The sequence below is a fragment of the Piliocolobus tephrosceles genome, chromosome 2 (assembly GCF_002776525.5).
Source record: "Piliocolobus tephrosceles isolate RC106 chromosome 2, ASM277652v3, whole genome shotgun sequence".
Taxonomy (NCBI): domain Eukaryota; kingdom Metazoa; phylum Chordata; class Mammalia; order Primates; family Cercopithecidae; genus Piliocolobus; species Piliocolobus tephrosceles.
The window spans coordinates 141,089,018-141,223,102 of NC_045435.1; the positions used below are offsets into that span (position 1 = coordinate 141,089,018).

Sequence of the window (134,085 nt, forward strand, 5' to 3'; positions counted from 1 at the left end):
GTGCTCCTGGGCAAGAAGCACTCCCTTCACAAACAACCGTAAGAACTTATACATGTGTCATCACCCAGAGTGTGTCAAGAAATTGAAGGAAACCCTTCTAAATTATCAGAAATGAAAAAGTGAATTTCATGCATCCATGCCACAGAAAACCTGGAAATAGCTTTTTAGTTTCTCTGGAGATAAATTACAAGACTTTTGTTATATAAGGAGACAATCAAAGGATATATACTGTATAGTCAACAACATAAGGAAAAAATGTATTAGCGAGATAAAATGTATTATAGAGGTAAATTAGGTAAAATGATAAGAATATGCTTTTCTGGATTGGGCTATATTTATTTTTGACAACTTTAAAAATGATTGATTTCCTGAGTTTTCTCAATTAATTCTAAATAAATATTTGCTTTTATACTTACTTTGTTTTGTAATTTTGTTTTAAATCACATTTATTCAGAAATAATTTACATAAAATAAATGGATCTATTTTAAGTGTAATGTTCAATGAGTTTGGCAAACTTTACAAATGTTACCACCTTTCAAGTCAAGATTTGGGACATTTCCATTACCCCAGAAAGTTTTCTTGTATCCTTTTGAACTAAGTCACCTTCTATCCCCAGCCCTGGGAAACTATTTATCTGCTTACATTATAGAATAGTTTTATCTATTTTAGAGCTTCATATACATGAAATACTATACCATATACTCTTATATTTGGCTTATTTAGTGCAGCATAATGTTTTTATATATACTTAGGCACATTTTTGTGTATATTGGTAATTCTGAGGCATGTTTTTGTGTATATTGGTAATTCCTTTTTTTTCATTTCTGGGTAATATTTCATTGTGTTACTATATCAATATTTTTAGTTAATTTATGTTTTAATGGACATTTGAGTTATTATCAGTTTGGATCTATTATGAGTAAAGCAGCTATGAAACTCCTGTGCAGTCTTTTTATAGACAAATGTTTTCATTTTGGAGGGGAATCGCTTTATTATCATAGGGTAGAGGAAATGGTTACCTTCATAAGAAACTGACTAGCTGACCTACAAAATGTTTATTTCTTTTTCCGCTCTTATCAGTAATGTCTGAAATGAAAAATGGACTTTGTTTTATGTCTTTTAATTATTTCTCAAAGATGGCCCCTCAAATTACATAAGCATCAAACCCCACAAAACTTGGGCTCTTCTGTTAAGGTGGTAGAGTCAGCTGCAAGACTCCAGACCCCTATGCTATGGAGAGAAAAAAAAGGAAGGGATTTCAAGGACCCCACAAACCAGCAGTCTTCTGGGTGAATCTCACAGAAGCACTTTGAGATGGTTAACTTAATTTATCAACTTGGCTAGGCCATGGTACCCAGATATTTGCTCAAATATTGTTCTAGATATATCTGTGAAGGTATTTTGATATGAGATTTTATATGGATTTTCATGAGGGTGGATCCTCATGAATGGCTTGCTGCCTGCCTCAGGGGTATGAGTGAGTGCTCAGTAGATTAGTTCATACAAGAGCTGATGGTTTAAAAGATGCTGACCCCTCCTCCCGTCTCTTTTACTCCCTTTCTGTGAGTGACACATCTGCTCCCTCTTCACCTTTCACCATGATTGGAAACTTCCCGAGGCCTCACCAAAAGTAGATGCTGGCACTGTGCTTCTTGTACAGTCTGCAAAATCATGAGCCAAATAAACCTCTTTTCTTTATAAGCCTCATATATCCCTTCATAGCAATGCAAAATAGACTAATACAGAAGACTTGAGTAAAGTACGTTACCTTCCATAATGTGGGTGAGTCTCAACTAATTGGTTAAAGGCCTGAATAGAAAAAAGGCCAATCTCCCTTAAGGGAATTATGCTAGCAGACCACCTTAAGACTTGAATTGCAGCGTCAACTGCTCCCTGGGTCTCCAGCTTGCTGTCCTACCCTGAAGCTTTTGAGATTTTGGGTTTGTCAGCTTTCACAACAATTAGATGAGCAACTTCTTAAAATCTTTCTCTCTCTCTCTCTCTCTCTACACACACACACACACACACACACACACACACACGCAATCTTGTTTCTCTGGAGAACCCTCACCTCTCATCTGGGATCCTGAAGGGCTACCAGCATTCAGAACAGACTTCTCTCCAATTTCCTCTCAATATCCTCCTAAGTTACTACCCAACCCAGTAAAAATAAAGTTCATCTGTTAATGTTTTAAACACTCTTAGAAAGCAAAACTTATGTACCTAAAAACAACCTTTTTGGCCCCACAGAGGAAGCCCTTTTGTTTGATCACATGGAGAAGGTTTGCTGTCTTTGCCTTGGGCACATTCATGTGCTGTTCTAAACAGAACAGATTCTCCTTTTTTTACTTCCTGCTCTGGTCCCTTCTTTATCAGCTTTTAAGCTGACCATTGTTTTCATCTCACTACAGTGAGGAGGCCATACAGTGTGCTCAATATAGACAACTATTAAAGAAAGGAAAGTAGGAATTACTATTTTCACTATGTAGCAAGAGTCACCATACACATTAGGTCCAGACACAAAATTGCCACTTAAACTAGCCCTACCTAACATTGGAGCTAGGGATACAGCAGAATACCGTGCCCCAATGCAAATAGATAACCAGCTAAAGTGAGCTCTGCCTTTAAGAGCTACTGAAGGCTTTCCTGAGAAGGTGATTCTGGGCAGGGGAAAGCCTTCTTTTTCTCTGCAGTTTGGCACTAGGCATCCCAGAGTTTACCACCTGCCCAACTCCTAGCCTTACCCATCCATAGACCTGGACTTTTTGCTGCTTTTGCCTTGACCCTGAGCTAGATGATCTTGCAGCTGTGATCTGTGAAATCAGTGGAGCTGTTAGGGTACAGTTTGTTTGCAATACTAATGAAAACCTTTTCCTGAGGCTTCTCTTATTTATTGCTAACATCATCATCATTATCATCATCATCATCCTCATCATTGATGATATGGTTTGCCTCCGTGTCCCCACCCAAATCTCATCTTGAATTGTAATCCCCACATGTCAAGGGATGGAGGTGATTGGATAATGGGGGTGATTCACCCATGCTGTTCCTGACATAGTCAGAGAGTTCTCAGGAGATCTGATGGTTTATAAGTGTTTGAAAGTCCTCCTTCACTCTTCTCTTTCCTGCTGACTTGTGAAGGTGTCTGCTTCCCCTTCTACTATAGTTGTAAGTTTCATGAGGCCTCCCCAGCCATTCAGAACTGTGAATCAATTAACCCTTCTTCCTTTATAAATGACTCAGTCTTGGGTATATCTTTACAGCAATGTGAAAACAGACTAACACAATCAAGCTTCCTAACAATAACGTTTATGCTAGCATTTTGTGTCTACATAGAACTGCATTCAGTTTTATTTGTCTAAAGGTAAGAGTCAAGCTAATCATGCTTTGAGGCACACAGAATAAAAGCTTGGGGTTCTTTTGGCTTCTCCTCTGGGGCAAAAATAAATATAGCCCAATCCAGAAAAGCATATTATTATCATCATTTTGCCTAATTTACCTCTCTAATACATTTTTCCTTATGTTGTTGACTATACAGTATATATTCTTTGATTCTTTTGGCTTCTCCTTCAGGGCAGTAGCAAAGGGGAATTCCTATGAGAAGCTACATGAGTTTTCAATCCTACTATAAAAAAGAAGTGGAAGAAAAATGCTAAGGAATTGCTCACACCCGGACAGATTTGTATCTTTCAGCATTAAAACTTTCTCATGTTTTAAATTCCCAAGGATAATATAGATAATGTAGAGGCTGTGGTGGTAGGTTAAATTCCACACAGAACTTCTCCAACACTGAACAATCCTTTTGTTAAGAAGGGACAAGTTCCATGGGGGTAATGGAGGTGAAGGAAGAAGTATTCTCTTACCACAGTAAACAAAATGCCAGGCAGTCTTGTTTCAGTCATTCCCATTCCCTAAGTCTCTATAAGCACTCCTTTCTGAAGGTGAGCTGCAATCTATCTCACCAGAAGAAGGTTAGAAGCCTGTTCAATTTCTGCTTCAATTTTATTGTCAATTTCTCCTTCTTTTTTTTTAGGTTATGCTATGTTGGTTGCTATCCTGAGAACTCTATATGTTCTCAGGATACAAGCTTAAAAACTTCTTTGAATCCTGGCTTTGCCCCTACAGTGTCTACACAACCTTGTTAGTTCATCTTTCTGAGCCACATTTATCTCATCTATAAATTAGGGAAAATATAACCATCTCATAGAGTTTCTTTGAGAGTAAATAATAAAATCCATGGCCCACTGATCCCTGACAGAGATGGCTTCGTAGACCATTCACAGTCTATGCTCCTCTTCCAGAGTGACTAATGGGAAATAATGCTCCAGCTGGGACCTCCATTTCCCAGCTCTCTTGCACCTAGGGGGTCATGTGGCTAGCTCTGGCTGATGGTATGTGAGTGGAAGTGATGTGTGACACCTTTGATCCTAGCTGGTCGAATGTATCTGTGTGCCTTCCTTGCTCTTTCTTCTCTCCAATTTTTGACTAGAGGATACCCAAGGAATCTTGGAGCTATAAGATGGAAATGAATGTGTCTTTCAGTCAACACTCACATAAATTATCCAAAAGAACCTCTCTCACAGCGAACTTTTCAGGAACAAGAAAGAAAGGGGAACAAACTTTCATTGTGTTAAAACACTGAGATTTTAAGGTTATTTATTATAAAGTTAGTACCATCTGATGAACAGATGTAGTTATTTTTATTTCTACAAGTGAGTCACTAATGTATTATTAACCTCGTCACTAACATCATTTCACATTTTTCTTTACACAAAACCACCACCACAGAGATAACTGGCATTAACAACATCATTTAGTGTTGAGATTTTTCAATAAGCAGACAGAAAATTGTCTAAGAACATTATAAACTTTAAGAGGGTAAAAATTATGTCTCTTTTTCACTGTTTGGTTAGTGCTTAGTATAGTGTAGGTGCTTAATAAATATTTATTGATCAAGTGATACATTGCCACTACATAACAAACATACCTGAAATCTCCATGACTTAATGCCTTAGAACTTTATTTTTACTTATATATCAGTTCAGTGTGGTTCTTTGGTGGATTACTTTCCATCTGGACATTCAGGGTAGCAACAGCAATAGTCTTCCATATTCTGGCTCTAGCCTTTCATAGAGTCTTAGAGTCCTCTGCTGTATCATTTTCATACAGCTAGCTAAAGGGGAAAGATCACGCAAGATCATGAGAAAAGATTTTATATTGGCTTGGCCTGGTAATCGTGCCTTTCACTTCTTCTATGTTCCATTGACCACAACTCAGTCATATGGTCACATCTAGCTGCAAAGAAAGTTGGGAAATATAGTCTAACTATGTTAGAAGAATGTATTAGTAGGAAGAAGAATGTATTAGTATACCAGTGTTGTTATAACAAATTACCACAAATTTAGCAGATAGCACAATGCTATTATCTTTGGGTTCTGCAGCTCAGAATTCTTAAAACTGAAGTATTGGCCAGGCTGAATTACTTCTGGAGGCTCTAGCTGACAATCCATTTTCTTTCCTTTTCCAGCTTCAAGAGCTGCCTACATTTATTGGCTCATGACTCCTTACTTCATCTTTAAAGCCAGTAGTGTAGCACCTTCAATCTCTTCTCTTTCTGTGACCTCTGTTATCACATCTGTTCTTACTTTGAGCCTCCTGCTTTCCAAGAACCCTTGTGATTACATTCAGCCCACCAGATAATCTCTGATAATTTTCCCATCTCGAGATCATTAACTTAATCACCTCTGCAAATTTCCTTTGACCATGTAAGGTCACCTATTCATAGGGCCTAGGAATTAGAATGTGTTCATCTTGGACTTCTTTGGGAGGCCTTATTCTATCAACCACAAGGAAGAAACAGGTTGTGTTAAATATATAGCAATGTCCATGTAATGGACTTTCCAATGTCCATTACATGGAAAGTAATCCACCAAATGGATTAATTAATTATGAGAAGTTAACAAGCACTGCTCTGAGCAGACAGGGAGATCATCTTTGACATTCTTCAACCAATGTCAGTTGCTTTAGCAAAGTGCTTAGGATTTAAAGAAGGATGCCAGGCACGGTAGCTCAGGTCTATAATCCTAGCACTTTGAGAGGCCAAGGTGGGCGGATTGCCTGAGTTAAGGAGTTTGAGACCACCCTGGGCAACATGGTGAAACCCTATCTCTCCTAAAGATACAAAAATTAGCCGGGTGTGGTGGTGTGCACCTGTAGTCCTAGCTACTGGAGAGACTGAGGCAGGAGAATTGCTTGAACCTGGGAGGCAGAGATTGAAGTGAGCCAAGATCATGCCACTGCACTCCAGCCTAGGCGAAAGAGTGAGACTTTGTCTCCAGAAAAATAAAAAAAAATTTTAAAAAGGATTTAAAGAAGGACAGAAGGACTACAGTTTGGGAAATTCAAATAAGAATAGAATGGGGGCTTCAACTGAAGAAATAGTGAAAGTATCCAGGTTTTGGAACTAGAGACTAATGTGAACACTTTTAACAAGAATGGGGCAGTAGCCAGATGCTATGACTTTCATCTGGCTGTCTTGTCTAAAATAAATACAGGTGTTTCTGCCTTAAAATTTCTTCCAAGGCACAACCCATGTTTTCGATGTAGTGCCTCCAGGTCTAGGGCCAGAAAAACCAAGAGTTCTACAGCAGAACATTCCCAGAAGGGCAAAATATGTTTAACTCTGTGTTATTTTTACAAATCATAATTTTAAAATATCTATATTTGCAAATTAAGTAGCTTTCCTAACACCAATTAAAATATCCTTAGTGGCTTTTGGCAGGGAGCTGCTGTTCTTAATTTGAGAAAAACAGCACTAGAAGAAAGGTTTGAAAATATTAAAAAGGAAAAATAGATTTTACAGAAAAAATACCAACTTTGTAACTACATCAACCTTGCATACATATAACACTAAATGTATTACAATCATTGGAATAAGAACTCTATTTCTCAACATCATACTATTAGAAATATTACATGAAACTAATTTTATAAAAATAATACCTCTTTTTGAAGCTTTACAAATATTTGGTTAAATTAGAATTCAGTGGTTCTTTTTCATTCTGGTAAGAATACCTTGATGGAGTACTTTTGCTCAAGGTTCTTAGTCACTGACAACAGAATCCACTATAGCTACTGATCAGAAAGAGCTATGAAATGATATTAAGTATTTCACAGGGATTCAGGCTTAGATGCTACTCAGTGAAGAACAATGCAGTGAAATAAAACAAACCATATCATGAAGCTGTCTCCTAGAAATATCACTGCTGCTACCATCTACCACTCAGAAATATAATACCAAGACCTGGATCTTACCATGTTCCCTATGGTCCAGAGTAACCAGACACCTGTTTTCCACCTCTTCTCGTGTGGAGCACTGCTTCAATTTTCTTTCTCTCCCTCTAAGAAACCTGGGATTGTCTGTGTGGTAAAACTTAGTTTACCTGTGGACTTCTAGCTTCACGAGAGTTTTAAAAGGTAACTTGTAGTTTTACAGACTCAGTAGGTCAGAAGGGCAAGCTAGAATCTGTGCTGAGTCAGGTGATCTACACTAGATTCCATAAGAACAGTTGCCTCTCCGTGTTTGTAGGCTCTGCATCTGCCCATTTAACCAACTGCAGATTAAAAATATTTAAATAAATAAAAATACAACAATAAAAAGTAACAAAAATAAAAACAGAGTATTACTGCTATCTGAATAGCATTTACATTTTATTAATATTATACATACTCAAAAGATGATTTAAAGTATACAAATGTGCACGGATTACATGCAAGTACTACACCATTTTATGTAAGGGATTGAGCATCTGCCGTTCTTGTTATCTGAGGGAGTCCTGGAATCAATTCCTTGTGGATACCAAGGAATAACTGCATTAGGCTTTCCTCTTTGGAATCCCCCTTCCCTAGAAAATAAAGCATTCACTGGTCTTGCAGGGACATGTATCTGACATCGTGTGCTTTTACCATGATGAAGGGTTAGTAATAAAAATTATACACTTGGGCACATTTACCTGGGCACACTTGACCTCTGCCAGACCTACAATAACTCTGTGCCACCTCCGAAGCCTGGGGACTTGCTACTGCCCCATGTTGGAAGATTTATCTTCATTTTAGTGCAACATAATGTTATCTCACTATTGAGTTTCAGAAATCAGGAAAAGAGAAATTTTGATTCCAAATATTGTGGAATGTATGTGTCATAGCGTGAGTGAGGATAGCAGCCCATGGCAATCCACATTTTTGGAGTCAAGGTGTGTCTTATTTCCGTTGAATCTCTTGTTACCAATGATAACATGAATAAAAAATGGAACCAGTCAAGGGAATGGAGGGAAAGAGAGATCCTATTAATACACATTCGTAGAATGTGAGTGAGAGTAAACACACTCGCACATTTACAAAGCACTTCTTTATACTCTCTTAACAGTCTTGAGAGGTAGGCAACTGCAAAGGAGGCATGATTATCCCTATCTTAAAGACAGCAAAACAGGCTAGATTGAATTGTCCAAGTTCATAGAACTAGAAAAACAAACCTAAGTAAAAATTAAATTGAAACCTATTTCTGTGTTTTCTGCCTATAAGTCTACTATTCTTTGGACCATCCAAATTTGCATTATATTGGAGAGAAGGGAAAGTACTTGAAAGATTCATTTAAAATTTTTCTACATGATCACACCACCTCAGGCAGTTTTTGTTGATTATCTCATATTTTCTCAGAACAATCCCTTGAAATAGGTATCATTGCAGATGAGAACACAGGTTCAGGTACATTCCAGAATCAGCTTCAGAATCAGTTGTCTTCCAAATGTTTTGATCTTCACTAAGAAATTAGCTCCCAGATTGTTAATAAAAATAATTTGTGGGGTGGAAGAGGAAAAGCAGATATTCCCAGAAAATAAGGAGAATAAAGAAAAGGAGGAAGAATTCCTGACAAATTGTCCAAAGATGTCGGTAGCTGCTTGTGCTGTGCCTATCAGACTTAGGACTCATTCCCTTGAAGCAATCTCACAGATAACTGCTCACTCTGCTGACATTTCCTACCCCACTGATTTCTGAAAACTGGCATTATCTTCACAAAGTGTGTGGGGACAGAGTTAGTAATGATGAGACTTTCCCTATCTGTACTAGTTCATGCTACTCATGAGTGAAGCCCAATTTTCTCCTCGGTGTCCCTGCTGCTCATCAAGTGTGTCACTAAGTTACTTGATTACTGAAGTGGGGGGGTAAGTTGGGACTTATTATTTAGCAACAATACAAATAAAATATGTGTGATTAATCTTATACCTGTATATCCTCCAGTATTTCTGTTTTAAGAGTTATTCAAAAAGTTAAAAACAGAGCTGCCATTTGAGCCAACAATTCCCCTCTTACATATGTACCCAAGAGAATGGAAAACAAATGTCTGCACAAAAAGCTGCACATGTTCATAAGAACATTATTCGTAAGAGCCAAAAAGCAGAAAAGCACCAAATGTCTATGATTGATGAGTTAATGAACAAATTATGGTGTAGCCATACAATGAAATATTATTCAGTCATAAAAAGAAATGAAACACTGATATATGCTAAATATAGATGAACCTTAAAAATATTATGCAAAGTGGAAGAAGCTAGATACAAAAGACCACATATTGTGTGATTTATTTATAGAAAATGTCCAAAATAGGCAAAACTACAGAGACAAAAAGTAGTTTAATAGTTGTCAGAGGCCAGTGAAAGGGAATAATGAGGAATAACTGCAAATGGATACAGGGTTCATTTGGGAAATTATTTTTAAAATTTTGCAATTAGACAGTGGTGATGGGTACACGCATCTAATATATTAAAAACCACTGACTTCTGTACTTTAAAAGGATTAACTTTATGGTAAGCAAATGGTTCTCAATAAAACTAAAAATAAGTGCCGCATGCAAAAAAACGAAAAAAAGAGAGAGAGTAAAAAGGAAATATTTCAATTACCTAATTATATGGAATTTGTCAAGCATATGACTATAACCCTTTAGTAGCATTTAAAATATTTTCATTCTCACTTTGGATATATGGAATTCTTTCCAGAGAAAACCACATTTTAAATCTCAGAGTAGTGAAGTAAAAATAAACTCTTGAAAGAATATGCTTTGAAAAAAGAAATCTATATATTTCTTTCAATGTATTTTGATTTAATTTCAATGGCTACTTTCAAAATTTGTCTAGTTTAAGTATTCAAAATATAATAATAAAGCAGCTACCACATGCAGGACATGGAGCCTTTTACCTATTAAATTTTTATCTTTGAAATATTAAATACTAATGAGTAAACAGTGAGTTAATGTTAGATGATATGCTGATATGGAACTTTAGAGGAGCAAAGACAAACATAGGCTGTCATATTGAGAAGACCTTTTGGATAATATGGAACTTGGAAAAATTGGAGGCAGATGGGGAGTCTTACCAGGCCCCAGAAAGTGCATGAAAAAAGGGTGGAAGATAAGAATGACCACAGCATTGAGAGTATAATGATAGCCGCAGGAGGTAGAGCTACAAGTGTACTGGAAGATCCCTATACTTCATAAATGTAATCGCTAGCTACTGGTACTTGAAAAATAAACAATTTTAACCTTTGTCCATCTCCATTTAATAAATAAATGGCCCCGGCAGAAGTAAGTTATTGTGTTTCTTCTTTACAATTACTTATTGAATACTTATAACGTTCCAGGTTCTGGGTCTGCCGAGGCATTCAAAAAAGGAAAAAGTTTGGGCTAGAGACTAATGGGGGAAGGCCCACAGGTGTCACCCGTTTCCTGTAGCTCAGAATAAGTGTACTTATCTCCTGCCTTCTTGAGAATACATTGTGGCTGTGGGCATGGGCGGAGGGAAGAGAAGTGCAATATAAATTGGGGTCAGACTGTTGAGGGCATGTAAAACTGACATGATAAATCTGAACTTTATTTCATAAACAACAGAAAGAAGATTGGACTTATGAACAGACAGTTTCCACCACCTGTGTTGTTAAGGGAGGGGCCCTCCATAATTATCTAGCTCTTGTCTCTTATTTTCACTGAGGGAATCGTTAACAGAGAAAGTGATAATTTGTCTGGGGCCACACTGCTTTTTGTTTATACAACATGCTCCACATTACTTCCCAAATGTCCACATGGATTGGAGCTAGAATTACTATAAGGGACAAGGTGTCCTGGACATGGCTGGACCTTAGTTCTTCATCATGATGCCTGTTTATTTGCTTTCTTTGTTCCATCAGATTAAATGATGAATACAAACAGCAATATATTACAAGCAAGTGAGTTTCCCAAGGGCCATTTGTTTATTAAATAGAGATGCACAGAAGTTAAAATTGTTTATTTTTCAAGTACCAGTAGCTAGCAATTACATTTATGAAGGATAGGGATCTTCCAGTACACTTAGAGCTCTACCTCCCAGGGAGGTTGTCACAACACAATGCCACCTCAAACTTGTATCTTCCATTTGCTTCAGAGAACTATTTGGTTGGCAGTGAGCTGGGCCTGGACTTTAAGGAATTCAGTTGGGTGTAGCATACTTCATGATGTTTGTAATTAGTATCAAGAAGCTGCTTCATATGAGATGAGAGAGGCTACTCCTCAGAAGACAGGTGCTGCATTTTTGGTAATAAAGGCAATTTACAAGGCTACAATTACTTTTTAAGTCTGAAATAAGACTTTGGTAGCCTGCATAATGTTGACTCTTCTATTCTGCCTTGACAGGTGGTCCCATAGATCACCTCATTCAGTACATTCTTCAACGAGAATAAACTAAAAATGAAACTTCCTAAAATCCCAATCTGAGGTATTCAGACAGAAATTAGGAAGAGTAATGAGATGCAGGCATCTAGTTAACACTTTTTAAGGCAATTAAAAAATTTCTCCATGGGAAAGTCAATGATTTTTTAAAGCAAGGACATGAATTCTGATGTATAAACTAAGACCTAAGTAGGTGCTCGCTTCAGTGTGTCAAATGTAGAAAGGCCATGATGAAGTTCAAATGGAAAGGTTCGTGTAGTGATCTGTCCTTCTGTTTGGGGCTGGAAGACACAGGAGTGGTGATGAAAAGCTTGACATGAGTGGGGCAAATATGGGGTAGAGGGAAGGAAAGCAGAAAGTGGCTTGCTGTTGGCTCTGCAGCTATGTGGAATCCAGATGTCACTTGGGCGCTTTGTTTCACTGGAGAGTTGTAAAAACATGGCTCTCCTCGACATGTCTATGAATTACTATTTGCAATTCCTTATGGCATCTTCCACTTGGATCCTGTATTTGTGAGATGTTCAATGTAAGCATTGCTCAAATCTAGCTTGTTACTCAAACCTGCCCTCTTCCCATCCTCATGGTTTCTTAGAGAAAATAAGCTTATATTTGAGTTTTGTGGGAACACAGGGGAAAAGAGATCATTTCATTCTACCCGACTCACAACTCTCTGCTGAGAGCTTGACCCATCCAGTCCCGATTCATCCCACCTACCATCTCACTAATGAGCTTCTCTTCCCAAGAGACAAGAGAGTCTATATTTATGGTGACAGAATGTGCCTGGCTGTAAGTGATAGGATGGCATACCAGATAGAAAACCAAATGGACTGCCTTTTAAATAAAAGCTTCATTTTATTTAATGTATAGCACTTGCACTGTCTTTCTTCTTGCTTATTGTCAGAAAAATTACTCTTAGGTGACAGTTAGTGCCCTCACTCAGTCCTTTCTCTGCAGTGATTGACCCTCAAAGTAAATTATTAAACAGCTACACATACACCATTCTATGGTGTTTAAATGTTTTTAAGTTGCATGAAAATCATTTTTGAAATGAAAGATGATATGGATGAATAAAAGAATGAATAAATGATATAAAGCTAAAAATGAGTACTTCATTCCTCCTCCTTTAGCTTCCACATGAATTTGTAATTTAATATCCAAAATACTTTTAGAGTGAGGTCAATGTAACATATATTTTTATTCCTACTGTCTTTTTTTTTCTTTTCCACCTTGTAAAGCACCCTGACATGCATGATAAACATCAAGACCTTGTAAAGCACCCTGACATGCATGATAAACATCAAGAAGCCCACTAAAGAAAAGTTATTCCCAACAGGAATCTTAGCTGGTATTTTTTGTTTGTTGTTTGTTGTTGAATTTTTTTCTGTCATGTTTGTTATTGAATTTTTTTCTGTCAATATCATTTGAGAGCTTTGCCCTTTTCAAAACTGACATTTTACCCACAATTCTGCAAACAAAAAGTTTTTTTGATATCTTAAACCCTTGAAGTACTTTATACAATTCAAATTTTAAATAAGTTTCTATTTTGAAAACATCAGAAAGCGACTGCTGTGTATCTTTGTATAGAAACCATGCCCCATCTGTGCAGTCTGTGTCAGAGAATAAGATCTTACAAGGTGCCAGGGGTCCTCCTCACACAAGCTTTGGCTGCCTTTTCAGGGTTGCTCTTGAGATAGGCCTTCGACACAACAGGACTGATGTCTTCGCCATGAGGGCCACTGGAGTTTGGAATTATATGACTGACATCTCCTTTATTCCTTTACCATAGGATGGGTCTCAATAAACTTGTCCTCAACAAATATTTATTCAGAGCCTATTTTGAACCAGGCCCTAATTCAGCAACTGGGGATATAAGAATGAATAAGAGCAAGGTTTCTTTAGGATCAGTAGGTCTTCATGAGGTGAAAAGCAGAGGAACAACATCTCCAAGTGGCAGGAACAGTGGTTTCATCCTTTACATGCGTTGCTTCCGCTTGGTCCAGAATTCAACTCTTCTCTCTTGCAAAGATTCTCTCAATCATTCGTTCTGGAGGGAAGATCTGTTCCAGTTTTTCTTTTTCATTCAAAGATGCTTGCCTTATAAGTCTGGTCTCTTTATAACACCTTAGTCCACTGTTAAATAATTTTCAACCATTAGGCACATGTTTGAAAGTACTTGTGGCAGGGTGCTGAGTGAGACCCTTTCAAGTCTTCTTCCAATCACATGACTTAAAGGGATGGATCATCTTTCCTCTGCTACCGCAGATACCCTGGGGAAGAAGTACTTATAAACTGTCAAATAATTTTAAATACTTTTAAACTTTTGCTTACATACTAAGTATGTAAGCTACCTGAAGGCATCTTCATTGCTTCTGGATCAAGCTTTACCTACAGTTAGCATTACTTCTAGATTGCTCAGATTACTCTTTAAGCCAATTTGAGTTGCATTTTTCATTACTTGCCACATTAAAACAATGCTTAACTTATGCTTGTGTCTCCTCCACACTGGGTATGTGCCAACAAAGATAAATATAACATAGTTCTTGACTTTAAATATTAAACAGCTGTTTGACGGAGAGACAAAAGCACAGAATGATACTCACTATACAATGTGGTATGTACTTGTATGGAATTAATGAACCACATTTAGAATAACCTAGTTAACATATTCAATTGATCAGAATAATTTCTTCTGAGATCATTTGTATAAAATGGAGATTGGCTATATCTTGACCTGAAGCTGAGCTACAGCTCTTGGCAAAGTTGATTACAAACGCTAAATTTCATCATGGTAGTTGTTTCTGTGCCTAACCACTTACTTTTCTGAGTGTATGGCCTCCAACTGAATTATAACATATCCCATCTTTGGACACTAGGCGGTTCTCCCGGAAGAGTGCTGTAGAATTCCAGAAACTTCTGAAATAAAAGCAGTTTGTCCTTGAGAAAGCATTATTTCTACAGAGTTTTCAAAATTGCTGTTGTTTTTTTCTTTAGAAGGGAAATAGACCAATCTTTGTCCTCCTTCAACTTTTAAAGTGATAAAAGTCACCTTCAAGCAGAACTGTAGACTTAAACATTATAGATACAAATAGGAAACTTCCTCCAAGTTATGAACTTCCATTCTTCCCTTCATCTCCAGCTCCAAAGAAACTGAGAAGTCTTGAAGCATCCTATAAACCAAATGCGACATTCCATTGAAAAGGGGATAGGATTGCATGAAAAGAATCTGTCTCTTTGAAAAATCAGGAAAAATGTATTTCTCTAGAATATATTCTAAGGTGGCTTTGTACTTGGCAGCAAAAGGGGAGAAGGAAGAAAGGCTTGAAAGAGAGAAAAAAGATTGACAACTGAAAATAGAAAAAGATAATTATAAGCATAAATAAAGGAAGTAATTGGGTACACAATTTCAGGAATAATTTTGCAAATTGTATGAACATGCTATTATTGTGACACCTGCAATTCCTTGATCTTGTTTTTTAATGTAGTAAAACTTTAGAAAGGATTAAAAAGACTAAATAATGCAGAGTGTTAGGCATCTCATTGGAAAGGCCTGCTTTTTAAGAGTAAGAGAGTGAAATATTATGTGGCAGAGAGAGGCTTTTATGAAAAGTTCCATTTGTGTTGACTGAGGCTTTTCAAATCTGTCCCTAACAAAAGGATTTGTAGTTGGATTATCCAGATTAATTTGCTGAGCCAAGGACTAGTTTCTTCTTTTCCTTTCTGTTTTTTTGTTTGTTTGTTTGTTTTTTGGTTTGTGTGTGTGTGTGTGTGTGTGTGTGTGTGTGTTTTCAATTAAAACTAATGCTTAAACCCAAAGCCTAGATATCCAAGTAAAATTTGTTGACTGCTGATTTAAGAAGAAGGCTTCAATGGCTGGGACTCAAAATTGTACTCTACTAAGAATGGAAAAGTTTGGTGGGATGGGTGAGGGTTTTGTTATTAATTTTAGTGAGGATGGGACTGTTTCTGGAATTGTTTCACAATGGTTTCAAGGAATGCGACTTTTAAAGAAATGATTATTAATATCTCTAGAGACCCATATGTAATAATAAGAAGAAATAAATTGGAATAGAGTTTCAGTGGGAAACTGAAAACCAGCTTCACCTGTATGGAATGACTACAGTATGAAAATGATGGAAATGACATCAATGTTTTAAATTATTTCTTTTTTGAGTCAATAAAGATGTCATTTATAAGATAAGGTATTTCTGAAATATGAGAAAACTTGATTCTTTCTGCTCACCCAGGTCAGCACCTATTATTGTCCACTGCAGAACATGCTGAGTGGGGCAATTTTACCCCTAGACATATGGTTGAAATTCAATAGGGGTATCATTAAAGGAAGAATTGTCCCAGCTGGTCCCAATCTATGTCCTCACCATTCAGATAGAGGAAAAGCAGGAAAGGTCATTTCACCCAAGTCACCTGCTCGTTGATATATGGCCCACCTGGAAATCCCAAGGACTGGGATTAAGGCGATGCATCTGATTTCTCAGAACCATTAGATCTCTTTAATTCTATACCTGATACTATATAAAGATGCCTCTGGAACCTAAAACTTTACTACAATCTGATCCAAAATTATTTACCCAAATTCACCTCCATGTACACTCACCTTCCACTCTACTGACCCTATGGAGACTGATCATGTTTCCAAGGCTTAATTTTGCCTCTTCTATCTGATTTTTCAGGCCTCATTTTTCATTTCAACTTTAAAAAATGAAGTCTCACTCTGTTGCCCAGGCTGGAGTGCAGTGGCACAATCCTGGCTCACTGCATCCTCTGCCTCCCTGGTTCAAGCAATTCTCATGCCTCAGCCTCCTGAGTAGCTGCGATTACAGGTTCCTGCCACCATGCCTGGCTAATTTTTGTATTTTTAATAGAGACGGGGTTTCACTGTGTTGGCTAGGCTGGTCTCAAACTCCTGACCTCAAGTGATCCTCCCACCTTGTCCTCCCAAAGTGCTTGAATTATAGACGTGAGCCACCGTGTACGCCCCACGTCCCCCCACCCCCCATCGCTTTCTGACATAAAAATGGACCAGTGTCATGGTTCACGATCTTCTTGCACATTGAAGTCACTTGGGGAACCTAAATTAATACTTGAGTCCCACCCATTAAAATGCTAAGTTAATTGGTCCAAGGTGTGGCATGCGCACTGGGACTTTTAAAGTTTCCCAAAGTGATTCTAATGTGTGGTCAAGATTGAGACCCACTGGACTAAATTCCTAAGGCTGCAGAATTCACACGATTTTTGCCCTAGCCACTTCTCCCTTACTTCCTCTTCTCCATCTCCATTTCCTGTTAAATTTCCTTGGGTAACGACCTACATGAGAAACTGCTACAGAAGCTTTGGCTCCATCTGGGGTGAACTGAACATCTGTCTTTTGGGGCCTCTACCTGATGGTTGGTAAAGTTATGTGGACCTTCTGCTCAGGGTGCCTGATGCAAGGCATTGACTGCTTGGGCAAGGTTTTCTACTTGATGTTTGGCTTGTTGGCCATCCCACAAATCAGGCCCAAACTGATTTTCTCGATTTATTTTTTCATGTTGAAATAGTTCTGTAACTGGAAAACATAACAGAAGCATCGCAATCAAAGAAGAAACTCCCTTGCACTACTAGTTTTTCTCTGCTCACAGTTTTGCTATCTAGGAGGAGAAGTTGGCAGGTTGGAGGGAATCATCCTGTGCTTCCCACTGAGTGTCTGACTTTAGACAGAAGCTCCTTCCTGACCAGTGGTTTGTTGTGAGGGTACTACCTCTGCTTACTGATAATCAGGAAGAAAGGAAATCCACTTCTCTATTAAGTGGAATTCAAAGAAGAATTTCAATGTCCTTACCTAAAGGGGTTTGAGAGATTACTCCAAAGGAGTAGACAGCTGAGGAGGGGAATAGGGTGTTTGGCACCAGGTCCTATACCCAGTTGTAGGTAACATCCATGAAACAAGTAATACTCTGGAAGGCGTCCTTCCTAAAAGGAGCTTTCAACCAGGACATTCTGTTGCTTTTGAAACTTTTTCCCCTTTAGTTCTTTTTTACTCAGGTCCCCAGTGTCCATTTTTTTAAATTTTGGGAACCACCAGATTTACCAAGAATATGATCAACTCTTAGTCTCTATTTTCCCTTCTTATGTCCTACAAATTTGATACTCGTGGGCATCAGTTGGCAACATTTTTATCCTTTGCTTTGTTGATATTGCTCTGATCTCAGTTTACAAAAGCTCGGACATTGTGTGGGGATGAGCTTGGTTCCCATTCACTCAGAAATGGGGAGAATGAGAGAGGGGTTCTACTGCAAGCAGTAAATTGTTCCCTTTAGGGATATTTAAATTCAAACACATCACAATACCATAAGGTTTCATTTCTTTCCCAAGTCTCAAGTCTGAACATCTTGAGAAACAACTATTCCTCACGTTAATTTAATTTTGACTTTCTTTCATGAACTAATACCGTGGCCTTATAATGACCAAGAAAGCATTCATCCCTTTCCCGGAGTTAATTCAAAATCATTTGTATTACCATGACAGAGACTCTCTAAGTCCAAATCACAAATTCCTAATCCCTGGAGAAGACTGATCAATACAACACAATGCTGGTTATCTCAAGTTTCTAACTAAAGGAAAGCATTGTATCCTTCAGAATTTTTGGCGAGGGTGAGATATTGAGGTAAATTCATCAGACATAAAGATAATATTGTTCATTTGGTTTAGAAATGAAGTCTCTATTTCAAAATAGTAACTAAGGAACAGTGTATGTGTTTGTGTATATGTGCTTGTGTGTATGTGCATGAATGCACACGTGTGTATGTTAAAAAATAATACTTATTTACATCAGTCATAAAACACTTTTAAATTATCAGTGAATGTTCTGTATCTCTCCTGCTCACAATGGAGTTGGAATGCTGTCTCCAAATACAATTTATTTTATGCTGAAGGTTAGCAACGCCTTTTAGCTTACTAATGTGATTTTCATCCATTAATCCAGGCTCTTAAACCTATATTTCAATTTCTAATTCTAATATTTTGACATAGAACCACACCTTAACAGTAGAAATGAATTTGACTTCATGTCTTCCTAAAAGCATGACTACCATTTTTCTATTTCTATAATGAGGATTTTTTTTTTTTAATTTGAAAGGTACCATTCTTTTCCTTTAGTGATCATATTTTATGCCACAGTTCAGCTCTATGCCTGGGATATTTGTCGCTTCAACATTGCTTTGTCAAGTCTTTTTTACACCATGACTCTCTTTTTATTCTGCACATAATGAATAAGAGCATCAAGGGAAAACTGACACTTTTCATGAGTTTATTTCTGAGGTGGGAATTCATTTACATTGTATCCACTGTATTTTAGTATCACACTGGGTACACTGCATTTCATAGATGGAAACATTCAAACATTGATAATGTTGTTCAAAAGAAAGGTAACTGGGACAAAATTGCTATCTTTTATCATGAGAAATTCTTTGATTTTTCATACTTTGAGTATGATGCATAAAAGACAATTTATTTGGAAGGCTCACAGGCATTTCCTGTAGGACCACATGGGCCTATTTATCTACATGTTTCTTTCCTTCTTCTTGAAATAAGGGGCAAGAAACATGTAGAGTATTCTTAAAACGGAAAGCACAGGTATTTGCTCACCCTGTTCTCACCCCCAGCTGACCCAATTTCTTCTCTTTTCAGATTCAATTATCTACCTCCTTCAAGGAGCCACCAACAATCATCCTTGCGTGCACTGAGTTTCCCCTTGCTTCATATAGTTTTGGGGTTTTGTCTCCTCAAAAATACTGCAGTTTCCTTGATTTTAGGGACCATATTTTACAATTCTTATACTCTTATTGTAGTAAGTATACAGTAAATTCATTTCACTTTTGAATTCATTCAAACAATAATTCATTAAACACAAGCTTGTTGAAAGTCCTTTAAATGTGAGGCATCACACTAAGCACTGTGAAGGCCACAGTGAACAATACAGCCCGGCTTCATAGTTCATGTAATGACTGAAGCTTCCTGAAGAAGTGTTCCTCAGGAAGCAGCAGGAACCAACAACTGAGGATATACTGTCTCCATCTGTAGCTTTCTAAGAATCCTCAGGGGTCCTTTTTGAACTCAAGCTTCCCTTCATCTACCTTTGGGTTTATATCCGGACTCTCAGGTCAAGAAGCTTCCAGGAAGCTTCCAGGAATACACCGTCAGTGACACTGACATGTTCCTGAGGTGATCCCATAAGATCACAGTGGCATAAGAGACCCTAGAGATGTTGAGATAGTTATAGTGACTGTGGAACTGGACTTTTCATTTCTGTTTTCTTTATATTTTCTGTTTTCTTTATATTCTGTTTTCTTTATATTTTCTTTATATTGTGGGCCACAGTGATCAGGAATCATGTAGGCCAAACACCCCTTTTTGCTGCAGTTATGGCTCTCACTCCTCTTCCATCTCCCTAGGCTCCAAATGTCAGCAACTCTAAAGGCGTTTCTGGGTGGCTGGTAAGCAATATTAGGGTTTATATTCCTTGAAAATGATAACACCAATTACCATTTATTGTGGTAGGTATTTCTTTTGATCATACCCTGTTCAACACATTGTGAAGAGACAGGTTCTTGCCCAAGAATTATAGGGATGACTAAACATACAACACCTTATAGTGGGCAGATGACATTGATAACCTTTTATTAGTCACATATACTCACATCCCCAGGGAGAGGAATACCACACACCATATAAGGTTACACAGGGGCTGTATTCAGGAACAGAACAAACAACTAATGGCTATGGTTGGCAGGCTTTATAGTACCAAGAAGGTTGAGGTCTCCTTACTATGTACTTTCTATATATTATCTCATTTAACCTTCTTAATAACTCTACTAGAGAGTTATTTTTATCTCTTATTTTACAGTTGAAGAAATTGAAGTTCATAGAATGTAAGCCACCCCATGTAATTGTCTAATAAATGGAAAATCCAAGATTCAAACCTGGATCTCTTTCTCTCTATAGTTGTGACATGTATAGTGACACAGATTGTAAAGCATTCCTTGTGAATCATACCAGACCATGCTTCCAGCTCACAATGCATGTTGACACCAGAATGTAGATGAGAAAGTGGGGTGTAGATTTGTGATGCTCCTGCTGCCTACTCTTCTCAATGAACTGCAGCTCAGCTGATGGAAAACGCTTGGTACAGTGAGTACCTTGGTTCTTATGCAAAGTGCTAATATCTCACAAAACCTTAACAGCTTCTGTTTACCGTGGATTATGTTTCCTGTGAGATTTTTGAAGTTATTATGCCAATCTCAGGGAGATCTTTTAGATTAAAATGGGGACATGTGACTTGGAATGATTCAATTAAAGTCATCTATGGCTATTTTCAGAAGCGAGCTAAAAATTAACTGATATTAATGCCTACAATTATTCATTTTTTATGTCAGAATCAGACTGAATACACAAGGGCATTTGCTATTGATGAATGGTTTTCCCAAAGAATTTTACAAAAGAAGAGCATAGGTTGTTTCTATACATATCACACACATGGTGTATTTTCTCTTAAAATAAAGTGGTTGTCTCCTCCGGACTCAGAATGCAGTGGATCAATTTCTCCACTGTTGATGGTGGGTAGCATTCACTCACAGCAGCAGGCAGAAAATTTTAGGTCACTCTTTTTCTCATCCCTTTGTTTTACGTATACTTTTAGTGTTATATCTTATGGGTTGTAGCAGTTAACTGTTGCTGCCATCATACTGCATAACAAACAGCCTAAATGTCTCAGTGGCTTAAAAGAGGGAACAGTTATTTCTCTTGCTCATTGTTCTGAAAGTCAGCAAGGATGACTCTGCTTCAAGCTGCTAGGTGGTCCACTTCAGGGGACTCAAGGAGTCAGTTTCATGAGTCCGCCAGTCTTCTTAGATCAATGGCTACCTGGTATATGTTCTTCTAATAATGAATAGTAGAAGTGTAGGAGAGTATGTGGAAACATTTGACACCCCAGCTCTGAATGGGAACACTGTTACTTTCGACCAGTGGGAGATACTGCAAATCACATGGCACTGGGTAAGAAGCGATGGGACTATGGTCTAATCTGCTACAGGGCACCCAATGTACTGGTACAGGGACATTTGTTTTCCTCCTTTTGGCTCCTTAAATTTTGCCACCCGATTCCTCTTTTTATATATCTAAATCTATATTGATATCTATGTCTATATATAAAATCATGGCAAATAGCTATATGAAAAGCCACTTTAAAGTATATTTAATTTAGGCAAAGCTAAACCCTCAAAAAAGAAGATTAAAGTTACACCAAGATTACTTCACCCCCAAAGCTGATATTTTTCTTACTTTTTATATTTTTTTCGGGATGAATAAAAAAGTTGTGTTTGGGAGATGCCTCCACTGTTTAGGAAGAACCAGAAACTAAATTTATTGCATACTTTCTTAAAGAAAAGTCGATATGTTATAGATAAATCACCCAATTTTCCATAGAGAAGAGCAATGTTCACATTCATGAATTGGAATAAAACATGTGCTCAGAATGTGATGCATTTTAATTTATTGTCTTAAGTAAGATCTTTTTATCTTAAAGTGGTTAGTAGGTTCTTAGTACTGGCAGTGTACTGTAATATAGGTGAGAATCAAACATGAATGTACTTATTAATATTACATTGTCAAGTCTATTACTTATGATGAACAAGAGTTTTTATCACATCATGGTAGACGGTTAAAACATACAAATAATTACCTTTAACAAATCCAATGTTCCTTAATTTGTAAAATGCTCAGCTACTCTTCTGCATGACAGGAAGTAGCTAAATTCAGGACTGGCAGTACAGACTTGGAAATAGATTATATGATGCTGATACATCACACTCATCAGCTCTGAGTGTCAGAAGATTGAGGTTGTGGTCCTCATTCTGCTTTACTAACTTTGAAAGGCTGGTGAGACACTAAAAGTTCGGGGGCAGGGAAGATTATAATGGTACATAATGTACGTTCTCAAGCTTAAATGAATTAACCCAAGTGTTAATTATCATGATGATGAAAAACATGTAGACGTGTATTATCCTGGCATGGGGCAGCGTTGCACAGCTGTGACTTGGTGATGTTACCTCTAGAGTCAGAATGCTTGAACTGCATCCCCCTACTCTACCACTTGAAGAAGGTGTGACCACAGAGGAGTTTATTACCCTCTCTGAACTTCAGTTCTTTCATCTGTAAAATATGAATTGTAATAGTATCTACTTCAGAGGGTTGCTGTGAAGAGTAATCAAAGAAGGCATGAAAAACGCTTAGCATGACACCTGGCACATAGTAATTCCTTAACAAATGTTGTTAGCTAAAAGTTATCATTTTCATTATTTTAAAGTGTTAAATTTATGCAACACTAAAGGGTCCCAGAGGGCATTTTATTACATTGAGTCTTAAAAACAATGTACTTCATTTTATTTTGACAACCAGGCATTAATCCTTTATGCCATTTTTTGCTGGTCTTTTAGACTCCATGGGATGGTATCCGAGTGGCTTGGAAAAGAATATTTAGTTGTGTTCATCCACCTTTAAAAGACATCTCTTTTGGTGAATTCCAGGTACAGCATGCCACACCCTAATTTCCTGAATAAAAAGCTCAGACATTACCTAGGCTTTTCAAGAAACAGGTCCACATATGTGTGGAGATTTGGAAGGTGCTAGAAGGGCAGAGATTCCAGCTGATTATAACTCTTGGTTCAAAAGTTAGACAAGAAATGTAATAAATGACATTAACAGGAGCTCAGTCATTTTCTTGCAAGGTGACAAGTGATTATAGTTTTTGATATAAAGCCTTCATTAAAAGATGTCTTCAAACCAAATTAACTCCATCCTTTTCTGGCAACCAATATAAAAGATTTGAGACCATTTATTCTGTGATACAGTAAAAATCAAACCTATTTTTGGCTAGATCAGGTTGAACTTGACAGTGAAACTGTGTTGCTGGCTAAAATAATTAAGCCGGTTTTACAAAGCCTCATCGACTCCACGTATTTTAATCATGAACTTCATAATCATTAAACTTAAGGGCCAGCGCCCAATAACTACAAAAATGATGATAGTGATAGACAGATAGATAGATAGATAGATAGATAGATAGATAGATAGATAGATAGACAGATAGATAGATAGCATCTAACACATGTCTGATTGCATCTCCCAAGCATCTCTCAAATTTACCTACTTTCTGTCTCCACTGCTACAACTCTGGTCTATGCCTCTAGCTTTTGTTCACCCGGAATTAGTGCAACAAATACCTGAGCTACTTATATCCAATTTTCCTTTCACTCTTGACAATTCATTCTGAATGCTGCTGCCAGTTAGCTTTCAGAAATACAAAGTTGATCACATTCCCATCTCAGCTTGGAGCTCTTCAAAGAATTGCAGTGGGGTGGAGTGGTGGGTTAGAGGGTTGTTGTTTCTAGGAATTCAAGATAAGAGAGGTAGGAACCTAATGAGTTACGAGGATGGAGACAAGAGATTATTCCAGAAAACTGGACAAGGTTGATCTGGAAGGGCCATATCAGCATAAAGGGGTCTGGCCTGAACATTATTGAGAGGGGCATAGGGAGTTATTAAATGTATCTAAACAATGTGCATAATATGTCACTTTTATATGAAAGTTTAGAAATGTATGTGCAGGGAGAGAGAAGAGGTCTAAAAGCACAGAATAGGAACGAATACTTATTTCTTAGTGGCTTTGGAATAATTTATAATGTCTCTTAGTGTCTTTTAATATTGCTCTCATTTTCTACATGATTTTAAACCGTCCGATTTTTAAACATTAAAGTTATTTTTGTTTTACAAGCAAACTAAAAGAAAAGCAAAAGTCCTGAGCTGCTGCTGCTTTTTTTTTTTTTTTCTTTTTACCACTCCACAAGGCAAATTAAAATACCGAGTTAATTGGGCCCCTCTGCACTTGTCTCTTATTGTAGCTAAATCTCTGGCCCAATGAACTGTTTTCTAATAGGCTTCCCACTGTCTCTGGCTTCCAAATTTCTTGCCTGCAGAAGTCTTTTTGAGTCTCTTACTGGCAGAACCATAGCCCCTGCTAGCTGAGTCGAGCCAACTGTGAGTATCATTGACCAAATCGTAAGCCGATTCTAATTACAGTGTTTTTGTTCCTCTTTGAGAGGAAACATACAAGAGCCATCATTTACAATCCTGGTCAGAGTTTTTAGATCTCCCAATCTCAGAAGTGATCATTGGAGTTGTAAACAGAGCCAGTCTACTGTGAAAATTGCTGGAAGGGAATTAATAAAGCTTTCGCATTTTTTCCCCCTGTTTTTAAGGAAAACTAATTTAATGGGTATATGGGATTTTTAGCTCTGAGGAAAATTCCTAATGAAGCTGGGCCAGGGGGGTAGAATAAGAATTCAAATGTAATTAAATGCACATAATTATATCATTCTCCCAATTAAGATATTTCATTCTATATGGCTATTTCCCCTTTAAAATAATTTTCTGGAAATAGAGGCAGCATGATCTGATCATGTATTCATTTTTTCTCGTTTGCTCTCATGTATCTACACGTAAGTTCTCACTTCTCAGAGGTATGATACATACTTATCAGCACAGAGCATTTCCAAAAGACAGAGGTAGATTGGCTTCAAAGGCAAAGTTGTCCCTGAAAAGTAAGGGCAACACAGAAAGATACACACATAGCACTCAAAATGGGATGGCATTAATTGATCATCTTCACTACCTAAATTTTTCCCGTATTATCTACTAAGAAAACCTTCCAAAATTCCTTGGAGATAAAGGGTTAATATGGTATAGTAGTTTGCTGGAATGTCATAACTAAATAGCATACACTGCGTGGATTAAACACCAGAAATTCATTTTCTCAGCTCTCTTGAAGCCAGAAGTTGAAGATCAAGATGTTGGCATGTTTGCTTTCTTCTGAGGCCTCTCTCTTTGACTTGCAGATGGCTGACTTCTCACTGAGCCTTTGAACACATACACCCTTGGTGACTCTCTTTGTGTCCTATTCACCTTTCTTAAGACACCAGTCCGATCGGATTAGGGCCCATTCTAATAGCCTCACTTTTTTACCTTACCTCTTTAAAGGCACTGTTTCAAAATACAGTCACATTCTGAGGCACTAGGGCTTAGAGATTCAACATACTACTTTTTGTCGTAATTCAGCCCATTTTATATATAGCATCAGTGGGAAAGCACAAATTGACAAAATGAAACAATAAAGCAACTAAGATATTGTTTGTTCTCTTATAAAAACAGCAACAGTGATAAGATAATCTTCCAAATCTGAGCAAAGAGATAAATATGGACCTTTTTCACTCCAAAAAAAACCAAAAAGCTGCTCAAGCCAGAGCATTACTCTTCTTCTTGCAAGTGCCTGATGCCTCTCCAAAGATGTTCATGCCTCATAAATGAGAAGTGGACAGAACATGAGCTTTTGTGTCAAGTGAGTTTTCTGTAAGTCCCAGCTCTCTTACCAGGGAACACCCTGGGCAAGTAACTTAGCATCTCTGGGTCTCAATTCCCTCATTTGAAAAATAATGCTCTCATCCACTCTACCTCCCTCCTTCCAAGGTGAATGGCGATCACATTAGCAAAAGCTACTGGGAGCTGTGAGATTGGTAGACTTGAACTTGTATCTGATCTTGAATCTTGGTGATCAAGGCATAGTTTCATAGCAAAGGATAAATGGATATCCAATATTTCTGGAACATGAAACCAAGTTTGAGGAAACAAATTATAAGAAATCAGAACTTGAGCAATATAGAATATTAAATGAGTCTGGGAACTCTATAAATTTGAGAGAAATGTAAAAGACAGCAAATAAATGCCATTTTCTTCCTTGTTTCATTACATAAAGGATTTGAGAGATGGTCAATAAATACAATAAAAATGGGAACATACAAATAACAAATTTAAAATAATCAAAATAACTAATGACTTAAATGAAATAGCCAAAAGTAGAGGAAACTGGGCTACAGCTAGATGGGCTGTGAGGTTGTATATCTGAAGGATAAATTTGTTTTGCTTATGATATTCCTAGGATGTAAGGCAAAACAGGGAACATTATTATGGGTTCAAATGACACTCACTTCATGAAGGAATAGAGTTCACTTTTTTTTTTTTTTTTTTTTAATGGCAGCAAAGTTTTGCCAAGTGCAATGTTCCAGAAAAAATTTCTAGTGCAGGATGGTTTATGGGTCAGTGTTGGTATCCTGACTAATCACTAAATCTTCAGAAGAGGGGAGATTAACAGAAAGACAGAGGTCCGAACCCAACCTCCAGAGATTTTTGTTCAGTAGATCTGGGTAACGCGTTCATACTGATGTTTTTCAAAGTCTTTCTCAATCTATCTGATCATTAGCTGGGTTTGGAAAGTATTGATGTAGGGTATATTCAGGTGACTTAGGTTGGGTTTCCCCAAAAAGTGGGCAATGAGATGAAATTTGAATGCAAAGAGTTTATTTAGGAAGTGTTTCCCAAAGGTTTATTTGGGAAATACCAAAAGGGAAGTAGAAAAGTGAGGCAAGGGAAGAAAGACAGCAAAAATTCGTGCCTTACAAAGCCCATTATTTAGATGTATGAGTTGAGCGTCATTCTTTTGGGGAAACTCTGCAGCATAGGGTAGAATATATGCTTCCCAGAGTGAGGGGTCTGGGTGTTTATACATCAAGTTCTTACTAGTCACTGGCTGAGGATTGCACCTGAAAGGTGCAACTCGCCAGCATTCCAAACCTGCTATGTAAGTGGCAAAATATGCCGTGGTGACCACAGAAAACCCTCAGACAAGTGAATGCAGGAGGTGCCGGTTGGAATTTGGCTGGTGTACATGTAAATGGTACATGTACCATTTGTAGATGTGGCTGCCAGTGACACCACCCTCCCCAACATCCCCACCATCCCAGGAGCAACCTGGAAATAAAGGTCATCATTCCCATGATTGAAAACTATATGTACATCTGCCCCATCCAGGAGCCTAGTTTACTTAAGTGTATGTGGGATTTCAGAGCTGGCTGGGCCTAAAGGGGTGGGTATAAAAAAGGGATAAACCATTGTGATCTCCAAACACCAAGCTCTGCTAAATAGCTGAGTGAGCTAAGACTTGCTTTCTTCTGTAGAACCTCACTTCCCTCTTGTGCAAATTAAGAAAAATGTCTTTCCCTATCCTCCTCCACTTATCAAGAGTCTTAAGATGAGACTTCATAAAACGAAAGGATGCGGAATAACTAGGCAATGTGACATTGGTGGAGCAAAGGGCTTTGTAGATAGCTACCTGGCTCTGCTCTTGCAGGATGCTTTCTACGTTTTAGTTTCCTCCTCTCCAAAATAAGAAAAATGATAATATCTACTCGATAATAAATGTTGTGAGAACTAGGAAAGATGGGAACAGAATCTTGCACTATGCCAAGTAAATGATAATGATTGATAGGGAAAAGTGGAATTGTTTGATAAGAGAATCTTTATCTGTGACTTATGCACAGGATTCCTCAGTTCATGTGAATATAAAAAGTCTTGTTAATGGTGAAGTGCTGAAAATGTCAGTTTAAGTCAGTCCTGTTTGGCCCCCTAAAGACTTACTCCAGGCAATACTTTTCCGAGATTTTCTTCTTCCTTTCTCACATCGCATTTGCCTCTTGTCACAGCAATTGGCTCCTGAGAGAGCCCAAGAACTGGCAGGGCTGTCTGGGGGGATGAAAGACTTTGAGAGAAGACCAGCATCTTTCAGACATATTCCTTCAGAAGAAATGTAGACAATCCTGAGGAACCTGGCTTTCTGTGGATTAATCTCATCCTACTTCCCATGGGTCATTTTCTTTGGAAATCTATTCAACAGTCGATGAGATTAGCACAACAGGTTGCTTGTTAGTTCTCAGACCAACAGCCAGATTTCAGATTGCCTTTTGTTTTACAAAATCTTCTTTCTAAGAAAATTAAAATAAAAAGAATAAAACAAAAAATATGAGGTTTTGGTTCCAACTCCAGAGAGACCCACAATGTATTCATTTCAGGCCTAGCTTTTGAGGTCAGATCCAGAGAACTCCTGCCCTTTGGATGCCTGGACATCCACAGGGAAAGAAAGCAAATACATTGATTCTTGTTTGAAAATGGTGAGCAAAATGCAGAACATTTTCCAGCCAAAGAAGAAACACAACTTATGAAATTGATCAACTCAGTTGCCACTAGTGAGTGACAAGGGTAAATGTTTGCACTGAACTTGGAGACAGCCTTAAAAACATATCTAGTAATTTCCCCAGAAACATGAAACTTAGGCCATCCCTAGGCCAAATTTGGCAGGTACACTTTGTTTCAACATCTGTTTTCTTGATGTTTTCAGAACCCAATTCCATGTTACCCCAATGTACACACAGACACACACACACACACACACACACACACACACACACACACTCTCATACATGCATGCACATGTGCATGGTTCCTAAGTGATCCTCACTAGCTTCTGGTTCTTTTCTTATTGAGGAGATTATAGCCATAAAACCAGTGACTTTCCTTTTTACTGTCTTCCACCAAAGAAATCATGAGACTCTATGTTCACCTTGTGGCCTATACAGCATAATTTCCCTGAGTTGAATGAAGAAGTCTTCGACCTTGAGGAGTGGCCCTGGTTGGGGATATGTAGCCCACTAAGTCATATGGCACATTTGGGACCATCCGTATCATGAGTGTGGGCAAATGTGGATGAGGAATGCAGATCTTCCTTTTTATGTTTTTTTTTTTTTTTTTTTTGCGAATTCGGATTCACCTATTTGGACTTCAGAATGAGTTGGACAGGACATTTACAAATGTGTAGTAATTGAGATTGCCTCTGGTTTGCTCTGCATGGGTCAGACCCAATCAGCTTGACAGATGAGTGATATCACTTTGGGAAGTCAAGCTAACAAGGGCTCTGGAAATGGAGAAGGGCATCATTTATGGACAGTCATTCTCCTCCTGCCAAGCAGGGATGCACTCAATCACTTGTGGTTTATGTTGTTACTCAAGGAAACAGATGTTAATCAACTCTCTCTCTCCAGCAACTTGCACCAGGATCATTTTCTCCACCTCTCCACTGGGAAACCAGGTCATGCTCAACATGGAACATGTTATCTGGGGGCTGTTTTAAAAGGCAAACTGATCTCCTCATCCTATCTTGAAAGAACAAGAGGGCTTTTGGAATCATAAATATTCTTTACTGTGACTCTGTGACAATGTGGGAGTCTTACATGCCTTTCGAATCCTCAAGGAAACTTGCTGATGGCCAGTGACATTTTCATGGTGTATGTTGTTGTGTTGTTTATCAAGAGAGGAAATTAGTGTCCTTTAAGGGACACTGGTTGGGGAACATGAGGACACAGTGCTAATCTGCAGGCCTGCAAGGGTTTCAATTTCAACACCTGTAAATTAAGTAGGTAGCTCATCCCTAAGACTCTCCCAGCCCTAACAATCTAGGAATTCACCTAGCTGTAGTAACAAAGACATTTAATGAAGCAGAATTTTCCACTTCCTAACTCTGCCGATAGATGAGAGAACTTACTATATGAATTGAAAGTATTAAGCCAATAAGGAAAACCTACCCACGTCTGAGGCTGCCTTATATTTGTTGATGTCAGGACAAGAATTATTGTGAAGAATCAGAGAAGGACGTAAAAAAGAACTATGCGTACCTGGCAGATTTTGTATATCATTGCGTTACAATTTGCCAAAGTGTTCTTGAAAGTTAAATCTTCCATTACATAACTTTTCATCACTTTGTTAAAAATGTTCCAGTTGGGTTGGCATGTTTTATGATTTTCCTTGCTTCAAAGATAAGCACATTGTCAAAGATTAGGCTAAAATTCCTAGGTATTTCTGAATTTAAAAGGTTGGGGTTAAGAAAGAGATGCCAAAACAGAAGGCTGGGAAAAGAAGCTGTTATTTGAAATATTTAGAAGGTAAGATATAGGTAAGATACTGTGTGCCTTGTGTTGATAGTTAATTTCAAAAACCTTACAGTCCCAAAATAGGTAGCTCTCCATCTGCAAAGGTTTGGAAAATTAAGGGTCAAGCTGGGATCAAAACTGAAGCATACATGTTGGGCCTTTTTCTGTGCAGACTTGAGTCTTAGTTCCTTTCACTCATTGGCAGCATATACTGTTGGCCTTAGGGGACAGAGCATTCCCACAAGCTGGCAGGAAGAGCATTTCCTCTCAATTCTGATCATAAATGGGTGCCATAGCCTGGTATTTATTTTAAAATAAAGAAACAAACTATTTTATCCTCCAGTGGCTTATACCTGATTCATGGCAACTGAACTTAAAGGTTCTTTTTAAACAAACAAACAAAAAAGCACGTGAGTCACTGTCAACTAAAAATCTAAACATATAATTCAGGCAGGGGAATTATTAACCTATGACACACCTCTCAGCTCTATGTATATGGAGAATTTCAAAGTAAATATGTGGAAATTTAACTTTCCTGCATCTGAACAAGAATATGACTACACTTATAATCCTTTTCAGGGATTTTTGCTTCACAAGTACTGTTACTTGAATAATACAATTGACCATTGGGAAAATAAGCTCTCATTAGTGAGGACACAAAGATTATTTTGGAAGCAGCAGCCTGGAATGGATTATCTGATTTGTGAAAGCTTTTCTAAAATGAATACGACTCATACACTCAAATAAATACAGTTAATTTACTTTTTTAAAGGGTTGTCTTAGCAAAGGCTTGATTTTCCTATTCTATAGGAAAAAATATGTGTATTTCAGTTCAGTTGGGTATCTTTCTACAGAGTACCTGCAGAGATATATTATAGTATTGCCCTCCAGGGGGCGATAAATCTTCAACAAAGCTTCAATCTCACTGGGAAGGTGAATTCTCAATTCAGTTAGTAAAAGCAGACATTCTGGCTTCCTTCTTGCTGGGATGCAGGAATTCTCGGGCCTATATCCTGAATTTTACATCGAGGAGTTACCTCAGGTTTCTAGACTAGCTATAACACTTTTAGCAAGTCTTGTGGGGTTGGGGTGAAAAGTCCATGGCCCTGGGGTGTGTACCATGAGCAGAGCCTGGCCACAGTGCTCTGCGTGCCTCGCCACAGGTCCTGGTTTAGCTGCCCCTGATTGTCCCTTACAATAAATAAACATTTAAAGATACTATTGCTACCTAGGACCTCTAGAACTTTCTGAGAGCAGAAATATTAGGCCCAAAGATACCCTAACTTGGGTTGGAGAAGGCTAAGTGTCTCAAAATGGCAGAGGTTCCCCCTTCCCTACATAAATCTCACAAAGGGCTATTTTTGTGCTGTTAAAAAAATAAAACCATCACGTAGGAGACTGCAGAACTATAGGTCTGAGGAATCAGCAACTTTAGGTAGGAAAGTTGATGAGCATAAGGCAGCACAGTGGATAAATGGTTCATAGGTTCTGGAGCTGACAGACTGGGTTTCAATGCCTGCTATTCTTACAAACTCTGTATTAATTACTGAACTCCTGTGTCTCTGACTCTCATTCACAAAAGACTATCTCATAGGGGAGTTTGGAAGGATTCATTAAGATACTCCAAAGAAAGTACTTGGTGCATAGTAAGTGTTCCATAAATGCCATCAGTTCTACTATTCCTTAGTCTGGAACTAAGATCTTTACTACATAGTTCCAGCCTTGTTTGTCACTTCTTTGCATAGACTCCTTCATCCCAAACACCTCCCTATATGATATACCTCTGCTCCCTCTGCTTCTTCTATCTTCCTGGTCTACATCATCATCTTATGAGATCCTACCCAAGTTTTAAGGATTATCTGTAACGGTACCTTAAAACCAATAACTTCCACACAATTCCCTACTCCCAAGAACCAAATGTGCTTTCTCCTATCTCTGGCCAATGACAAGGACACAATATCTTGATTGTATGACAGATGCCCAGGAGGATATATTTTTTAAAACTCACAGAACTGTGTACTTAATCTAAGAAAATTATAACTATAAACCAACTCCATAGGAATTTAATGTGAAGACCTGTCTTTGGAGACAGAAAGATCTGATTCAAATTTAAGTTCTAAGACGTTCTACCTGGTAAATCAATGAACCTCTCTTGCTTGAAGTTTGTCCCTATGTAAATAGAGCAGTTGTCACTTTCTTCTCTTGTTGGGAGAGTTTAAAGACACAATAATAGCATAAAAATGCCTCTCACAGTGCTTGCACCCAGTTGATGCTATATAATTACGAGGACCTTCCTCCCCAGCATAACCATTTCTATATCTGTCACACACGCCCCAGTCCACCAGAAAGTAATCTTGAGGACAGGCTATGTGCTTTTTCTTTTCCATTTTGTCCAGCATAGTGCAAAGGTACAATAAGTATTTGGATTCAATAGCTAATTATATCTATTTTTGAAGAGTAAATGCCAAAAGGCATTCTGACTTAAGCCTCTAAAGGATGCCACACTTGTGTATAACCACCTAGTAAAGTTCAGTATTTTAGAGTCTGACAGATACTTAACTCGGCCAATAATTCAGCTATGGCTCCCCAGTGTACAGTAGGGCTTAATAACACATTTTTTCATTGTGATAGTTCTTTGAGTTCATAAAGGTTGTCTATTTTTCTTTAGAGCAAGTAGAATGACTACACTGTTTTCTTGACCAATAAGTCACTCTGTTTTCCATGGTTCAAAGTTAAGCTTTTATTTGGTTTTAAATTAAAAAAATAAATTTCATTATTAAATAGTGAGATGGATCTAACTAATGTTCAGATAGTAGCTTACTCAGAAATATACCACCGGGGGTACAATTAAGGGGTGGATCACCTAAACTAAAATTATTTGTTATGTTGTAGTGTTTGTTAAAAGTTCAGCAGTGGCATAATTCAAAAGAAACTGAAATACAAAGTTTTACGATGGATGGGAGAAGTAAACCACTTATTTCTACTGCAATCGCAAACTACTTTCTTTCTCAATACCAGTCAGTTTGGACACTATACCACAGTGCTAATATCATCAGGTTCATCTGCTTTCTTTTGCCTGCTTGGCAGGGATTTCAAGTATTCGAGGTGTCTCCGGGCATCCTCCTGATTTTGCCTCACATAATATACCACATATGAAATCACCATGGTGAACCAGCCAAACATGGTGACCAGCATGGCATAATCGGTAGTTTTTTTAGGGAGGTTACAAAGGTCAGCATCGTTGGCAGCATTGAGGAATGGTCTGCCAGCATGTTCATCCAACACGGACGTTTTACAGATCACATTGTGGGCTGTCTCATGATTGGATGCCATGCTCCTCAGAACTTGCTGTAGAGTACAGTCGCAGTGCCAGGGGTTGTTGGCAATTCTGGCCCTGGCCTTCAGGTTATTGAAGGCATTTTTGTGCACACTTTGAATCCGATTGTCGGACAAGTCCAGAGTCTGCAAGGTTTCAGCTACTCCTTTGAAGGCATGCTCATCGATAAACTCAATGCCATTTTTGGACAGGTTGAGAACTCTCAGTTGATGGAGGTCCTTAAAAATTTCATTGGGAATAGATGTGATCTGATTGGAGTCCAGATACAGTAAGACTGTTTCAGGAGGAAGATCTCTAGGTATTTCCTTGAGATTTGCATTGCTACAGGTGACATTTAAACCCCCAGAGGAAGAACAAAGACAGCCCTTGGGACACATACTGGCAGAATGAAAGCACAGTATCATAAGAACAAAACTTTGTAGGAGGAGACACATGGAGAGGGAACGGGTTAACCACAGGTCTACCAGATTCATGCTGGAATGTCAGCATAATCACGAGCCCATTCCTCATTTACTCCAACAAGTGTGGTAATGGTTCCAGCCCTGTCCACACTATTGATTTCCTTCTTGCGTGGTTCAAAAGGCTGCGGCTAACACATGTGTCTCTTCATTATTTCTGTCCTTGCTTGGGCACCTAAAGGAAAGGGAAACAGATGCAATTAGCTCCTTTGCAAAGGAAGGTACATTGTAATTAAAGGTGCTCTCAGGTGTCTGGCATTCTATGTGGGTAGGGGGTTAGGTTATGCAGGTAATTTCCATCAATGCCACTAGGAATTCTCTGTGAAATGGGAGTCTCCTGTTCAAATCCCAGGTGCTGGGGGAGAGAACTGTCAATATATGAAAATACTTCTGAATTCTGTTGCCTGGTTTTCAGTTGGATAGAATGAGAACAAACACTCCCTATTTCTCTGCTGATCTCCACATCCTGGACCCCTTCTAATTCTACAGAAATAAAATTTAATTATGCTGTTCACCCTTTCTGAGACAACAGATGAATTTATGCAATTTAGTCCTGCACTTGGGCAGCAATGAGAAATAATATCAATATTTCATGGTTAACGACTATAGACAGGGATATCTGTCATGGCTTTTGAATGGATGCCCAATTTGGAATATTGTCTCTAAAGAAACATCTTACTTGAATTAAGAAAAGAATAAATGCATTCCAACCTTCACAACAAAATATTGCTAGAGGCTGACAACCAAGAACCTCCAGGATAGTTGCCTTCCTTGTGACCTCTTAAAATTACATTATACCTGGGAGGATGCTTTTAACTGAATTTCCAGAGGATCCTCTCTCTCTTTTCTAAGGACTATATCCCCATCCCAATAAATGCTTAAATATGACACACACCTATAAGACTTTTTTATATAACAAGAGAATTAAGAAATACTGGCTTTGAAAACTTTCCCAATAAACTTCACTCTCTATATGTTGCATATATATACTGTTAGTGTTGGCAAGGGTCACAGAAATTACAAAATTAAGTGATATGAACAAAGTTATGAAACTTACTCAACAGCAGAGAGCAGAGATACGAATATAAGTTAACTCTCAAAATTACCCTTTAATATAGAGAGGAAAGCACACATCTTTGGGACCAGTTCACAAGGAGACAAGTGGATCCCAGAGAGACGAGGTTACTTGCCCAAGGTCAAACAGATTGAGGTGTAGAGACAGGACTCAAGCCAAAGTCTTTGTTCTGACTCATTAATATCAAAACCCTTTCCACTATCCACACACTCTCTTCCAATCTCATCTGCTCTATAAGTATCTAGCAAGCACTGCTTATTGTGATTTATGATGCTGCTATGTTGCAGTCCTATCTTTTATGCTATGAATATTGTTCCAAGTTGAGGACCCCATGGAGCTCAAGTGAGGGGTCCCTGTGCATTTCAAAGGGAACCCATGCCTGACTGAGAAGATTCCCTCCCAGGATCTGAGAAACAAGAAGAGCATTCACTTCTCTTACAGCAGTGAACAACACACAGCTTTCTGCATGAGCAACTAATGACTTTCTGAAAACTTATCTTTTATGAAGATCCCAGATGGATAAATACAGAGGGAAATGACTCCAAATGTTACCAAACTCACAGAAGAGAAGATTAATGTGAGCTGAAAACATAATGATCTGGATTGTTAATCATAGAAAAAATGAGATTAGCAACAGCAGAATGGAGTGGATGTGCTTTTGGAAAACTGAGTCCCTTAAATACCAGAGAATGCTAAAGAGAGACCCTAAGCTTACTAAGCCCTCCATCACCAGAGCATTTCACTGGCAATGAAAGGGTCTTCCCTTTCATGTTTCCCTTCAAAACTGTATTGCATGGCACTTGGAGACTCTAGGAATCTAGATGGGAAAGAAAAAAAAAATAAACAGGTGTGGAAGGGAAGAGAGAAGACAGAGGAGTAGAAGGACAAGGCAATGATTTCTAGGAAAAGGGCATGAGAAAAACACAGGAGATAGGAGCAATTAATGTAATTGAAGAAAGTAAAGGGAGTCCACATCAACCAAGTGATTCCACTGAGTATGTGCAACCAGCCTAAAACATGCTGAAGATGAGAAGCCGTTTCTGGAGGACACTTCATATTTCTCTTGGGATTCATTAAAAGAGTTTGGTGTAGTAATGTGTTCTCTCTTCAGAGTACAAGCTCCATGAAGGCAGAGACTTGTTTCTGTCTCTTGCAGAGACAACAGTAAGCAATTAAAAAGTAGAAAGTACACTGAGTTTGCATATCAGCTATATTTATTATTTTATTTTGAGATGGAGTCTTGCTCTGTTGCCCAGGCTGGAGAGCAATGGTGTGATCTCGGCTTACTGCAAATCTCTGCCTCCCGGGTTCCAGTAATTCTCCCGCCTCAGCCTCCCAAGTAGCTGGAACTACAGGCACACGCTACCATGTCCAGCTATTTTTTTTTTTTTTTTTTGGTATTTTTAGTAGAGACAGGGTTTCACCATGTTGACCAGGCTGGTCTTGAACCCCTGACCTTAAGTGATCCACCTACCTTGGTCTCCCAGTGTGCTAGCATTACAAGTGTGAGCCACTGCATCTGGGCTGTATCCCAACTTTAATTCTTATTAGTAGTGGTGTTCTTGGGGATCTCTTTTCTTTATCTTTGTATAAAGATGATAAAAGCACCTACTTACAAGGTTGATTTGAGGGTTATATGAAGTAATCCATGTAAAGCACTTAGCACAGTATGAAATAGGTAGCAAAAGTTCAATGCTTCTTAGCCATAGTTACTATTATTATTCTCAGATACATTCCCAACACCCAGCATAGTGCTTGGCGTATAGTGAGGACTAAATAAATATCTTTTATATGAATAAATCAACAAAATATTGAAGAGTCTAGCTATGCTTTTTATTCTACATGACAATTATTTTTATAAATATTTTAAACATAAACATTGGTTCATCAAATGTCTACTGGTGTTATACGGCAACATAATGGACTTAGGAAAAGTCATATGTGTTCAGGATCCTAGGAGATGGAAAGAAGAATGGAACTCTTCCTCAGCAGGCTTCTTTACACTTATTCAGGGTTTCTCCAGAAGGATCAGTCCAATGGTCATGGTCACATATAAGAAATGTTTAGGACACAGGTTGAGTTCTCTACTCAGATTGCAATCTTTCTTGAGATGGAATCCATCATATCCCAAATGGTCTACCTGTGAACTGGATGTAATGCTTGTTAGCAGTACAAATACAGAGCACCCCTTGCTTTCAAAGATGTTGGACTTGAACTGAGTATTTCATTTTCTCTCTATTATGTTTGATAAAAAGAGAATAAAGTCTTCTGGGTTTGGCTATATTGTTGAGCCTCTGTGAGTCAGCCTCTATAGCCATCACCCCCAACCAGAATAAAGTGACAAAAGATGCAGGATGTAGACAGCTGAGCCCTGGGATGCTGCAGTGGTTTGAGTATGTGTGTCCTTCACATTTTCTGATGTCTAAATCTAATCCCCAGTGTGAAGATATTTGGAGGTGGGGTCTTTGAGAAGTGATTAGGTCATGAAAGCAGAGCCATCATGAATGGAGTTAGTGCCCTTATAAAAGAGGCCCCAGAGAATTCCTTCATCCCTTCTGCCATGTGAGGAAACAGAGAGAAGAGAGCCATCTATAAGCCAACAAGCAGGACCTCACCAGAAACCAAATCTTCTGGCACCTTGATCTTGAGCTTTTCAGGCTCCAGAACTGTAAGAAATAAATTTCTATTGCTTTAGCAGTGCAAATAGACTTAGACAGATGTCCAGGATGTAGACAACAAAGCCAAAGGCATCAAGTCAAGGTCATCTTCACCAGGGAGGATGGAAGAGCTGCTTTCTACTCCATGATACTGGTTCTGTAGTTTCCAAAGGGATTATCAGTTTGATATTTCTTTACATTACTAGATAGGTCAATAATGCCTGTTGGAAAAAGAAGATATGAGGATACGTGCCTCAGAGAAAAAGAGGTGGATATTCTTCTGACATTGGTTATCATCCAGCAGAATACAGGGCTAAAAAGCTTGGAAGCCTAAAACTCCCTCAGCTTGGAAGCCTAAAACTCCCTCCTGCTCTGACTGAATCACAAAGCAGTAAACAAGCTATGCTGCTGGGCAAGAAGAATGCCTTCCTACTAACTTCAGAATGAGTGGTTAGAACATAAAGAAGGACCTGGGGTCACACTGGTAATGGCAAAAGCAACAACAGCAATTACTGCCCATTAAAGGGACGGACCAAGTTAAACAGCATCTTTCCTCCCTCCTAACTCCCCCTCTGCAAATCTCGACTCACGGGACTACCCTGTCCCCATCTACTCATTCCCTTTAACTATGTCTGGGTCAAGCAGGACGCTGCAATATTTCTGGATGTGGTGTTTAAGTATGCACTGCACCCCAAAGGAGAATTATTTTATCCAGACTCATATCTCGCTTGTATTTTCTTGCCACCCAGGTTTCTGAGCATTAGCAGTTAATTCTGGGATTGGGTGGCAACCATCAAATACCATTTCCAGAAGAAAAAAAAAAAAACAGTGCATTTAACAGGGTGTTCATTCAGTGAGAAGACAGGCCATTCAGTGGCTGATTAATAACTGTCTTGCTGCTTATTTCTTTCTTTTCATCATTAAATGACAGGAACATTCAGAGATTCTAACACAAAAGCTTTTATTAACCCTTCTGAGACAACCAAGTGTATCAATTCACAGAGAAATGCCAGATACACCAGTTTCTTCCAATTATAGTCTATGCAACTCTATTACCAAACAGGAGAATTTGATTAAAAAGGAAATAGATAGCAAAACAGGAAGGGCTTTTAATTTAAAACATAAAATTCAGATCAAGGGGAAAAACCCCTCATACATTTAATTATTTTAAATTTAAGACTTCTCCATGGCAAAAAGTTAAGGTTATAACCAAAGTCAAAGAACAAATGACAAAACAAAAGGTTGATTATTTTAATACACAAAAAATCCTTTCAAAAGAATAATAAACTAATCTAATAAAAAAAATGGAGAGCTGAGCTGGGTGCAACAGTACACACCTATAGTCCCTGCTACTTATGAGGTTGAGGTGCAAGGATTATTTGAGCCCAGAAGTTTGAGTCCAGCCAGGGCAACATAGCAAGACCCTGTCTCTAAAAAATAAAAAAAACAAAAAAACAGAAAGAAAAACAGAAAAGAAAAATGGATGGGAAATAATATACATAAATGGCAATGCATATGATGTACACAAAATAAACCATATGAAAAGATTCTTGATCTCACTGACAGTACAATAAATTCAGGCTAAAGTACTTATCTAGATTAAAATTAGGCATAGTATTTAGTGTCAATAAATATGTTAAGAACAAAGCATTCTCAAACACTTGACAAGAGGATAGATTGGTGTACTCTTGTCATATAAGCAATTTGGAACTATCTATCAAAAATTTAAAATTGAGTAAGTTATTGATGATATATAAAGATGTCCAAAGATTACCCTAAAGAGCAGCTCAAAAAAAGCAAATACTTATTATATAATCACATTTGTGTAGATTTTTTAAAGAAGATAAATATGCAAATATAAATATGTAATTAATATGTTTACATATGTTTAGATCACTTCCAAAAGGGTATGTCAGAAACTATTAGTAATGGTTAACCCCAAGTGACTAGTGGAACTGACGGGCTGCCAGGGGGAGAAGAGGAATTGCCTTTTTATTTTATATTCTTTTGTATGGTTTTAATTCCTTATGGTATAAATGTATATTTTATTTTATAGTAAATATTTAAAATATAATGCAAAAGGAGTAGGATTAGCCAAAAAATGAACCCAAATTTAATGCCTCAGAAAGCAACTATTCAGTGCATGAAAGAGTTGAACAATGGTGGCCAAGATGGCAAAGGCAAATGAAAGAACAATGAATTATTAAAAGCAGTACGTGTTTCATGATGAGAGACTGAATATACAAACAGACAGTAGCCACACCATGTACAAAAATAGATTTCTGATGCACAATCTGCAGCAACCAGACCAGGAAACCAAACCACAAACTCTGTAGCAAACAACCCAAATCAGCCAAGAAGCTGATTATTAACTGATAATTTTCGTAAATGTTGACCCTGCTTCCAACTTAGGACCAATCCAAGAACACTAGATATGCACCCCTAACCAATCACGTATGCTGCCCTGCTTCTAGTTAGCCCACCTGCAGCTTTCCCATGTCAACAGCCTTCAATCAGAACTCACCTGAAGCCTTCCTTTTTTCCCACTATAATGCTTTTACACTCCTCTGCCAGCCTTTGAGTCTCTCTGCCAAATGCAAGGGATGGTGCTTGCCTCTTTTGCTATAGAAAGCTCTGAATGAATAGCATTTGCTTATTCTCATTTGGGTGGTTTTTGTTTATTTTCACAAAACCTAAAGTTTGAGTACTTGATATCTTTAATGCAATATTTTCAAAATTAGTCTTATTGACTATCATAGAGCTTAGATATGATTTATTTATATGATCAGGTTATCTATAAAATAAGTATTGGTTGCATAAACCATCAATACGTCTGCGTCCTGTGTATTTGTGATTCAAATTATTAGGAAAAGAGAGTTGGGACCTGGTTAATTCAAGTGAGTAAACTGCATAGGTAATTTTTCCACTGCTGGTCTTTGGGAATCATGTTTGGAGATAATAACTTCTTCATTCACATCTTTAGCACGGAGTTCTGCCATGGACTTTAGTTCTCCATTTCCATTCTCAACTGTCTACTACAGGAAGAGTTCCTCAGGGCCTCAAACTTTGCATACCCAAAACTAAAATCATAATTTTACACTCAGCTTTACCCAATAACTTCCGCCTCCACTGTAGACCACATTTTCTTCCATCCCGATTTCTTGAAGTTTTTATTTTCGTTCTCCATTCCACCTATCCCTTGCTTTGCATTCTCATGACCTCTTTCCTAATTCAGATCTCCAACATCCTGTTCTGAAAGAGCAGAAGTCTCCTTCCTGAATTGTTGGTGCCCAGTCTCTCTGCTTCCATTCTTCTAATGTCAGGTTAAAGTAACACTCTTAACCACATTATCCTGCAGGTCACAAAAGCCCTAATGACCCCCGATGGTTCATAACAATCTCCTTCTACAGTTGTATCTCCCGCCATGTTTTCTTACACAGACACAGAAACATGAACTCAATAGCTCAATGAGGAGAAAACTGATGATGAATGGCACTTCGTTCCACAGATATGAAATTTATCAGAAACCAATCCAGCTAAAGATCTCTACACTGTAGAATAGCTTTCCTGATTTAAAATCCAATTATAAAGATCTGGCCCATGAGTCATTTAGGTGGCCCATTAATAACAACAGCTGTGATCATTTAGTCAAGGATATGAACTGACAAGGCAGACAGATGCATGAAGAACAGAGAATATTTTCATTTAAAAGGAGAATAATCTGGCAGCAGATCCAGAACTGTTTAAGGCAAGGAACTCTTGCAATCTCCAAACTCTCCCTTCTCTGATATCCAGCCTCTACTATATTATTTGCTGTTTTCTACTTCATATTAAAGACATCACTTTACCTTCTCTACTGCTAGACCATGAGGTTCCAACAAGTATGGTCAGTGTCTTACCCAATTTTACATTCTCACATTGCCCATGGTAAGAATTTAATAAACATTTATTGAAATGAATTATAATCCATTCTCATTTCATTATAACACAGCTATCATTTGCCTGGCATTTATTACACATCAGGTATTTGTTAAATGATGAATTCCTCTAGCAGGATGGTAAAATGAAATTCTGACAAGGTTCTTGGTTAAATGAATGTAGAGTTAAAAAGTTAACATATAACTTTTTTTGGAATTAAGGGGTTAAGTTACCATATAAAGCTTGGCTGACACATGTTCTGTGAGTCAACGTGTCCTTGCCCACTTTGAAAGTAAAAAGGTCAAGAGGTACCTATCTTGTCACCTTCCCAAGGAAAGGAGAAAGTTTATTACATGACCCCTGGAGTTGGGAGGCAGAGTGTCTTGGAAAAAGAACCAGGTTAACCTGTTGTTTGGAGATGCAGTTGGGTGATGTTTCGATGTCGGAACATCCAGAGTTTGTCAATAAGGGATGGGAAACTATTTCCTATAGGTCAAATGCAGTCACTAGAGGGGAAGAGATTTTCAGGGAGCAAGCATCTGGAGTCCTATTTCACTGTCCCATAAGATTCTTTCGTAGAACAGAAGGACTCCAGCAACACAAAACTGTAGGGTAGATGCATAGATTTTGAGCAAGTGGCCACCTGAAATGAATCCACTGTCAGAGTCAGGGTAGCCACATGGCGGAAGAGCATGAAAGCCTCAGGAGAAAGAGACCTGAATCCTCTCATCCTATTAATTCTACCTCCCGAGCAGCTGCCACCCAGTCATGCTCACCTCGGGGTGGGGTGGAATGGAAGGCAGAGAAGAGAAATCAAGCCACTTACTAAATCCTCTTTCCCTTTGAGCCTGAAACAAAGGGAAGGGGAGAACAGTTAAATAATAAATGAAATTCAGGGTTTTTGTTAATCTCTTAAACTCATCATTTAAATGATCATTTTTGATTTTTATTTTGGTTTAAATTAACTGAGTTTGTGACTTAAAATAATATTAGGACAATCTATTATCTAGGGGTAAGTACAACATTATGGGGCTTACTAATTTGCATTCAGAGACTAGAAGAGAATGATCAAGAGGATAGAAATTAAAGAAACAGTAGAGGCAAGAAGGAAAGTTTCATTTTATGCTGGTTACACATGTATTACCTCACCACAATTCTCACAAAACCCCTAAAAGGTAGCAATTGCAACCCTTGTACGGATTAACAAATTGAGGCTTAAAGAAGTTATATAACCCATTTATGGTAACAAGTGCTAAATTACACAGGCAAGAGCTTAACTGAAGTCCTTTGGCTTCCAAAGCACATGTGATCAAACATGGCACCATACACCATTTTACAGCTAAACTATACTTTTTTCCTTCCAAACTGACTCCACTAAGATAGGAAACAAGGACCAAGATGGATTTTTAAATTAAGGGAAGTATACTTCCAAGTCAAAAGCTCTAAAATTATCCATTTGCCTTACATTTGTGAACTACTTTAGAAGCTTGTGGGGCAAGTTCATATGCATGCTCTCATTTGATTATCTCTAAACAGCGCTGTCAAATACACATCGTGGACATTATTAGTCTCTATGTTAATACAGTAGAGGAAATCATAAAATGGAGACTCCTCAAAGCCACAGAGCTGGTTAGTAGAAGGAAAGAACCTGCATCTCAGATATCCCCCAGAACAGGTCTCATTTAACATGTGTTGGTTTCTATATCTCTTTTCCTGGCTACTTTTTATGTGAATGTCTATAAACACAAATGGTGAGTTTCAAATGCCTAACCAGCTCTCTGTGACCTCTTTCTGCCAAAGTTGGGAAAATCAAAGAGGGAGACAACCCCTTCTCCTGTTAGAATTTCTTAAAGGCCACTCTGATATAAAACTTTTATCAAAATCACACAAAATCCATTTGTTCTAGATCTCAGTCAATTAAGGCACTGCTTTTCCACTTTTGAAATCTATTTCACAAGATAAATCTTCAAGCAAACCCTCAGTATATTGGGAAAGAACTGACTCTTCTGAACACATTAACTCCTTCCTACAAGATCTAGTGCTTGTAGATCTTTAGAGTGGATTTAAAGTTTGTCCTACCAATGAATTCACTGGAAAAACAAACAAATACATTTTATAAAACCCACTTTTTATGAACCCAGCATTTATCCCTCTGTGAGTACTGAGCACAGCATAAAGATACCACGATGTCTCTGCTAACATCCATATTTATTATGCAACATGCTGAAAGTTTATAGGGAGACTGAGTGGGAATCTATCCATCTTGGTTTCTTTCTGTTTCTCTACTATTATTTCACAGCAAGTGCTTATGACATTTACAACGTGAGAGCTTTGCAAACTTTTAACATCTAATCTACATAAATGTAGTCTCTCCAAGATTCACCAGAGTCCAGGATAACTTGAAAGCTTCCTTTAGAAAGCCCTTACTTATGCTGAATTCAGTTGTACTTCTGAGTAGGATGAGTGTCACAATTTTTTTTTAAACATATCCTGCTTAACCCTGAGTTATCCTTCTTACACAAGATGCTGTAATAATATTCACTGGGTTGGTGGGAAAAACACAGGATTGAGATCCAAAATGAAGACCCAGAAACTGGATTCAAACCTCAGCTTCCCAAGGAATGAATTTCAGGAGTTTAGCACAACATTCGTACTTCCATCCCTTAGTTTCCCTAGGACTATCATCAATAATATCCACCTCAATGATCTCACAGTTACAAGGAGACAATAAAATATATGTGAAATGTGCTTCAAAACCTGTCAATGACGATTCAAAGATGATTAGGTTTAAATTTTAATTATTTTCCTAAAATATAAGATCATTCTGTTTTGAGGGTTTCACATTTCTTTTTCTTAAGTATAACCAATTAGGAAATGATTCTCACATCACATACAGTATTCATGCCAATATATATTTAACCCAAATCTAATCAAGAGGAAGGCATCAGACCAATTCACAATTTGAGGTATTTTACTAATCTGGACTTTTTGAAATTTCACTGAAGAAAAACAAAAAACAAAAATAAAAAGAAACAAAACAAAATAATAATAAAACACAGGCTTTAGAACTGTTCTAGATTAAAGAGAAGAGATGTCGCAACTGAAGACAATGCAAGAGATCAACTTCTGGATTTAAAGGAAATGCTAGAAAAGGACATTATTGGAACAACTGGGGGAAATTTGAATGTACACCGTATGTAAGGTATTATTACATCAAATTTACAGATCATGAAATTTATCCTGATATAAATAGAATGGAGGCAGTTGTTGTTCTTAGGAGGCACATACTGAAGTATTTTGGGGTAAAGTGTCTTAACAACTGCAGCTGTCAAATTATTCAGTGAAAACAAAATATATCTGTTTATACAGAGTGAGAAACAGTGGTGGGAAAAAAATTAACAATTTTTAAAGGGATAATAATGGATATACAAGTGTTCATTGCACCAATTTTTCAAGTTGTCTTAAAGTTTCAAATTTTTCAAATAAAAATTTGGGGTAGGGGAGATTCCACACCTTAAAATCAAGGGGAAGATTTGGTGATGCAAAAAAGTCTAAGGAATCCTAGATAGAGTAAGGCTTATCCCGTCAGAGTGACACAAAACAGAAACCCAAGGTGAAATGAGCAGTGATTCTCATTTGCAATTGCATTTCATGAACTCCAGGACTCCATTTCACTGCCGTAGGAGACATGTGCAAGGTGCACTTGGTTTTAATTGGCCAATGTGGCCACTAACTCATTGTATAGTTTCTCTATCCTAGTTTTCTCATCTAAACGTGAGGGTAATAAAAGTTCCACCTCACAAGGGTGAGATGGGGATTAAATGAGATAACACATGTAAAACATTTAGAAGATCTGTTGTTACAAGATACACTCTCAGTCAGAGTTACTACTACCACTCCTAGTACTACTGCCACCACCACCACCACCGCCATCATCTTACATTGATGTCTGCTATGACAATGTCGAGCCTTCACCATCTTTTTTTTTTTTTTATTATTCTTTGAGATGGAGTCTCGCTCTGTCACCCAGGCTGGAGTGCAGAGGCGTGATCTCGGCTCACTGCAAGCTCCGCCTTCCGGGTTCACGGCATTCTCCTGCCTCAGCTTCCAGAGTAGCTAGGACTACAGGCACCCGCCACCACGCCCAGCTAATTTTTTGTAGTTTTAGTAGAGAAGGGGTTTCACCGTGTTAGCCAGGATGGTCTCGATCTCCTGACCTCATGATCCGTCCGCCTCTGCCTCCCAAAGCGCTGGGATTACAGGCTTGAGCCACTGCGCCCGGCCAGAGACTTCACCATCTTACACCTTGTCTTCTCTCTGCTATGACAATATTTCTAAAGAGTCAATAATTTCATTTTACCAACTTTTTCATGTTATTCCAAGAGGGATCCACATTCAGAGACATAGCTAAATCAGAATCATAGGATGGTAAAGAAAATGAACCACATAATGAGGGAAGAGGATGAATGGCATAATTCTGATGGTGGCTAACATTTTGTGGGCACCTTCTATGTACAAGGCACTGGGCCAAATGCTTTACTTCAAAAATAGAAAGAAATTTTGCTCCCAAGATGCTTATACCTAGAGTCTTTGCATATCTGATTTAAATGCCAAAATGTGAGGGTTTGGGGTTGATATTTAGGATGAGATTTTGTACTTTGAGTTGATGCTGTAATGAGTTGAGAATTTTGGGGGATGTCTGAATATGATTAATATATTTTGCATGGAGGATGGTGGTAAATCTTTGGGAATCAGAGGTAGATTACGATAAGCCAAAAAATGGTCCAAAAATATCTAGGTCCTGATCACTGGAACCTGTGAATGTTACCTTTTCTGGAAAAAGAATCTTTGCAGATGTGATTAAATTAAGGATCTTGAGATGGAGAGATTATCCTGGATTATCTGGATGAGCCCTAAATGTAATTTTGAGTGTTCTTATCAAAAGGATACAGAGGGAGATCTAACACAGAAGAAAAGGCACTGTAACAACTAAGGTAAAGATTGAAGTGATATAGCCACAAGTCAAGAAGTGCTGACAAGCTACCAGAAGCTAAAAGTTTCAAGCAATATATTGTCCTTTATAGCCTTTGCAGGTAGTGTGGCCCTACCCAAAAAATCGATTTTTTTGTCCATTGAAACTGACTTCAGACTCACCTCCAGAACTATAAGAAAATAGATGTGTGTTATTTTTAGCCACCGAGATTGTGGCAATTTGCTACAGAAGCTATAGGAAAATAATACGGTAGTAAATGGAGAATAGAACTTGAAGTCAATTCCATCTGACTCCCCATTACATGACTTAAGAGTTTTTGCTGCCACTAAGTACCTTGCTTAACTGAGTTTTCTGGCAGCTAAAGAAAGAAAACAAAAACATCAAATTACAAAATGGTTATTATCTAAAATAGTCAAAATGATTAGTTATTAGCAAAGATAAAATTTTTTCAGATTTTATCATTTTCAAAAAATCCTAGGAAAGAGCTGCCAGAGAACATAATGGACAATGTCTTTAAGATTTCACTGATGATGCAGATACGTTCTTCTTTGACCTCAGGCATACAGTGAAGTCATTGATGTGTACAAGACTTTCTAAGCCATAGAAAATTAAATTATGATCTAGGGATGATTTTTACTAGAGGTAAGGATAAAACCAGGATGAGATAGAAATGTGGTGGAACAGGATAGTTAGTATGTCCCTTACAGTGGGGGGCCCACAGAATGTATTGTACAAACAAAGACACGTCTAACAGTGAAAAGCAGTGCTAGTGACAGTTGTGCTGGGACAACAGGTTCAAGAAGGAACAGTCCCAGGCAAAATGGAACATGTAGTCACCTCACTTAAAAACAGCATTCTTAAGAGTTAGGAGACAGTTTGATCAAATTTACAGAATGCCATTTTAAAAGAATATATCAATCCCCGAGACTAAAACAAATCTCTGTACACAGCTCACAGTCTTCCTAGACACCCACAGAGATTAGCCCCTGTAGGCTATTAATTTAAAATTTTACAAATAGTGTTAAAACACATTTGAAATTTAAAAAAATGCATAATTCATATATGTAACCCATCAAATACTTTGTTCTTCCACACCTTATAGGTGTATACACACATCATTTTACAGTTGCCATGTTAGCATAGGTAACAATTTTGTGTTTCTGTCTTTTTCAGGGTTATAAATTGTCATGACCTTCATCATTTTAATGCCTACACGGTATCTCAATGAATGGGGTTATATGTTAGATCTATTTACCCATTATTCTTTTGTTAGATATTTAGGTTTTCTCCTATGATTTGCTATCACAAATAATGTGGAATAAAATTATTCCTTTGCTATCACAAATAATGTGGAATAAAATTATTCCATTCCTGGTCTACATCGTTGAAAGAGCCAGCTGATAACAACATGGGAATACCTTTAAAATGAGAAAAGTTTGGTTACGTCTGTGTCCTTGGCATCAAAGTTAAACTATGCAGAGCTGTTCCATGGGAAGGTAACAGCCTGAGGAGGCTGAAATGCCCTCCCCTGGTTTTGGCCATTGTAGATTTTGCACATACAGGCATCTGATGAGAACCATTGTCTCAGTCCTTTTGCTCCCTTGTTAGAACAGAGTAGACCAGAAAGTCAGGGTCCAATTTTTTGGTCAAAAGTATATATTTAAGCACACATGTTTATCTACAGATGCTATAACATTTCTTAGAAATGGTCCACTATGTTTCCTAAGAAGAGACATTGGGGAAAAATAATGCCCTTTATGTGTTTTCTATTAAAAAAATAACAACTGTGCAAAGACATGTATATAAAACTGGTTTTTTCAAACTGTCTTTTTGTACAGCAAAAAAGAAAAATAAAGTAGTTTAAAAAAAAATAGAATTCATTTAAATATTTGTCATAAAGAGATTGATTAAATAAATATGGTACATCAACAAAATGAATGAAGCAATCTGCAAATCCTGATAAAAAGATGTCAAATACATATCACTGAGATAAAAATTTGAATGTGTAATCCCATCTGTGTAAGGCAGAACAGAAGCATCTACACACACACACGTACACACAGCTTTTAAAGTTGTGGAAAAACAAGAACAAATTGGTAGTAGTTTTACCTTTAGGGGACAGTTCTGGAGGTTGATAATATTAAGGATAAAATTTTTACTTTTTACTTTACACCATTTTCTATAGTCATAATTTTTCACCATGAGCATAATCGTAACAACTAAGCAACAAAGAGATTTGCCAGGAGGCATTGACAGACAACCGATTTCCTGTTAAGTGCTATGGTAGATATGAAAGTATATGAGACATCGTGCCTCTTCTTACCAGTGGAGCCACTCTGGACTGTTTAAACTTTCTTAGTCTCAACAAAATGTACAGACATCATCTGGAACCTGAAGCTAGATAAAATCAAGTTCAACTTTCATTTCTGATACCAGCTAGGAGGTCTTGGACAAGCCAAGCAATTGTTCCGAGTTTCAGTTTCCTCAACTAGAACTAAGAATAATGCTTATTTCATGGAGTTCTGATGTGGTTCTGATAATGACTGTCTCATAGTAGATGCTTGGCAAATATTATTAGCTCTGAATACAACTTCAAAGGGATCAGAATCACATTAACATTTTCCAGGGGTTCTATGGAAAGTTAGGTGTCTGAGAGTTCTACAAATGAATATTATGAAGTCATAAGTCTGGAAAACACTGTTTCTGAGACTCACAATGGATACCAACCTGTTAAAGGTTCTGATAGTTGCAGTAAAGTATTTATTAACCCAGATTTTCCCAAATATGTTTGGCTCCCTGCTGAAGGCCTCCCCAGGTCTTCTTATTTTTATAGTGAAATCACCGGTAGAATAAAACATTGCTATTAATGACTTAATACATTCAGATTTAAATGGACAACTTTTAATACTACCTCTACTACTACAATTACTACTACTAATACACTCACACTTTACCTAAATATTCTGGAAGAGTATGAGGTGACAAGTTTTGCAAATGAGGATTCTAGTTGCACTCGATCAGTGTCAGGTTGCATAATATTACCATAGAGAAACACCTACCACCCACTAATGTCTATTGCAGGCAGAGAAGAAAAAATTAATAATCAATAGTTATCACTAAGGATTTTTTGTTTTATTAAAGAAATGTCCCTGGACTTAAACTAGACATACTTATAAGTAAATGAAGATGAATGGACTATTGTGTTTCAATTTTATACTCTGCTGTTTCCTCATCTTCAGATACCACTTTTCGTTTTGAAAAGATTATTTAATACTGTTACCCTTAAAGGCTTTTAAAACCTTATAAAGCAGTATTTTTTTAAAGGACTTTGGAATTAGGCATACCTAAGTTTGTCTACCTTTGTCATTCAGCCTCTTAGTTACTAGTTACTGCTAGTAATTTGAACTTAATCAGTTTTGTGATTTTTAGGGCATTTTACTTAACACTGGACCTCAACGTTTTCATCTATAAAATTGGCATGATGATATCTATTTCACATGGTTTGATAGATTGCTTCCAAAACTGAATTCCATGATTCCTCATCTTGTATTATCCATGGTCTTTTGCAATGCGACCTTAAAGTGCCTTAAATCGACAGGTGGAGCCTATTTTTCCATTCTTTAAATATGGTCTGGATTGGGACTGTTGAGGCAGATGTGAGATTGATGAGGCAGATGTGACACTATGGCAGTTCTGATCCTAGGCTTCTCCAAAAGGTATTGCATGTTCCTGCTCTTGCTCTGAGAACCCTGCCCAGTCATCACGTGAACAAGCCCTGGCTAGCCTGCTGGATGTTAAGAAATCATATAAAGGAGAAGCCAGTTGTTCTAGCTGAGGTATCCCAAGCCTAGAGCCAGTCACTCTCCAAACATATGGGAAAACCAGCCTGATCGTTAGAGCCAACTACCTGATCTGCAGCTGACCATAGGCTAATGAGCCAAGACTAGAAGAACCACCAAGCTACTCATGGATTTGTGAGCAATAATAAATGCCACTGAATTTGTAAATACTTGTTATGTGGAGAAAGCTAACTGATACACATGGCTATTTTATCGATTAAATAAGTTAATATATTTATATTTATGTTTTTATCACAAACCCTGATATTGGTTTCACACATATACACTAACAACTAATAGAAGAGTATGCTTTTTAATAAAAGCATAGTAGAAACCTCATTTTAAAGTATTGTAATTGCTCAATGCTGAAGGACACAGCAGTTCCATTGTCATTAGATACCACATTATTTAATTCTATTTGCTGAACATGACAGTCAATAATGTTCTAAGTTGTTACGATAACTTTCAAGCAGCTGAGAGAAACTGATACACAGATGAAAGATATCCATGCTAAGGTTTAATCTGAATAAAAAATTTAAATATTGTTTGTTCACATATCCCTGGTGTCTAGCACAGTTCCTGGTGTGGAATTAGTGCTCTATTAGTGTAGTGCAGGGGTTAAGACCAGGGACTCAGAAGTCAGACTATCTGAGTCTAAACCCCAGTTTCCATATTAACCTTGCCTTACCTCAGTTTCTCCATCTGTAAAATGAGTATAACAGCAGTACTTATTTCTTCTATTGGTAGAAAGGACTAAGTGATATTATTTAGGCAAAATAGTTAGAATGAGACCTGGCAGAGTAAGTGCAAAATAAATATTAGCTATTTCTCTTTGTTGACTGATTTTTATTTTAAACAAACTCTTGGAAATAGAGCCTGTGTGGCATATAGTCATCTTAATGGACATGTGTGGATAGCCATCCTGGTACCTGTGATTCTCTGCAGCTCCCAGAAGCTCTCTTGCAAACACAAAGACAAACATCAAAGAGACAACTACAAAGGAGACAGATTCTAGAGATTCAGTGAAGAATTTAAATGACATGTCTCGGTAATTCTGATGAAACATAACTGACATAAATAACATTCTGTTAATTCAGGAGTATTGCCAGCATGTGGATAGTATAAGGTTCTCACCCAATATTATGTCTGCAAAAGGCTTCCATCGAATGGAGCCCACTCTCCATTATCCATGACTGAAGAGTAGGCTATCAAAAGAGTGCTCTCCCCCATTTCATTTTGGCCATTGATTCCCCAACAAACCTTGTCCAGAACTGTGACATCACGCAAATTCTCACTAAATTATCCAGACTAATGACCTAAAACCGACACCGGGATGCTGATTTCAATTAGAGATGGATGGAGAAGTTATTTTCACACAACGCTTATCCTTCCTTCCCGTTTTTATTTCCTAATCACGAAGTCAAAAATCTGGTTACAGAGTCAGTGAGGTGGGTAAGCAGCTTGGAGTTGAGACAGATTACACACATGAAGCATAAAATAGAAAGCCAAATTTTCAAGAATCATCTCAAAACAAAGTTGCTCTTCTGAATCTCATCATTTTTCTTTTCCAGAACCACTGTGCATCAAATCAAATGGAATAACTATCCCTCCAATTTCTTGGTAGAAGTAAAGTGGTGTATAAATTATCCCTAACCTTCATATAATTTGCTCTTGATTTCAGATTTAGATTCTCCATTCTCTTAAGCATTCTAATGTAAACTTTCAAATTTCATCTTCTCAGTGATCACATGGGGATCATGTAAGGTCAAGTTTTCCTCATTTAATTTATCCTGTATATATATATATACATATATATATATATAGACACACACACACACATTCATATACATGTATACATATATGCATATGTATATAAAAGCTTAAGTCCTCATTCCTTAAAGAAAATGATAGAATGGAAGAACCAAACAACTAATATTTGTGGAACAATGAAGTCAAACAAAAAGTTGCCTAAATACTATCAATGGAAATGTAATTCTAACAGTACGATAATCAGATAGGCTGCCTCCTGTTTACCTAATTATGCCAATAACTAGGCAACCCTTTTAAACCAATTACTTGGATATAGCCTAGAAATGTTCTTGCCTCTCTGTTATCACATGAACAGTTTATCTTCTCAGTTAGACATAGATTTTTTCCAGCCAAGAGAAATCTTCCTTTCATAGTAAGGAAACCCCCAAGGACAAACAAGAAAATCAGAACTGAGATTACCACCCATCTTTTCTATACCGTGCAGTTCGTTGAAGTTCCATAGAGAAATAATGTTGCTCTGAGTTGATTTTCCTCTGGGAAGCACCCGGAAAAATTAACAGCTACCTAGGGACTTAGCTTTTGTCAACAACGAACCAAATAAAACTTTCCAAACCCATTTAATTGTCCGCATGATGCAGTAAGACTTTCCCTATCTCCTTGCTCAGACATAATGCATCAATTTAAATAAAACCAGATTGGCATTCTCCAACCTAGCATTTATTCTCTTTTGGTGAACCAGCTGGCAGGTAAGATTAGTAAAGACAGGAGGAATCCATGCAGGCAAAACTAAGAAAGTCAAGCAGAGGAGAGACAGCCATTTCCAGAACAAGATAATGTAAATCTTCATCTAGCCTTCTTTAGCTACTTGCACAATCTTTTAAAAATAGACATCATCATATTAACATGAAGTCACAAATTTCACTGCATCTGGGGTAGTTTCAGGAATCATAACCAAATCGCTACCACATCAAACCAATTATTATCTATATTCAGCTCAACAAACCTGTGTTTGGTCACGTATGCCCATGTTTTACATTTTTACCATGCCTATGGCTTTTGCTTTGTGCAGAGTCATAGCATGTAAGAGGAGGAAGGTGGTGGGGAACCAGGTGGGGTCTCCTCAATTCCCTGATTTAGTAACATTCAGTCCAAGCAGAGGCACAATCCACCCTGAGCATTTCCCCCTCTTTGTCTTTCCAATTCACCAACACCAAGTCACAGATGGGAGGACTGGACAGAGCAGAGTAAAACACCCATGTGTGGGTGGGCCTGTGGACCATCTGACTGTTACAGCTGTGGGCATCCCAGAGCTACCTTGGAGCAAATAATACAGTCTGTGCTCAGAACATGTTTGCTCAGTGCAGATCTGGATGGCTGAAAAGCCGGTGGGAGCCTCTCGAGAACCTAAAAGTCCCGGGGGTGGGCCACTGTACCCTTCACAATGCAGATTTGGCCACCTCTTTATGGAAGTCCATATGGAAATGGAGAAAGAGCAGGAGAGAGAGTAGACACTAATTACCAGCTCCTCCTTGCACAATCAGGTTCAAAACAAAAGGAGAGAGCCTCTCACTTGGGAGAAATGGAAACAACAGTATCTAATTCATGAAACCTAAAATCTGGAAAGATCAAGAAGATGATACGTCTACTCTCCCAGAAAGCCACCCAGGGATGGCCACTGTCAGAGGGAGGTCAGATTCCATGAGAAGGTCACCATTGTTTAACATGTCAGGACTGGTCCTGGTGTCCCAGTTGCACTGTTATTGAGCCTGTGATGCCAGCTTGGCCTACAAGTTTGAGAAACATCTAGTCAAAACATGAAGGTAAAATATTTACAAAGAGTGAGAGTCAGGGAGAGACTGAATCTGTACTAAGTAAATTTTTCACTTTAAATGTACCAGCATTTCTCTCTTTTCCCCTACTTCGTCTCCAACTTAGAAGGAAAGAAATCATTATCAACCCTTAGGGAGGTGGAGCATCTGAGAGTCTATAAGGGCTCCTCATGCTCAGCTGCTGGAACTCCCTGGAGTCTAGGAAACATCACAGGTCTGCAGACACTGAGGTCTCTCCACCTGTGGAAGGTGGCACTCATCCCATTATGGGATAACTGAGGCCTTGATGACGTTAAAAAGTGATTCTTCTACTTTGCAGTAGATTCTCATCTGTTTGGGGATCTAGGCACATCTGTTTACAACTGACCAACAATTATTCATGGAAATGCTGTGCTTGTCATTCTACAGCCACAAACGAAAGTGGTTAAAAATTGTACTCTAGGCAGTGATTATAGGGGTGAGATGGTGATATGGTTTGGATCTGTGTCCCCACTTAAATCTCATTTTCAACTGTAATCCTCAGTGTTGGAGGTGGAGCCTGGTGGGAGGTAATTGGAACACAGGGGAGGATCTTTCATGACTGGTTTAGCACCATCCCCTTGGTGCTGTTCTCATGATGGGTTCTCATGATATCTGGTTGTTTAAAAGTGTGTGGCATCTCCCTCTCTTTCTTCCTGCTCTGGCCATGTAAGATGTGCCTGATTCCCCTCTGCTTTGTGCCATGATTGAAAGCTTCCCGAGGCCTCCCCAGAAGCTGAGCAGATGCCAGCATCATGCTTCCTGTACAGCCTGAAGAACCATGAACAAATTAAACTTCTTTTCATTATAAATTACCCAGTCTCAGGTATTTTTTATAGCAATCCTGGAATAGGCTAATGCAGATGGGAACAGTCATTATTTTTTATTGGTGCTGGCAAATATTCCCTGACCAAGTCAAACTTTCACCCGTGGCACAAAGCAACAGCAAATATTATTTTTTCTGTGGTTCTCTATTTAAAATGTGTGCCTGCTCTTCTCTGTAAGGGAGCATTCTTTTCTGCTGACCAGAAAAGTACAGATGCCCAGATGTCTAGAAAGAGCTGTGGATGTATTTTAATTATTTTTTACTCAACATAATTTATGGGTCCACATCTCGATATATCTTTGTAGGTTCATCCCTTTTCTATTAATCTGTTATCATAAAACTTCCATGTTATGTCCTCCCATGTGCACGAGGATACCTGAGCCTCCTTCTGATGTAACCAAGATGGAAGCTTCAGTGAGGTGTCTTTGTATCACCAAAGCAAGGAGGAATCTGACAAAAGTCTTCCCAGAGGCTACTTGTGAAGCATGTCCTTGTTTGGTGGTTCCGTCCAGTGGCTGCTGTGGGATGAGATAAAGCTGCAGGAGGCAGAGGAGCCAAGGCTAATTCTTCCTTATTCAAACTATGGATTATCTCAACCTTTGATACTCTTCCCATTCCATCTATCTCCTGAGTCCTGGGTCATTTTCATTGCTCATTATCACCAGCACCAGAGGGAACACAGAGGAAATGAAGGAAGTTGAAATTCAAATGAATCGATTCTACCACTTGTTAGCAGCTCAGCTCACAAGTACACCAAGGGAGGAGGCTGCAGCTCTTCTGTGGGTTTCAATTCTCCTTGCTATTCTTGTACCCCATGCTGCCAGGCAATATCGAGTGGGCTGTATGGAAACGATCTCTGGGATGAAAAAAGAAGTGGGGGTAGCTCCCTCTAACAGTAGCTTCTTCAAAGAAAAGAAAAAGCAATTATATGCTCAGCGGCAGCATGCCACACAGAGAAGCCCAAATTTTATTAAACAAACTCATATTTGGAAGCGTACTATACCCTCAGAAAACTAGAGAGAAAGGAATGCTGAGAACATATTTAGAGCAATTATAATGCAGAGGATACACTGATTGTCATAGCAGCAAACATTTTAAATAAAGAGGACATTTCCTTAAAAGATTATGCTAAGGACAGCAAAAGCAGAAGCAAGCAAAGGCTGTATTAAAATCCAGAAGAAAAATGCATTGAGACCTTTAAAACCACTGTTATCAACACAGGTAGAATGGCAGGGAGAGAATAGAACCCTGGAGCAAATGGAATCGTCTTTTTCTCCCTGCACTTAAAAGATAAGACAGGGTTGGACTACAGTCCCCAGTGCCCTGTCCTGCTCTCAGTGGTGGACATTGTGAGGCACTACCTAGATGACCCTGCAACAAAGGCCTCGCCCCAGCTTCCGGGAGTGTAAGTTGCAGAGAGCTTTCAATTAGTGACCCCTTCGGGGATTGTCTCTGTGGCAGAGAGACACTTTGCCTTCCAGAAACAGCCCACATCCGATGACTGACCAATGGGGGAGGATGAAGGTCTGGCTCTCTCAGTCTAATATGGGACAGCTCTGAGGGACCATTCTAGATCCAGAGCAGGCTGTGAGGTTGGCTGAGGCTGTCGTTGGTTCTCCATTACAGCTCATCTTCTCCTTCTTGCCATTCCTTCCCACCCCATTCACAAATGTTGATCCCAAGCGTACTCCTTAATAAGCCTCTTGCATGCCAAATCCCATCTCAGTCTTCTTCCCTAGAATCTCAACATGCAACAGTTAATAGCCACTAATCTTTGCCCACTCTTGGTTTTTTCTTTTCTTGATACTTTTTTTCTGAGCTGAATATGTACTTTTGTGAATGAGGTTGGTATATACCCCAAGAAGTTAAGTTATGTAACACATCAAAGAAGAAACGCAGGTAGGCTGGTGGGGGATGCCAAAGAGCAAAAGGCTATGAATGATCCAAATGGAAACTGAATAAAAAGATTGGACTTCAAATTAAATATTTAAAGAAGCAGTGTTGAAGTTACCATAAGGAGCATGGAAAATTAAGAAATAACCATTTACTGGCCAGGCATGGTGGCTCATGCCTGTAATCCCAGCACTTTGGGAGGTCAAAGCGGGCAGATCACAAGGTCAGGAGATGGAGACCATCCTGGCTAACACGGTGAAACCCCATCTCTACTAAAAAATACAAAAAATTAGCCAGGCGTAGCGTGTGTGCCTGCAGTCCCAGCTACTCAAGAGGCTAAGGCAGGAGAATGGCGTGAACCCAGGAGGCAGAGCTTGCAGTGAGCAGAGATGGCACCACTGCACTCCAGCCTGGGCGACAGAGTGAGACTCTGTCTCAAAGGAAAAAAAAAAAGGAAATAAATAAATAACCGTTTACCCAGGCAAAGCAAGGGGCATAGTCTGTGTGAATCCTATACCACCGCTAAGTCTATTAATGAACAAGTAACTTTTTTAGGTAAGCCTAAGAACTTGGTATTTTCTATCTGAAGGAACTACTGCCAATAGAATCTTAGAGAATGTTTGCCACCAGAAAAAGATACCATAACTGAGAGACTGGACTAAGTTATCAATGGAGCATATCTGGGCATGTCCCCCCACTGAACCACTAAATGGGACACAGTAATTAAACCCCAAGTCTGAGAGGAGGAAAGCAGGCAACTTGCTCAGTGAATGGAGATTCATGAAACAAAGATCCTTCTGAATTATTGTATATGAAATTTCCATCAATTGCACTGCATAAGTAAATTAAGGTGTAGTCATAAAAGAGTAATAGTAAATAGTTATTTTTAAAAATGAGGTATATAGATATATACACACATATATATATATGTATGAGTGAAGCTTGTATAGATTTGAAGTATATATGTGAATCTATATATATAATTATATATATATATATATATAGAGAGAGAGAGAGAGGGAGAGGGAGTCTACCATGTCTTAATATTAAAAGAAAAAAATACCAGTTGCAAAACAGTGTGTGTTGTGGCATAATTCCATTTTAATTAGCAAATATATGTATGGCATCACGTACTACTCTGATATCTTCACAATTACTAACTTATTTAATACTCATAACCATTTTTTGAGTTATTTGCAATAATTATCCCCATTTTCCAGATGAAAAAAAAAAAAGTAATGAGGCACACTGAAATTAGTTCCTCCAAGGTCACAGAGCTGGTAGGTGACTAAGCCAGAATTTGAACCCATGCAGAATCCATGCTAACCACTACATTGGACTTTCTCTCACTATTATCATGTCTGTGCAAGCAAAAAGCATATCAAGTCAATTGAAATTATCTCTCTTGCCCTCTCTCCTACCACACTGAAGCTGGCTCTTGCAAACAGGAACTATCCTGATATCACCTAACATCTGAATGGTGTCTTAGAGTTTATAATGTATCTTTACGGAACTGGAGTCATCATCACTATGCTTTGCAAAATTTTCAGTTCTCCTTCCTTGGGAAGGAGTAGGATTTCCCCCTCCACTCTATCTATTTATTTATTAATTAGAGATTGGGTCTCACTGTGTCACCCAGGCTAGAGTGCAATGGTGTGATCACAGTGTACTACAGCCCAAAACTCCTGGGCTCAAGGGATCCTCCTGACTCAGTCTCCCATGAGTAGTGGAGACTGCAGGCCTGTGCCACCATGCCCAGCTTCCAATCTCTTTAAAGTTAAGTGTGGCCAAGTAATCACTTTGACTGATGAGTCTGAGCAGAACTTGTGTGAGTTTTAGGCCTTCCCCAAGCCCCCCACCCCCAACCCCAGTATTCCTTGGTCCATGAGTAAATAGGAAGACCATATTCCTCACCGATCCATATTGGACACATAACATGAATGAGAAAATAAACTTTTGTCCTTTTAAGCTTCTGAGATTTGAGGTTCATTTGTTACCACAGAATTATTGAGCCTATGTTCACTGTTACAGTTGGGTATCCTCCTTACACAAACTAAGATTCAGAGAAATGTAATGACTGGTCGTTGGTCACATACTAGTAAGATAGGTAGCATTTTGACAAGCAGAGACTAAAGGGAGGTGATCATTTTAGAAAACAAGAAAGTCAAGTAAATCAAGAAGGCAAAAACAAATGAACAAACATGAAACCCCCCAAAAAACAACAACTACCCCTGTGTGGGCCAGGCACGGTGGTGGCTCATGCCTGCAATCCCAGCACTTTGGGAGGCCAATATGGGTGGATCGCCTGAGGTCAGGAATTCGAGACCAGCCTGACCAACATGGTGAAACCCCATCTCTACTAAAAATACAAAATTAGCTGGATGTGGTGGCGTACACCTGTAATCCAAGCTACTTGGGAGGCTGAGGCAGAAGAATCACTTGAAGCCAGGAAGTGGAGGTTGCAGTGAGCTGAGATTGCACCACTGCACTCCAGCCTGGGCAACAAGTGCAAAACTCCATCAAAAAAAAAAAAAAAAAGAGAAAAAAAGAAAAAAAGAAGAAAAACCCCTGTGTTTGAGTGACTGCAAGCACTCCATTGTATGTGAGAATGGAGTAACAAAGATCTGCTACTGGTGAACTCAGGGATCTGAATGAATAATGAGTTCCACTCTGAACATATTACATATGTTTATGGAAAGTCAGCGCTATGGTCTGAATGTTTGTCCCTTCCAAAACGTGTGTTGAAATTTAAGTGCTATCCATAGTATTAAGAGGTGATACCTTTGAGAACTGATTAAGCTATGAGGGCTTTCCCTCCTAGGTGGATTAATGCCATTTAAAAAGGACAAGTTTGGCCCCCTTTTTGTCTCTTTGCCCTTCCGCCTTTTGCCATGTGGTGGTGCAGCAAGAGGGCACTTGCCAGATGCCAGCACCTAGATCTTGGACTTCTCAGTATCTAGAACTGTGAGAAAATAAGTTACCCAGTCTTGGTGTTCTGTCATAGTGCACAAAATGGACTAAGGCAGTCAGAAAGAGAGCTGAAGTAAAGAACCAGAAATTGTCAGAAAGGAGATAGAAAAGAGTAAGCACACATGCAGCACATATCATGGTCAAGGTAAGGATAGTATCATAATTTTCCAACCAACCTGCCCATTTCTGAATACTGCATAGTCCTTTAAATGCCATATAGATTGAGACTGACTTAATTTCTGTGGGAACCAGTGGGATTGACAGTTACATATAATCTACTTTCACCCTTGGTTCCTTGGATACTATGGATACTATCAGAGAGCACAAAGCTTTGTGAAAGCATAGAGAGGGCTGGAACTTTCCCAACTTTGTTTTCAAACAACGTGGAGAATAAAGATTCCAAGGAATTGTTCATCTGACCGTGATCCTGACTGAATAACTTGAGCAAATCATCTAAATTGGCTGATTCACCAGGAGAAATGGGACAAGTCCACAGCAGACAACTCAGCCAGAAGGATCCTGAGAAAATATTGAGAGAAACAAGTCCTGTGGACAAAGGATCAGCTTTTGTCAGACATCAGTATGACTTATGCTCAAAAAGGAACCCAAAGAGCTGGTGCCAAGATTTGTCTGACAAAGTGCTCTAAAGTAAGAACAGAGATTTATTCCTGAGAAATTGTGCTGCAGATATCTTAGGAAAAGTGTGCATCCTACCTCTACACAAACAAATGAGGTTGGGGGGAGGGCAGACAGAAAATGAAAAGCTGGCAAGGCTGCTGTCTTAGGCCAGAAGAATTGATAACTAATGGGCTGATCAGAGTGGTGGACTGGTTTTGCTTTGAGAAGGTAGTATTTCTAGTTTCACTGTTTCAACAGGGTGCAACCTTATGCACGTATGGTTCCACCCAGCCACAGCCTTCCTAACCTCATGGACAAGGACTTTGAATATGGTTGTGCTTTCATTCCTCCTTGGAGTTCAACATTTGCTGGTGAGGACCTGCCATAAACCTCTGCCTCCTGGGGATCCAACTCATAGCATATCTTTTCCAACCCCCTTCTTTATTTCTCTAGACCTTGCTGGAGCTTATGTTTGGCCTAAACTGATGGGCCCCAAAGAACTGTGATGCTACAACTACTCAAATCTGACTTTGCCAATATTTGGATATTTCAGCTGCTGCTGCCACAATTTACCCAACAGATCAGATGGTTGTGGTATTGAAATGCCATCATGCAGTAAGGTGGTCCTATATTGTAGTTTAAACTGTTGTCTCCTCCTTCCTTGATGGGACAAGGGATGCCCCTAGACTGTAGTGTCATTTTAAACTGCTGCCCTCTTCCTTGATGGGACAAGGGATGCACCAGAGCCTCTTAGTTTCTCTTTCCTTGGTCTTGACCTTTCCTAACCTCCTCCCATTCCCAAATGGTGCCCTCGAAGTCCCAGAACAGCTTGCAACCAAGTAAGCATGACTGGAATAAACAAGATATCAGAACTGAGCTTCTGGGGTTTAAAAACTGGCATAAAAACTATAGATAGGATTGTTTTTGTGTGTCATTCTTACAGGCTGCAGAATGCCTGTGAGAGAAACACAGGGTATAAATTAGAAATTCTCAGATTTTACATTGTTTGGGGTAAACAAAATGGAAAAGTGAAACAGGAAATACAGAGCTAATTGATGTAGAAGAGGAAACACAGCAATTTTTTGACACTTTTAATGTGCAGCAGCTGAATGCCACATGCAATATGCAATGGGGAGGGGAAAACTATCCACTGGGGCAATGCCACTTTGTGAAAACCCTGAGAGGGGAGCTGTGCAGAGGCCCAGTGGTACTTAAAAGTGAATGACAGCCCCACCAAAAGGAGCATTTAGTTTTTCTCCAGGCTGGGGACTGTCTTTCTGGTGGCACTTGGCCAGGAAACATACTTTCCCATCTCAATGACAGGACTTCCTGGGGGAAAATAAATAGGTCTTCCCGCCAGGAACAAAGGCAAAAGGAAATGTAGTAATGAATAACTACAGTTATTCAGTAAATAAGTTGACTGGAGAAAGCAACCAAAGCAGTTCTTTTCTGCAACTGACAATGTATATACGCATGAAAGTTTGAGGTTGGAGAGGTGACAGGAGAAGCAAAGGAGAGGCAGTGAACTTGAGAGTTTGCCAGGAAAAGGGCGGCAGTAATGAGAGGCAAGCTATGCGTATAGGGGTTCTCAAGCCTAGGTAACATATAAGAAAAACAAAAGGAGCATGAAAAACAGCTGGACAAGAGGAAAGGGCAGCTACAAAGCTATTGGCAAGTCTTGTGTGAGAAGGGATTGGGAGTTAACCACAGTACCTTCTTATTCACGGTTTTGCTCTCCATGGTTTCAGTGATCCCTGGTCAACCATAGTCCCCAAATAGGTGAATACAGTACCATAAGTTATTCTGAGAGAGAGAGGGAGAGACCATATTCCTATACATTTTATTAAGAATATTTTTATAATCATTATATTTTATTCTAATTTATTGTTAATATCTTATTGTGTCTAATTTATAAATTAAACTTTATCATAGGATATAATATGACAAGAAATGTATACACCAAAACTTGTATGTATAGGAAAAAACATAGTGTATGTAGGGTTTAGTAATATTCATGGCTTCCGGCATCTGCTGGGGGTTTTGGAAAGTGTCCCCTGAGGATAAGTGAGGACTACTATATTCCATTCAAGAGGCTTTGGCTTATTTTAGAAATACTTTTGTTTTTACCAGATCTATCAACCATCTGGTTGCTACTCAGTGCCTGACAGTGATTGACATTAATGATAATATACTGATAAGAATAATTACTATAATTGTAGGGGCTGACATTTATTTGGCCCTTATTTGGGACTATAGGCTTTATACACTTCATGTTATCCTATTTCACCTCCAGAGCTACCCTGAAAGATATGAATCTCTATGATCCCCTTTTACAGATAAGAAAAATCAAGTCTCAGAGAAGCTTGCTTGAATTATTAATAATTGCAAAGCCTGATTTCAATCCAAATCTGCCAATTCTAGAACCTGAGCTCATAAACATTATGGAATATTATCTCTTGCTCAACACAGACAATGAGGTTTATGCCTGTTCTTCCCTAGTAGACTGTGAGGAAGAGAGGTTACATGTGCTACTTATATGTTCTCATAAGTATATTTAATTTAGCCTTAGTTTTCAAGTCAATTTCCCTGTTAAAACTACATATTAAATAGGACACATTTTTCTCCCCACAAAATCTACACCTATAATTATGTTCGTTAATACAATTCAGTGTGATCCCAAAGGATTCACATTATGTTAATTATGTCTAAAAGCGCTTCCATAAACATCAAAAGAACAATAAAAAAGTACAAGCAATGTCAATAAGAACAGAAACTATATATTATCTTCCAAACTATCCTTCCTTTCTTCTTCCTCCCTCAAAAGCTATTTTTTTAAAAAGCCTACTCCAGACCACAATAATTCAGTTACCTTTTGTAGTATATAAGTGATAAAAATAAATATTCGAGAGAACAAAATAACAGATTTTCTCTTCTCTGTCCAATGCTAACTTTGGTCTTTGGCTGCAGAAACTAAATTCTATGATTAATAATGAAATAGGAAAGATAACACTTTCTTTCTAGATTACCATGCTTTTCTGAAATATTTGGAACTCTGTATTTTAGGATACGCCAAAATAAATCCCCTGTCTGGGCTAGACTATACTTTGTATCTTCTGGTCACAATGAAACAAAGCTGTTGGAGACAAGGAGGGAAAAATCAGCTATAGAGTTTCCTTTACCAAATGCAATGCCGAATAATCTTGTCACATTTTATGCACAGGCTTACGACATTCTGTGGGAAGATATGGGAGGTCAATTATTTGGACAATATTGGGATGTAGAGTAGGAATTGCACGCTGTGACATGGAATGATGGAGAGGCTTTGGGGAACTACTGAGGTGTGATATGTGTGACATTTCTGGGCTACCCTACCCACAAATGGATGCAATATAAACTTCTATTTCGCAGACCCCTTGGGGAAATTTACAATCTTTGCTCATGGCATTAGACCTCAAATAGGAGAAATCCTCTAAGAACATTCGTTTACTTTATTTCTAAAACAGAGATGCAAACCATTTCCTAAATAGATTAATGAGATAAATATTCCAAAAGCACAACTTAACAGGATCCCTAAACACAGAAACTTCAAGAAGAGAATTTGTACATTTAATTTTTCCCGCCTCAATGGGTGTTTTTACTGGGAAGTGGGGGCAGAGAGGTGGTATTGGAAAGTCTGGGAAGCACCCGTGCCTGTCGGGCTGGCTTTGTAATACTTGCCCTTCCCTGGATTGTGAACCAGCAGCATCTGCGTCACCTGGGAGAGTCCTAGAAATACTGAATTTTAAGCACTGCCTCAGACTTACTGTGTCAGAATCTGCATTTTCACAAGATCTGGGAAATTTGTTGCACATGAAAGTTGAATCGCTCTGCTTAGTCCTCCTCTGCAGGCTGAAGAAGAAAAGCAAGTGAGCTCTGTAGAGGATGGGATAGTGGCCAGTGGAGAGAATGAAGCTCAGGGATTCTGTGTTCTCTGTTATGTGACACACTTTTGTTCTCCTAACCCAAATCCTTTAATCACTCCCTCTCATTCGTTTATTTGCTCATTTAACAGATATTTTCTTATGAGCGTCCTACATGCCACAGACTGTTCTTGATGTTGAGCCTATAGCAGAGAACACCACAGACAAGGCCTCTGCACTCATAAAGCTCTGCATTCTGGTGGAGGAGGGCAGGGAGGACAGGTGACACACAAATAAATGATGTAATGTCAGGAGAAATAATAACTACCAAGCAGAATAACAATAAAGCAGAATAAAAGCATGGAACATGTTGCAGTGGATGGTGCTATTTTAAATAGGAAGGTTAGTGGAAGCCTCCCCAGGGAGGTAACACTTGAACAGAGAACTGACTGAAGTGAGGAAACAATCTGTGAAGACAGTGAAAGGTACAGAGCTCCAGGAGAAGGAACACCACGTACCAAGACCCTGAGCCACCCTCAGCTTCTTTGAGGAAAAGTGAAAAGTTGAGTGTGACTGCAGCTAAGCAGGCAGAGGCACAGTGGTAGAGACAGGCTTGGCGAGGCCAGCAGGGAGACCATGGAGATCTCAAATACTGTGCCAGAAGGTTTGGATTTTATTCTAAGTATGATGAGAAGCCACTGGGATTTGATCACAGAAGTGAGATGAACTGATTTACATATTGAAAAGATCGCTCTGGCTGTTGTGGTCACACCAAGACTACCTGCTATCATCTTTCTTGCAGAAGCACCTGGATGAGAGACTGTCCAACCTAGAGGATTTTGTCCAACTCTGTTTAAATATTTGAATAACTGAATGAATAACTGATGAATGGATGAATGAATGATTTTAGCTGTCCAGGTTATGGTTGTTATTGTTGTTGTTGTTATTATTATTATTATTATTATTATTATCATCATCATCATCATCTAGCTGTCTTATTCGTGAGCATAGGATTTGATAAGATCTTTTCTCATCAAATACATTTGTATTTGATGTATGATAGCAGACCTGTTGTCAACAGAGCCCACACAAATATTCCTGGAAGATCTGATGTTAGAGGAATTTCAGTTTTCACTTTTCGTTTTTAATGAGAAAGAGAAAAGGTACACGTCTTTCTCATTGAAAGAACTTATGAAACAACTCATAATTCTTCTTCCCAGAAAGTCTTTATTCTCTCTTTATTCTTAAAGGCTTTTGTGCTAACTGTCAACAGAATATGAATTGGGTATTGGATAACCCCCAAAGTCATTTTTATATCTGGTTCTATGAATCTATGATTTAATATCCTCCTATTGTGGTGCTTTTCCAATCCTTCTTTCAGAGTAAACTTTAAGAACCAGCATCATGCTTCTCATGTGGTTTTGAGGGTCCCCTGGCTCTTAGGTACAAACCTTGGGTATGGATGCTACTCAGGATGCAGAATCTGATTCTTCAGGCATCAGCACTGACCAGGAATCCCACTACTTTTTTTTTTTTTTTTCATTTTTTGAGACAGGGTCTCACTCTGTTACCCAGGCTGAAATGTAGTGGCGTGATCTTGGATCACCGTAACCTTCGCCTCCCAGGCTCAAGCTATTCCCCTACCTCAGCCTTCCGAGTAACTGGGATTACAGGCTTGTGCCATCACACCCAGATAATTTTTGTATGTTTAGTAGAGATGGGGTTTCATCATGTTGACCAGGCTGGTCTCAAACTCCTGGGCTCAAGTGATCCACCCACTTCAGCTTTCCAAAGTGCTGGGATTATAGGTGTGATCCACCTCACCCAGTGAATTCCACTACTTCTCCCATATGTTCATAAATTTCACAGGAATGCTTCTTGGACTTTCAAATGTACCTAAAACTACAGTTAAAAATACCAATCTTGGCTGGGCATGATGGCTCATACGTATAAACCGAGCACTTTGGGAGGCCAAGGCAGGTTGGTCACTTGAGCCCAGGAGTTTGAGACCAGCCTGGGCAACATGGCGAGATCCTGTCTCTACAAAAAAACAAAAAAGAAGAAAAATACAAAAATTAGCCAAGCATGGTGGCACATGCCTGTAGTCCCAGCTACTCGGGAACTGAGGTGGGAGGATCACTTGAGCCCAGGAGGTCAAGGCTGCAGTGAGCCATGATCACACCACAGCACTCCAGCCTGGATGACAGAGTGAGACCCTGTCTCACAAAAAAAGGCAAAACAAAACAAAACAAAGGCTATTTATCATATTTGTATTCAAGTTTGGCTGACAATAAGAATGTGTCATATGTATACATTTGTTTCTTTGGTCTTGTGGCATTATTGTCCTTACATGCTCTAAATATTCTTCAGAGGTCTATGCCATTGGCACACGGATGCTCCCAGTGTCCCCCAACAAGCTGGCCAATCTGCTTTGACTCACATAGGCCATCCCTTCCTCACATACAAGCCTGCCAGCCTTTCTAATGTGGGTAGGATGCTGGTGAGCAGCCTGCTCCCTGGCAGTAGTGCAAGTCGATCACAGGCAAAAGAACACCTCACACAGTGCCTCCTGCCCAGGGTTGTGACCACTACCAGTCACTGGCTGAACCTCCCTTAGATTCACCCTGGTATGAAAGATTATGGGAAGTACAGCTTATGGGAAGTACACTAGAATACTGGTGCTTATTTTCAGTATCAACCCTCCCCTCACATTCCCACTCTCCAGAAACAAAACAAAACAAAACAAAACAAAACAAAACAAACCAGGGCTTCCTTGTATAATGAGTGCCTTATTTTTGCATAGCCCTGTACAGTTATCAAGGTACTTCATGCACACGATTTCTTTGATTATTCAACATCCCTGCAAAGAAGGAAGGTATGGTTTTTGTCTCCATTTTGCAAATGAGATTGATGACTCACCTTCTTGACTCATCAGTGATGGGGCTAGAATAAGAAAGTGTGCTCTTGACCCCTAGACTAGTGTCATTTCTATTCCAGCATGACACCTTGCCCAACCCCGCTTTATACTGTGGTTTGAAAGCACTAACACGTTCATTCTACACTTCTTCTACCCAGAGCATGTCTACAGTGAAGCCTGGACCTCCTCCTTATAAATCACACTGCCAGATCAGTGTTCATGGATGTGCAAATTTAAAAATGAAATGAACAAAGGATGATGTCAGATTGCCACATTTTATTTTACCAACTACCACCATTATTTAATAAAAGAAATGATATGTTTCATCATAAAGAATAAGAAGATAAACATTCTAGAATAAGGGCTAGTTTTTCCCAAGAAACAACAATTAAGGTGTTTCATATCAACCTATTTTTAAAAATGCTGTATATTTTCAAATTTAAAATTAGAAGAATTTTCCTTTAACTATGCTGTAATTATTTAATTGATACATGTTTGCCAACCTGAGTATATATTCAAATATATGCATATATATTCAACAATGCCAGAAAAAAAAAAAAAACAGTATTCCAATTAACTTATTTTTTATCAATACCTTTGCCAAACTTCCAGTTTCACGTGCTGTTTGGCAAAAATGGAAAAAACACTCACTGGGGCTTCTTCACACAGCTTGGAATATTCTGGGCAAACTGAAAGAAGTTGAGAATTAATTGTTTCCATGCCACCAACCGCTTTTCCTACATTCTCACTCTTTGGAGCGCCAGGAAGACAGTGGGTAGTTGGCACAGTGTGTGTCTGGCTGAAGGTAGCAAGTACTCCAGGAAGGGGCATGTGGCACCTAGAGCTCATGGCATAGGCCTGACTCACAACCTCAACCTTGTCAGTGGTGAATTCATCTGACTGGGGTGTCACAGACACATGCAGACTTGATTTTAAGAATCACTGGCTTTGTTTATATGCTATACCTGAATGTAGCCATTTTATTTTAAGAAAATGACAAAAGCTCCTACCTGTATCTACCTGCTTAAATAGGTATCTACTTATATGCAATAGAATCAGGTGGGCAGAACCACACCAGGAAGACATACTACTAGAGTACACAGAAAACAAAGATCAAAGACTAGAACATGTTGAGAGGAGGATTTCTTGTTCTTTCTGCCTGTGATACCCCAGGGTGTTTCCAATTATTTCAAGTCATGTCATGGAATATCAATAAAATAGCCCAACGTAAAACTACTTGGAATCATTTTTAAATTATATTTAAGCCCATGCTATTTGGGAAATCTTCAGGAAAACAATAGACAGGCGCTGGTCTACACTGACACTCAGTATTAGGCCAGGTGACTTCACTGAGAAGGAAAACATGGGAGAAGAAGTAGGGAGAAGTATGTAGGTTGTACAAATAAGGAGGGAGCAAGGATGAGTTCATTTTTAGAAATGCCCAATCTGAGTTCTTTGTGGGGCTTCCTGGTTGTGATATCTAGTGGGTACTTATAAGTTCATTTAGTCATCTAAAATATTTATTTTATATATATATTTACTATCAAATCCTGTATTTGGTGCTAGGCACAAGGGAGAATATAGGCCCTGCTTCCATGAATAACCTAGATTTTAACATCAGGAATAGAATAGATAGAATGTTTTTATTCTTTGAGAAAACTTGTTTTGAAATATATAATTCATTTAGAAATTTTAAAAAGCAACCTTCATTCCTTTTTATAAGAAAACAAGAATAGAAGCCAAGTACTAAGTCATTTACATAATATCAATATTTTACTTTATTTTGATCTGGCTAAATTAGTCAAAAGCTTAAATTTTATTTTAGTCCATTTAGTTTCATGTTAATGTTTTTACATTCATAAGTAAATGTTTTGCTTCTGTCCTATGACAGCATGACAAAAAATATTTACCAAATATTCATAATTAACCTGTTGAATTGAAGATAGTGCAACTTCCCACAGACTTCAGAAGGATCTTCTCCATTAATTAACTTTTGGAAGTGATGAAACTCATCATATTTCTGATAGTACAGCATCAGTAATCCAAAAACTAACTCAACATAAACCTCTCCTCGCCTATAAAATGTAGAGTATGCTTGTTCCAAAAATTCACGTGATTTAAATGAATTCTATTAAATCACAAAGTTGACTTAGTTCAAAAGCTCATCATCGACAAGCCTATGTGTTTCTTTGTTATGTATTTATTATTTGTTATTTACAATCTACACTAGGTCAGGAGATGAAATTGGGTCTCCTACAGTCTGGCTGGCTTTCCAATGTGGTCCACAAACCAGGGACCAATTTCAGGAACAAGAACCTCAAAAGAGTGGACAGGGTGAGTGTTACTCACCAATTGATGCACTACATTAAGAAAACTCTCCTAGAGCTGACTGATTTTGTGTAGACTTCCTGTTTGAGTGGAGGAGGCTGTTCTTCAGTGGGCGGAGGTAAGGATGGGGATAATATGAGGGGGATCTCACAGGGCATACGACACAGTAAGAAGGCAGAGCAGCTTACAGACCCGAGTCATGAAGCAAGATGGAGGGTACTGCTTCCACTCCATGCTATGTCAGGCTACTGAAACCACTGGAATATTCTCATCTCTTTTATAGGCAAAGAAGACATATAAAACAGGCAAGCGCCAGAAAGTATTTGTATCCACCATACCTTATTGCACTGCCTAATTTTCTAAGACTGCTTCTCAGAACCTCCCCAAGCAGTCGAACAAAACTTAACATGAAATGAAGTACATTTTCATCGTTCTGTAGCTCAACCTTGGTACTATTTTTTTCTCCCCATCTACCTATCTCCCAATACCCTCTTCAGCATTGTTGGGTTTTCATCTCACACAAAGTGTATCTAAAGGCATAGCATTATAATCAGTATGGTTTGAAATGAAAACCTTAACATAAGAGAAATAAAAGACTGTATGAACTCAGTTTTCAATAATGCATGTTCTGATTTTTTTTTTTTAAAGAATGACTTCTAGAAAAAATAAAAGCAACCTATGACCACTTTGATTTTTCTTGATTTTATATTTATGCAGAAAACGATTGCTTGCCACTGCAGCAGACCTTTGTTTTATTTAAGAGTAATTTCTAAGATTCATTTCACATGGCAACACTGACATGTGCCGAGGCTAGAAATTTGATTCTCAGGTGCTATGAGGCCGGACTCGTGGAGTAAAATTTTTGGACAATAAATAAACCTACCTCGCCAACCAGAACCCTCATTTCACATTTTGAAGGAGAAATGCTGTTCCCTCAAAGTCATTCTGTACAGCTGATCTGGTGGAGTATTAAAAATATTCTTGATCCAAAAAGTGGCCCTTAAACAAAGCATACTATGGAGTCATTTCTCAATTAAGATGTTCCATAAAGACTTGGATATACTCTATTAGAAATGTATTTCAAAGACAATGAAAAGGGGGGAAAAAAGGAAAAGATAAAATATACTGAATCCAAAAATCTGAAGCAGCTACATAACATAGCCACTGTAATTGGAGCAATAGATTTGGGGCTGAGATTACATTTGCTAACAGAAACTGGATAATAAATTTGAGACTTTACATTTAACAGTAAAAATGGTTATTACCGTTAGGCTGACTAGGTTGGAGGCTGGGAGCAGAAACTGAGTATAAACTCCCAGTTCAGAAACAGGATGATAGAATTCATCCTCCGTTTTAAAAGGAAAGTGATCTTCCCCGTGTCTTCTCAGGCCCTCAAGTGAAGGGCCACTTGTTTTGGATTATTTACAATTAACATGAAATTATGAGGAGATATTTTCATATCTCCACATCATAACCAGGTCTTATTAAACTGTTAAGAACTGAGCTACCAACTGAAGGATAAATATAAGAAATCAGACTGGCAAAAGTGCATGGCCTATTGCAACCTATTAATCACTACCCTTCTCCTGTAAAAAAAAAAGTACGGCCAGGTGCGGTGGCTCACGTCTGTAATCCCAGCACTTTGGGAGGCCGAGGTGGGTGGATCACGAGGTCAGGAGATCAAGACCATCCTGGCTAACACAGTGAAACCCTGTCTCTACTAAAAATACAAAAAAATTAGCCAGGCGTGGTGGCACACACCTGTAGTCCCAGCTGCTCGGGAGGCTGAGGCAGGAGAATGGCGTGAACCTGGGTGGCGAAGCTTGCAGTGAGCTGAGATCACGCCACTGTACTCCAGTCTGGACGACAGAACGAGACACTGTCTCAAACAAACAAAACAAAGTACTGACTGTGATTTCTAGGATATTAAATTAACTAAAGGCTGTGACACTTTTTTTTTCTTAGTATCTTCTGCTTTGCCTTTTGAAAAAATCAAAACTATTTTCTTCAAAATTCACTGTGTTAATTAAAACATAAAACAAAATGATAAATGAACACCTCAGTTACTGAGCAACAACTTCTTTAACTGTCTAAAGCCTGGAGCTGGGGGTGTTGAGGTGCAGAGAACATGTTATTGAAAGGTCTTTAAAATGTGTTTAAAATGCGTTTGACAATGAGTCATTGTTAGTTTACTAGAGTTTCCATTTTCAACTGCCTAAATAGATCTTGTGTTCAAAAGCGAGAACATTTAAATTCTTGGCCTTTCTGGGAGTTTTCTGTCAAGGAAGGATGGCAACCTCAAGTTTGCAAATATAAGAGAAAGAATTCTACGGCAGATATCTAAAGGCCCAAAGTGTGGTTCTGGTTAAATTAATTTGCTTCAAATCCTGAGTAGCTTCACATACTAAGACTTATTTTCTTCATTTGCAGAAAAGAGCTAGTGTTGATCACTCCAAGTATAAAAATTATTTTTATGGCCAGGCACGGTGGCTCGCGCCTGTAATCCCAGCACTTTGGGAGGTTGAGGTGGGCGAATCATGTGGTCAAGAGATTGAGACCATCCTGGTCGACATGATGAAACCCCATCTCTACTAAAAATACAAAAAATTAGCTGGGTGTGGTGGCACAAACCTGTAGTCCTAGTTACTTGGGAGGCTGAGGCAGGAGAATCGCTTGAACCTGGGAGGGAGAGGTTGCAGTGCGCTGAGATCATGCCACTGCACTCCAACCTGGTGACAGAGTGAGACTTCGTCTCTCTCTCTATATATATATGTATCTATACACACACACACACACACACACACACACACACACACACACATTTATAAGATACATGAGAAGGTAGACTGTGCCCACCTCTCCCAATACTGAGTATAGTATTACGCAAATGCCATAGCATGCTATGAACACACATTAAATAAAAGAACTAAGGCACCAGAATTCTCCTTGATAGTTCTTTGTATGTGATAATAAAACCATTAATGGCTATTGAGCTTTTATTATGTCCCCAATACCAGATTGAACTTTTCATGTAGATTATTGCTTTCCATTTTCTTAAACTACTAAAGTAGTAGCTATGATTATCTCTATATTATAGTTGGGGAAATTGAGACACACAGGAACTTATTCAAGGTCACACACTTAACTAGTAAAATGAGATTCATATGTGGACTCACTCCTTCTCTCCACAATAATGAAACAAACATTTTTTTGCCTCCAGCTTAATAAAACCTTTGATATAGTAATAATTACTGATATTTTTATAGAGCATGTGGTATTTCATGGGATTCCCAAACAACCTAGTAACACCCTTCGCTCCATTTTATAAATTAAAAAACACAGTGCTCAGAAAGAAATAATTTGCCCAAAGATAGGTGGTAGAATGAACAAGAAATCAAGCCTTCAGAATCATAACACAATGAACATTCCTCTGTTTAATCTATTATGATCTTCTAGCGTGCAATGGGTAAGGAAAAGGGTCAGGACACAAAACCAAATCCCTTCAGTTATTTTTGGAAACATACTACTAATGTGTCTGTCTGTATTCTAAGAGACTGCTTTATCTGTCTCATTTCTGCAAGGCAAAGTGAGGAAATAACTTCTCTTTGAAACTGAGCATCTACCAGGAAATGCACGTCCTTTCCTAAACCACCCTCATTTCTTCTCCTGTGATGAAAGAACTGGATTAACAGCACACACAAGACAAAAATGAGTGAGACAAAAGAAAAAAAGTGACTAGCATGAAGCTCTAAACTGATAGTAGACCCAATCAGGTACAGAAAATATTAGGAATATTAATTCCAATAACTTGAAAAAGCAGAGCAGGGTGGAGGGAGGGGAAGGAGCGTTGTATTAAGCTCAAGAAAATGTGATGAACATTGGAATGTAATGGTGTGGATAAGGAGGACTCTCACCTAGGAACCAGTCCCCATCCCCAAGGAAGCAAACTGAATCTAATTGAACTGAACCAAACCAAACCAACATAAACTAAAATAAAATAATCAGCCTGTGAGGGATATCTGTTAGCACATGCCACTTGTGGAAATCCAAAAAAATCATCTTTCACCAGCAACCATATGACATTAAGTAAGATTCAACTTTGGGGAAAGAAAATAAATGAAGTATAAAATAGCTTTTTCTTTAAATGGCAAATAGGAAACTTCTTTTATTTTCCAAGTTATTGGTTTGCTCTCTTCAAATAAGACAGATTTTACTAACAGAGTAAATCTTAGAAAATAAAAATAAACCAATTAGTGAAAATTGGAGTTCAGCTACATGATTCTTGGGGTTATCATGGGGTTAAAAAGGTAATATTCACCATCTCCTTATTTCACAAATACTTGTAAATTTAGACAATATTTTTGCTTGAAGAATTAAATCTTTCATTTACTAGATCTAGTAAAGCTAGTTGAGTTTTGTTAATCCAATTATGGAAGAAGGCCCAACCAACAATGCAATCAGTTCACTCCCTCTTAATGAAAGTAATGAAAAGAGAAAACTGAAGAAGGAACTGTTCTAGAAGCACACAACTGGCATGAGCTCAGAAATGGCATAGTGGAAACAGCAATAGCTCTGCACGACACTCATCTTCCCATCGAATTTTTGCTTTCAGCTTCACAAACACAAGAATACATTGGAACATCCATAAAATAGTTGAGCTCCTTAATGTTCACTGACTAAAAAAAATAACTAAGGACAGCAAGCTATTCTAAATTCAGTAGGACCTTTGGATGAACTTGCATTTATTAATCTTAATGAGTAGCAACTTTGCATGTTTACCTAGTGGTTGAATAAGTATATGTGACATATTAATTTGTTCAGTCTATAGACAATGCTTGATAAGTATGTGGATTTGAGGACCCTTGTAAGCAATCCATAGCTCCCCAGAGTTCTTCAGCTGCCAAATAGGAACTACTGAACCCCTTCTCTTCTACTAAATACTCAAAATATAAAAATAGACTTATAGAAGGCATTCCAGCATGATATTCAGCAAAATTTGCAGTCTACATGCATTGAAAAAGAGCCAGAGGATCATATACTGAAATGGTAACTGTTCATTGCTGGCTAAAATGGTTTAGGGAATTTTATTTGCTTTTCTGTATTTTCCAAAATTTTAACAATAATTATTTATCCCTTTTGCAGTAAAAATAAGCAACAAAAAAGCAAAGCAAACAAGTTAACAAAAGCTCTCAATGCTGCCACATTAAAAAGGCCTTAGCAGTCCTCTGTAAACTTAAAAACCCAGATTCTTGGAAAACGCCCCTAATAGTTGATTCTCCTTGTTCCTGGGGGACCTATTTCTTCACAGTGATGTAGAAAACTATGGAAACCTAAATGTGCATTCTAAAACTAAATGTACATTCCACAAAAACTAAGTTTCTGGCCAGAACAATTATATTTCCATTGCAAAATTTATCCCATCACACTCCTTGAAGTCCTTCAATGGATCCCCCATTGTCCTGTTGGGCTATTTCATGGCCCCCAAATCTTTCTGATACTGCACCACTAAGCTCTCTAATGTCACGCCCAATCACTCCCTTAAGTAACCAGCTCTGGCTCTGTTATGGCCCCTCATAGCTTTCTTGCTTGCTACTCTTTGGAAAGGTCTAGTCATTTCCAGAGCACATCCCATGAAAAAAACACTCTCTGATTCTTTCAACAAGGCTCATTAATGCAGGGAAAAAAGAAAACTAACCTACTCTATATATTCCCCATGAAGATTACAAAGAGAGCAAACTCATTTTTTTTTAATAATAGTATCGAACTGCAACCCAGAAATGCCCCATCATGTACTGTGAAAATGATATGTCCGAACACTACTTATGCAAAATTTAATGGCAGGTTCAAAACACTGTTGAGTCAAAAATTCAATATTGACGGTGCATTAACAATTGCTGGCAATCCAATGATCTGTGTTTATATGTTCAGGGTTGGACAACATTGCCAAATGTGGTAGCGACCACTGTTTGTCTCCCAACGCCCAGGCTCATCCTCTTCTTTGACAAGAGACACCCTGTTTTTGCCAGGCACAGAACTGCTTACAATGAAGATTATATTTCTCAGTCCTTTCGTTTAGTTCCCATGTGACCATATTTTGGCCAATGAGATATAAAGAGAAAATATTACACGATATTTCCAGAAAATCTTTTTTAAAGAGACAAGGCACACCCTTCTTTTGCTCTATCCAATTCCATGGAATGTGGATGTGATGACAGGAGCTTCACCAGCCCTTCCAGATCAGAAGACTGGTTGGGGGCCATACTTTAGGGATGGTAGAACAGTGAGCTGGAAGGAGCCTATGTCCCAGAATAGTTTCAGGAGCTCCCTTTCTAGCTCTGGACTGCCTACTCTAAATTGTTGCTAGGTGAGAAAAGAATAAACTGTTACTTTCTTTAAGTCTCTGTAAACGCAGGCCAATTTTTTTTTCAGGTCTCTGTATTTGTAGCCAAAGCTAGTCTTAAAGGAGGTATGGAACTTTGCATGACAACCCAGGCATTTTAACAGAATACAGAATGAGAACCCTTAACAAACTTAACAATACACTAAATCTAGTTAGTGGATATCAAGTATTAGTGATTCTCAAAATTCACTTAGAAGGCTAGCATCCTCATCAAATCTCCCAGGGGCTGAAAGGTCATGGGATTGGGTATACCAGTCTCAACTGGGGCCTTTACTAACAATGGTTTAAAAAAAAAACACACACACACACAGAAGGACATTTTAGTAGAATTCAAGGACCGCAGACATCACTAAACAATAGTTAATTTTTAGTTATAATTGTTGTTGCTGGCAAAAGTTGTTAGCAATACCTCTCTTTTTAGTTAAAATCCCTACATTTGATGAAAGTGTTGTAGTTGACACATTTCTATTAAAAACAACAATTTCTATTCTACAAAATACCTGACTCTTCACAACTGTCCAGGTCATGAAAAACAAGGAAATATTGAGACACTGTCACAGACCAGAGGAGAAAAGAGTGGTATGATGACTAAATGTAATGTGGATCCTGGAAAAGAGAAGCACATTAGTGGGAAAACTGGCGACCTCCAAATATTGTTTGGAGTTTGATTGATAGTGATGTAACCCATTTTGGAGTCTTAATTGTGGCAAATGTACCAGAATAATATAAGATATGAACAACGGGGAAACTTGGTGGGGGTATACAGGAACTCCCTGTTCTATATTTACCACTTTTCTGTACAACTAAAACCATTCTAAATGTCTAATTTCATTTAAAAATAGCAGTATCTATTGCCAAGTAGTTGGCAGGATTGGTTGAGATAATAGGTACAAAGCCCTGAGCTTATAGTAGAGATCTAATAAATATTATTACCCTCCCTTCTACGAATACCCTTAAAATCCCCCCCAATATTTAACATTTTCTATTATCAGATAAATTCTTTGACATGTACTTCTTCTGTCTTGGTATGACTGAAAAATAACTGTCTTATAATAAACTTTCATAAATCTGAAGGCAGCCGTATATTTTCCTTTCCTTTTCTTCTCCACTATTAATAATCTGTCTTCACCTTTTCCTTGTGGTTACTCTGCTTTCTTCTTTGACGTCTTTTTTCTCTGTAGTCTTTCTAAATTTATTTGACTAATTTTAGGATCCAGATCATACTCAGCACTCTTGCAAAGGCATCCCACGATAAACTTACTGACATAAATCCTCTTTTCTCCATGGTTCTCTCTCCTTCACTCTTTCCCCTGGTTTTACACAGAATACGTTCTCAGTATGTTTCTGCTAAATTGATTTGAATTAATGAAGATGGTATATAGCCAAAGGACCATTTCATAATCCTTGAATGATTTATTATCTTTGCAAACATTTGAGCATGATGTCAGATATAATTATAACATTAAACTTTTAGCTCTCTCATATTTATTTCAAAGCACCTAGTTAGACAGATTTTCCAGGACATGAGCTACTCTGGTGAACATCACATGCCTTTGGGAGTTCCATGAACTCTTACAAAGAACCAAGATTAATACAGTGAAGAAAACTTTCTTTTAGCTTAAAAACCATACCTAAGGTTTGACTGGAATTTCAACAATTACCAAAAAAGTTTCTCACTGGCTTTCAAATAATGCCTGACAAATCAAGAAAATAATTTATTTTTCCATGTTTTTTCTTGGTCATTTAGCCAAACTTAGTGTCTGTTTATTTATTTTTCACACTATATTTTTATAGCTTGTTGCCTCAACTCTCTTTTCTATACTTGTCAATACCGAACTCTATGCCTTTCTGATTAGATGGCAATGTTTTGAAGTTGTTTTGGTGATTACAATAAAAGAGAACACAAAAGGAAGTAAGCTGGGAAGAAAAACACATCAACAAGACAAAGCGATGGTGCCTCCAGAAAGTATTTTTAGCAGAACACAATAAGAAGGACAAGAAGAAAATAAAGACGATAGGAAGAAATAGTTAAGTAAACGTGATTTTTCAATCAAGCAAAGTGAAGTTTGATTTAGAAGTTAAATCCTGAGATAAGCCAGTCCTTCAAACTGGAATCTGGCCTTGGATTAGAAATGAGGCCACAGAACTCTGCTGTGGGTAGTTCAGAGCCTCCTGGGCATTAGTCATGGCCCAGTCTTCAGAAGGAGATGCTGTGGATGCTCTGCCCACATTCTCTTAGATTTCTTAATGATCTCCAAATACAGCAGATTCTATAGTGCTGCTTTCACTCCCAAAAGCCTGACTGTACCTTTATGGCAGGATGGCCCTTAGGCTGCTGCAGCCCATTTTGCTTAAACTGGTACTTCTCAAAGTATGATCTATAGACCAGCAGTATCCATATCACCTAGGAATGTGCTGAAAATGTAAATTTTTGTACCCTGTCCCAGACCCAGTAGATTAGAAACTGTAGAAGAGGGGCCCATCAATCTGCATTTTATTAAGCCCTCTAGTGATTCTGATACATGCTCAATTTTCAGACCCACTGACACGTGGAGAGTCAAGTGGCTTGGAGTTTACATTTTGAGGGAAGCATCCCCTAACCAATGCTGATAGACGTGACAGCTGCCTCACCCCTTGTGGGAACAAATCAGGAGTGAGATCTAAACTGTCTCCTAGAACTCCACGACAGAACTGACCCAAAATTATTCTCTGTGGGTCTCTCTTCAAAGCATAGCCTTTCTTGGCCTTCTCTTCACTTCCCCACCACCCAACTAGTGTTTCGCAGGACCACTTCCTACTAATTCAATTTCATATGAATCTTCAGCATAGGATCTGCTTCTAGGGAACTAAACCAAAAATACCTTCTTTCATGAAAACCTCAACTTTATTGTTTACAATCTGGTGATCTGGCATCACATTAGCAATAATCCTAGACTCCACACATGGCACTAGAGGCTGGGGATAACCAGATCAATAGGACTTTCTCCGCCCCTAGAAAACTAGGGGTAGTAGCAGTAGTGATGGGGGTGGGGGGACAGACACCTGAAAGGATATTGTATAGATAACAACACTGAACTTCTCAACAGTGGTAGCAAAAATTTTACCCAAAACTCCTAGAAGAAGCAATGGGCCAAGCTCACTCCTGAATGTGGATGAAGACTTTTCAGGGTATGAAAAGTGAATGAAGTATTCCAGCAAAACTCATGGACCAAAACATGGGAGTAAGAGACAGAGAAGAACCATGCATAATTTGGTGTTCATGTGGTATCTAGTTCAAATTAGAGAGGGGCAGATGATAAAGTGAAAAAATTGGGAAGTTCCGAAGCATAGGAAGACTTCTGTGTCCTTCTAAGTAGTGTGGCCTTTATTTGGTGGGTGATGGGTATGTGCTGGTAGGTTTTAAGCATGAAAATACATGTTCAAATGTGTTCACAGAAAAATCCTCTGGTTGAATTAAAAAGGGGCAATTTTATCAGCAGGGAAACCAATCAAAGGCTATAGTGAAAATCCAAGCAAGACATGGCAAGGTTCTGAACTGGAGGAGAATATGGAACCCAGGAAATATGTAGGAGCCCAAACTGGCAAGATGGTAACTGAATACATGTAGTACTGATTGACAGGGAGGAATAAGGCAAGTACAAATCCAGGTTTCTGGCTTGAGCGATGCAATTAACTTAGTCATAACCATTTTCATCTTGCCAGTTCAGAGTGAGGACTAAAACGGCCACTCTGAGAATCGCTCCCTTACCTTGGGAAAGCTAGATACAGTTAATATTCGAAATCAACACAGTCAATGGAAAGTTTCATCAGTGCTGAAAAATGCAAGGCACCTCTGATTAGTACTGATATAGAATTGCCTAATCAACAAAAACACCAGGTATAATTAATAAACATGCCCTTTCAGTCAAATACAATTTAGGCATGATTACGTTCAGTGGAGAGTTTATACAATTTTTCAGTGTTTCTTTAGTTAAAACTCTAACTCTTAAGAGAATTAGACATAGAGATATGCAAAAGTTTGCTAGAAGAGCAGATAGTAAAATGAAGATGCATGTGTGTATTGGAGTGGGGGGAGTGAAATCATGATTAATGTGAGCTTTCAACAGAACAAGCTGAAAAACGAATTCCCCAAATCACTAGATGAACAAAAGCAAACACAATACCTAACTCTGGCACAAAAATATTGCCAGAGACAGAACTCAGTCAAGCTAAAAGCTGGCTACAAAAAAGGAGAAACCTATGGAAATGCTTTGGAAGAATTTTTTACTGGAATCGTGCATGAGAGGGCCTAAAGCCCAACTCAATCTAGCTCTAGCCTCTAGAGTTTGATGCACTGGGAATCAATGTGAAAGAGTGGCAGAACCAGCACAGGAACTTGGTTCCCCTTCTGCCCAAGGGTTCAATCTCTTGATTCCCAGGAAGGCACCTCCTGAGTAACACAGCTGCAAACCCTCATGTCCCTCCTTCCTCATGCTCCATTTGACTTCAAATCCTCATGACATAAAATAAAAGAATTAGCAACAGGAAAAGAAACAAACCAGTTTCAGGCCTTCCTAAAAATAATGATGTCTATTGGCCTTATCATCCCACCACCAACCTGAGAAAAGACTGTTCACTAAAGAAGTGGGCTGAGTTGGTGACAAGAAGCAGCAGTGGTAGGACTCAAGAGACATTCCCACCACCAAAGTAGCCACATTCTCTTCAAGAAGTTTTGTTACATACTCAAATCCCAGTTTGAATAAAGCAAGAGTAATGTTAAAACTCACTCATACAAACATCCCACATACATGCCTGTTTATCTATCTATCTATCTATCTAACTATCTATCTATCTATCTATCTATCTATCTATCTATCTAATGACTTAGACAGCAACCAATCAGAATGGACAATGTTGTAGCTTCAGCGGTAGAGAGATTTCAGAGGAGGGGCTGGGGCTGCCAGGGTATAGTAGGAAGTAGGAGGAAGTTAAAGGGTGAATGGGGGCACTTTAAGGGAACAGGGTGGCAAAAAACTTTAATCAGTAGTAATGCATTTCAATATTTCAACAACTGTATATTCATACTCATGCATATCAGATGAATATCAGTCCTAGCAAACAAGAATATTTTTCTTGCATTAAACTGTCCAAATCCCGGAATGTGGAGCACACGTTGGGCATGGCAGAGAGTCTAAGAACAGTAAATAAATTTAATTGACTATAATGGTCCAGGAAAAAATAAGATAGAACCAGCTAGCATTAATAGCAAGAAAAAATGACTCAATTATCAAACTCAAGAGAAGTAAAGGAGGACTTTCATTAAAAGATAGGAAATGTGGACAGGTGTGGTGGCTCACGCCTGTAATCCCAGAACTTTGGGAGGCCGAGGCGGGTGGATCACAAGGTCAGGAGATCGAGACCATCCTAGCTAATACGGTGAAAACCCGTCTCTACTAAAAATACAAAAAATTAGCCAGGCGTAGTGTGTGCGCCTGTAGTCGCAGCTACTCGAGAGGCTGAGGCAGGAGAATGGCGTGAACCCAGGAGGCGGAGCTTGCAGTGAGCAGAGATGGCACCACTGCACTCCAGCCTGGGCAACAGAGTGAGACTCTGTCTCAAAAAAAGGAAAAGCAAACAGAAAGATAGGAAATTCATATTTCTTTAATGGTATGACTGGATTTTGGAACAGAGAAGTAAATGTTGGGGTGATATGTTAAGGACAACAAGATTTCTCAGAGGAACCCCAGAATACTCAGGGGATTGCTAATTTTTGAGGAGTCACAGAGGTCAGAACCTATAACTCTGAGAAAACATCTCTTTATTCTGGGCCTTTCTGCAATTCCTGACTCCCAGTCTTTAAAAGGCACAGAAATGTCAGAAAACAACTTTGGGTGTTGATCCTGAGCTGGAAGAATCTAAGCAAACACGGAAAAGCAGTGTAGGAAATTAATGGAAGCTGCATCAACCAAGTTCTAACTGTAATGATTTTTATAAATTTGTCATATTCAGGACAGTGTGACCACTACTATAAACACTGCAGCATTAGCATGCACAAAGATGTTCATGGCAGCAGTGTTTATACCAAGAAAGAACTGGGAAGACATAAATATTGTACTCTATAAAGTTGACTAGAGTAACTATGATATATCCATTTGATGTGATGTTTTGCAGCCATTAAAATGATGTTTATAAAGACTTAGTAATAATGCTTGGAAACATTTTTAAAAATAGGGTAAAAAGGGAAGATACACAATTACCCATATAGTATGATCACAATTAACAACAACTACATACGTAAAGATATAAAAAGCACCAAAATATTAAGAATGTTTGGATGTGAGAAAGAAGATTTTGAGTGGCATTTGTCATCCTCTGATTTATCAGCATTCTCCCAATTTAAGCATGAAGGAACAAGATGAACTGAAAACCATAGTGAACTTTGGAGAAAGTATGAGCATTTGCTCTACAGACTTCATTTCTGTATGCAGTGCAAGACTTAAGAAAGGAATCAGCCTTTTGACGACACATTGGGAGCCATAACACTTTGTATTCCCTTTGAACAAGACCTTCCCCTAAACAGAAGCTAATATCTGTGTGTGCAAGTGTTAGGGGAGATTTCAGTCACTGACGTACATACCCCTGGGGTCAGCACTTCTATTGACTGATTTGACACTCACAGTCTATTCAGGATGTTTTTCAAATTGTTCAAATATCTAAGAAAAATTTTTGAAGCTATTATGATCACACATTAATAATGCTCAAGAGTAAAATTATCTAAAAAGTAACTCTTATATGGAAAATTTTTATTACTTTAAAATATATTTACCATATGCCACACACTATGATTATATAATTCCCACCACAATCTCATGGTATGTATCCTTATTATCTCCATTGTAAAAATAAGGAAATAGGTCCGGGCAAAATAGGTAACTCAGTCATGCAGCTCAGAAATGATAAAAGCAGAATTTGGACTGAGTGATCTCTGACCTCAAGGTCAACATCTTTGACCATTATTCTATAGTGTCTGGATTTTTTTTTACGTCAGTAATATACATCTAGATATGTCAAAAGACCATCTTCCTTTGTCAACATTTGCTCTAGAACAATACTCCAAGCAAGCAATGCTCTGGAAGCCTCAGACACGTACTGACTACCCAAGTATCTTATACTGGCCACTTCAAAAACCTAAATGAACCCTGTCTTAGAAGCCACAGTTGAAGGAAAATGATGATGTTTGATGGTTCTCCTTTTATTAAATCAGCTTTAAAATGTTACCTGTTTACACAGAAAAAATCACTTAATCTTTGTTCTATTTTGCATTTCATAATTTATTTAAGAGACTTAATGATATCTAACCCTAACCTTTACTCTAAAAGACTTACCATCGTGTGCAGCCTAAAAGGAAACAAATTTTGATCTGGCTAAATGAAATGAAATAGAATAAAATTCTGGCTTAAAATTTACTTGCTTTTCTACCATGCCTTTCTGAGAAAGAGAAAAGAGAATCTGTAATCAAGGGGCAATTATGCTACCTGCATCCAGGAACCAGACACAACAACGCGAGCAAACTCCCCATAATCCTTCAGAATCACAATTCTGTGTTATCGGGTCCTCTGAAATCTTAGATTTAGTAGGGATGGAGTAATATAATTATGAGGGGAGCCCTATATTTCTCTTGCTAAAACTTGGAGGGAGAAAAATGTGTGCAGCTGGAAGATTAAAACTCTAAGCAAAGTGAGGGTTTTTGCAGAATGAGAAATTTGTTGGAAATAAGGCAAGGCAACAAGAAAAATTATGGGCTACATCTGAGAGCACAATTCTATGGTGAAATTGCTTTCATCACGAAACACCTTTCCAAAAGAAAGAGCTAAATACAGGAGGCGTTAGAGAATAATTTCAACCCAGATGGGCTAACACTTCAGAGAAGACTCTACAGGGGATAATCTTTCACAACGTAGGAATGAATGAAATCAGCTGATGGATCTTCCATTGGTTTTTAGCCTCTGTAGAGCATTCTATTTTCAGAAAACCTAAACAAAGTAAATCTAAGAAGAGAGGGTTTTTTTTTGTATTGTTTTTCACATGTGTGTCCAGGCAAAACCAGTTCTTCCTAAAGAAGTAGAAAATATAGAAATGGAGAGTAAAGAAACATAAAGTGGATATTTACAAACTACTATTCAAATTATCTCCATGGTAATCGAATGCACTATTTATCAGTTTCCATTGAATTCTTAAATCTGTCTTAAAATCTATATATCACTTATAAACTTTCGTATGTATTATCTTATTTTAACTTTCCAAAAATCCTGAGAGGTTGCTAGGGCATCTTAGGCCCACCTTGCAGATGGTGGAACTGGGATGGAGAGATGAAAGGACTTATTTAAGGACAAATGCAAATGAAAGAATCTGAACTTAAATCACGTGAGTATTTGAGTGTGTGAGTTCCGTATGTGAGCATGGTAAGAATGGGCTAGGCAGCCAGCCTGCCCTGATTCAAAATCTGAGCTCTGCCGATTTAGGCAGCATACTTAACCTTTTTGAGATTCAGTTTCTTTATTCAGTGAAGACAGTAATAGTACCTACTTCATAGGATTGTTGTGAAGATAAAATAAGTTAGTATTTGCAAAGTGTTTGGCAGCATACATATGGTTATGGTTATTATTAATTGATACACACATACATATTTACTTCCACCTCCCATTTTTAACATAAGAATATATTTGTAAAGTTAAGTTTCCAATATCTACATCAGCATTTCCTGAAACTCCCAATGCATTGTGCAAAATCATTAGGAAGTCAGCACCCGATTCCAGTCCAGATACTTAAATTGTCTGCAGATCCGCATACAGCCGTCCTCTTACAGTTAACCATCCTTCTTTCAGGTAATTTGTTGCAGTCATGTCCATGTCTCCCCTCAAACCCAATACAATCTATTATTTTCCTCTTTATTGTCAGTGTAGATGCAATCTCAGAATTGAAGCTGCCTAAAGTATGCAAACTCACAATGACCTAGAGGTGGCACTTTATAAAAATACTGTAGATTGAAAAACACACAACAGATCACACTTTCCCCTGATTGCACTTTTTTTCATCTATTTTCATAGGTACAGCCTGGTTATTACTCTTTGTCAAAGAAAGCACATCATCTGAAAGTGTTTTGTATAAAGAATGAGGCTTTGATAAGAATAGGACCTGTCTCCTCAACTCTCCCTCCTCTTCAATGTGTGGTACTGGTAGCATCCCTGGAGAACTTGTTAGAAATGCCAAATCCCTGGCCCCATCCTAGATCCACTGTATCAAAACACATTTTAAGAAGTTCCCAGGTAATTACTGTGCACATGAAAATTTGAGAAGCATTGGGCTATCTCTCTGCAGACACTTTATTTGCAAATTATGTTTCATTGAAAAGCTGACTTGGCTGAGCGCGGTGACTCACGCCTGTAATCCTAGCACTCTGGGAGGCCAAGGCAGGGGGATCACAAGGTCAGGAGATTGAGACTTTCCTGGCTAACACGGTGAAACCCCGTCTCTACTAAAAAATACAAAAAATTAGCCGGGCGTGGTGGCAGGTGCCTATAGTCCCAGTTACTCGGAAGGCTGAGGCAGGAGAATGGCATGAACCTGGGAGGTGGAGCTTGCAGTGAGCTGACATCATGCCACTGCACTCCAGCCTGGGCAACAGAGCGAGACTCCATCTCAAAAAATAAAAATAAAAAAAACAAAAAGCTGACTTAAAGGATGACACTCTGCTAGGTATTCAGTAGCTTGGGTAAAGTCAAGATTATCCAAATTTGATAGTCGGTACTATGATATAATGCAGAAATTATTCTGTCACTAAAGGCATCCAGTCTCCCACTGATTTTCTCTTATATCTCTTGGTATTTACTTATCAAAGTTTGAAAAGGCAGATTCGGCCTCACCTGCAACAACCCAGAAAAATAAGAGTGAGTCATCTCATTTTGCATTTAGAAGAACAGGCTATGCCCGTCGATTCATAGTTGGGTGAGCCCAGAAATGAATGAAAAGCCAAGCCAGACGATCATCCCTCTGTCAAATGCAGCTCAGAGGGCAGCCTCGAAGGTAATGAGCACCTTGGCTGGAATTAAGAAGTTTCAAGAGACTTCAACAAGAAAAAAAAAGGAGGAAAAGGAAAATAACTTAATGAATCACTAATTCTGGAGCGACTCAAAGCATGACAGCAGGCATGAATCTCTTTAAATGACTAATACCATCAACTCAGAGAAGTGACTTAGCAAATAAGAAAGTTAGAATGTGATCGCTCAGGATAAATTTTACCCTCAAAGAGAGACATGGGAGTTGTAAGAGTTCCATGTTGCATCCCAAGAGACTTAGTCACTACTGTTGTGTCAGACTACTGGACACTTCTGTCATTGACCCGAAGTAAATTTTGAAATTGAATATAATTCCATAAGTATGATTCAATCGATCAGGTATGCACTACATACCTGGAATGCTAAGAATTTCAAACATGGAGGTGATTCAAGCTTTTCTCTCACAGAGTTTATAGGCATTAAAGGTGAGTGTTGAGAGTGAGCATCTATTTCAGTTCTTTGATAAAATTTACTATTTTTATTTCATTCAGGATGGGAGGGAAAAGCTGGGAGTGTGTGGTTTGGAAAGCATTCTCTAAGCAATAAGCTCTTAAGCAGAAAGCCCTGATTATATTAAAAACAAATATTTTATATCCCTCTGATATTTAATGATTTTTAAACACTGTATCATGTGCTACTGAGTTGTATACTCTGGATCCTATAAAAAAAGGTGAGGCAAGTGTTTTTCCTCCTAAATAATAGAAAAAGTTTTTGCATCTCAGAGAGCCAAGTTGTGCTTGCATAGCTATAAAGTGGTAGAAAAAAGAATCTGAACTTAGATTCTATTCCAAAATCTAGGTCTTTGTCTGTTGTCCCATGTTAAATCTTAACTTGCTTTACAAAGCATACCCACACATCTTATTTCATTCTAATTTTGATTTTAAATTACCCTGTGGAGTAGAAAGCAGCAGGAGCCATTGATTCTGATTTTCAGATGAGTAACTTGTCAAGTGACTCTAGCAATGGTTGTCAGGATTCAAATCCCAGTCTGTGGATTTCTAGTCTTAAGTGCTTTCCTCTGCTTCCCTAATACGGGTGCTCTCTACAATTCACTTCTTCTGGGATACCTGGCTTGACAATATTCCACTGCCTCTCTTGCAATTAGGTGTAGCCATGTAACAGAATGGAATGGAAGTGCAACAGAATGGAATGGTCAGTGGGATGGAAGTGCAAGAAATTCATGTCTTTTCTGAAGCTTGGTCCATAAAATCATCCTATGCATGCTCTTCTTTGTTGCCTTCTGGCTAACAGTAACAGAGATAACAGTGGCAAACTTGGAAGCCATGTATACACAATAATAGAGCTAGAGTCAACTTATTTCCCTGAATGACTACATGGAGTAAACTTACCTTCCCGTCCCACTTTACCACCAACCTCAAACTGCCCTGGACAATCATGTAATCAAGAAATAAACTTTTGTTGTGGTGAATCATTACATATTTGGATCAATTTGTTATAGTGATTAGACGATCTTAGCTGCAGTACACAACCATCCTGCATGTCAGCTCATGTGGGACAGCAGCAGTGGCAGTGGCAGCAGCAGCAGCACCGATATACCTCTTGTTCTGCCTTACAGAGACTATCAAATCCATCCTTGCAGTGATTCTTCAGGGCTTTCATAAATCATTGAGCTAAAATGGGCTGAACAACCAGGCATAGTCAGTTGGAGGCAGAATAGAGAAGTAGATAAGGTCAGGCTTTGCAGTCAAATGAACCTTAGTCTGAGGTCCAGCACTATCATTTATTAGTACGAACATTTTGACTAGTCCTTTAGTCTCTGAGTCTTGGTTTCCTTGTCTGTAAAAAGGTGATAATAAATAGCAATAAGGACATGGATAATTTTAAACCATATCACAATGTGCGTGATATGCTTGGCACAGACCTTGGCCCAGTCCCTGGCATATGACAGAAACTTGGTAACCAGTAGACATTATTAATATAATGCACTACTGAGCATTTCTGTCACCATGACACAGCTAGAATTGCAGCTGAAGGTAATAGGGTGGTTAATAATGACGAATTGGAGATATGAGCTCTGCTTCACTTGGTATTATAAAAAGGGCACATCTATGAAAGATAACTAAAAAGATAAAGGTAAGTATTGTTAATGAAAACAGGATAGATGAGTTAGTGAAAAGGAAAAAAAGAATATTTGTCTTCAGTACTACCAGGTTTTACTAATAATCCTAGGCCAATTTATCAAGCAAGATCCACTTATCAGTCATTTGACTAAATGCCTTAGTCATGTCCATTGTAAGGAGGCTCGAATTTGGCTTTTACTAATAGTCTACATAAACAAACAGCAAGTAACTCAAGATGCAGACATTATGGTGCCTCTCACAGGCTTTAACAGAGCTTCAGAGGGTAAGAGAGAAACGTATTTCCTTTTTAGTTGGTCGTTGGCTTTAACGATAGGGTCACAATGTTTGCTCTATGACTACAGGCTTATTTCTTTCTTGTAATACCTACTAATTTCTTTACTAGATAAAGAAATTCTTCACTGTTTAATTCACTGCAGCAAATGGGAGTATCTAAGAAGAAATGATTTTTATTTTTATTGTATTGATTTTTAAGGTTAAACTTCAACTTATGAAAAGCAATATTAGTTTTCCATTGAGGGAGTAACATAAATGTTCATGGATAGATAAACAGATAGATAGATGATAGCTAAATAGATAGATTGATCAATAAATGAAGAGGTAGATATCCTTTATAAGTATATTTAAGTAAGACTAAGTAATTTTAAAAATATATTAGACAATTATATTCAAAAATTATGAATATGCTAAGGCAATGACTCAAGTTAGGAAATGCCACTTTAAAGCAACAACAGACCACTAATATGACACAGGTTTATAATTTTTGCTTTTTTCCAGGCACTTTTTACTCACTGGCACTATGTTCATCAACAAACCAACAAACAAAACCTTCTTTCTCCAATGATTATTTTTGCCTATGAAATGGCAAATAAGATTGCATCAGCCTGGTATCCAAGCACTTCTACAGAATATTCTGATGTTCTGATATTCTCCTCTGCTGTTCCTTTATGCCTCCAGGCTATAGCCAAAAAGAACTTTGCACTGTCCCACCACATGCTTTCTCATCTCTATTTTTGCTTTTGCTGTTCTCTCTGCCTATAACATCCTCCTTATTCCCCACCAAAGAAGTCTTTCTGATTTCTCTTTTCGCTGAAGTACTCCTAGAGCATACAGGTAATCCTCATTTGCATTTATCATACCATGCCTTGTTTTATGGCTGTATATCAGAACCACCTGGGAAAAGTTTAAAGCTACTGGTGCCTTAGTTCCAGCCTTAGAAATTCTGGTTTAATTTATAGATAGTGCAATCTGGACCTAGGATGTTTTCCAGAGCTCTCTAAGAGATTCTAGCATGCAGCAAAACTTGAGACGCAATGTTGCACACACTCACAATCTTCTCTAAGCCCCACTATCGGACAGCCGGCTTCTTATGTCTGCTTGCCTTAGTATAGATGGAATAGCAAGAAATACTTGAACAGCATTCAAGAAATCCTTAAACAGCCACTTCAGCATTTTTTAAGTCCATCCTGGTCTTGTTCCAGGACACCCAACTCTCTGACAGATTTTAAATCGTGATTCAATTCCATCATTTTGCAGGTTATTAGAAACAGATCACCAGGAACAGGAAAACATCACAGCAATTCAGCCAGGCTTTGGACTGTTTCCCCATCTAGGAAATGTATCACACAGGCTATTTTAGGCTGTTAATTAGACATGGGAAAAAATAGCCATCTGGTGCTACCAGGTATGGGCATTATAAACTTTTTCTCCAATATCCATATAGTCTAATTCACTTCTTTATAAACTAAATGTCACTTCATAGATGAACTATTGTTTTCAATACAGTATCTTTACATGCGGTCATGCCAACTACTTCAGGACGCACATATGGGTACAGTCTGCTCTCAAAAACAAACAGTTCACAGTGAGTTTACATGGGTGACATGATGATTCATGGTGAAAATCTGACACCTGGTCCTGAGCCGTACTCAGAGAAATGACTTAGGCCTAAAACCTCCAGCGTGATCAAGAGTTCTCAAAAATCTCAGCTAGACTTCAGGTTATCTTACTGTTGTTTAAAGGACACTGTCAGCTTATTTTTTTTCTGTGAGTTCTTCCTTTTGACAGTTTACATGTTTTGTTTTATACTTCATCTCTCTCAGCCTCCCAGAGGCTTAAGTCAGTGAGAAATGACATGTCAGCTTCTCCTAAACCATTATTAATGACAGATCAATTTCTGCAACATCTGAACTCACATGTATATCCAAGCTCATCTTTGAGAATATTTCAAATCAGCTTTTTGAAGTCTTTGTTCCTGTCTGTAAAAAATATGACAGAAATTCTAGATTTCATGGAGGAACTGTTCAGGTACAGGTTCTGACTAACACAAACCAGCTGAGCTGAATGTCAAGGAGATGCAAGTCATTTTCCTTTCATTAAGTCCTACTAATATTTTCTTCCTTCATTTTCCTCTTTCTCCACTTATGTCTATTGAATTTTTTCATCCAGTCTTTTAGTCATTTTTGTTTCATCATCTTTAGCACCTTACCTGGTATCTCATTCATTTTTTTTAATCCCACAAGCTCAGCCTAAGGTTTTGAGGCCACTTCTCCTTCCGTATGAATCTGCCAGGGGACACTGTCATCCCCATCCCCTTCTTGTTGACCCAGCAATGCCTGGAACTGGTGGAAATGACAATTATCTCCAGAAACAGATTTCAGCACATAAGAGATAGGAGATTATGCCATACTAAAAATATGTATGGATATGGACAAGAACTAGAAAGGGAAGAATGCAGAATGAAATAAAAATATTTTTTAGCATAATAAAATCTGGGGAGATGCTCTGTTTACTTTCATTAGTGTTGTTATAACTGTTAGAATTTTACACTTTTAAATAAAAAATTATGTACTTTTTAAAAAGTGGATTTGAAATCTCTAAAACATCTGTGATTTTTTAAAAAAGAAAAAAAGGGGTTTTGGAAGTGAGTAATCCAAGGAATGAGATAGAAAATAATGTGTGCCTTTGCAGAGACATACTTAGTACATGAACGTAGGAAACTGTCTCACTGTCTTTATGTACCGTTGATTCAGGCTAAAGGATCCCTACACATTTTCCCCCCACCGGACTCTCCTTTCTTCTTGCAGGATTTGAGCTGACACTCTGTTCTACTACCCCTCTGCAGGCTTGCATTTAGTTCCCAGCTCTTCTGTGAGATTCCTTTGGCTTCTTTCTTCCGCCCCACTTCACAGCTGTGCGGTGACAGCTAACACTTCCCGGCAGCATATGCTGGCAGGAACAGGTGCCAAGGCAGCAGAGACTGTGAGAACGGGAAAGGATCCCATAAAGGGTTGGGCTCTGCTTAGCAGGCCCCAGCTGTCCTTCCCTCCCAGTCTCAGGGACAGAGCAGTCCCAGTTGATCATGCAGGTGTTATTCCACATATATACAGTGTTCTGTAGGGTTTGCAGAAAGCCAAACATTACCTCAGCTGGTTGAAAACACTCTGACTTTTCTTCCATTCCATGGGAAGTGTTGTGGATTCACCCACTTTGTACTTGCACTCCCAACATTGCCCAGTAAAATTGTAGTAGGGGCAGCAAAGCATCAAGAGAGTGTGACACTTAAGAGCTGGTTCTACAGTTAGACCTGGGTTCAAATCCAATTTTTGGTATTTGCCAGCTCCAGGATCCTGGGCAAGTTCTAATGAGATATGATGTCATTTCTCATCTGTAAAGTGGCTATTCTTGAGAATTCATTGAGATAATATGTACTAAAGGGTCTAACGCTAGTAAACTCTCAATATATGTCCATTGTTATTATAAGGTAACCTTCTGAATTAGGCTTACAGGCTGAACTGACAGGTAGGAAAGTTGAGTCAATTTCCATCTACTTCAAGAGGACCATATTCATAAGGCTAGGAAAAAGGCAAAAGGGTATTTCTGTAACCCATTGAAAGTTCAGCTTCTTTTTACTTCAATGAGCCCCAGAGAGAAGAGATGAATTGTCTCTTCAGAATACATTACTACACTTCTCTCATTCATTCATTCATTCATTCATTCATTCATTCATTCATTCAACAGATATTTATTGAGTATTGACTTTATGCCAGATTGTCTCATTGGTGTCTAGAATACAGCACTGACAAAGTAAATTTTCTGACCACATGAAACTTAGAGAGTAACAGAGGAGACAAATACTAAACAAGTAAATATACACAGAGATACACACAGGTACACACCACACGTGCTCATTTATAATAGTTCAGGTGGTAACAAGCATGGGAAGAAAAACAAACTGAGGTAAAAATGACAGAGAAAAAGGCAGAGAATAAAAGGGAGTGATTACATATTTCACACAGTTGCTCACAGAAACCCTCTCTGATGAGGTGATGTTTGCATATAACCTTCTCTGATGACCTCCCAGAAAACTGTTCTTCAGTAAAACAAAAGCACATTGGATACACAGGAATTCCTAGTACTTACAAGTCTCAGAGTAACTCATTTTTAATCACACCCATTCTCTATATGACAAAATGATTTTCAATGATAATGATGAAATGGAACAAATATATTTCACGTATAAAAAAATGTGCACTCACCAAACATCCTGTGTCAGTGGGCATAACTGGGGCTTCTCTGAATTAATTTTCTTATAGGATACAGTGTTTACTAACTAATAATAGCAGAAATAATAATAATGAGCTACTTGGAGCTAACATACATTATTAAAATTTAATAGTAACTACTACAACAAAATATGTTGGACAGGAAAGGGTATTTTATCACTAACATTGTTTGGAAATGCTAGTATTTGGTGAAAATAAAAAGCAAAACACCTCTGAGTTGGTTTTACAATATTTTAAAATTCTCTCTGTACTTGCTTATTGCCTGTATCCAGGGTGTGCTGTTCCCACTGGCCTGACCTCAGTCTGCCACTGGTGGGGGAGCTGCGTGACCCCTCTCTCCTCCCTTCCAGATCTAGCATGATCTTTTCTTCCAGATATGTTTTATACACTCTCCCTCTTGGACTTTTCAAACTCTGAATCCAGCAACCCATATCCTGGAAGTAAAAAAAAAAAAAAAAAAAACCTGACACAATCGCTGAGGCTCAGGCTCAACAGAAAAGCTTATTTTATACCCATAGAAATGAGAGCCATACAACCTTCATGTTTTTTAGAAAGAACATCACGTTACTTTTGAGAGCAGGTAACAGATATTTACTGAGTATCCACAATGTGTAAGATGACAAGGTAGGCAGTAAGTGGAGACACACAAAACTATGAGATATGGTCTCAGACTTTAAGTGTTTTATAATCAAATTGGAGAGAGAAAACATAGAAATATAGGCAGAAGACATGGAACAAATAAATTAAAGAAATAGAAGTTTATTTTAAAAGAGGAATTATTTTCATCACAGGTGGTCAATGAAAACTTCTGTATTTGCGTTTGTCATGGGTCTTAAGAAGATGAAGTTGCACTGGAAAAGTAGAGGGAAAGAGGGAGCCAGTTCCAAGTGGGGGCTCCATCAGGGATGTACAAAAGGCAGAGTGTGTTAAGAAGTAAAGAAACATTTTGGATGATGTTCAACATGAGCGCAGAATAGCACCATGCAACATCTTAGGAGAAGGAGAACGGGCCCATAGGGTGGCCTTAGATGCTAGGCTAAGGAATTTGGCATTATAGATAGTTTAAGGTCACCAAACGCCTTAAACAAGGAAGTAACCAAGTTAAAGTGGTATTTTACCCTGATGAATCTGTCAGTGATGTGAAGTATGAGGTAGAGGGAGGAGAAGGAGAAGGAGGAGTGAATTTGGACATAGGCAGGAAGTGTTAAGGTCTGAGTTGAGACATTGAACCTTCAAACGTGATGAAAATGCAGGACATTGGGCAACACCATGAAATTAAAACTCAGAGTTTGATTTTATTTTTAATTTGAGGAGTATGAAAACAGGGATCCGGGGAAAAATAGTCACACAGTTGGGATCTAGGAATGTTCCCTTCACTTCCTTGATAAAGTATTTCATGTTAAATATTCTCAACTAAATATTCCCAAAGAAACAAAATAGAGGAGAAATCAGAGAGGCAAATAATTCTTTTTGAATCTTAGAACCCCAATGGTAGTTCCTCCACAAAGACCAGTAGAGGCTTCCCATCCTTGAAAACAAGCAAACAAGTGACAGGATTACCTGTGTGATGTTTTGTGTGAACAGCAAAATCCTGTTCAGTGTTTTGCTGTCTTGGGACAGCCTGGTCTTAAGTCAGATGATGAAACCCTTGGAACCCTTTAGTTATCAGATCTATACTCAATTTCTAATTCTTTTCTCAAGAACATAAATAGCCTGTATTATAAACACTTCTTAAAAGGTTGTGTTTTAGTCCTCTAAATGAGCTGAATTTCAGGGCTGCACTTAATTTGTGATTTATTCTGTGCTACTTAATCCACCTCTTTCTTCAAACAAAGCTCCCTAAAAGAAACGTTCAGCTTTCAAGTGGAGAAAAACGCCCCATTCTTATTTTTGAGTTGCCTCAAGGGAGGAATGTAAGCTTGGAGAGTTTAAGATAGCCAGTATATTCATTGTCTTTATTACAGATCATTTGCTGATGTTAAGGCAGAGTCCATATTACAAGTTCAGTGTTGCAACTGCCCATTCTTCAAAGCACTCAAATTAAAAATTAAAATGCTACAGCTTAAACATTACAAATCAAGCATCAACATCTTTGTGTGCTATACACATTTTTCCCAGTAGACATGGGCATTTGTGTGAGGGGTCCTCTTAGGAGTTAAACTAAGAGAGCCCACATGGAAGGAGATGTGGGCAGGATTCTGGTTCTCTAGGGAAGGGATAGGAGAAACACAGACTGGATTCAAAATCCTTTTATTGATATTTTAAGAAAAATGGAGAGTATTCATTTTGAAAGCCCCAAGTAAAATGATTTCTACTAGTTTCAGGATTTTGTTTCATTTTCTTGAAAACTAGAGATTTTAATTTTTACTGAAACAAAAGAAAAAAGCTCTTTTCGTTTCATGTAAAAATGGAATGTGGGTACAAAAAAGCACGGCACTATTCTGCACTGTATCTACAAGGCGACAGGGAAGGAGGGGTTTCTACCTTCTGAAATCAGTGCCAATCGCTGTCTGATTTAGTCTTTATTAGGACGATTTCCACACTTCTAAAAAAACGCATCTTTCTAAACATCATGAATAATGAATTGAGATTTCTGAAATCCCCTTTCTTTCCCTCCACAATTTAAATCAAGCTCCTTCAAAGCCAACATACTACATCTTGGTTGAAGCCTTAAAAGGTTATAAATAGTAAAGGTTGAAAATTTTCCACAAAGGTAGGTAGATGAAAAAAAATAAATAAATAACCCAAACTTCTTATACCATACATGGGCAAGATGTACTCCTTCCTCATCAGTCCTGTCCTTCATCAAGGCATTGTTGTAGTCAAGGAACACAATGAACAAAAATGGGCCATGGCACCCCTGTGTTTGCTCCAAGCTGAACTCTCCTCTGCATAGATTTCTGCCTCCTCATCCCCAAAACACAGGCATATGACATTGTCTTTAAGCAAAGCTTGGTGAGGGGAAGCTATATGTAGCTTAAATTCTTAATAGCTTCCCTCCAAAGCTGGATATTGTTTGAACATGGCATGCTCTGTATACTCCATGGGATTGAAGTTTACACCTGTAAATTCCTTGCCTAGTGGCAATTTCCAAGCTAGGAGATATTTTTCTCTTGCTTCAAATTCCTCCAAGTTTCATTTGAAACTCCTGCCAATGAGCCATATCAGGCGTTAAATCATGTGTCAGAAATGCTGTATCTTTAGAGTGATGCACAACGCTGTAAGAATATGAAGAGGATAATTTGGGCTGGGGCAATGGAAGGGTTTCTTCATGGACAGGTAGGGAAGGCTTAATCATACATTTTATTCACATAATGTTTTATAATTTCTAAGGTACGCCCAGAAGCCTTGTGTTATCTGATTTTCAGAACAGCCCTTCAAGGCTGTTCCATTTCTTTTAGAGTTCCAAGTAACTTCCATCCAACAAATATTTGTTGAGCAACTAGTATGTGCCAGGTGGTGACATACAGGGTTGAAAGCACAAAAGCCATGGTCTCTGCTCCCAGGAGCTCTGGGTTGAGCGAGTCCGACGATATGCACAAAACACAAAGGAGTCATCAAAACAGTTAAGATAGTGAGAGACGCCAAGAAGAAAAACCTTAGGGTAACGTGTTGGAGGGTGACCAAGGGAGGAAAGGCTACTCTTAGGGGTGACATTTGAGCTGAGAACTGAAAAAAGTGAGCAGCATGCCATGGGGTGATTGGAGGCAGGAAGGCATCAAGCAGAAGGAAGTGTAAATTCAGCAGCTTGGAAACAGGAAGATTCTTGGTATGTTCTACAAACAGAAGGACGACCAGTATGGCTGTAGCTGAGGGAGCGGATGGAAAGAGATGAGTTGGAAAGGTGAGAAGGAGCTACCCAATTTAGTAAAAAGAATCAAGATGGAGAAAGAAGATGTGGGGCTCATATTTGCTGAGTACTTACTATGGGCCAGGCCTTGAGCCAAATTCACAGCCATCAGTGGTGGGACTGGGACTCAAATTAGGTTCCCCGAGTCCAAATCCTGTATATCTGACACTACACCACACTGCCTCACTCACACCCTACCGTCTGGAGGCTAGCTCTGGTTCACCCAGGTGGAAACAGGGGAAATAGAAAAAATATTGATATTTTGAATCCTCCATAGGATCCTCTTCACCTGCTGGCCTATCTCTTGAGTGATTTTTGCATGAGGGCATATTTTTGGGCCTGCATGTTAAAGTCAGGGTTTTTTTTTTGTTTTTTGTTTTTGTTTTTGTTTTGTTTTTAGCCTCCTATCCTTAGTGGCCTCTGGGCTGAAGAATCAGCTGACTGGTTCTACACTCCGGGGTAAATTCAAGCACTGCAGATAGAATATAATTATCAGAGGCAACTGAAAAGGTGACTGCAAAAGAAAGATAAAACATACTTAATGCCTCCAGGAAATGAATCCAAATGGATCTTGATCGGTGTTGCAAGGAGAATGCAATATAAGTTCTTTACCCTCACTCTCCTTCAAGCAAGTTTGAATACTCTCTCTCTCACTGCTTTTACATGAACTCAAATTGCTTTAGAAACCTGTCATATTGAATTAGTAAAAGCAGATAATAATTCAGAGGGGTGCCAATGTGGCATTATTGAAAGTCGCTGGTTGGAAGGCTTCCTGCTGCATTATTCAGGGATTATAACTCACTTTCATCACCATGTATCAGAATGAACAAATGAGGAGATTTCTGTGGTTTTTTGGATTAAGCTTCTTTAAAAGTTTATCATAAAGATGAGGTGGCCTACATTGTGAATAAGTGTATAGAGAACATCTGCATTCGTCAACGAGAGAACAAGGAAACCAGCGCACACCCTTGGGTTGGCCACATTGTACGGTCACTTGGAATGGACCACAGTCAGAAACAGATCCCGGGATAGTCCAGCAGAATGGTCAGGTTTCAGAAGGCCTTTGACCTTGATACTAGGGCAAACTCAAAGGCTGGGGGAATTAGGAATAAATAGCAGAGACATGGAAAATAAAATACTCTTCCTTCTAATCTTAACGGTTGGCCATCTCCTCAGAGAACCCATCCTCAATCACTTTCTGACATGATACCTTCACAATTGTTTTTTCATTACAAGATTGCAATTTTTGAAATACCTCCATTCCTTTAGTTGCTTGTTTGGCTATTTTCTATCCCTCACACTCCAGAAAGTAATGTGTTTGAGTAGTAGGATCTTAATTTTCTTACCTCCAGACCCTAGGAGCAATGCCTGAGGCATAGTAGGCATTCGAAAATATTTATTGAATGAAAATTACACACACACACACACATATATATATATATGTACACACACACACACACACACACATAATAGCAGAGGCCATTCTATGTGTAATAGTATTGTTCGATCCGCTGTTACAGTCAAGTCTATGCAAGCTAGAATCCAGGCAGTCACTATGAACCATCTTTGCTGAGTTTGTCTGAGCAAGTCAATTTACTTATTTAAATGATTTCTTTGCTTACCAGAGACCATCTTTATGTCTCATAGTTACTTTGTGGAGGGAATCTTGTCTGTGGAATAGTTGGGAAGCAACTACAGGTCTCTGCACAATGTAAACATCCTCTTTAGTAGGCTCAAACATTTTATCCAAGTTCTCAACACCTGCTACTTAATCCACATGACAAACATCTTAGATTTATCTCTGAGACTTCTTTAACTCAAAAAGTCTAATTTTTTTTCCTGCAACTATTAATTTGGAAATTTTAAGTCTAAGTCTACTGAACAGTTGCAAGAATTGCAAATAAACACTCTGGGTTGACCAATTGTTAATGTTCTGTCATGTTTGCTTTCCCTCTCCATGTATAGATGTATGTATAGATGGATGTCTGTGTCTTTGTCTGTGTCTATGCATGTGCGTATGTATGTATGTGTATGTGTCTGCAGGTCTATGTTTTGATATGCATGTATATATGTGTATATGTGTATATTATCTGTGTATATATGGGCATTATATGTGTGAGTATATGTTTATGTATGTGTATTTTGGCTGAACCATTTGAGAGTTAGTTGCAGACATTCATGTACTTATCCTTAAATACTTCAATATGAATGTCTTAAGACCAAGAATATGGTCCTATTCTGCAATTGTCACACTTAGGAGGGCCAAAATTGATACCTAGGTCAAAATTGATATCTAATGAGCAGTGGGTTTTCAAATTTCCTTAAGTGTCCCAAAATGCCCTTAATAACTTTTTATTTTTAATCCAGGGTTCCATTATGAATCACACATTATATTTCATTGTCATATCTCTTTAGTTTACTTTAATTTAGAACTGTTCCCCAGCATGGTTTTTTTCCCCTGTCCTTGGTGACATTGACATTTTCGTAGATTCCAGGGTCAGTTGCTTTGCATAATTTTTCCTCATTTAAATGTGTCAGATTGTTCCCCCTAATTGTATCCAGGTTAAAGTCTAACATTCTAAGTACCAGATATGACCAATATGAAGTAGACATGAAATAACTCAGATTCTCAAAGGAATTTTTAGGCTGAGTTATCAAATCAATGAATAAAAACACTTCTGACATAGGTACCAGGTATTACCTGGTAAGGCACTCTCCTCTTCTGAATTTGTTAGAACAAAAGCCTCATCAACACAATTAAGTTAGTGCTTCCCACATATTAGTCACTCAAATACTACCTTCAAGATTTCTGCTATATCTAAGCTCTACCTGTGTTCATACTTATGTAATCTTCTTCTTGAAATCAACTTACCTATTTAAATGATTCCTTATCCTAAGAAATAATGTCTGCATAAATGGTTTTGTTATGCTTGTTTTATTTTTCTAATACTTATCAAAGCATATGTAAATATCAAAAAAATAATTCGTACACATCTAAACCTTTCACACCACAGTGGTATACTTGGAAATGCTGAGTAGAGCATGGTCAAACTGCTCTGTGTGTGTATATGTGTGTGCATACCTGTGCATGAATGTGTGTCTATGCAGAATTACCTGGTAAGAAAAGGCTTCCCAAGAACTAAGAAAACAAGAAAATGCCAAGATTGCCCAGCCAAACTGGGGACCATATCCAAACAAATGACAAGACCTGCAACTCCTGAGACATGCAGCTGCTATATATAGTCCCCTGACATCAGACTGACTGAGTCCTTATTCATTTCCAAATCATTCAACAGACAAGATTGAAAACGGGCTCAGGAAAATGCTACTTAGCCAAACTCTGACAGTGATGGAATCCCCGTGTCCTCCAGAAGATCACTCTTTGTGGCCTGTAAAAAAGGCACATTGTATCACAGAATTTCTGACACTTCACACCTGCTGTATATCCCAGACAATGAGACGGAGGCCCAGAGACACTTGTGAGTTGTCCAAGATCACACAGCTGGCAAACTGGGAGCTGACTCTAACATCCCAGGCCGGCTCATTCCACCACTCCATGCTGAGTCCTGGACTGACATAGCCATTTATATATAAAGCCATCTACACAGGTATACTACACACATATAAACACAGATATATATATATACACACACACACACGTACATGTCTAGTGTATATGGTTTTATATATATGTTTTCATGCAACCACATATATGTATACACACATATACATGTATACATACACACACACACACACACACATATGTGTGTATACAAAACCACATCACCATTCTGGATTCCTGAGTCCCTCCCAAGTGCTCTTACAATCATGAATGTGTCCAGCCCCAAGGAGAAGGGCATTCCACAAACTTCATCCCTTGTTGTCTTTGTCACTCACCAACCAATTATTTTTCCCTGTGTTGCTGCGTATGTGAACATCGCAGACTAAACCAGCCCACACTTGAATGCTTCTGGAAATTCTGCCTTTTTTTTTTTTTTTTTTTTGAGACGGAGTCTCGCTCTGTCGCCAGGCTTGCGTGCAGTGGTGTGATCTTGGCTCACTGCAACCTCCACCTCCTGGGTTCAAGTGATTCTCCTGCCTCAGCCTCCCGAAGAGCTAGGATTACAGGAACAGGATTATAACTGTATAGATGGTTTTATATATAAATGGCTATGTCAGCCCAGGACTCAACATGGAGTGGTGGAATGAGCTGGCCTGGGCATTGAGGGTCAGCTCCCAGTTTGCCACCCCCTAGATGTGTGATCTTGGGACAACTCACAAGGGTCTCTGGGCCTCTGTCTCATTGTCTGGGATATACAGCAGGTGTGAAGTGTCAGAAATTCTGACTAATTTTTCTACTTTTAGTAGAGGCAGGCTTTCACCATGTTAGCCAGGATGGCCTCAATATCCTGACCTTGTGATCTGCCTACCTCAGCCTCCCAAAGTGCTGGGATTACAGGCATGAGCCACTGTGCCCAGCCAACTCTGCCCATCTTAATTCCTGCTGATGTGTAGTGATATTCTTAAAGTCCAGTCATTGATCTAGGGCTGGACCTTCTGCTTCCTTTTCACCGAGTCAAAGCCTGTAGAGAAATTGACTTGTGTGGGGTCGAGGTGGCTGAGTAACGCCCTATACCTGTACCAGCAGCCTGCTGACATCCAGCTATTCATTTGGCCAAGTCATTCTCAGAGACTCTGCCCTCTCCTCCATCCCCACATCCTATAAGTTATGAAGTTCTATGGCTTATGTCTCCTTAGCTTCTCTCCCATTCATCCTCTTCTCCTTTCCTGAAGATACACCTTGGTGCAGGCCTTCATCTTTCTCCCCTAAGTTATTACAAGGCCTTCTGGTATCCCCTCTTGCTGGTACAGCCATCTTCTTCACCACACCAGTGGCTCTCAAAGTTTGGTCCAGGGACTCCAGGAGGTCCCTAAGATCCTTGCAGGGGATTCCTGAAGATGAAACTATTTCTACAATGTGATTAAGGTGTGATTTGCCTTTTTTACTCTCTCTCTCACAACATACAGTGGAGTTTTCTGAAGGCTCCTGACATGGAATTCACAACAGAGCGAATGTAGAAGCAGATATGAGAATCTAACGGTTTTCTATTAAGTGAGACATGAAGGAGATGTGCAGAACTATACAACAATACCACTCTTCTCAGGAAATACTTTTTGCTTTGCAAAACATAATTTTTTTCATAAAAATGTGTTTTCATGTTAACATGTGATAGGTTTACTTTTTTCAATTAGTTAGTAAACATTTAAAAATGTTACCAGTTTTAATTTTTAATATAGTGAATATGGATAAATACAATCCACATGAACAATACCTCTTTAAGATCCTCTGTAATTGCTGAGTGTCTAAAAGGATTCTGATACCAAAAAGTTTGAAAACTGTTCTGACATTTAAAATTTTTTGATTTTTTTAAAAAATTTGATTTTCTAAAATGTATTTTTTTAAAGAAACTCTATTTTATCAAGTTACTCCTCCATTTTAATCCATTAATACATAGAGGATAAAACTCCTCAAGGTCATCATTGCTGCTTTATCGCTGTACATAGGCTAACACCCTGCCATACCACCTCAGTCCCCTGCCCCAACATGCCCACGTTCCATCCCGCCACTGCCAGCTCAGGTTTCCTAAGCCAACTGCAGTGGTTTTCTATCATGTTGACTTAGCTATGTGGGACCATGTTTCCCAGATTTCCCTTTCCTGTGGGAATCCAGTTGAGGCTGGCCATGAGAGAAGTCATCCTGAGATCTGGAAGGCAGACATGCTATGCAGAATTACCCTGGGAAGGCACCATCTCAGCTAACACACATTACTGCTGATCTCCTGGCTGGCAGTGTTGGGGAGGGCACAGGTAGGCCCACAGTTCTTCCACATCCCCCTGGGTCTCCACCCCCAGTTTCCCAGTCTGAGTGTGCAGCTCCAGGGCAAAGGGTGTCTGCTTCCTCCTTAGGCCACCTATGCTACTGGGGCACAGGTCCTTGTTCATCCTCGTAAGTTCTAGTTTGCCCTTCTCCTCACACCAGTCCCAATTTCTTCTTCCCTGAGCCCTGCTGACCTAGAGCAACTTCAGTCCCATCACCAGCAGTAGAGGCAATACCTGCCATAGATTTCCTTCATGGTCCCTAATAAGTGACTTTTTGTGCCCTGCAAGACCTTTGCATTCCAAGCATCTCCCACAACTGTGGAAGATCTGTTTATTCTAGTAATAAATCTATTATTCCATGTCATTCATAGGGGCCCTGCTTCCCTGTTCACACTTTAATTCATATGAAATCTCCAGGTGTCTTTCCCTGCCTCTAGCTGTCCGGCAGAACACCAATTTGACCTTTCCTGGATCAACTCAGGATTCTAAGCTGGGGTCTGCATAAAGCAGTGTTTTGTTTGTTTGTTTGTTTGTTTGTTTGTTTTAATAAGGCGTAACAATTATTTAGGGAGTTTTGGGGGTATGTTTGTTTTGTTTTGTTTTAAAGTAGATTCCTAGTGCCATGCTTTCAGATATTTTGATTTGCAGACTTGGGGCAGGGCCTAGAACTCTTCAATTTAACAAGACACAGGGCGATCTCATGAAGAGAGAAGAACACAGCTTGAGGACCACTGCTAAAAAGAATATAGTGGGAGGGGATGGGCTTGGGGTAACAATTCTTAAATTAGGCTCTTTGAATTACTTAGTAGGGAGAGTAGGGGGAGTAAGAGAAACTTAACAAAAATGCAATTTCCTACATCCCACACCAAATCCACCAAATCTTCACAATCAGAAGCAGAGGTACTTGAAAAGTGATGGCTGCCTTGTGGGGCTCTGAGCAAGGAACATTTACCCCTGTGGTTTAGCTGTTTATTCATCCTGACTTGCTGTAGGGAATTTAACTTCCTGTCTTCATCTAGTCACCTAAACTCACCCTTGAACCTTCTGTCTATGAAGCAGAGACCATGTGGTGTCACTGGATATAAATAATAAATACTCATAAAGAAAGGCCTTTGGGAGGGGTCACACAAAAGGATTCTAAAGAGAAGGTGGGAAGATTTTTGGAAAAATATCAGATTAACAAAAAGACTAAATGAAGTGATTCATAGAAAAGACAACAAAAAACTGGAAAGACAAGCATGACTCTAATATTTCCAGTGAGTTTAAACCCCATGCGGTGCCTATGAATTCCTCTCTAATTGTTTCTTCATATAGTTTGTACCTGTCCTGTCCCATGCAGTAACCACTGGCCACATGTGGGTACTGAGCACTTGAAATGTAGCTAGTGTAACTGAGGAGCTAAATATTTAAGTTTATTAACTGTGATTAATTTAAATTTAAAGACTAATATCCAATTCAGTCATTGGAAAATGTTTAAGTATGTTTGAAACAACTTAGACATATGAACTTGTTTTTTTTTTTTTAACTGTAAATTTTATAAAATCTAAATATAGGTCAAGTATTTCTGATGAAAACTTAGTGTCCAAAGTGCAACATGGTGTGAGTATAAAATATAACACCAGATCTCAAAGACTTAGTGTATAAAATTCAATACATTTTATCTGATTACAAGTCAAAACGATAATTTTGAATATACTGGGTTAAGTATATTACTGAGATTAACTATACATTTTTCTTTTTACATGTTTAAAGCAATTACTGAAAAAATTTAAAATTATACAAGTGGCTAGCATTATATTTCTATTGAACAGTGCAGCTCTATTCAAGACTATATAGAATGGGACTACTTAATGAGGGAAATGAATGTTCCTCTATAAGGTAGTCATTCCAGGGAATTATAAGCTGACTCCAAGGATGCTATCATTTTGGAAATGCAGTCCTTTCTGAATCTCATCCCTACCTCGTCTCCACCTGCTACAAAGCAACCTTCAGGGTAGCTGATGAGCCCCTTCCAAAAAAATCCTTAGGACTTTCAAGTCGAAGTCTGGTGTTCACACACCTTGATTACCTTCTTCATTCAGCAGCCTTACTTCAATTGACTTTGGCTTATTTCAAAACACCAGAACCATCCCAAAACCGTTTAAGAATGAACATTGATGACAATATTCAAAATATTATACCACTGCTTCTCAGAGAAGACCCAATACTATTTTGAATAAAGGCAACAGTATCTCTCTCCAAAGGGACCAATTATGAAGTCAGTTGCGAACTTTAGGTTGAACTATGGCATGTTTGTTAAATAAGTTAACAAATAGTAAATGACATTCTTTTTATAATCCCATCTGCAGGTCTTATTTTTCTGAGAACTGTTTTAGCTGTTATTTTCCATATCATCAGGTATTGGTTCACACTTTGAGACAGAAGTTTTTAACTTCAGGGTCCGACAGGTCCATGATGAGGCCGTGGCTCGAATGTAAGGGATCTACAACTGTGTAGGATCTTTTCTAATTTCTTTCCATTGACCCTTAATTGAAATTTGGCATTTCCTTCCATTTAAAAGGCAGGTAACAGATTACACTACCATTATAGTACCTGTGACATCACCAATAAAAGTCACAATTTTTTTTATATGACAATACAATTCTTCTACAAATCCTGAAAATTTATTTTTTTACATCATGACATTAAAGTCATGATAGTTAATTTCTCCTGATCATAGCACCTCATAATATATAGAGACAAGTATTGGTCAATACTTCACTTGGCAGTCATTCAGTCATGAAAGGTGGAAGATGCATTATCCCACCCTAAATATTTAGACATCTACAGTGCTTTGTGGAATTCCTTATTCATACTCGTTTGTTCTTCATCAACGGAAAGAAGTCAGGCATTTAAATTAGTCATTACAATTTTGCAAAAACTGGAAAGTTCAAATGAGAATTTTTGATTCTTTGAAAGTTACTATTGCTGTTTGGAATATGATATACATGTAGGCTACAAGTCTAGACCAGGCAAGTTCAAACACATCTGATGGTTAAACAAAATGTTGAAATGTGTTATTTAAAGTAAATTTAAGATTATTATTGATGACACATTGGGTGATGATATTAGTCATCCATAATGTTGTAAATTCTGTGAGATTCAGTGTACTTTGTGTTATTTGTCTTGCTCTTAGTAATCCCATGTACTTTCTTAAAATTTATAAATATCATTCTGAAAAAGGGTACATAGGTTTTACCAGAATGCCAAAGGGATCTGTAGCAGGAAAAATGGCTAAATCTCCTGCTCTAGGCATTCTATGACTAATCTAGGAGCCTGAATATCCACATATTACTAGAGATGCCTGCTATCCACAGAATCCACAAACGTTTCCTAGCCCTGGACACAGTGTGCCCAGACTTCCCGGTCATTTTACAACTGAGTAGAAAGAAGACCTCTTCATTGCCATCCACACGAAGGAAAGGTAAGGTAGAGAAAAGAACATGACTTTATAAAAGAAGTAATGGCACAAAGTTTCACCTGATAAAGCCCTAGAAGTTGATGGTGAATTTGAGGTGGTGGAGGCTGAGAAGCAAACAACAACTTCATGGTAACTCAATAAATTACCACTAATTTTTCTAGAAACCGGTAGGCTCTTCTTCAATATGAAAAGTGAATTATTCTTACCTGTTATTACTAATGCCATTTCCTTCACTCAGCTGAATATAATATGAATGTACATTTAGAAACACATCCTGGCCAACACAGTGAATCCCTGTTTCTACTAAAAATACAAAAAGTAGCTGGGTATGGTGGCAGGCACCTGTAATCACAGCTATTCAGGAGGCTAAGGCAGGAGGATTGCTTGAACTCAAGAGGCAGAGGTTGCAGTGAGCCGAGATCGCACCACTGCACTCCAGCCTGGGTGACAGAGTTAGACTCTGTCTGAAGGAAGGAAGGAAGGAAGGAAGGAAGGGAAGGGAAGGAAGGAAGGAAGGAAGGAAGGAAGGAAGGAAGGAAGGAAGGAAGGAAGGAAGGAAGGAAAAGAAAGAGAGAAGAAAGAGAGAGAGAAAGAAAGAAAGAAAAGAAAAGAAAGAGAGAAAGAAAGAGAAGAGAGAGACAGAAGGAAGGAAGGAAAGAAAGAAAGAGAGAAAGAAAGAAAAAGAAAGAAAGAAGGAAAGAAAAAAGGAAGGAAGGAAGGAAGGAAAAGAAAGACTACGGCACTCTCCAGTTAAAAAGAAAGCTATATGGGCTTTCCACACTAAATCCAGGCTGGGCAGAAGAAAGTGATGCATATTGGAGGCCCATATTTTTCAGCACTGTTGTCCCAACATTTAGAAACACCCCTGGCAGAAAAACAACACTGTAGCTTTTAGAAATTTTGTTGTGTGTTTTTTTTTTTTTTTTAACACTAAAAAATGAGATTTAGCCCACAATTTAATATTGTCAATACATATTCTTCATTACACAACTGGCATGCCAACTGTTTACCTAAGCACTTCAGACTCTTCAAATCCCACACCCACACATTCTGAACTCATCTGCATCCAGATATGAATAAAGATGAATAGCATCTTGAGGAAATTGCTTCTCTATTCTCAAATGGCAAAAGCCATGGAGTATACTCCTCGTAGTGTCTAAGGAATTTCTAAGAGTAACAAGAAAATATCCTAAAGTCACCATTTTGTAAGAAAAATCACATCCTTCTATGGCAACCTGCCCACTGGAGATTTCAAATTAAAAGGGACCTTAGAATTCCCTTCCTGTAATTCTCTCTCTCTCTCTCTCTTTTTTTTCTTTTTTCTTTTTTCTTTTTTTTTAAAAAGGACTTCTTTATTTTACTAAACTCAAGTTAATTAGGTTTTGGCAGGGCAGCAGCTCAATTCAGCATCTCTTTATAGAGAATGGTTCTAAGAGATCTTGATGAAATTGCAAATGCTTAGAAACAGTCATTTGCTTGCATGCTGGGTAAATAGGAAAGCATGCTGACTGTATTTATTTTCCTATCATTATGTCACTGTGGAGTGAGCTAGTAAAAAAAGTAGGGTTGCTAACATTTTGGGGGGGGTGTGTGTGTACATCCTAAAATAATTTATTTTTTTCTTCATCTCAAACCATTATTCCATGATTGCAGGAAGTCCCCAACACTAGAATAAACTGTTCGCTAAATGTTTATTTATAAATTGGATTTTTTTCACTTAAATCATTAGTGTTCATTGATTCATTCAACAGATAGTTACTGAATGCCAATTATGGGCCAGGCTTGTGATATACACAGATGCAAAAGCGAGGTCCATTTTTATCCCAAGAGATGCTTACAAGGTGATGAGATGCCCAGGCTAACCTACATTAATTTCTTGTCTTAGTTAGGGCTGCCTTAACAAATTGCCATAGACTGGGTGGCTTAAACAACAGGAATTCATTTCTCACAGTTCTGGAGAAGATACCAGCAGGGTTGATACCTGGTGTAGGCTCTTTCCTTGGGTTGCAGACAGCTGCCTTCTCACTGTGTCCTCACATGGCCTTTCCTTGGTGTGTGCAGGCGGAGAGAGAGACAGGAAGCATGCTTTCTGGTCTTTTCTTGTAGAAACACTAATCTCATGCTGAGGACCCCACCTTCATGACTTCATCTAGATCTAATTACTTCCCAAAGGCCCTGTCTCTAAATACCATCTCACTGGGGGTTAGGACTTTGATACCTCCTTAATAGCAAATGTGCTATTTCATCTATAATATTAGTTTAGTAGAACAAGGTGTCTCAAATCCACCTCAGAGGAGAGGAACCTTGGCCCCTCTGGGACTCCTGCAGTAGTTTGGGGAACAGGGCTCCAGAAACTGGCAGGAAATGGGAGCTATAGAGCCATCAGACACTGCAGTCCTGAGGCCCAGGTGGCTTGAGGCTCAGAGGAGACTAAAACAGACTCTGAGGCTCAGGTCAGTTCCAGAAGCAGAGGTAGTAAAATTTTTGCAGTGGAGCCAAAACTCATAATGAATGTGCTTCTGAAAGTTAGGTATCCTTATTTCAAGGTCTGCCTGTATCTCTGAAGCTTCTTATGATCATGTTCAATTAGGCAACACAACTAAACAAATAAAGATAACACAAATCAGACAACACCAACACTCAATGTATTATAAAAGCCTGGAGTTTTTGCAAAGCTGCAATTACACAGAGCTTTTAACCAGGCCCAATGAAGCAAGCTGGGTACATATCCAACTCTCAGCAGTGTCAAAGCCAACATTCACCAAGCTCAGCCCCTCAACCAGAAATAATTTGACTTTTATAGGGTTTGATCATTTCCTTAAAAGCCTTTATGATCAAAGCCAGCCTGGAATGGAAAGGGATCAAAAGATGGGAAATTACACAAATGCAAGTGCAGATTTTGACATAACCCCCACTAACAAGTAGTGCAGCAGATGCCTTTTCAGAGAATTCCCCCCTCATCTCAAGGAAACAACAAACACACACCATGTCGAGGTGAAATGAACCTTTTCCCTGTCACCCTGAATCCATGCAGAATCAATAAATAACTCTTAGCTGGATCTTTGACACACAGACTTTCAAAATGGAATGTCAAGCTCCTTGTGATGTTTTTAACAGAATAAAGGGGAAAAATACACCTACGTTTTTCTTCCCCCATCTGTTGTTAAAATTAACAAGGCACGTGAGGACATTCAGGTATCTTTGGGTGACTTAAACCATGCTGAGGGCTGTACTGAGTGTATGGCTCTGCCACAGCATGCTAGGACCCAGGAAGAATTCTAACACTTGTCTGATTCTTTGCAAGGGCTTTTACCTCCATCATCCAAAAAGCTCCTCCCAGCAAGGTATGAAAGACAAGAAATATAGCCATTTGGCAGAAAACCAACGCTCAGAGAGCTTAAGAAACTCTCACCTGTGGTCACACAGCTAATGGCAGAATCATATTCAAAATCGCAAATTTCAATTGCAGAGCTTATCATATTTAACCAAGCATGGAAACCCAGGGCTCCACTTTTCTGTGGAAAGCTGAGTATAGCCTGCATATGTGTTTTGTTTTGTTTTATTTTGTTTTTAATTTAATTAGTTCTACCATGTTTTAAATGAATTGGTTCTACCAAACATTAAGATCTTACACATGAAAATATGGACTTCTGACACCTTTTGGAAAACCCAAAGTTCAGACCTACACTGGTGCAGGCAACAGGAGGAAAAAAAAAAAAAAGGACTAAAAGGAGACTGCAGCTCACTTCCTGGAAGATCTTGCCCTAACCCAGAGCTGATCAAAGATCTCCTCTGTCTGTGACCTCATGCTCAGCCACACAAAATCCTAACAAGTCATTATTCTGTTCCCTTTTCCTGTGTCTGTGCTTTCCCTCCTCCTGGGCTAACCCCATCTGTCTTATCAATTTGGTGGGTATACATAATCTTCTTCCAGGATTCAGTTCAAATGTACCTGGCTCCATGAAGAATTGACCATGAAGTCAATTCTGATACCCCTGGGATAATCAGGCTTTGTTCAGGGTTCTTGAACATTTTCTTATGCTTGTTTTACAAACCTGTTTTCATCTGTGCACATTCAGTGCTGAGTACACAGTAAGCAATCAATAATATTTTGTTCAATAATAATAACAGTGACTTAAGTAGTACTTCTCATGTGCCAGATACTGTTAAAAAGCACCTTGTTCATGTTAATTCATTTAAGCCTCACAGCTACCTATTATTATACCCATTTCACATAGAGAAAACTGAAACATACTAAAGGTTAGAAAAATTTCCCACACTCACTCACTCAGCTATTAAATGGCAGATTAATTAGAACTTAGTCGGGCTACCTTTGGATGAATGAGTGGGTGTGTAGGTGGATGAATAATTAGTTAGAAGAAAGGGAGAGAGAGAAGAAGAGAAAGGAAGGAGAGAGGGGAGGACAGATAAACTGTCAGCAATAGGAGGCAGATGTGAAAAAGTGCTTTCTGTTGCAAGAGCATCGAGTCTTTTGGTGGGGCAGGGGCAGTGGTATGTGCTTGTAAACTCTACAACCAGCTTTCTAAGGGAAAATGCTTGCTTCGTAGTATAAACAGTGGTGTAAATCCTCCTACCATGGCTGATTTCATGATGCCAACATGATATCTGATCACAGAGTTGGAGAGGGCCAGTTCTAACACACCAGGGCTCAGGGTATGCCAAGGAAAACGGCATGTAAAGCGACAGGTAACAGCCAGGTGACAAAGGACTGTGGAGGCCAAAGCAACTCCATCTTGGATGCTAATCCACCATGTTGACTTCTGATTAACTTCAGTTCCTGGAAGGCCGCTAAGATTTTCCACCTATCTAGTGTTCCTTGTGTAAGAGCGGGTACTCACTTACTATAAATCCTGCCCTTAGGTCAAACAAATTTGATGTTACCATATTCAATAGTTCTACAAATCCTTTCAGAATCACCCCTTTCCTATAATATATAAACCCTGGGTCTAGTGGGTAATGGCTCAGGGATCAACCATCTTGTCTCGCCATCGCCTGAAATATGGACATAACTTCTGTTCCTAAGTCCCAACTGTAGGTTTCTTTCTGATAAACTAGATTTGTCAGCCTCTTTCTTCAGCCTCTCAGCTTCCTTGAACTTTGGGATAGGTTTGCATAGACCTGCCCGTTGCTAAACAAGGACCTGTTAAACCATACTAAGGATGCAATCCTCTTATATGCAAGCAGGAGTAATTTAAAGGATTTTAGCAGAGAGTGATATGAACATATGCTTATAAAGAGTTGGACACAGATGGGCACATAGTTAAAATCTTAGGAACCCTTCTTCATCTTCCTATATCTTGCCTGCATGACAATTATTGCCACAAGAAAAGTTATCAATTGTTTCACCCCTTCGTACCTTGTCCCTTTACCGGTCAGCTATTGCTCTCTCTGTGTCACTCCCCCTCATCCTTTTATTGTAGGTTCCCAGAAGTGCTCCAGGTGTAACAGACCCTCAGGACTGTAGAGTGTCCATCTATCATTGTTGGATCTGTAACATGTAAGGGCTGGAAGACCTAAGCAAAGAAATGAGTCTGAATCAACTTAAACAGAGAAGACCTCATATGGAGTAAAAATAAAACAATGTCAGACACATCCTTGATATTATACACACACATAACTGAAAAGGACTTTAGAAATCATTTAATTCCTAGCTTTCCTCTTACTGGGGAAGTAGAGCCCAGAACATTTGACGTAACCAGCCCAGTGCCACAGAGATGGTTAGAGTCAAAACTGGAACTGGAACTAGAACTAGGTTGCCTGGTTCCCAAATAGTCTATGTGCACATAAAGGGGGCATTTTCTGAGATGTAGACACCCTTGCGAAGTCAAAGGCTTTCTTAGAAGAGTTTTTTCTTCTACTAAGCAGGTTCTATTTCACCAAACAGAACAAACAAAAACATGCTAATTTCCAGGAGCAGGGACATTCTGTTATCTTCTCCCAACACTGGACAACATGAGCCATCTGTTTAGGAAACACTCCATGACCACAGTTCCCTGTTTATCACTCAAGGCCTTATTATCTACTTTAAAAATTCTTCAGATCCTGACCTTTTCCCATGGTTCTCTAGCTACCTGCCTGGGCCAAAGCCATTTCCTGATAACTGGGAAGTGGGAAGGGAAACGAAGTGAATCTTTAAAAACTACTTTGGCAAGTCTACTCAAGAGAAATTGTTGGAGGGGAAGTTGAAACTTTTGGCTGAAATGCAATGGAGTCTGATAATTCACCCTCATTTCAGGTGATATTGGCCAAGGCTACAGTGAACCTAGCCAAGGGGGCCACTGGGAGCTAAAACAGAAGCCAGTGTTCATTGAGCCAGGATCCAGGAGGCTATTGCTGCTCCAAGGAAGCCCATTTTTCATTTCTCACAAAGGCATCCCATATCTTGGTTATGGCCCTGATAAAGGATCCTTTTCTAGCTGAAGATCTTCTCTACTTTCCAATACCAGTATCCACAGTCTTGATCCCTAAGAACAGAGCAGAAAAAGCCACTTTCCAGAGTCAGAGAAGTGAAAACTGATCTGGGGAGGAAGGTCCCAAAGTGCTAACGCCACTAGAAGATCCCAGAGTGCTAAAGCAGCTGTATTACCATTTGCCTGGGCCTGTCCCAATTTATACCTACTGTCTTGGAAAAACAGCTAAGAGCCCTTTCATTCTCCAAAGTGTCCCAGTGGGAAATGATAAATTATATGGTTACCATTGTCTGGAGTTCTTGGGGTCAGAGACCTCCAAGGCATCTACCAATAGAATTCAAGGCATCCATGAACCTGCATGGAAAAAAATCGCAACTTTGTTTGTGAAGCTTAAACGGCAATGTACCATCTCATTCCATTTTGAACACAGGCCATAAACCTCAATAGCTGCAGTACTAGTGATTAAGTCACCAATATAAATATTTTCATATCATAATACAGCTGCCATAGTTATCTCATAGGAGCATTTATGCCCATTCCTACTTCGAAACAATACTAGCCACTAGTCCCACTACAAGAGCTTGTTATAGAGGCATTATGTAAGAAGCACATACATTAGTAACAGTGGTTTCTTTTATAAGTCGATAAACAGATATTTCAATAAAATTGGTTTGTGCTATAATCTAATGTATTATATTTTATGCATTTAAACACACCATTCCAGGGCCCCTAGGCTTTGTCAGACTGTCAAAGTGCACCATGGAGTAAATCAGAGAAGACCTTGGCCTGGAGACTGATAAAGCCATACTAATGTGGCACTCTGATACGTGAGAAAGAGACTTTGTCCTCTGGCCGGGGAGCTAGGCTGCCTTTGAATAAACTATGCTATGAGGTATTATTTAGTACATTCCTTTTCTTTGTAAGCCTCTTCTTTCAGTCTTTATTACTGCCATTCTCTTTTTTTTGCCTTCTCTTATTCTTATTGTTTTTTTTTTATTTTTATTTTTTCCCCCTTTATCCTTTGGTTTAGGTTTACTACCAGGTATCTCTTAGTCTTACTGTGCTAAGTATCGGGTTCTCTTCCTTTGGGTAGGTTTTTTGTGGTTGCTCTTTTTGTTTTTGTTTTGCCATGCTTCTCTTACTCCTCTTTCTCTCTTGCCCCCACCTTTCCCACCTTTCTGTGCTGTTGTCTGCTGCCTCTAGCTTGGCCCTCCTGACTTGGCTGGCCACACACCATACCCCTTTCACAGGTTTTGTAGCGGAAGCATTGGGTCTCAACAGTCCACAGTACATCTTCCCTTTGGGAATCATTTTCAGTTTACTAGCAGACACTGTTTCTGAGCCACAGTTAAAATAACAAACTGGCCACTCCAATAAATGACCGCACAACACATGGTAGCAGGAAAATAAAAGCTTTGAAACCCTAAGCTTAAATATAATTGTGGAAAGGGTGAAAAGTATTCCACTTAATAATCCGTGATGGCCAGACATCTAGGGAAGATCAGCAGCCTGGACCAGGACTCTTCTCAGTGCATAAATTCCCAGTGCAGCATAGGAAAAGCATACTGCTTAGTCACTGCTAACAGGGGGAGCCCTCTGTAGCAGGCCTATACAATGATTATTTCTCCAAATCAGAGCTCAGGTTAGAAGACTCAGGGGAAAGCCATGAGACCTCATGACCTTTGTGCTTTAGCTTTAGAGAACTATGCACTGTGCCTTCAGCATTGCCCTCACCAGAGGACATATTTGTCCTGAACTATTATAGCAGTCTCTCCCAGTAAGTTACTGAATACTTCTTCTATCAATGACCTAAAATTGGAAGGAAGAAGTGAAGGAAGGAAAGAAGGAAAGAGGGAAGGAGAGAAGGAAGGGAAAGAGAAGGGAAGGGAAGGGAAGGGAAGGGAAGGGAAGGGAAGGTGGGAGGGAGGAGGCGAAGGAGGGAGTGAGGGAGGGAAGGAAGGAAGGAGATGGGGTGGGGGGCAGGTGGTAGAGGAGAAGAGAATAAAAGGAAGCTAATCTGTATTTGGAAACATACTTACCACTTTGTCAAATATTACTCCACGGTTGAGGATAGCTTCACATATTTGTAATATTTGTTTCCATTTTATTTCTAATGAAAGGCATCTAAAGCATTTTTTAAAACTGTCTGAAAATGCAGTGACATTTGCACTGGACAAGTATTAACATAAAAGGTAGCTGAGAGAGCTTAGGATAAAATGAAACTGTAAATTTCATAACCTTTCCTAATCTGTTCATTTATCCTCCTAAAGAATAAAATCTGTTTTTATTTGGGGAGGATTTTTTTTTTTTTTTCAGTATTTACTCCTTTATCTATTTGGAAAGAACTATATAGCCCTTACTATTAACTTACCAGCTGTGGTGGAGAAATAGTATGTTCAAACCTATCAGCTTTTGAGAAGATTCCAGATTTCATTCTCATATGAAATGACCATTTCATTTGTCATTGTCATGTTGAGATGTATTAATTCACTAAGTTTTTATAAAGTATATGTAGATATATACTAACATCTAAGGTATAAGAGCTTCCATCATGGCTCCAAATCACTTATCAAATAAAGTTCACAAAGTCACGATCGGCAGATAATAAAATAAATACAAAATGTATTAATCTTACGGATTATTCAAATCTAAATATAGATTAAGATATTTTATATTTATTTAAAATAAAATCAATAAGGGTAAAGCTTCTCAGGTCCTACTCTGAGCTTTTTTTTTTTTCAGTATCTTCTTCAAACTATTTCTACAGAACCTTATTATTTAGCTTCTCTTGCTATTAAAAATAGTCAAGATCAGATATTCCAAATCTTGATTATTTTTTATTTTCAAATATCTAACCCAAGACTTTTAACTCCTACTATGTATTGTATAAGCATATCTATTCATTGTGTTCTGAATAAAAGTTATTTTTTCATATCCTTTGTCTCAGAGCATATTGCTTAATAGTAATTGTTATTCTAAATGTCAACAAACTCGTATTTATATGATTTAAGATAAAGGCACACCCGAAAGAATTTCCCCAGAAGATGAGTGATGTGGGACTTTTGACATTGCACCACATAGGAGCCACAGTAAAATAAGTAGAGGGGATTGGACCACATAAGATAAGGATACAGCTCCCCTGAATAAACTAGGAACTGGAAACCAGAATGTCTGCCCAGGTTCCAAAGGATTCCCATTCCTGTGGTCCCTAGGACAGAAACCATGTCTTTTGGATATTGTCACACTTAATTTCAGTGTTACATCTCTTTTCTTTAACACTGCTGCAACTCAACTAAGCCAGTATCCCCACCTCCAGAAGGTCACCCTTCTGGATGATCTGGTTTTGAATGGCTCTTCCTGAAGAGTGGGGCAGCTGTGCAAGTTTTCCCTACTTGCATAAAAAAAAAATTGGTTTCTGATGAATTCTCTGGAAAATGAATGCTTCCCCTTGAGATAACTGGGGTCTTGGGGATTCAGAACAGTCGACCTGACACAAAAGGCAGACTGAGGTTGGGGGTAGGAAAGAAAGGAAGAAGAGGAGCAGCTCTTAGTGCACGCTGGATCTCTGTGGGCATTTTGGTCACACCTGGGTCCCTCAGCAGCCAAGTCCCACCTCCATCTTCCTCCACCCATCCCTCCTCTGACAATAATGTTGACTCACTCTCTTCTTTTCTTCCTCCACCTCCCTCACTAGAGGATGACCTAGGTCCTAGTGTGCCACAGCATTTGAGATAGAAATCCTATTCCAGGTGACATAAAAGGCACCAGGTGTCCACCATCTGTCTGTGACTCTTGCCCTGCTGATCTGATTCTGAAAAACAGGATTCTTCTATCCCCCCTATTGAGTATGACTATTACTGTAGTCATAGTCAATATTACTATTGACTTTTTGTTGGTTTGTCTCCAAAGAGAGGACATCCTGGTACTATAGAGAAAAGACATGAGGTGTTCTTGGAAACTAGAGCTTTGTCTTATGAAATGCTTAAAGGTGTATGAAATCCTCAAGTGACTGGAGAAAGCCACCTTTGTTGAAGGGGCTAGGTAGGCAAGGAAGTGACAAATATTATTGGAAGTGACAAAGAACTATTTTTCCTCTTTCTGAGCCTCAAGTACAGAAATATATTGTTTTGCCTCAGCTTTACATCAGCATAAACTTTAATGAAAAGTCAAAAATCCACGAGAAATCCAGTAATTCACGCCATTGTATTCAAAAGGATGTTTCCTGTGATAGGAAAAATTCCCTATTATTTTCACAAATACTTGGAAGTATGGAAGGATGAAGCAACTCAATCTAACAGAAGACTTTGCTAAAATCATTAGAAATAATTTAATCTTATTTAGAATCATCCAGAGGAGGCTTGCATAGTTAATTTTTGTTGATTTGAAGACATAAATATTCTGCAATTTTTTATTTTTGCAAAAAGAGTCACATTTGTGGTAGCTTATTCATTATATATGATATAGAGTTTTTCTGGTTATGCTGATTGAGAAGCATTTATGGAAAAATAAGCAAAACACTCTTTTTAAAATAAAAATTATTTTCCTAATTAATTTTAAGATGCTAAAAAAATAGCGGGAGTGAGCATAACTTATTTATGTATAATGGTACCATATTTGAGCAAGGGTCAAAAGGCAGTGGTTCTAGCATTAGTTATGCTACAAATGCACCAAGTGGCCTTGAGCTCAGCATTAAATCTCCTCCCTGAGTCTGGATTGGGTGGGATGATATCTGAGATTCCTCTTAGCTCTAATTCTGTGACTCAATTCAGAGAGAGGCTTTCATTTGCCGAATACAATTGCTACATAAAACTGCCTCTGGTTTTTGACCACAGAGCAAATCCCTGTTCATATTCGGATCCCTCCTTCCATTTATCTTCCTATTTAAAAAGAGAATGTCTACGAAAGGTTCAGAAGAGAAGTCCGGTACCAGCAGCCAGTTCTCTAAATCGATTTACAGTACTAGTATTCCACTATACCAAGATGTACCCCGACAGACTTTGAGACAGGCGATATGCAACATCAGTCTTCCCAATACTCTGGCCACAGGGGCTCACAGGCCAGGACTGGCACTCATAGGATGCCCCTGCAGTTTGGAGTAAAGGGTTAAGGGCCTCACTCATGCTTCCTTCTAGACGAAGGGTTTTCAGTACCAAATAGGGCCGGGAGTATGGGACACACTCAGTGTTCTTTGCTCACCAGACCAATCAGCCCCATCATTTCCTGGCTGAATGCCAATAAGCAGATAACTTGATTTCTTCAATACTGGGTTTCCCCATCTATACCATGAAATAAATATCTCTACCCATCTTTCAGGACTGTTGTGAGGGTTAAATCTAACACAAGCACACACAATATCAAACATAGGATCTGGCATATAGTAAGAACTCCACAACCGCTAGCTAGCGCTGATTGTTACATTACTATTTGTCTCCCCAGAACAGTTCAGCAACCTGAAATAAACCCACCTTGGTGTGGATCTGGAGTCTTTCCTCAAGTTACCAATGGACATGTTCTAACTTGTTTCTACATGCAAAAACAAGTGGCCAGAGCGCAAATTCAGACGACAGATCAGCATCCAGAAAGCAATGAGCCCTCCGGGGGTGGGGCAGGGGTCAGAGCTAAATCTCGTGGAGTGCGAGTTTTAAGTCTAGGATCCTACCTCAGGTATCCAGGTACTTGTGAAGAAGCCCGCTCTCTCACCAGGCCTGGCCTGTGAGGGTGTGGCCTTTGTGCTCAGGAACTGCACCAGGAGCCTGAGCGCAGGGAATCCCCGTTCTGCTCCTTGGGGCTCTGGAGTTGCCACCGCTAAGGCAGGGAGCTAGCTGCTCCAGGGGTGCCCCGGAATGGGAGAGACTGACCTCGGGATTTCTCCCGGAAGCCCTGGCGAGTCGACGTTTCCTTCGATGTGGCCAAGGCGAGGGACCCAGAAAAAGGAACTGCTGTGAATTTTGCTTTTTCCCAACCGGTACAAAGGAGCAGGAGTCCTCTGTAGGGCACCCGCGGAGAAAGTAAGAAAAGCCTGCACGTGGAAGGTCTGAACAGGGAGGACCTAAAGGTTGTACAGGGTTCCAAACCCAACCAACCAAATGTTTCCCTATACGGCTACTAGGAACCAGGGATCCACTCTCAGCCAAAGGCACCTCTGGGAGAGGAGCATGCACCTCCTCAGGGAGAGAAGGGTTAAGTGAGGTGCTTACTGTCCTTGGTAGTCACTGTGCCCCCACCCGGAAACAGGGGGCTAGGTGGATAAAAGGGAGGGGAGGCTGCCTCTTCGAAACAGCTGACTAAGCCCCCTCCCGCAAACGCAAACGGTCTTGCACTCCAGATTGCTGGGGTGCACAGGAGAAAAGAACCTCCCCTTCCTGCATTTGCCAGAGCATCTGGAACCACCAGAAGGATCTACCTGGAAACTGCAAGGTGGGCAGATCCACCTCTGCCTGGGCTCCCAGGTCTAAGAGCTGGGTCTCCCCTCACCCAAGGCCCACATCTCCTAGCTCTGCGTTTCCCTGCGCGCCCTCCCGCTCTGCGCTTCCCAGCCTCCCGGGCGCAGCACAGGGCTCCCCCAACTCCCTTGCTCCGCCCAGGTGCGATTTGTGGAGGGGCGGGGGAAAGTGGCTCCCACCGCAGCCTCCGCTCCTGCGCTCTCCTCCAACCACTTTGGACCCCTGTTTACTCGCCGGGCTCTGGGGACTCCCCTCTACCCCGCACACACGTCTCCCCCTGGGAGGCAGGAGTCCCCTTCCTACACTGCGGCTGTGGAAACATCCTTGACTCCCGAGCGCCTGGCAGAGAAGGTGGGCGTGGGTCTACCGACCTGGCTGCGGAGGTGAAGGAACGTAGAAGCAAGCGGGTGCCAGAGAAGAGAGCAGACTATGGTCCTCTTAGAGCATGGAGAAGCATCCCTGGTCCGCGATCTGACCATTCAGTCACCACCCAAGATGCCAACGCATTCAGATTCTCGCGGGGAGGTTTGTTTGCTTATGGGGAGGGAGATCGCCCCATCCCAGGCACTGAGCAGCCTGCCTTCCCAAGTACCCAAGGGCCCCGCATTCCAGGGCTCCATTCCTTGTCTCCACGCGCCCCCAGGTATCCAAGCCCCTCCCCCATCTGTATTTACATACCCAGGCCAGCGCCCTCCGGACTCAAATCCCTTTTCCTCTTCGTCAGATGGCCTCTCAGGGCTGGCCCCTCGTGCACATTAGCAGTACCTTTTCATTTCCCTCAACCGTGGGCAGATCTACCCGACCCTCAGCTTCCTCCTCACCGCACGAGCAGCCTTTCCCTCCCTGAGCCACTTACTTCACCCACCCATATCTGCACTTGCAGTTCCCACGGCGCACAGCCGCAAGCCACTCCAAAGGTTTCATTGCCGAGTTGGGGGTGGCGTGTGCAAGGATGGACTGACTCCCATCGCGCTGGACAAAGCTTCAGGGGTGGCCGCAGCCATCCTCCACGTCCCACCTCTCTCACTTCACCTTCTCTGTCCCCACCGAGCTCCTAGAGGCAGGATGAGCACTGCTGGGTCCCAAACCCTCGCCTCAGGAGCCAGAGCTGCGGGGAGTGAAAAGTCGACTGGCAAAAACACACAGAGAGAAATGGGCAGATGCATATGGCAAGAGGGGCTGGGGGAAGGGCGAATGCAAGAACTAAACCTGCAACTTGCACAGCACGGGGTGAGCACCGCGCAGGGAAGGGTCACAAAAGTTTGCAGACTATTGTACAGCAGCCGGCTGAACAGGAGCAAAGAGGGTCGACTGTATCTCACCAGGAGGAGGTCTCTCCCAGGGTCTGCGCAAAAGGGATTGGGGGACTTAAAAAGGCATGGCTTAGAACTGAGGTAATAGTTCTCTACTTGTTCCTTGGAGGGACGGCCTAGGCACCCGGGCAGAGGGATAATCCCGCGCGCTGCGAAAAGCAACAGGCGGCTGCACCTTACCTTGCGCCAGTCCCGGGCCGGGGTGGCTGCTCCATCCTTGTGGCTCAGGGAGGAGGCGTTGGGTGCGTATGCTTAGGGGTGTGCGCGCTGCCAGGGCTGCAGCGGCCGCCACCTCCAACCAGCTGCAAGCCGAGCTGCCCACCTGGGACCGGGCCGGCCCGGCCCGGCGGGCTTGGCTCCGGGCGAAGGCGGCGGGGTTGGTGCGCGGCGGCTGGGTCGCAGGACGCAGGCAGTGCGTGGCGCGGCTGGCGTCTTCGGGCGCCGCCACCGAGCGAGGGTGCGGCCCCGGGCTGCCGTGCGGGGCACGACTTGGCTCGCGTTGCTGCGGCGGCCGCTGCAGACCCTGCTCCAGGCGCCGTAGCCTTGCAGGAAGAGCAGACAAAGACGCGAGAGAGGCAAAGCGCCGCTTGCCCAGATGCAGTCGGCTCAGTCACTAGAGGGAAATCGCCTCCAAACCCAGCCTGGGGATGAGGGAGGAGGGGCGAGGCGGCTGGGGACTAGAAAAGCAGCAGGGAATTAACGTGACAGTCAGAGTGCAGCCAGCACCTCGCCGGCGCGGCTCTCTCGCCTCGCGGCTGGGGGGTCCGGAAAGGAGAGAGGGGGCGGGGGCTGAGCGTTGGCTGCAGGAGACCAGCTGAGGTAGGAGTATTAACTCCCTCCGCTGCTCTCGCCTTCCTTCCTCGCACCCCCTTACACAGCTCTACTTGCAGCAGTCTATGGCCCCATTCCTTCCCTATTTTTCTAACTACTGAGATCACAGCTGAATTAAACTGGTGAAAGGAGCAAAACGTGCAATGGATTGATTGCCCTCCTTGGGGGAAAAGCGGAGGCTTAAAATCAATTCGACAAATGAGTGTTTACTGGGTGCCGAGTACTGTGCTCCTCTGTTGTGAGGGAGGATTATGAATAAGGTACCCCCCTCCCGCCCCAGGCTCCATTGTCAGATCTCAGAATCAGTTTCCCCCGCAGTTCTGGAAGCCCAAAGTTTCGGGGTTGAGTTGTGGTGCCTGATCCCTACCCTCAACCCATCTAGCTTTCTAAAGCAGAAGAAGGTGGAATTCAATTTTCCCTTCTCCTTCCTGGGATGACTTTAACGTGCAGCCGAAATGGAGTCTATAGGCCCCTTAAAAAGCGCGCGCACGCCATTGTGCGTGTGTGTGTGTGTGTGCGCGCGCTCGCGTTTGCGCGTGTGTTTTAAGAGTAAGTCAAATTACTGGTTTTAGTGATGTTCTTATTTCATGATTTTAATTATTTACCGTATTTGCACTAGACCCCAATTTGGGGCAGAGGAACCCGGCTCTCCAGACTCTACAAATACCACCTTTTCTTCGAAGCTTTTTTCCACTAACCCAGTCCTGTGACAGAGAGGAAGAAATCTTGCCCCTCTCTTTGCCCTCTCAGAATTTTATTTGCCAATAACTTGCGGAACTTATATATTTATAGATTTATCTCTTCACTCACATACGAGTATTCCCTGTGCTTTTTGTTTGTTTGTTTTCACTGCAACATCCAGCAGTATTTTGTATCTAATGGGTACTCAAGGAAAGCTTATCCAGTTGAAGGTCATTTTCTCCTTCAATATGAGCTAAATCTCACTGTCTCTAGAATTAAAGAGATTCCAGGGATGAAACTTTTGATTTAGGGTGTGGTGGAGGGAGCCACACATACAGCTAGACTCACAGTCCCTTTACTAGAAAGGTCAAAAAATATATATTTAATTCATTCTGGTCTCTAGACAATCAGTCCTCTTCCACTGACCACCCACCTCTGTTTCCTGAATTCCCAAAAGCAGAAGAAATCCAAGCTGCTGAGCAACTGCATAGAGCAAGGCATATATTTTCAGCTGCCAGCACCTAGAGCAAACCCATTCCAAGTGGAGAATGACCAAAAAATCTTGATTATTTCATGACCTGTGTCAAGTATGTTGAAAGCCTGCCAGTTTCCTCATTTCTATTGAGGCACTCTTATTCTGGATGCATTTTACAACAGTTTGAACAGTGTTACATTGCTGAGAGGTGAAGAAAATTGCTTTGTAGTTTAAGGATATTTAAATTTGCTTGTTTGTTTTCTGTCCCACCTTCTACAAATTACAAGATAGATACCTCAGATCAGGAATGCTCCATGAAAAAGTAGGTCCATAATGCAGGAGATTAGACTAAATGACTCTTAAGCTATCTTCTGTCTCTGAGACATTATGATACTGTGATTGGAAATATTGTGGTTGAAAGTTTGTTTTTTTTTTAATTTTTGTTTTTTAAAAGCGATTTTAGAACACAAACGTAGATACATTTGGATAGCAGGTATGTAATTTGGTGTAGTTTTTCTGAAGGAAAATTTGGCATTGCTGCTGAAAGCATAACATTTTTGCATTTCAGTTTTTCAGTGACTCTAATTCTTCAAATTCATCCTCAGGAAATAAGCGAGGTTGAGCAACAAGATTTATCTACCTGAGTATTCATTGCAGTGTTGTTTATATTAGTGGAAAATTGAAAAGAAACAAAACTAAACTCAAATGTCTACCAAGAGAGGAATGGTCAAATATTTTGTAAATCTATCCAATGGAATATCAGTCAGACACTAAAATGTTGTAGGTGAATAGGTGAATATTATCATGATTTATGGTTGTAATATAATTTTAGTCAAAAATTTCAGGTGCACAAAGTGAGATGTAGAATAGTAAAAAATAAAATCTGGAGTTGACAAATCTGGGTTTGAAACCAGGCATTTCTACTTGCTGACTTTGTGATTATGGACCTGACCCTCCAATACATAGACCATATAATTGGGTCGATGCTATTTACATTGTAGTATTGTTGCAATTAAGTGAAATAGCATTTATGAAGCACTTAGCATGGTGCCTAATACACAGTAAAATCTCAATATATTAAATAGATTTATTTGGCAAGCACATGTATAAACATGAGGTTAAGGTATGATATATTTTCTGGTAAAAATATATACATATATAGACTCATTTCTACAGTAAGATATACTTCAAAATTACCAGTGGCTATCTCTGCTGGCACTGGGATTTGGGGTGTCTTTTTAAAAAAATAATCCTGTTGTAATCATAAAGTAAAATTATATAATAAATAACAGCAGAATTTGTTTTTAATTTAATTGTCTTTTAATTAAAATACTACTAACTATGGACACAGAAAACCTCTAGATTTGGAAGTTCTCTGTTTTTGTTGATTCATCAACAAGTCATCAACATTACTTGTTGACTGTTGGTGTCACCCATGCTATAAAAAGGATAAACGACAGGGCATGGAGTTTGTCACCTCTGATATAAACTTAGATTTGTTTTGTAGCAACCAGAAGTCAAGTCCAGCTCAGCAAAATATGCTATTTAATATAAAGAGCTGATTGGTTGCTACCCTTGCCTTGTCTTGACAGCCAATACAGACAGAAGGAGAGAGGAAAAGGAGGGATCAGAAGCTATATTTGTAACTTTTGATTAGTGAACTGGAGAAGGAAGCCTAATGCTGCAGGGCCATGACCTTCGCATCTACTTTAGTGGCCCTTGTGGGTCAGAGAGGGATGGTTTGTACAAGTTGTATGTGTATATTACAAATGTTATAGAAATACAGAGGGGAATATGATTTATTGGTGTTTTCAGTTTAACTTTCTTTAGAAATAGGGACACACGATTTAAAAATCAGTATGTTCCAGAACATATTTCATGTAAAGGAAATTCTTTGAATTTTAAATTGTATTCCCTCTCTGAAACTCTTTACAGAAATGAAAATGCATTTCTCTGAGCCCAGGAATTGATTTTCTGAAATCTGAATCGTTGGGGTGCCTGAAACTCTGCTGTCTAATGGATGAATGGGATCAAAAAGTGAAGATATGATTATCATGAATCCTTTGTACAAGGTGTTCCAGTTAACCACTAATAACGAACTATCCTTAAACTTCTTGGCTTAAAATAACAACCATCATTTATTTAGCCTGAATCTAGAATTTGGACAAGGCTCACTGAAGAAGGCGCACCTCTGATCCACTTCCCACGTGGCTCACCATTTACCTGATAGGCTGTGTTGGTTGTTGGCTATTGGTTGAGCATCGGACAGGAGCTGAGAGCCAGAAAACTTAGTTTCTGTCCACGCGGGGCTCTCCATGTGCATCACACCATAGGTTCTCAAAGACTTCCTCACGCATAGCGGTTGGGTTCACCAGGAGAGCTCCAACAGGAGTCAGACCCTTTCCAGATAATGAAAACCTGAACAGTTTAGCAGTATCAATTGTACAAATTCATCCAGTCTTCAAACAATGTCATAAATTTTAGCCCAGAACACATCAGGCAAACTGAACCAGTGGACTAATGGATCATTTGAATGATTTAGGCAAATGGATCAATTTTTCTTTTATTTATTGAGATAATTTCATCAACAATTACAGTCTTAGTCAATAAATGAATTCATAATATTTTCTATATCAAAAAATTAATTATGTCTTCACATAGGGAAACTAAATTTCTCATGGTGTTTTTAAAGGCCTCTGCAATTTAACTTTCTTCCCAGTCCTATCTCATCACTTCCTCTAGTCTCTCATATTTATCCATCTTACCTGAGCCTTGTTTTGACTTATATTAGGGCTCAATGTTGAGAAGTCTCCCTCTCTTACTAGACTCTAAGTTCCTTGAGAGCAGAGAGTTTTTCAGTTTATGTCCCCACAACCCTCAGCCCTGAGACATGCATGAAGCATGTGCTTGATACACTCTATTGAAAAAATGAGTAATTCAACATCCCTTGGCTTTCTAATTCAATCATTCATTTTCCAAAATGGCAATATTGGTCATGAGCTACTTCACAGGGAAGCTAATTAATCCCTGAAACTGGAAAATGTTTTGAAGTTCCACAGTATTTTAGAAGCACACAGGAACATTAATATGTGTAATACATACATTATTACTTCCCTGGCACATAAATGTTAAATAATCCCTTTTTAATGTGTTTGTTTTGGATGTACTGGACAAATTTGCAGAAAGTAATGTACTGTTGACTCATTTCTACTAATGGACACCCATGTGGACTGAATAAGATGTGATATCTTCTAGCTCTATTATTTGTTTATTTCTCCAACTTTCAGAGCTGCTATTTATACATGCTTCTTGCCAGAAAGGCGACCGTGACATGAGAATCGACCTTCTTGGGGTTCTATGTCTTAACAGATAGTGTGGGTACCTAAATGATTCTAGGAGTGCCCCAGCCACATAATTACTGTGATGTAACTACAAAGCTGCATGATCTAATAGAGAATCCTTGCCCCAAGGTGGAACTGTCTCTTCTCTGGAAATTTTGTATAAGAAAACTCGGAGGGTTGGGTTAACCTCTCTGGTAGCTAAAGCTGCAAGATATAAATCATAGGTGCAATGAGCAGGTATATTGTCTGCCATGTGGAGAAAGCCACACTGCAGTATGAGTGATAAGGCTGCCACACAGGTACAGATGTGAGAGACAGGGCAATTCCCTGTAGCTTCTATGCCCCTGGATACAGCTATTCAAAGGGCCAGCCATGTCTCTGTTTTCCCCATAACTTTTATGGGGAAAATAAAAGTTCCCCATAACACTCATTTCAATAAGTTTCCCTTTTTACTTAAAGTCATTCAACTTTTCATTCCATCATTTGGTACCTAAAAACTTTCAACTAATGCAACATCAAAGAAAGATTTGAGGAATGACTTTCAGAAAATGTTAATTAAAAGTTGGAGAGAAGTACTTTGGGATGCTTTGATGTAAGGCTTACATTTTTCAAAGTTAAAAGCCCAAAAGCAACATAAACTGAACCTATTTTTCCAGACAATAAAAATAGGACCTTAAATATGAAAACATGATCCCGGTGTTTGTGATTTACTAGAATGTAGACTTCATGAAGGAAGAGATTTGGATCCTTTGCCACTATATTCCAACAACTAGAATAGAATTCTACGTAGGGTAGGATATTAATATTTGTTGAATGAGTTAATGTATTTACTTGTTGCATCTCTTTCTTAATCCCAGTAGAAATATGAAAAACTCTCACTTATTGAATTCATACTATAAAACAGCTATTGTGCTAAAATGTTGTCAAAATTTCATTTCATTTTTTACCAGACGTTGGAGTGTGGATGGAGGGGAACTGTGGATTGAGAGGACTTGTTCTCATAGATAAAAACAGTTTGCTCAAGGGCACAGAGGTTCTACATATTGAGGCTAGGAGTTAAACCCAGGATCATCTGTCTCCAAAATATGTGTTTTATCTACCATCCCATAGTCACATATTAATGTGTTTATAGAAATCTTTCCTGAGGTATTAAGCTGTAAGGGGTAGAGCTAGACTGGTATTTTGCTTCATATATAATTACAGCTTTAAATATCAAGGGTTTTATGAATAAAGAATTAGTTCCCATTTTATAGACAAGTAAGTGGAGGTCTATGGTGTTGCCTCAGTATTCATCAATGTCTTCTTTGAAAGTCTCATTATCAGGATGAAAGCTCTACTGTTGCTGCTCTTGCCTTCCCATGAGGAGACTTCATAACGCCTCACTCTCTTGTAGTTGTTGCTGCTCCAGCACATCACCTTTGTGTCTCCGTCCTCAATCCCACAGCTTCCAACTGCAAGGAAGCACCTGCTTCTCTATGCCTGGTTTTTTGAGGAGTGCTGGGGGACTTACTGTTCCATTAACAATAACTGATGAGAATCGATGGATAAATATCCCACACACAACTCCTCTTTTGGGTTGTCTCCAAGGCATGTTGTACACTGTGCCCCAGAAGTCCTCTGTATGATTAAGCACTCATTACACGCAACACTAGCTTGCCCAAAAGTGAACCCTTTATAGGCTTCTTTCCCATCCCTGTCTCACTGCCCTACACCTCTACCAGAATTTTCCAAATAAATTTCTTGAATTCACACCCTTATCCCAAAGGTTTGCATCTGGGATAACCCAAACTAAGGTATCTCTCTGGCCCATTCACTCTTGAACTCTAAAAGAGAGGGTCAAATTACCTGACTGAGAGTTTAAAAGAAGACACTGAAAATTATCCTTACATTTATCTCTTTTGAAGATGTCAAGTTCATAGGACATACGTGTTCAGACTGCACTCTACATGCGCTTAAGGACTTGCCCTTTGGGGAAGGTCTTAGTTAGTGACCGAATGAACAAGTCAGTTTACTTCAAGAGTAAGGTATTAGGACATATCAAAGTCCTTATAGATCTAAAATCACGTTTCCAATCAACTTTATTTGCAATACAGTGGACATTTTAATTTCCATAAAAATTAGCTTCACATGATTCATAATAACCAAAAGGTAGAAACAACCCAAATGCCTCCATCAACTGACAAATGGAAAGAGAAAATACATTATAACTATATAATGAAATATTACTTGGCCATAAAAAGGGATGAAGTATTGATACATGCTATAGCTTGGATGGGCCATGATACTATGGTAAGTAGAAGCAGCAGCCAGTCATGAAAGATCACATATTGTATGATTCTATTCACGTGAAATGTCTGGGACAGAGAAATGTACAGAGACAGTAAGTAGGTTAGTGGTTGCTTAGGGCTGTGGTGTGAGTTGGAGATGAAAAACACGATACCTAAAGGGTGTGAGGTTTCCTTTTGAGGTGATAAAAATGTTTTAACATTGACTGAACTGTTGGTTGTCCCATATCTGTGAATAAAAGCCATTGAGGTATATTCTTTAAGTAGGTGAATTATATCTCAAAAAACCGGTGAAAGTTAGCCCCACATGGTTATGCGAAATGTTAATGTTGTGTGAAAGATACATGAGAGCTCTGTACTATCTTTGTGACTCCTCTGTAAATATAAAATAGTCATCTCTTAAGTTTGTAATAATCAATTGAGATATTATATATGACACCACTGTATCTGGCAAATACTCTCTTTCCCCCTCGTCCTTCTCTCTCTAACTAAAATAGGGGCCCATGTGGAGAGAGAGAGAGATATATATTATATGTACACATTATATATATAATGTATATAGCATATATATTATGTATATAGTATATATTTATATATTATATATAGTTTATATATAATATATTAATATATATTTTATATGCATTATATATTATATATACTTTACAGGTGTAAGATTTGGCCCAATAGGGTGCAGTTAATATCCCTATTACTGTGATTTAATAGACATATTAAGCCAATTCAGTTTTCAATGCCAGAGATTTGGGCAAAAGAATAAAGCAAGGTGATATCAATAATTGATGCCAACGTGGCCCTCCTCAGCAATTGTTTTTTCTTGTTTCTTTTGCACCCCATCATAGCTATTTTTGTTATTTGTATGTGTTTTATGAAAATGGTAGCATTCCACCAGACCCACATGTAAGCCTCGAGGTGCTGATGCAGGCTTTCCTTTCCTTCTTCCGTAGAACTTGTGAAAGCCAGCACGATATTTCTGTTAGTTGGTCTGGAGTCAGTTCTGTTTCTAATTATGGGGTTTATTTTCTTCTTTTGTTGTAAAGTTTTCTTCACCCACTGGGGGTGTTTCAGGGATTTGACAGGGAAGCTTTCCCTATGGTCCTGATTTCATCATAAGAAGCCAAGGGCGTGGAGGAAATGCCCTTGCTGGAGTGGAGGCGGGGATTTCAGTCCCTTATCTAAACTTAAAAGGGACTAAGGAAACCACAGACAAGCCATCTAATCCCTGCAGGCTTCAGTGTTTTCTTCCGTAAAATGAGAGGACTGGCTTGAATGTCTCTAAAGTTTCACTCAGGCCTGACATTCTCTCAAAATGCAAGCATTTTCCTGAAGTTCACTGACAAGCAGTTGCTAAACACCAGAAGAGTGCTGATATGTTGCTAGCTAATATTATCTCTCATCTGTTTGCAGCATTTTGCTGGGAGATCATCAGTGGGAGCGGTTCAGTGTTCGGATGTCTGCTCCGAGGAAAGCTTTAGGGAACACAGGAAGAGGGAGTGATACAGAGGGTAGATTCCTCCAACATGGGCACGGATGCTGTTGCTCTGTTATGAAGTTCACACATACAGAGAAACCAACAGAAGTCTAGTCTCAGTGGCTGAAAGATGAGTATTACATAAGTGCAATTTTACTTTCTGCGTTAATCTTTGCTGAGGTAATTGCCTTCATTCTATTTTCAGTGTGTTGTTGGCAGTGTTGCATGGCCTACTGACAGTTGCTCAATAAAAATAGAGATCATACCCTAGAGAAAAAGCACAATATTTACTCACAGCCAATGCCCTGCTTCTATGAACCATGGTACTCAGTTCCTCAAGAGTTAAACGAAGAGAGGTACTTGCTGGAATTTTAACAGGAATCAAGGTTGAGTTGTATTTACAGGTTGTTGGGTTTGTTTGGCACACAACTTTGTATACAAGGAGCTACTAACGATTTCAGCAAGCAGAGATCTTTCCAAAATGAGAACACCTGAAAGTTATATTATTCTCTTCACACACCACATATTCACTTTTAGGTCACCCTTACCCTCCATGTGCACCACCAAATGCAACCAAATGTACCTCCTAAATAACTATCTAATGGCCCACAGCACGCCATCTCTCTCCCCTCTTCCCACCTGCTGTCTTGAATCATAACATTATTATTTCTCATCTGAGTACTTCAATATTCTCCTAAAAGGTCTCACCATCCCTAGTTCTCCCCTTACCTCCCTTACATTCTCTGCATAGCAGTTGGAGTGATCCTTTTAGTCTGCTAATGTGACTGACATGCCTTGCTCAAAATTTTTCAATGGTTCATGATAACATTTTAACTTCATTACACAGCCCACAAGTCTCATTATAATCTCCTGTCTGCCTATTTCACTAGCCTCACCCCCTGTCATTCTTTTTTCTTCTGTGGTACAACTGAGCTTAGATGCTCACAGTTCCCCAAAATTCACCACATTCTTGTGCCTCTCATTGAAATACAGCCTGGAATGTCCAATTCATTCAGCCAGCTTCTCATCTTTTGTGTGTCTCTCACTAACACCCTCTTGAGCTCCCTTTCCTTATTCTCCAGGCAGACCTAAGGACTATTTCCTTCTCATTCTCAGTGTTCAATCTACATTCTTCCAACATGTCTATAATCAAACTAGCATTGTCCTGGTAAACTCAAGTGTGATCATCTAAAGGTTGAGACCATGTATTGGGTCTTCATCTCCTTACCACCAAACCAGATACAAGGTGCTCAATACATGCCTAAGGAAGAGAATGGAAAGAACATTTACTAAGCACCTGAAATATGTCATACGCATACTTGTAATTTTTACTAAAGCTATGATATTTGGAAGGTGGGGAACAGGGAGGGAAACAGTGCATATTTTATGAGTTATATCTGGCAGAATGATAAAAGTAATGAGAGGAGAGGAAGATAATAATAAAAATCATGTATTTTGAAAAGGAACAAACAAGAAAGAAAAATTAATAAATCATGAAAGGGAAGGCAACCTAAGCATAATATTAAGGAAATAAGAACTTTGACTCCAAGTGACTTTCCCCCTACAGGCAGTAAAAAGGCTCTGGAGTCCTCACTATTAAAGCCTCCTACCACATTTAAGGATGGCCTTGATGATGAAGCATTAGCATACAGAATGGATTGGAAAGTGTCAACGTTCCAAGTAAAGGGAAGTTCAATCATCACTTTTCATAACCTGCAGAAATATTAAAAGAAAGTTTTAACTACAAAACTGTTTACTCACAGAATTTAATCATAGGTTACAGCAGAATTTTTCTCTTATTGTCTTAAACATCAAAGACTTTGACTTTTAGTGGGGAGTATTGAGAGGTGAGGCTAGAGAAGCAGCAGAGAGGAAATTACAATGAGACTTGAAGACTGTAATACAGAGTTAACATTTTAACATAAAGGATATTGGGGGCCATAATACAATTTTGAGCAAATTGTATCACAAGCACATTTTCAAGCTAGAAATCTCTTGACAGCTGTATTCAACATAGTGGGAATGTATAAAAGGGATGGGAATAGTGAGACCATTTAGGACTCTATCACAGTACTTGTATTAGTCCATTTTCACACTGCTGATAAAGACATACATGAGACTGGGAAGAAAGAGAGGTTTAACTGGACTTAGAGTTCCACATGGCTGGGAAGGCCTCAGGTGAAAGACACTTCTTACATGGTGGCAGCAAGAGAAAATGAAGAAAAAGCAAAAGTGGAAATCCCTGATAAAACCACTCACTCACTATCACAAGAATAGCACAGGAAAGACTGGTCCCCATAATTTGATTACCTCCCCCTGGGTCCCTCCCACAACATGTGGGAATTCTGGGAGGAAAAATTCAAGTTGAGATTTGGTTGGGAAAACAGCCATTCCATATGGACACTCTAGGTAAGAAAAGTTGCTGCTCTGAATCAAGAAGACAAGAGGGTAGGGGAAGCATAGACCAATAAGAGAAGAAGGTTCTGAGGTAAATTAAGGTATATGGCCTTATCTAAGTGACCCATGATACGATGGAGTCCAGTCATCCCTTCCTTGTACTAACCTAATGAGGCATTTCTAGCACTTCAGAATTGCCATGACTAACAGAACCCCAGACCCACGGTGGCAGACATGGTTGGTTTTTCATCCAATGACCATCATCTTGTCCACCACTCTTCCAGTAGAGCCGATTTCTCTTTACAGAGGCTGAAACTCTACTTTCTCAGATGCCCTTGCAGTGAAGAATGGGAAACAGACACGATTCCGGTCAAGGAAACCTAAGAAGAAGCTTGCTGGGAGATTTGTAGCAAAGACTTTTTTCCTTATAAAAAGATCACAAGAGAAGCAGTATCCTTCTTCTCCTACTAATCATGAGCTTTGCCATGTCTATATGTGCTGGTTAGAATCAATGCAGCCATCTTGAGACCTTAAGGGAAAAGCCAGTATAGGGGAGTGGAACAACGGAAAGACCCTGTGTCCTTACTGAGGCCACCACCTACATCCAAACTTTGGTTACATAAGATAATACAAAATCTTATTTTAAAAGTTCTTACTACTCAGAGTGAGGTCAGTGGACCAGATGTATCAATATCACCTGGAACTTGTTAAAACTGAAGAAGCCTGGGCAGTATTCCAGAAATACTAAATTATAACATGCATTTTAACAAGATTTCCAGAATAGGTTTAAGCCACTTTTAATTGGTTATTTAGTTGTTTGGAGTTGGAGGAATCCACACACAGTTCCTTTTGTACCTAGAATTTTGATTGCATTTTTTGTTATTCTACAATGTTTGACCACCTCCTCTATCATAAAACACATTTTATTTTGTCATGTGCATGTAATATGCTTAAAACTATCTATGATCATCTGACCCATGAAATTTACACATTCTTTAAGGGTAGGCTGTATGTCCTATTCACTTTTGTATTTCCCTTGCTACCTAGCATTGAGCTTTGTGAAAATTAGTCATTGAAATATTTGGTAAATTAAAGAATAAAGAGTAATTGTTTCTTTGAAATTCCTCTGGCCAATGAGAATTTTAGAACTTCCAATAATTAGGTACAATGGATTCTAAGGTATGCTGATGATCTGCGTTAGGCTGTGAATGTATTCCATTTTCTTATGCAAACACTTTTCCAGATAAAGCCCTCTTCCACAGAGCTCTTCAGAGTCAAGATGCTCCACAAATCTTGGATCTTCTTTGTGGTGGGCCACATCACTGCCATTTTCCTGAAGCTTGATTGCCTCGTTGTTACTGGAATAATGAACATCATCTCAAGGTTATCCCTGTCAAAATCATCAAATCCAGCCCCATTGGTAACACTCTAAACACATAGATTCTTAATTTAAAGTAATCAATGTCACAAATCAATCCACCATTTAGCATCAAGAACTGACCGAATAAGGTCAGGAAAGAAATTCCTGGCTTCCTAGAATTTAGGAAAAGCCTCAAAGGGGTAGACACATTCCATTCAGATGACTCTGCTTCCCTTAAATGGCTCTGGCAGGGGTCAAACTTAGAGAAGCTAGAATGCAAGGTTAAATATAACACATTGATTTAACTTTTTCATTTAATAAAAAAGCATCTGTAGATTTCATAAAGAAGAAACCCTGCATATAGCTCATCCAAATAAAGAACACACACACACACACAGAGACGGACACACACACACAGAGAAAGATGGAGAGAGAGAGAGAGAGAGAGAGACAGAGGGAGAGAGAGAATAGCTCTAAGTCATCTTACATCACATGCACACATATGTAGCCATGTCATTTGACTTTCTGCTCTATCCATTATTTGTAAATATACTTTTATAGCCCATCCCATAAATCCGTGTGCTTGCCTGCTTCCTCAACATTTGGCAAAGCAATAGACATTGCAGTTATGGTGATCAAAGCTCAAGACCTAAAGAAGAAGAGTTCTTTTTTTTTTTTT

At 39.1% G+C, this 134,085-nt stretch overlaps 1 protein-coding gene across 5 annotated transcripts; it reads right to left on the reverse strand.

The window, feature by feature from the left end:
* Nucleotides 1–33,385: 33,385 nt before the first annotated feature.
* Nucleotides 33,386–121,547, reverse strand: LRRC3B (leucine rich repeat containing 3B). 5 transcript variants are annotated; one of them, XM_023207234.1, is made up of 3 exons: nucleotides 119,198–119,300; nucleotides 118,454–118,780; nucleotides 33,386–34,640 (listed from the first exon to the last, which is right to left on the reverse strand). In XM_023207234.1, the coding sequence occupies exon 3, from the start codon at nucleotides 34,478–34,480 to the stop codon at nucleotides 33,701–33,703; it is 780 nt and encodes a 259-aa protein (XP_023063002.1). In that variant the 5' UTR covers nucleotides 34,481–34,640; nucleotides 118,454–118,780; nucleotides 119,198–119,300; the 3' UTR covers nucleotides 33,386–33,700. The 5 variants fall into 5 exon arrangements, with proteins under 5 accessions (XP_023063002.1, XP_023063003.1, XP_023063001.1 ...); XM_023207235.1 differs by lacking the exons at nucleotides 118,454–118,780; nucleotides 119,198–119,300 and adding exons at nucleotides 42,892–42,963; nucleotides 49,432–49,696; XM_023207233.1 differs by lacking the exons at nucleotides 118,454–118,780; nucleotides 119,198–119,300 and adding an exon at nucleotides 120,731–121,547.
* Nucleotides 121,548–134,085: the final 12,538 nt, after the last annotated feature.

What these genes read in the sequence shown, in the direction of transcription:
- LRRC3B (XM_023207233.1), bottom strand. Translation starts at nt 34,480, where the DNA reads ATGAATCTGGTAGACCTGTGGTTAACCCGTTCCCTCTCCATGTGTCTC.